General features: G+C 39.3%; 7 protein-coding genes across 11 annotated transcripts in view; 2 read left to right on the top strand and 5 right to left on the bottom strand.

Annotated features, from left to right (window-relative positions):
• Positions 1 to 7,305, top strand: part of LOC135702712 (uncharacterized) — a 24,465-nt gene extending 17,160 nt beyond the window's left edge. Inside the window, exons 3-5 of one of the 2 annotated variants that reach the window (XM_065223754.1) lie at positions 4,864 to 5,149; positions 5,212 to 5,536; positions 5,600 to 7,305. In XM_065223754.1, the coding sequence (XP_065079826.1) occupies positions 4,864 to 5,149; positions 5,212 to 5,536; positions 5,600 to 6,823 (1,835 nt within the window). In that variant the 3' untranslated portion in view covers positions 6,824 to 7,305. Of the gene's footprint in view, positions 1 to 4,665; positions 5,150 to 5,211; positions 5,537 to 5,599 lie in introns of both variants that reach the window. The other variant, XM_065223753.1, reaches the window with a different exon arrangement.
• A 4,190-nt stretch (positions 7,306 to 11,495) lies between these two features.
• On the bottom strand, positions 11,496 to 21,946 carry Culd (CUB and LDLa domain). Of its 4 annotated transcripts, none has more exons than XM_065223740.1 (9): positions 21,577 to 21,946; positions 15,262 to 15,341; positions 14,688 to 14,905; positions 13,862 to 14,626; positions 13,454 to 13,807; positions 13,005 to 13,400; positions 12,803 to 12,929; positions 12,322 to 12,747; positions 11,496 to 12,258 (listed from the first exon to the last, which is right to left on the bottom strand). In XM_065223740.1, the coding sequence occupies exons 1-9, from the start codon at positions 21,778 to 21,780 to the stop codon at positions 11,664 to 11,666; spliced, it is 3,165 nt and encodes a 1,054-aa protein (XP_065079812.1). In that variant the 5' UTR covers positions 21,781 to 21,946; the 3' UTR covers positions 11,496 to 11,663. The 4 variants fall into 4 exon arrangements, with proteins under 4 accessions (XP_065079812.1, XP_065079815.1, XP_065079813.1 ...); XM_065223743.1 differs by having other exon boundaries at positions 12,352 to 12,747; XM_065223741.1 differs by having other exon boundaries at positions 13,005 to 13,385.
• A 12,832-nt stretch (positions 21,947 to 34,778) lies between these two features.
• DNApol-alpha50 (DNA primase small subunit) lies at positions 34,779 to 36,365 on the bottom strand. Its single transcript, XM_065223680.1, has 3 exons — positions 36,122 to 36,365; positions 35,106 to 36,060; positions 34,779 to 35,046 (listed from the first exon to the last, which is right to left on the bottom strand). Exons 1-3 carry the CDS (start codon positions 36,255 to 36,257, stop codon positions 34,851 to 34,853), a joined length of 1,287 nt encoding a protein of 428 aa, XP_065079752.1. The 5' UTR covers positions 36,258 to 36,365; the 3' UTR covers positions 34,779 to 34,850.
• Positions 36,366 to 38,798: 2,433 nt separating this feature from the next.
• LOC135702682 (uncharacterized) lies at positions 38,799 to 39,895 on the bottom strand. The gene is made up of 3 exons (XM_065223708.1): positions 39,725 to 39,895; positions 39,167 to 39,649; positions 38,799 to 38,810 (listed from the first exon to the last, which is right to left on the bottom strand). The coding sequence occupies exons 1-3, from the start codon at positions 39,893 to 39,895 to the stop codon at positions 38,799 to 38,801; spliced, it is 666 nt and encodes a 221-aa protein (XP_065079780.1).
• Positions 39,896 to 39,897: 2 nt separating this feature from the next.
• On the bottom strand, positions 39,898 to 41,850 carry LOC135702680 (uncharacterized). Its single transcript, XM_065223707.1, has 8 exons — positions 41,826 to 41,850; positions 41,662 to 41,778; positions 41,476 to 41,603; positions 41,111 to 41,407; positions 40,825 to 41,002; positions 40,638 to 40,766; positions 40,422 to 40,580; positions 39,898 to 40,367 (listed from the first exon to the last, which is right to left on the bottom strand). The coding sequence occupies exons 1-8, from the start codon at positions 41,848 to 41,850 to the stop codon at positions 39,898 to 39,900; spliced, it is 1,503 nt and encodes a 500-aa protein (XP_065079779.1).
• A 5,963-nt stretch (positions 41,851 to 47,813) lies between these two features.
• Positions 47,814 to 50,789, top strand: bc10. The gene is made up of 2 exons (XM_065223679.1): positions 47,814 to 48,443; positions 49,909 to 50,789. The coding sequence occupies exon 1, from the start codon at positions 48,148 to 48,150 to the stop codon at positions 48,385 to 48,387; it is 240 nt and encodes a 79-aa protein (XP_065079751.1). The 5' UTR covers positions 47,814 to 48,147; the 3' UTR covers positions 48,388 to 48,443; positions 49,909 to 50,789.
• Positions 50,790 to 67,498: 16,709 nt separating this feature from the next.
• Msr-110 lies at positions 67,499 to 120,736 on the bottom strand. Its single transcript, XM_065223769.1, has 6 exons — positions 120,216 to 120,736; positions 90,548 to 90,739; positions 71,224 to 71,501; positions 70,995 to 71,162; positions 67,794 to 68,623; positions 67,499 to 67,726 (listed from the first exon to the last, which is right to left on the bottom strand). The coding sequence occupies exons 1-6, from the start codon at positions 120,306 to 120,308 to the stop codon at positions 67,704 to 67,706; spliced, it is 1,584 nt and encodes a 527-aa protein (XP_065079841.1). The 5' UTR covers positions 120,309 to 120,736; the 3' UTR covers positions 67,499 to 67,703.
• Positions 120,737 to 144,179: the final 23,443 nt, after the last annotated feature.

The following is a 144,179-nucleotide window of genomic DNA, read 5'->3' as shown; positions in this document are numbered from 1 at the left end:
TCAAATTTAGTGCATTTCTGTTAAGCGTGTACTTTAAAAAATAGCAAACATTGATTTTCAAAGCTGTGTGGAATCTCTTGTCATTTTTGTCTTGGGAAATTTTCATTAAGTTTTTAAGATGGTTACCATAGAGTTCTCTACCACCGTTAGTATTAGTGAGAAGTTGCACTAATACATGTATTTTACTGGTTGAAAATAAAAAACAAACCGCTGCTAAGTCGAACACTTTGACAGCTGATTTCGAGGTTGAAAATAATAAACAAACCGATTTTACAGGGCTGCGCTAGCTAGGTTGTATAAGTGAGATTTTGCGTCGAGAAGTCAATACAAGGGAAACAGAATTTTAAAATACTGCACACGCATTCGTTGAATTCAAATATTTCTATGTGAAAGCTCGAGCTGATTTTAAACTGCTTCCGGGTCAAGACTCTTATACCAACAATCAATTCGAAACTAACGATTTTAAATTGGCTCACTACTTGACTAGCCTATTGGTCCCAAGCAAACGATTAACGTACCCCATTCTAGTCGAAATTCTAGTACTACGCAATGTTTGTTTTGATTCGCTATGATAGTTTGACAGATAGAATGAGGGGTTCATGGATTTTCCTATGTTTCGAGGGGTTCATCGATTAGCTTGGGGCCGAAGATAGTGTAGCATCCTTGCTATTCAATACCATTTGCATTCGGACGGTTTGAAGTCGACAATAAACTTTCCTTCAAATTCCTCAATGTGCTGAGCAGATGTGTATGTTTCTCAAGAACATACATTCGCCAGCTCAGACAACTTTTAGGTTTGCTTCGTGTGCGACCTTCATTGCATGCGGGTAGTAAACATTATTATTCGTCACCATTTATGCACGACCTTCCGAGAGTGCGCGAGTAAGTTGTTATGGTTTGTTTGCCACACTCCGAGTGAGAGGCAATAAATTATTATGCTTTTCTTGCGACCTTTCTCAGGGTTCGCCAACGTTTAGGTTTTGTCTTATTATTATTATGACTTGGACATTGCTGTTCACTTCTGGTCGAGAACTATTTTAAAGTAATAGAACTTTGAATAAACGACACAGTCAGTGATGAACACTCGAGCGGTGTACTATCAACAATCAATACGAAACTAACGATTTTAAATTGGCTCACCACTTTAGTAGCCTATTGGTCCCAAGCAAACGATTAACGTACCCTATTCTAGTTGAAATTCTATTACGACACTATGTTTGTTTTGATTCGCTATGAAAGTTTGACAGATAACATCAGGGGTGTGTGGATTCATGCAGAACATGCAGGGGTGAGTGAAATAGCTTGGGACTGCTTGGGACCATTGTTCTGGTACTGAGTGAGCCAAAAATAATAATGATTTTCTTCGGGACCCAGTTATCTGTCAAACTTTCATAGCGAATCAAAACAAACATAGTGTAGTAATAGAATTTCAACTAGAATAGGGTACGTTAATCGTTTGCTTGGGACCAATAGGCTACTAAAGTGGTGAGCCAATTTAAAATCGTTAGTTTCGTATTGATTGTTGGTACTATCTCGACGACAAATCCACCTCGGTTGCCCCCAACGTTATAATAGTACCAGAGCTGAGCCAAAAAGTTGAGCACGTATCTTCGGGACCTTCTGGTCTTAAGGGCCACTCACATTAGATCCGTTTGCGTTGCGTTGACCTAAATTTGACAGTTAGACAATAGATTTAGCTGTCACTTTGCCGCAACGCGTCCGATCCGGATCTAATGTGCGTGGGCCTTTAGAGTTACCTCTATGCTTATACCATAGAGGTAACTCTAAGACTAGAAGGTCCCAAAGAAATGTGCTCAACTTTTTGGCTCAGCTCTGGTACTCTCTTCGGTCCCAAGCTAATCGATTCACCCCTCGAAACATAGGAAAAACCAATAACCCCTCATTTTACCTGTCAAACTTTCATAGCGAATCAAAACAAACATTGTGCAGTACTAGAATTTCGACTAGAATGGGATACGTTAATCGTTTGCTTGGGACCAATAGGCTAGTCAAGTAGTGAGCCAATTTAAAATCGTTAGTTTCGTATTGATTGTTTCTTATACTGGAAACGGAAGAGAAATCGTTCAGGACAAGTCAAAATCAATCGGACGAAATTTTCAAAAAAATATTTGGTCTGACAAGTGATTTGCACTTGTGAGAGACAGTGCTGAGATTTGTCATTGTCATTGACAGACTTTCGCGCGATATTGACAACATTGTTTATCACATAGTCACTGATTGACTTGATCCTCACAAAATTTTTTTTTCAAAATCTCATTGATTTTTTCGTCATTGACAGAGATTCACTTGGTAACAAAGAGTGCAATTTCATGCCTTCTGAGTCACATTATTGTTATCGTCGGTGCTTCTGCACTTTATCGGCTCCATGTAATTGCTTGATTCAAGTAATTTAATTTCGTTTCACAGCAGCATTGTCACTGACAATTGACATGGTTTCCCTTGACGATGACTGTTAGCTCAAATGAGTGACCAAAGCAGAATTTTGAATATCGCCGTGTATTGTCGAGATTTTGCAGCACTGGTGAGAGAAGAGCAAACTGGCATTATCAATTAGAATATTTACGAGCAGTGTTGGCAAAATATCAAAAAAATCAAATCTCACGAAAACACAAGATCGCGCATGATTTTCGTTAACAAAAATCAACAAGCCATCACCTGCGGTTGATATTGCAAAATGTGAGATCGCAGCTCGGAGTATAAAGGGCCACCCACATTAGATCCGTTTGCGTTGCGTTGACGTAAATTTGACAGTTAGACAATAGATTTAGCTGTCAGTTTGCCGCAACGCGTCCGATCTGGATCTAATGTGCGTTGGCCTTAAAGCTAACAAAACTCACCAGCTGCAAATCTCACCAAATTGTGGTTAGCAGCAGTCACTTCGTAAAAAACGGAATAGCATCATTATACCTTCTCTTTCTAAGAAAATGAAGGGCAATTTGCTTATCATTATGCCATCACTGCTTACGTGAGAGATTGTTTCATCTAATGTATATTGCCTTTATACCCTACACACTTAATTTTGTTTGTCGAATCTCGGAAATGTTTGACGAGATTTGCACAGCCGACCTCTCCCGGTAAACATATTTTGCCGAGATCTCAGCAAACATGACGTGCGGTAGCTGAGTCTCGGAAAATGTTCTGCTGAATCTCAGAGAACAACCGTCATGTTAGCTGAGATCTCAGTAAAACTTAATGCTGTGAAAATCTCGGCAAACTAACGGCGCAGGTGGTGTAGTGGTAAGCGTAATTACCTCTCACCCCAGTAGGCCTGGGTTCAATCCCAGTCGGCACCGCCGGGATGTTCTATGACATAACATCGCTGATCACGGGAAGTAAGCCGTTGGTCGCCGGTTCATGAGTTGATGGGTCGATAGGTAGGGTCCAGGTGTGGGAGCTGCCTCCCTGGTGTCGGTAGCATTGATGCTCAGCACGGAAAATAAGATCAACGGAAAAGAAATCAAGGAAAAATAAATCTCGGAAAACAATTTCCGAGCTGGTGAAAACAAAACTAAAGGCACAGGCAATGAATGACAGCAGAAGTGGAACGGCAGCGGCAGCTAAAAGGCCCGATTTGAGTAGGCCTACTTGTCGGCCTACTAGTTTGAACCAAATCGACTTCGATTAGGCATCTAGATGTCATTTGTGACAACTGTCAAGCTTTACGTTTCCGTTCCGCTTCCGCCCACATTGCGTTTGGGCCTTAAGTGTGTAAGCTACACGGCGAATGAGAACGACCCAAATTTGAGTTTAGTTCACTCATAATCGCCAAATGTGCAGGATCTCAGCGGTGAGTAAATTTGCCTCATGTTTTCCCAGCTTTTTCCAGGATGTTCCAGGGAAAAATTCCCGAATTTGAGGAAATTAAAGATTCGATTCACTCAGTCTATTGGTACTACTCCGAGACTGAATGAAATTTTCGTCAATTTCCTCATTTTCCGACATATTTTTTAGGTTTTCCACAAGAAACCATGAGACAAATTTTACTCATCGCTGAGTTCCTGCACTTTTGGCGATTATGAGTGAACTAAATTCAAATTTGGGTCGTTTTCATTCACCGTGTAGCTGTGAGATGAAAATACCGCCAGTGTGCTTTCTTTTCTGGATTCCTTGATACCTGCTAAAAAGATACCATTTGTGGTCAGTTTTCCTACTACCAAAGATCAGGCAGCTTTTACTATAACGGTACCTCTCTGAAGGCGTAACTGCAAATTTACTTAGAGAACGTTAGAATTCATATTGGTTCCATGTTGGTATTCCATCAGCTGAATTATCCATCTCATTTGTTTATGTTTATTAATGTTATTTATATAATTAATCAATCAATCATTCACTGATCATTTCTTAACCCTTTCCCATTGTCCCACACTACAAAATGTTAGGGAAAGAACTACTATTTGTTTCCATACGATTGGTTTTAATGTTTTCAATGTGTTTCTTTTCGTTTCCATGTTTTGTCCCTGTTTCCGAATCAATGTTGAACGCCAACCCACTCAACGGCAATTAAAACACCCGAATCCCGATGACCACTGTATGAACTCTATGTTGCACGCTGGTTTTTATCTGTTACACCAAATAAAATATATCACGAAACCTGCACCTCGCTATCGCTACAAACCTTAATGCAATAAACCAAAAAAAAAAAAGGCCTAGCCTCATCGAAAGTAGTATTTGAATCCTCAACCAACAAAATCATTCCCGTTATTCCAAACACACTTACCAACCACCGTGCGGTGCCACAACCCAAACATTCCAACAACGTTGATGATGACGATGCCATGACCCTCATCACATCCATCACCGGCACCACCCCACCTAACTCCAATGCAACGACGTCCAATGCAGTGCCAAAGGGATTCATCGTTTGGGGACCGGGATGTCAGATCCTGGACCTGGATCCACTGGCCGATGACGTGATGCGGCTGTTTCATAAGGAGAGGTTCATTCCATGTTCGTCGAAGCATCCGCTCACCATGATCGAGCAGAAACCGCTCGAGAACGACACGGTTGTGCTACGGTTCCATCGAGACCGAGTTGCGGCGCATCTGCCGCACTACATGAAGTACATCGAATGCTGCTACCAGAGCATCGAACGGTCCGGGGTCAACGAAAAGGCTGATACAAATTTTAAGTGAGTTGAACATTGTAATGCTGAAATAAGTCATAGTGTGACGGTTCTTTTCGATTTTCCAGCTTAAGTGAGTGTAAATATTTTTCCAACGACGTCCAACTACCGCCAAATGTAACCAACGGAGTAATGGTTCGCTGCAAGGGGAGTGTTTCGGAGACCAGTAAAACTCGCAAGTCGGTCTACACGAACGTGCATGCGATCGTCCGGGCGAAACCGGCAATACGGGAACGGCTAGATAGGTATCGCGATAGCTACAAGCAACGACCGCTCAGTGTGCTGATGGTTGGGATTGATAGCATTTCACGGCTCAATCTTATCCGAGCGATGCCACACACTGCACAACACCTATACGATACGGGATGGTTCGAACTGAAAGGGTACAACAAGGTGAGTTGAGATGGGTGGAGATCAATGTAGATATGTTGGACTGATACAGTTTTATACCCGTAGATCGACGACAACACGTTCCCGAACCTGATGGCAATCCTGACTGGATACAACAGTTCCCTAGCGTACGATACTTGTAATCCTCGTAAGGTGGGTCAGTTGGAGACGTGTCCATTCGTGTGGAACATGTTTGCCAACAGCGGCTACGTAACTGCCTACGCTGAAGACGAAGCCAGTATCAACACGTTTAACTACCACAAGTATGGATTCGTCAAACCCCCGACGGACTACTACTTAAGACCGATGGCACTGGCCGCAGAGAAGAATCTTGTCAAGAAAACGAAGAACTCTCTAACCTTCTGTCTGGGCTACCAGAACTATGCAGATTTCATATACCAGTACGCTCTGGACTTTGCAACGTTCTATAAGGATGAGCCCAGCTTTGGGCTATTTTGGACTAATACGTTCAGTCACAACGATATCAGCGATCCTTCATCCATGGACCTACGGATCAAGTACTACCTTGAAGAGCTAGAGGAGAGAGGCATCCTTAACAGCAGTATGGTGGTGTTCTTCAGCGATCATGGATTACGGTTCGGAGCAGTTCGATCGTTGCTAACCGGGTGGCTCGAAGAGCGATTACCCTTTATGTTCCTCTGGTTACCGGAGTGGTTCAAAGAACAACACCCGGAAGCTGTCGAAGCGTTGAAGATCAACCGAAACCGTTTGACAAACCCTTACGATCTACACGCAACGCTGAAGCACGTCCTAGAGCTATCGGAACGGGTCGACAACCTTCCACCACCGCTGAGTTGCCCTAACTGTCAGAGCCTATTCCAAGAAATGCCCTGGAATCGGTCCTGTGAAGAAACGTCCATCGCATCGCACTGGTGCACCTGCTCAAACTTTGAAAAGATACACAAAGACTCCAAAATTGTGCACGAAGTAGTTAGCTTCGTGATCGATTCGATCAATCGCGATCTGGAGGATTATGAGAAAAATTTAACCAAGAAACTTTGTGCCAAGATACAGCTGAAATCGATCTCGTTGGCCAAGGTGGCCAGGCACCCGGACGCGGACGTACCCCACACCGACTATCTATTGATATTTGACGGGAAGCCCGGAGCGGGCAAGTTCGAGTCAACGGTGAGGCATTACACCCGGCGCAAGTCGTTCGAGATTACCGGATCGATCAGCCGGCTGAATGAGTATGCTAGTCAGAGCGAGTGTATGCACGTGGATTATCTGAGAAAGTATTGCTACTGTTTGCGGAAGAGAGGTGGATAAGATTTGCGGTAGCAGCTCGGAGAGGATATGGAGGTTCCATGTGCGGTTAATTTGACAATAAGTGTGCTAAGATGGACATTTTTCGTAGGCTCCCATTCTAACAAATGATCTTGAATTCAATTCGTGTTCCAATAACTAAAGGTCCTTTTTTATTATTTGTGATTTTAGGTACAAAGATGAGCTGTTTTTAATTAAAAGTCGTTCAAGTATATTAGAAGAAAACAAGATGGCAACCGAAGGAAATTCAAGAACAGCAAATATCTCAAAAATTGCAAGCAGCAGCAACGTTGCCAATTAAGCATTCATTTTGCAATGATTCATGTGCTTTACAACTTTCACAGTATGTATTCAATTGGGTTCTTTAAGAGTATTAAAATTGGAACCGTAATCCAAAATTTCATCAATTTCGGTACACCAGCCATTCCATAGCAAAACGATAAAGTGGTTTTAAGAATTTCGTAATAATTGCTAGTTTTGTTCTATCCTTAAATGCAATAAGCTTGAAATGCGAAGAAGAAGAAGAAGAAGAAGTATTTTCAATTTTTGGGTTTTCGCTCAATACTCTCATGCGTGATCATGTTGCAGTCGCTATAAATTAATGTTTTTCAATACAAAATCCCTTTTTTCAATATCATTATATTTTTCTCAAAAAAAGTATTTTGATTAAGTATTATTTGAAAAAAAGTATTATATTTCATTTGATATGTTGATCTTTGAAATCGACCAGGTGGTTCAAAAGTTATGAATTTTTGATAAAAGTCATTTCTGGACTACCCTATCATGGAAATGGTTACCCTAAACAAAATATGGATCTAATATTTTGCAATAAGGAACAAAACTAGCAATTTATACGAATTCTAAGAACCTCTGTATCGTTTTGCTATGGAATAGCTTACACTAGAACTATTTTAAATTAGAGCGAATACATTAGCTAAACTCACCATCTTATGCCCCCCGGTGGGAGTTTGTATGGGAGGGAGCTGTCAATTTGTATCAAACAGTGAACATATTATTTTGCATTAAATCTTGATTCAAAAATCAAGATGAAAGTCTATGGGTTTGGAAAAAATATAGTTGCGCTCATAAAATAATGCGCTTTAGGAAGATGTTTAAAAAACCATAATTTTTTCTAAATTAAAGAAACCAATTGTTGCGTTTGACAACAGGAAGGGACATGTTAATATTAATATTAAAAAAGCAATTTTTATAATTTGATGATTGAATTTTTAAATAATTTAAAAGCTACAAGGGGCAGCCCTATGGGGTTGTAAGCAGTGGCGACGTAGGACTACGTGGTCTTATATAATAAATCTTATTTGTTAACTGCAGCAGGAGCTAAAAGTGTTTTGTGTACGAATAGGAATTTGAGCGGGGTTCTCTCTGTTTACACTCATTAATATGACGCACTTGACATAGATGGCCCACAGCGACACACGAAGAGCTACTGATTCCGATCAATAGCGGTGCGGCTTCTTCCTCCTTCTATGGATGTTCATGTGGGCTGCAGCTTGCTGCTTGCGAGCAGCCTTTCGTTGTGTACTGGAGAACACCACCACCATTGAATAAACACCGTTTGGTGAGACCGGATGGAATTCAACTTTGAAATCTGTGTTAGGGAAATCGCTTTTCGCAGGCAATCAGAGATAATTTTAACTATCATAGCAACAGCCAGGCATGGAAAATCATTTGCATTCATTTACATTCATTTGACACTAAATTTTTTCATAAACAGCATTCCGCAAAATGATGCATAGAGTTTTTGTAGGTTTTGTTATTAGCTCAACTTTTTCTCATAACTCAAATCTATATCCCTTATGCATCACCAACTAGAGCGGGTAGAACTTGTTACTGTTTTTCATTGAATGTTAAATACATTCACTGAAAAACAGTAGTGGCTTCTGTTCGCTCTGGTTCGTCATGCATAAGAGATACGGATTTGACTTTTAAACAAAATTTGTAGCTATTAATAAAACCTACAAAATCTCTATACATCATTTTGCGAAATGCTGTTGAAGAAAAAAGTTAGAGGTAAATGAATGTAAATAAATGCACGAAATGAATGCAAATGATTTTCCATGCATGGCAACAGCTGCACATTCGTGCACTTTCAATAGTGAAATTTCGTAAAATGATGAAGTCTTAAATTTAACAGATGCGCAGGAAAATTTCTGATCGATTGGTGATAAAACTATTGTACTATTGGTTCAAGTGCAGCTGAGTTATTAACGTTCAAAATCTTTCATAATTTTGTTACATGTTCCATTTTTGGTTTTCACAAAATGAACCTTCATATAGAAATCACAGACGTAGTCCTACGTTAAAAAAAGTCCCTTTTAGTTAGCAAATGATTAATGAACTTCAAAATCCAATATAACTGAAAACCGTTTTAACCTTCCATAAATGCAATGAAGATTTAGGCGATCGCAATGCAATCGTCGCAAGTCATGAGTGAGTGATATTTCCTTGTGCTTGCCACACAATACACAACGTCATGCATTGGTTGGCACAAAAACCTCTCAATTAACACAAAGTTGAAAGCCAGCAAAACGGTTGCATAAGAAGCGTCAAAAGCCAAACAAAAACTTACAAGGAACAGCCCTATGGGATTGTACGCAATGGTGACGTAGGACTACGTGGTCTTATATAAATTATTTGTTAACTGCAGCAGGAGCTTGTGTTTTGTGTAGGAATAGGAATTTGAGCGGAGTTCTCTCTGTTTATACTCTTTAGTATGACGCGCTTGACATAGATGGCCCACAGCGACTGACGAAGAGCTACTGATTCCGATCAATAGTGGTGCGGCTTCTTCCTCCTTATATTGATGCTCACGTGGGCTGCAGCTCGCTTTCGTTGTGTACTGGAGAACAATATTGAACGCCACGCGCCGAAAGTACTGCTGATGCCGACGACCAGACATCACCACGCACGGTGATTGGACTGTATCCGACCAGCGGTTGAGGGCAGCTAGCTGCTTGCGGGGAGCCTTTCGTTGTGTACTGGAGAACGCCACCACTCATCACGCGGTGATTGAATGAACTCTGCTTGGTGAGACCAGATAAAATTCAACTTTGAAATCTGTGTTAGGAAAATCGTTTTTGGCAGGCAATCGGTGATAATTTTAACTATCATAGCAATAGTAACATTTTTAAAATTGATAATGTCTTAAATTCAACAGATGTGTAGAAATATTTCTGATCGATTGCTGATAAAATTATTCAAATTGGTCCAGGGGAAGCTGAGTTATTAACGTTCAAAATCTTTCATAATATTGTTACATGATCCATTTTCGGTTTTCACAAAGTGTAAGTGTATATAGAAATTACAGACGTAGTCCTACGTCAAAAAGCAGCCGATTTTTTATTTCAAATTCGTCAACAATAGGTTTGTTCAATGACCCAGCTCGTACTCGCATGAAGCAGCTCGTACAAAATCGATATTTTTTGTCAACAAACAACTGTCATAATTCTTCGAACTCGTTAGAGTTGCTTGTCTGAATGAACACCCATTTGACACGATACGCAAAGTATTTACATTAAAATACTCATACAAAATACTTAAATACTTTTCAGAAATCCTGCAGGTCATCTCTGTAAGAAACCTTGCAAGTCATACTTCCATACGTCCATACGTCATACGGACATGTCTGCCCAAAATATCGCGAGTTGTTTCTACCTCTACTCAGAGTCACTCGTTTCCTTACATCATGTTTACATTGGGTTTCAAAGTGCATGTAGATATCCAATATACCTACATTTCCTTTATGCGCATAAATGTCTCACGGTCCATAAGAGGTTAGGTTAGGTTTTCTTTATTAAGGCGGTTTTCAGCCTTGGGCTGGTTCGCCTCCGGATTTCACAGACATTAAACAAACTTACTTAAATAAAACTTACCGGATACAAGTAATTACACTCGAAGTGAGCAATTATCCTGGAATTCTGTTAAACATTCGTGTTTTAATATTGTTGACCTCGCTAACATTTCGTCTAGTGTGGTCAATAATCTATAAAAAAAAATCGCTATCATCAGATATCCGTACTAGAAATATATTAAGTATGATTTTACAAATCCGAATCCATTGCATGTGGTTCCAACCAAAACTGATCGAAAGACACAAACTAAAGATATCAAATCAAATGTTGCGCTTTTATTAAAATTGTTTTGGTTTACATTACATTCTTATTTCATCAATTTACCACACAGCAACTTCCCTAAACTACATCTTGGCAATTGCAACAAATCCTGCCTGCCATCAACATATTGGAACATTTAAATCTAACTTGTAGCCAAATTTCGTACCTTTCCTATTCCTAGAGCTGAAATCTCTTTCTATAAATAATAGTGAAACAAAATACGCTGAAATCAAGCGAACTTTAATTAATCATACTGTAGCGTATAAACACAACAGAATCAAAAATGCTAGTGAATGTAAAATTTAGTGAAACTCGTAGCTTTGAATATGAAAAGAACATCAAAATGTTATGGAAACATTGAAAACCATGAGAAAAGCATTAGCAAGTAAGACTTTTTCCTTAGGAGAGAAATATTTTTGTTATTTACTCTGAAGAAGATTGTTAGCAGATCAGAACTTAGATGGCATATATAGAAGGCAGGAAACAAAATATTTATATTATTGGTAGGTAATGATCGAATAAAAGAAATAAATACAATCGGCCATACTTAAGGGAATCCTGCATGCACTATGGCTTATTTAGTTTTATTCAATATCCGAAACATTCATTGTACAAAATAGTTCATATTCTATCTATGGTCTATGACAGCGTTTTCAACAGGTTTGAGAAGGAGGATGCAACCATGCTAGAAAAGGTTAAAAATCACTGGTCTAAGACTTCAATTCGGAATTTGGTATGCCGATATGCGAGTTGAGGAACGCCTCAAAGTTGCTCGTCAAACTGGCAACACTGCGCCGCGCGCTGGTGGTGTCGATCTGTTCCAGCGACATCGGTCGGGCCGTGGTGGATATCACATTTGCTGACCCGGCCCGTGCCACCATACCGGTCTGCGAGGGAAACTTGGGAAAGCAATTGCACAACCGGACAGCCGTACCTGGAAGGGCTGCAAGCTGACCATCGCTGGTGGTCGATGGCGGTTGTTGTTGCAATGATCCACCGGATAGGTTAAGACCATCTTGAAGGGAGATTTTACCACCACATGTGGAACATACGATAGCAGGAAGCGTGGTCGTCCTGCCAGGGTTGTAATTCGGGCACAAAGATGTGTGGAGGTGTTGAGATTCCCTACATCGGGGACAGTTGTGGATGATATAATCATAGTTGTTGGAGCCTGCGCTGCGAGCATTGGATCCGACTGACGAACAGGCACATGAGTTGCTCACGAAAGAGCATGTTGACGGTAGATGCGAACATCCAGTACTGTTGGACCAGGTTTCAGTAGTACTGCTGACTGCTCCGGGAGATCTGAAATAGCGGGAGACGGATGGCGTTGGTTTATTAGCTTGAACTCGGATCGCAGATAGTTACCCCAATTCCTCATTGGATCTGGATCCGTACGCCAGCAGGTACGTATCGATCTCGTTAATTTGATTAAGATCAGCGGAGCTGAAGATTTGCTGACCACTGAAGTCATGCGGAGGAGTGTTAAGTGTTGGTAGAAAACCGGAAGAGTTGGCAGCACCCTGTGGATCATCTCCACTGAATGCCAGCCAAGGACGCTGGACGCGGGTGTTCTGGCTCCATATGTGTTGGGGTCTGGCGACGGTGGTATCTACCGAAATGCTACAGGTCGTTCCGACCGGAGCTGGTGCTGGTGGAGGAGATAACCGATCGGTCGATTGCTGGGGAGTACCGTTCAGCGATAGCGTGACATTAGGAGGCTCCTCAGCGAAGCCTCGTGAGAAATTGTCCGAATTGGATGTGGAGCAAGATGCGTTCTGGACCGGGTGGAGACTGCTTGGGGAACATGAGTTAAGATGGCATTTGACTAAATTTAATAAGATCTCACCTATTGTGGAAGAACTCCGAATTGTCGTACGTCGGCGGAGGGCTCGAAGAGCACCCGGCCGGAGCTGTTCCTGCTGTTTGGCAGCCAACGCTGAAACTCTGGCTCGCCGAAGTCGACGGTGGAGCTTCTGCAAACGCCATTCTATGTCAGAGCACTGATCATGATCGTTTCATAGACGATTTAATCAAACAACTCAACTCACCTACAATACGGGATGACATGAAGAAGTTCGGTTCCGATTGATTCCAGTGAGGTTCATCGTCTTCATAATCAGAAGCATGATGACCACCTCCTTCTACACCGTACGGAACCTGAAGCGTGGCACTGGTTGAAGGACCTTCGTCCGTCTGCTCCGGAGGTAAACGCACTTCCAAAATCGGATTGTTACTTTCCGATACGTTGCTCGGTCTACGGGATCGTCTCATACGGCTTCGTCGTCCCGAAGCGGACGACGAGTGTCTCCTGCGCTTTCTCTTGATATCATCATCCATCCCTACCTTAATTATCTCATCATAATCTGGTGGAGCTTCATACATCGGTGGTTCGTCCACATCCTCAGGGCCACGTGGGCTGTTGTTATCTGCTTGAATAACATTCACTGCAAGTCCTTCAAAACCATCAAACTACTTCCATTTCAAGAAATTTACTCACCTAACAGTTCACTGATGGTTTGTAGTTGACTTTGAAGCTCCCGCTGATGGCGAGCACGACTTCCGGTACGGTAAAGTAGAATGATAAACACGGAAATCAGCATGACCAAGCCGAAAGCACTGGCTATAAAAATAACCGTTGCGGTCCGAAGGTCCGGGTAGCGATCAATCTTCGGAAAGTAGTAATTCGGCGTATGCGAATACCACCGGCGATCTACGCGTTCCGTTTCCCACTGAGCTTCGCAGCTTGCCGGCTCATCGCTTCCATCTCCACAGTGATCGAAGCCATCGCAGTGCAGTTGAACCGGGATGCATTTCCTATTCTGACACAGGAATTCAGATCCCATGTAACAATCTACGAAACAAAACAATTAAATTAAATCACGTAATAGTCCATTCAAGCTCATACCTAGATAACTGAAAGCCGAGTAGACCAATGCCATTCTGGATTGCATAGCAAACGTTGCCCTTAGATGCACATAGAATCCGGAGGTCAACGGTGTCACATAGTTTTTGCTATGCCCACCGATATTCGGTCTTACAACGTCCAAGATCCCACCATCCGAAGTTGTCCCTTGACCCACGGTCAACAACGAATTCGGTCCCAACTTTTCAAACGTATCAATCCGTAACGAAAGGTGAGTCTTCAAATGAGCATATGTATTCGGAGGCTTCAGTAGCCAGATACAATCAAACATTCTAGCCTCATCCTGTCCCTGAACCATTTTCATCATCGTAATCGCTCCACCCACATTCTCCACCATCCCACCGCAGTTCGTATCCGGTAGCATCAGTGGAGTCGCCGCACTCTCCACCGTCAAGAATGATACCCTCGCCCTGTACCCTAGTCCTGACCCTCCGTTAGCGTAGAATCTGATGATCATCGATGGCCCGGTACTCTGCACCACCGGAGGTCGAAAGCTTGCTCCCGATATCGCATGCAACCGCTGCCCATTCCAGTCGTAGAACTCCATCGTCGATGTCTTCGCCAGCAGGAAATCACTGAAGATAACATTCACCCGGCAAGCTTCCACGTTGCAGTTCAGAACGTACTCCTTGCCAAAGTCCCGCGGGTAGTACGATGGAAAGTACGGCGTCGTAATGGTTTTGGTGTGCACTCCTCCCGTCAGGTTATGTATTCCACCAGGGTTGACCTGCAATGTTTCACGATTCCCTGTAGGACGAAATACACATTTATAATTGATCTTTAGAAGTGTGCATGGCGGTTAACTCACTCTCCGCCACGTATTCCAGGGTGAACGCGTGCGAGTGGTTGCTCCAGTGGAGGAACTTGATCAGCACCGAGCGCGTTTGCGTTTGATAGACAACGTCATGGCCGCAACTGCGCCGTCCAGATTGTTCCACCTCGAAGGGCGGTTCGGAAAATTCCAGATAATCGCAACGACACGGTAGCTCATTATGTACAGCACATTTCGTCGGGAAATTACTGTAGCTGTGGGAGATCGCAGAGAAAATGAGTAAACGGATTACAATTATGGCCTAATATATACAGTAATCCCTCCGTTTACGCGGTGGGTGGTATCGTTCACACACCGCTGTTTCTCCGTTGTCCTTTAACCAATTACGCTATGTGATTAGTGTCAACCATAAACTAGTTATCGTCAGAAAATCAAATCCAATTGGTTGAAGGACAGTCGAGAAATAGCGGTGGGTGGACGTAACCGCCCACCGCGTAAATGGAGGAAGTACTGTACTTGAGTTTGTGGCTAAGAATGACTCGGCAAAAGAGTAGGAGGAACCAATTGAATATAACGCAAAACGTTCTAGCGGATAACCGGGACTACATACCTTAATGAGATTTTGATGTTGCATGAAGGACATGTAACCAACTCCAAGGTGCAGATGGACGGCGCGGTTAGGTCGACTGACTGGAATAGAAATCAAGAAAATTGTAGTCTTGAACGCAAAGCAATGAACGTTCGCCTCTCCTACTGGGCCTATTAGATTCCGTTCTCTTGCCATATGCCTTTTTTTTTATTTTTGAATGATTAGTACTGAAAATGCTGAAAAGGCTCTTAAAGTTGCTATGAAGAAAGCAAAGTTGGTTGAAGCGGCGAAGACACCATAGGGACCTCCGATTCACATACGGAAAAGAGAGAGCACAAAGAACACCAAGAGTGGAAGAGGAGCCAAAAAAACGCAAGGAAGACTAGGAAGGCAGCATGGAAGAAGGAAAAGATGAAGAAGAAAAAGGAAAACATCGGAAAAAGAACAAATAGGGTATACGTCCCTAACCTCGGTCTAATATGCAGCCATAGATTACGTTTTTAATCATAACTCATCAATTAATTTACCTGCAAACGATATTCTACTGCTAAATGGTATGCTTAGATATGCTTATCATGTCGTTTGCTATCAGGAACCGCAAAAAGTTGAAAAACTTACTTTTTTTAAGACAAAAACTCACCAGGGAAATGTATGTAATATCGGTCTATTGTCCCCAAATTGGGTCTATTTATGGATGCAACTTCGTCCTATCCTGTTTGATTCTCAAAAAAAACGCTCTTGGTAACGTTTTCTTATGTATTTTTTTTTATCACTATCACTGTTAACTTAATACTCTTCATTCCTCAAAACATTTCTTAGAGAAAATTTTACGAAAACTACATTAAATCACTCAAGTTAAAAATTAAAAATTAAAAATTTCGCTTATCGTCTTTCGACCGCAGAATATCTAAATCAAAACATTGTGATGTTCATTATACAGATTTGGCAGAAAAAATCTCCCTTCCTGTTCGTTCCTTATCATCCAAATGCAAACCACATTGTTGACGTTACTCTTATTGCTATATGCTGTCAAATGAATTTCATGGGCCAAAGTTAGGAACATAGAAAAGAAATGTGTCCCTAAAGTTGGGTCCATGATTTACTTGTGAAAACGTTGTTAAACAATTAAAATAAACATAAAATATTCAAACAGTAACTGTGAGTTTTACGTCTAGTGTGTATTATCAGGTAATTCCATTCAATAAATGCCATAATCAGGCCATTTGATGATCGTCAGTGCAACCTTCCCATCTTAACCTTAGAAGTCATGGCGGCTAAAAACTCCGAACAGAGTGATATTCTCAACCAGTTTTATTACTTACGAGAGCTGAAAATGTATTGAAATGTTGTGATATAAATTGATTTGTGTGTGGTACACATTTATCAATCATCAGTGATCAATATTTTCCTTATTTTTTGTGTAATATTCCTTAATTAATTATTTATTTGCGTGATAGGCCGAATGAAAGGACTAGACCCACATTACATACCGTAACCCTATATATTTGAATCTATAAGCTATATCTTGATATCCTGACCATCTAGGAAGTTGCTGATTTAGGCAAACTTGTTCAAGGGATCAACGGTGCAAGTTGTGGTAAGTGGTGACATACAAGCGCCGTATATAGTGAGAAAATTGCGAACTAATCTGTCTCCCATCCAGAAGATTTCAATCACCTGATCAAATTTTACGAATGCATCTTCTTAGATTTGCTTGTTTGTTAAAGAAATGTTCAGCCTCGGGCAGGACATCAACGTGAAGTCCACATGCACAGTGAGCGAATTCTGAACTACCTACCCATAATTTAGAAGACCTTGGTCAGCTGAACAACTATATCGAAGTGGAAAACTTCCTGTATAGTCAAGATCTCAAAATATATTGCATACAGGAAATTAACTAACCAATCGGCCTTAACCCACTACACAACTTTTCCGAAGACAGTAATTTTCGATATGAACAGGATCATGTGATATGCCATGTTACCGTCTTAACCCTAGGGCTGGCCTACCAACCTCGCATGAATTTTGTTCTGGTGATAAAACCAGCGAGACCCTATCCCTGTCAACCACATATACGTAGATACACCATAGCCCACATGATTTTGAATTTTTGGACAATCTGACACTTTTATTTATTCATTTCGTCAAGCAGGTGTAGACTACATACAATGATTATGGGGTTACGATTTTGGACATACTGACTAAAGGTGGGCAAAACAGCTCATCTGGCTGGGTGGATCAAACCCATCCAGCTCACTAAAGGGAGTCGATTCTTTTGAACAGCTCTTCAGCTCACATTTAAATTATAGAAATTATAACACAAATTCAAAATCGGAAAATTAATTAGTGGTTTTAGTGCTTTACTTTTCAATGAAAAACGCTACAACCATCGCGTAAACCAAAATGCGCGCAAAATGTGCCAACAACATAGCAGTAAAACAAAAAAATGTATGCAAGAGAGCTACACCTTTATCACACGCGATGATATGATTGACAACGTGGCACACGATGATACGCCTTTTCTCAAGCTATGCAATCCAGTCTAAATTCAAATTTTATTTCTGATGTTAATTCTCCAGCAGAATTTCTCTCACTATTCTCGGCATCAGCTCCAGATCATCAGCTCAGATACGGATCCGGAGCTGAATCGTGAAGAATGGAGAGAGAAAAAAAGATCCAAAGAGCTGGATGGGTCCGAGAGCTGTACGGGTCCGAGAGTTGCATCCTAAACAACTCCCAGTGAATCATTCGAGTCGATGATTCGGATCCGGAGCTGAGCTGATAAGCTGGAGAGCTGCATTTCGCTTTTCGGTTTTGTATTTGCTTTTGTGCGGATCTTCCGCTCCCCCAGAGAATGATGTGAGGGGAGGTGAGAGCACATATGCTGGAGGAATAACATCAGCAATAAGAGCCGGGTACATAAATAAATTGGATAATACCAGTAGAAAATTAAGATCGTGTAGCACATGTACATATTTCTCTCTCTCCCAAACAGCCGCTTGGAAGTTTGCTTTTACCGTTGGTGCTGTCGATCAGTAGGAACATGTTGTATTACGCGGTAACTGCTCAATGCGTAAGTGAAGTAATGTCCTTTTTTAAAAGTTCCGGTACAAGTGATGGAATGTATGGTTTAGACTTGTGATAAAGTGAGGTGATGAGCTGCGGTTCCTAAAAAATTAACCGCGGGTCATCAGCTCACTTTAGAGAATCGGGTCTACAGAACAGCTCGGGAGCGGATCGCCCATCTCTAATACTGACAGCGGTAAAACAGACGGAGGTACAACAGAACAATAAAGCTTACTCTTTCACACTTGCATCAACCGGTCAGCACTCGTGTTTATTTCAGTTACCGTGAGGACGTAATGTGTGATTAGCCCCGGTCCCTTTCAAATTGTATCATTATTTATGTATGATCCTTATATTTGAAATGACGTTCCACATTCATCTAGTGATGGCCGATTTTCATTCGAATAATCGATTAATCGATTAACGAATCGAAAACTAAAATATTTGTAAACGGTTATATCAACAATCAATACGAAACTAACGATTTTAAATTGGCTCACCACTTTAGTAGCCTATTGGTCCCAAGCAAACGATTAACGTACCCTATTCTAGTTAAAATTCTATTACTACACTATGTTTGTTTTGATTCGCTATGAAAGTTTGACAGATAACATCAGGGGTATGTGGATTCATGCAGAACATGCAGGGGTGAGTGAAATAGCTTGGGACTGCTTGGGACCGTTGTTCTGGTACTGAGTGATTAAAAAATAATAATGATTTTCTTCGGGACCCAGTGGTCTTAGAGTTACCTCTATGGTTATATCATGCCGATATGAGTATTAAATCTTCCAGAGGATCATCACCCATCGTTTCAAACATGTGCTGCACTCTCATTGGTGGAAAAATAACAGCACAGTGAACAAAAAATAATCGATTAGTTGTTAATCGAGTAATTAAAAAATGAGACTTCTCTGATTTTGATGTAATTGTTTTGATAACAAAAAAAAAAGAACGCAAAATTTCATCTCTATCAAGGGGGCAGCAAAACCACAAAATTACCTTGCATACGGGGGGTATTCATTGGTTGAAAGGGACCGTGAAAGAGGACACTAAAATAGAAAGTTTTTCATCCAACTGTTTCATCTTAGTATTCTTCTTTGCTTGCATCGCAGTGCTGAATGCTAGAAAGAGTAGTCTGTTGCAGTCATCCTCACCCACTATATTCATCATATTGATGTGATTGTTGCCCCGTGGATAAAACATTATCAAATGAAAATTAGGGGAAGCATTCTAAATATTAATATTCACTTAATTTATCGCGGAAATTTTATATAGTTTTGGATAAATTTCACTTTAAGCTTACGGTGGCCGTCTCACCCCGTCGTCCCCTTTAAATACTAAGTCTTTTCCCGCACTTGCTTTTTTGTTTTTGCTATAAGTTGCTGCAGCTTTTGGTAAAGCTGGGTTTAGACTAGGCAAGTCAAATGATCAACTTAGTTGAATTCAATTGGCTTGAAAAGTTGAGCCTGGTTCAACTTTTTTTCAATTCAAGTGAGTTGATCAAGTCAGTTGCAAGGCATGGTTTAAACGTTCAATTCGCGTTCAAGTCAGTTGAATTCAACTGACTTGATCAATTGACTTGCCCTCACCGAAAAACCGACATGAAACTTAAACTTAACTCTTGATCGAGAATCCATAACGGCCGATTCAAATGTGCATCGATCCCATCTGTCAAAACCATAGAAATGTTTTATCTGGATAAAAATAAATTGTCCGAAATAGATTAGACACGAACCAACTCATAAATTTTGTACGCATATTCGTGGCTAGGATAAACATTTTCCGCGAACACGGCGGCAGATGTCAGTTTTGTGCTTTGAGCAGAAATTCCTTTGTAATTTGTACGATCATTCATGTCGGTTTGTCGGTGTTGCCCTGTCTAAACCCAGCTTAAGTTGATGTAAGAAAATAATTTTGTGTAATTTGCAAATATGGGTACAGACCTACTGACAGAGCTGCAGCTGCATGAAAGTGGTGTTTACATTATGCTGGTTCAGCACTGCCAACTAGCACAACCAGCCATAGGCGTAGCCAGATAGGGGCAGGGGGGGCGACTGCCCCCCCCCCCCCCTAAACTCGGCAACACAAAGGCTTTCGAGGAAATGGCGTTCGGTGAAATGGCATTCGGCCAAATTTTCCATGGTAATTTTTTTTTTGCCCCTCCCTAGCTCGAAACCTTGCTACGCCCTTGCGAACCAGCTCAACCAACTGGGGTCTTTACATCAGTGCTGGTGTGGTGGTGCTAGTGAACTAAAACTGTACTAAAAAGTAGTGAGCTTAAGTCAAACAGAGCGTCAGCATCTACCAGCATGGGATTTCAGCACGGCGAATGAGAACGACTCAAATTTGAGTTTAGTTCACTCATAATCGCTAAAAGTGCAGGAACTCAGCGATGAGTTAATTTGCCTCATGTTTTCCCAGGTTTTTCCAGGATTTTCCATGGAAAAATTCCCGAATTTGAGAAAAGTAAAGATTGGATTCACTCAGTCTATTGGTACTACTCCGAGACTGAATAAAATTTTCGTCAATTTCCTCATTTTCCGGCAGATTTTTTAGGTTTTCCACAGGAAACCATGAGACAAATTTTACTCATCGCTGAGTTCCTGTACTTTTGGCGATTATGAGTGAACTAAACTCAAATTTGAGTCGTTCTCATTCGCCGTGAGAGCAACTGAAATTCGAGCTAGATGCAAGTGCTGAACCAGCATATATGTAAACACCACATAATTCTTACACTGCCAAACTTCAGTTATGTGTACTGGCGAATATAATTTGTGTAACAGGCGATTTAAAAGTTTGTGTGAACTGAATAGCACGGTTCCAACGCTTCACTCAGTTCATTCATAATGAAGATATTGCTTTGTGTGCTAGTTTTGAGCAGCCTACTTTGAAAGAAATTTCCGTTATAAACACACCGCTTCACTCAGATACCAGTGACTATTTATCGTTGAATGGGGTGTGGAACTTCTCGACAAAGAGTTTTAACAAGCTAAACACGGCACACAGTTCAAGTATCGATTCCCACCATTCGCTCCTACCGAAAAAAAAACGCAAAGTCAGTGTGATAGCTATACAGTTCACTACTTCTTGGTTTGCCCACTTAAATCCAATTAATGTCCTTCCGTTTGCTTGACGTTGTTGTTACATTACTCATAGGTCATCCTATCGTCTACTAGTATTGATAATTTATCATTGCCCGATGAGAAATTAACCGTTTCAATTCCCACCAAACTGAGAAAGCCAATTGTTGATAATCCTAAAACGTCTTACTTTGGCAACGGTCACATTGGTAGCCTGCAGTTGCCCCCGATCTCCGAGCTCCAGATAGACGCGGTGTCCGTTATAAACTCCACATATTTCGTTGGTCCGAAAAACTTTCGGCAATCCTTGCACTCTCGGAACAGCCCAAATCAGAACAATAAACAATAGATTTAACTTCGAAAAAATCTGCAACACTTCACCGCCTCTTCTCATTGCAGCACTCGCTTTCACAATCAATGCGAAATCTTCTTATTTTTCGGGATTTTAATCCCTAAATTTGCAATTTTCCACCACCACTAATGACTAATTGCGCAAACTTTAACAACTGACTATACTGCATTTCTCCTGTAGGCTCTCGATTTTGGTTTGCGCCCCTTCGACAACCGTACTACTACTGAACGCAACAGGGAAGCTCGTCCTTGCAGGTAAACTCCCGCAGGAAACCGTAGAAGTGCCTTGAACAGTTCGCGAAACATTATGACGCGACTGACCGAACAGTATGGGTAACTGTTGTCCGCACCTCGTGTGCAATCAGGTGGTTTATACGCCCACTGCTGTTGCTTACGATCCTGTGACCGTTCATTGGTATGCTGCTTGGCACACGTATTTCATACTATTCTTTGAACCTACGTAACGGAAGCATTAATGGGCGAAAAGTTGTTTACTTATGTTGACCCGGAGTCACAAAGAATGAACAGAAGAACATCACTCAAAGCAAGTAGCCGACCAACCGACGGTTATTGCATCACCAGTTTTAAACTAAATGTTTGAAGTCTGCGTTCCTAGATCTTCTAATAGCTATTTATGGCAGGTTTTTCATTTGAATTTCCCCTTTTTCCTCGAGCCTCTCAAACGCTCCAACCTTGGAAACCTTTCTTCAGGTGTAAACATACGTATAGCAGAAGGAAACGAATTAGCGTGGAAACCTTAAATCGATACACTGTTGGATAATACGATTTGAAGATTGCTATAATAGGACGGTAAGTGCACTAATCTGACCCTTTGCCATTTTTATATTATGTTTTGGATGCAGTTACCGCTGAATTTCTGGTGGCCGTGCTAGTAGGATCGATGTTCTAATGACTCAGGTTCCTACACGGCGAATGAGAACGACCCAAATTTGAGTTTAGTTCACTCATAATCGCCAAAAGTGCAGGAACTCAGCGATGAGTAAAATTTGTCTCATGGTTTCCTGTGGAAAACCTAAAAAATCTGCCGGAAAATGAGGAAATTGACAAAAAATTTATTCAGTCTCGGAGTAGTACCAATAGACTGAGTGAATCCAATCTTTACTTTTCTCAAATTCGAGAATTTTTCCCTGGCAAAACCTGGGAAAACATGAGGCAAATTAACTCATCGCTGAGTTCCTGCACTTTTGGCGATTATGAGTGAACTAAACTCAAATTTGAGTCGTTCTCATTCGCCGTGTACATTCTTGGAAATGAAAACAGCGGTGGTAATAAATCAGAATCACAGCAACAATTTGGTAGAAAATGATAGATATACCATAAAGCAGAATTTTTGTTTGTCTTATTCTTCTTCTTTAGCTTTATTACTTCCATACTGGTACTTTGCGCCGGCCCTCAACTTTTTTTTTATAATGCGTTTATTTTTCCAGGCTCATTTGCTGTAGCTTTGCGGACCCAATATTCATTGATTAGATTACAAAATTACTTAACACTAACGTTAGTAAAGCGGGGGCCGATTACTCGCGGCTATCTCGAGGTTAGGGCCCGCATAAACGCGAACCATACGTTGACCTTACCGAAAATGGTTACAAATTGTTTATAATCCCTGCTAAACTTTAACTGAAATGGTTATGGAACTTTACATGAGCGTTTGTGTGATAAAGTTTTAACCTTATGTATTATGGTTTTTTGGAAGTGAACCTTACAAATAATGGGTTGTTAAGAACCATTACCATTCTAAATTCTTGTTTTCTCCATACATTTTCTGAAAGAAAACTATATTAGAACCTTTTTACTTATGGTTTGAGAATTTTAATGGTAATGGTTATGGTAGTCAGTAAGGTCCATGGATGGTTTTGTATTGTCGGTCAACTTTACGTGGAATATATCGCGAATTGGTAATCATTAATTTACAGGCAACCTATTCGCGATATATTCCACGTAAAGTTGACCGACAATACAAAACCATCCATGGACCTTACTGACTATCATAACCATTACCATTAAAATTCTCAAACCATAAGTAAAAAGGTTCTAATATAGTTTTCTTTCAGAAAATGTATGGAGAAAACAAGAATTTAGAATGGTAATGGTTCTTAACAACCCATTATTTGTAAGGTTCACTTCCAAAAAACCATAATACATAAGGTTAAAACTTTATCACACAAACGTTCATGTAAAGTTCCATAACCATTTCAGTTAAAGTTTAGCAGGGATTATAAACAATTTGTAACCATTTTCGGTAAGGTCAAGATATGGTTCGCGTTTATGCGGGGGGTAACAAATTGTAACAAATAGATGGCAGGGTAGGGATTGTGAACACAAGGTTTGGAGGGCAATGTGCTCTTGATCTCGAACTAAGCGACACTCTGATGAAAAAGACAAACAAGGGGGTACACCGATGCGCAGCTAACAACTTGGGAGAACGCAAGATGACACTAACTACTAAATCCTCAGATCTATCCGTTTTAAAAACACATAAATTAAGCCCTCAACTTATAGCGAATTTGTTTTTTATTCAGTTCCAAACTGGATCGGGTATCAAGATTGGGTCTGCTTGTTATCTGTCAAACGTTATAATGAGAACTAGAAATACTCAGAGGGAGAGACTGGCGGAGAAAACAAAATACAGTTCGGCAGCACGGATTTGTTTCTAAATTATCTTGCAACCCTTGCTAGAAGCTAGCATTTCAAATGACTTGTATTTTTGATTCGATTTAGGTGCAAAATAATAATTGCTTACATCGCAATATTTTGCACATTTCTTGGTGCCATTCATAAACCGGCGAAGATCAATTAATCAATAGAGTTAGAATATTGTTTTTGATTAGTTGAATTTGAGAAGCACACAAAACATAAAGGTGATTGAATTTCTGTTCGATTGCAATACTCTCAAATTTATTCTAGTAAGAATACGAAAAATTCTAATGGGAATGTTCGATTGGCTCAGATTTTGACAGTTCATTTGGCTCAAAACATTCTCTCCGCCCGGTGAGTATTTCTAATGAGAACGTTTGTTTTTGTAACCTGGCTCGGGTTGAGGTTCGCATTGACAATAAACTCGGGTTCGCACGAGTTGGAACTGGTTCCAACCTGGATAATAAACAAATTCGCTATTAGTGTTCCTTGAACAATTGTTAATTGAGCTAATAGTACGTTCAGACTACAGAGTTATAACATGTTATAGCGCTATTTTGATGGTGGTTTCTGTGTTGCAATTATTTGACAACCGTTATAACATGTTATAGCTCTCCAGTCTTGACAGCGCTTGAGACTACAGAGTTATAACATGTTATAGCGCTATCTTGATGGTGGTTTCTGTGTTACAATTATTTGACAACCGTTATAACATGTTATAACCAAAGATGAATACTAATAGTACGTTCAGACTACAGAGTTATAACATGTTATAGCGCTATCTTGATGGTGGTTTCTGTGTTACAATTATTTGACAACCGTTATAACATGTTATAACTCTCCAGTCTGTACAGCGTTTAAGATGAAACTGTCGGAAGAAAAACTTTCTATTTTAGTGTCCTCTTTCACGGTCCCTTTCATCCAATTAATACCCCCCGTATTCCAGGTAATTTTGTGGTTTTGCTGCCCCCTCGGAAGAGATGAAATTTTGCGCTCATTTTTATCAAAACAATCACACCAAAATCAGCGATGTCCCTTTTTTAATTACTCGATTAACAACTAATCGATTATTTTTTGTTCGCTGTGCTGCCATTTTTCCACCAATGAGAGCGCAGCACATGTTTGAAACGATCGGTGATGATCCTCTGGAGATGTTAATGCTTATATCGGCATGATGTAACCGATTACAAATATTTGACTTTTCGGTTCGTTAATCGATTATTCGATTATTTGAATGAAAATCGGCCATCACTAGATGAATGTGAAACGTCATTTCAAATATAAGGACCGTACATAAATAATGATACAATTTGAAAGGGACCGGGGCTAATCACAAATTACGTCCCCACGGTAACTGAAATAAACACGAGTGTTCACCGGTTGTTATAACTCTCCAGTCTGAACAAGGCATAAGCCTGCACCAGGGGGTAATAGCAACAATCAATACGAAACTAACGATTTCAAATTGGCTCACCACTTTAGTAGCCTATTGGTCCCAAGCAAACGATTAACGTACCCTATTCTAGTTGAAATTCTATTACTACACTATGTTTGTTTTGATTCGCTATGAAAGTTTGACAGATAACATCAGGGGTGTGTGGATTCATGCAGAACATGCAGGGGTGAGTGAAATAGCTTGGGACTGCTTGGGACCGTTGTTCTGGTACTGAGTGAGCCAAAAATAATAATGATTTTCTTCGGGACCCAGTGGTCTTAGAGTTACCTCTATGGTAATAGTACGTTCAGACTACGTTCAGACTACAGAATTATAACATGTTATAGCGCTATCTTGATGATCGTTTCTGTGTTGCTATTAGTTGACAACCGTTATAATATGTTATAACTCTCCAGTTTGGACAGCGCTTCAGACTACAGAGTTATAACATGTTATAGCGCTATCTTGATGGTGGTTTCTGTGTTGCAATTATTTGACAACCGTTATAACATGTTATAACTCTCCAGTCTGTACAGCGTTTAAAACGCTGTCCAGACTGGAGAGTTATAACATGTTATAACGGTTGTCAACTAATTGCAACACAGAAACCACCATCAAGATAGCGCTATAACATGTTATAACTCTGTAGTCTGAACGTACTATAAGCCCCTCTGCCATCTTGTGTTGAACACATTAAAAAGTACACTTCGACACACTCTAACACCCTTCAATCACCATGAGAACAATGGTTTCAATCATTTTTGGCAGCACTGCCTAGAGCCAAGAATGTTTACATTCGTGTGATGCTCTTTTTGTTTTTGTTACATTTTTCTGAAGGAGAGATCACCCTCCAGCAATCGTTGGATACCACAGAAATTTTTTCGGGACACGGACTCGGGGCTCCCGCAATTGGGAATAATGTTTCAACATCAAGCTCATTATGAGAACAGACCATTTCAGCCTCTAATAAGCTAGATTATCCGTAACTATATGGGATGGTCCATTAATTATGTCACGCAAATTTGGCCCATTTTCAACCCCCCCCCCCCTCCCCCCTTTGTCACATTTTTTGTATGAACCTTAATTTTTTTTTGTATGGCTCGTCAGTTTTCAAAAAACCTTCCTTCCCCCTAAATGTGTGACATAATTAATGGACGACCCCTATGAAGAAATGAGCGGATAATAATTATCCAGTCAATGATTGACCGATGGCTGTAGAAAGATATTTCTTTCTAATTTGGTAGCGCTACTTGGAAAAAATCTGTTCCCATATTTGTGAACAGTCCACCTCTACTATGAAATAATATGCACCGATTCCCGTTCACTAAGTATATTAAGACATCAAACGACCAAATGCGTGCATCGTGGGTGGCAAAGTTGGATTCCTCCCGATCTCCATCCTACTGGTCATATTCGCAGCGATCCTTGCTCCAAGGACCACAGATCATATATCATGTGTTCTCACGAGGAGGTCACCACTCGTTCCAACCCATTCCGCCGGTAATGGGTTGTCGGCTGCAATATCCGATGTATTCCTTGACGGCCTTGACGGTTCATTTAAAATCAGGATCTAACGTCTCCAGGTAGTTGGTAGCCATAAAAACGATTCTCGCCTCCGCCGTTGGCACTCCGTTCATTTAACAAACCACTAAACGTGACCCGATTCAAGCCCTCGAATGCTGCCTTTTGTACACGATACTAAAGCGGCGTGTATGTCAACAATCAATACGAAACTAACGATTTTAAATTGGCTCACCACTTTAGTAGCCTATTGGTCCCAAGCAAACGATTAACGTACCCTATTCTAGTTGAAATTCTATTACTACACTATGTTTGTTTTGATTCGCTATGAAAGTTTGACAGATAACATCAGGGGTGTGTGGATTCATGCAGAACATGCAGGGGTGAGTGAAATAGCTTGGGACTGCTTGGGACCGTTGTTCTGGTACTGAGTGAGCCAAAAATAATAATGATTTTCTTCGGGACCCAGTGGTCTTAGAGTTACCTCTATGTGTATGTGTTCTAGCAGTATGATCAATTGCTGAGTTGTCACGCATATCACATGATTCTGGTTGCAAACAAAGAAAATCTCAGTGACATTCACTACCCTTCTCGAGGCGCTCCTTACTTTTCCTGGTTCGACGTCCCTCAAGATTGCACCTGCGTCACAATGTTACGCCAAACAAACTCGGTTCGTGGTTGCTTGTCTCCAATTGCTTGACCGTCCCACACTTCCTAGATCTTGCTGCACTTGGTCTAACCACCTTGCTCGCTGTGCTCCTCTGCGTCTTGTACCGGCCGGATTCAAGTCAAACACTATTTTTGCGGGATTGTTGTCCGGCATTCTTACAACGTGTCCCGCCCATCGTACCCGTCAAGCTTTCGTGACTTTCTGGCTACTGGATTCGCCAAAGAGTTGCGCCAGCTACTGGTTCATCCTTCTCCATACACCGTTCTCACATACCCCGCCAAAGACGGTCCTAAGCACTCGTCGTTCGAAAACACCCAGTGCTTGCCGGTCCTCCTCGAGCATCGTCCACGTCTCGCTCCCGTAGAGAACTACCAGTCTTAGCAGCGTCTGGTACATGGTACATTTAGTACGGGGGTGAAGTTTACCCGACCTCAGGGTCTTGTGGAGTCCGTAGTAAGCACGACTTCCGGCAATTATGCGTCTACGAATTTCTCTGCTGCAGTTGTTATCCGACGTGTGTGTTGTTCTCTGCCTCGGTCCACCATGATCCACGTTTATCGTTATCGAATCAGCTGTTGCCAGAAAACTTTATGTTTCACTCAACGTTGACGTTGACACGCTGAAACACCTTCCGCCACCTAAAAACACCGTAGAAACACAATAATGCCGTTCGAAATGCTGTTGTATTTTATTAGGACTGTTTCAATTTGAAACTAGAACAGAAACGCACCTCTCGCAATGCTGAGTTGCAGTTTCATTATTCGAGCACTATTTTGCACCAGATTTGCAACTGCTCGACTATTCTGTTTTATTTCTGAGCGAGTTTGAAACTCTGTTGAACTCTGTTTCAAATTTCTTTGGATGTATTTAAAGATGTTTCGAAGAGCTTCACAAAATAAAACGGAGAACTTCATAGAGAATAGTAAAGTCTATGAAACATGATAATTACAAACATCTTTTAGAACTGTGCGTTGCGCTGATCGTGTTGCAGTTTTATTTTTGACAGTTTCAAATTATAGACTTATCGAGTTGTTTAAAACAATTTTAGCCAAATGGCCCTCAACTATATTTTATGAGACCCGTGAAACCAGGATGAATCTTACAGGATTCAAAGTAATCTGAACTGAGGCCCGTTAGTCTCGGGATGGCCCTCAATTTAATAAGCAAGACCCGAAGTGTCCGGGATGAGCATTGCAAGATTCTGTATTGAGGCCCGATGCAGATTCGGGATGGCCCTCAATGAATCACGAGAGACCCGCAGAAATCGGGATGAATCTCACAAGGTTCAGAAGAATCCGAATTGAGGCCCGACATTATCATGATGGCCCTCAGAGAGTTGGTGAGACCTGGAGAAATCGGGATGGATCTCACAAGATATATCGTAAATTTATGAGTCGTAGGATGAAGTACGTAAAAGTAGAGGCCCGATAAATGGGATGATCTAAAAAAAAAAAAAAAAAGAATTGTAATTTCATACATGAAAATTGTTTCTGACAAATTTATCTGTGATTTACAGGTTAATCAAATCGTTCCACCGTTCATTGAAAACGATGAAGGACCCGCAGCTGTACGGTGGGAAAAGTGGCGAGAGCACTTCGAGGCCTATCTTGAGTGGACAAATGTAGTTGATCATGATGAAAAATTCAAAACGCTTATGCTCTTCGGTGGGTCAGATGTACAGAGGGTTGTGTCGAAAATAAATGTTGACGATTCACATCCGTTGGACAACCGCTACCAAGCTGCTCTCCAACTACTTGATGAGTATTTCATTCCACGTGTGTCGAAGACCTATGAAAGACAAAAAAATCCGACAAATGGCACCTGAAGCAAACGAAAAGCTAGATAGGTCTGAAGAAAAATTGGACGCTATTAAAAAGTTAAATCCACCCAAATCTACGGAAGAAGTGAAGAGTTTTCTAGGTCTGGTTAATTTCGTTCACCGTTATATCCCAGACATGGCAACTATAACCTATCCATTGAATTTATTAACAAGAAAGGGGACAACGTTTAGCTGGGACACAAACCACCAACAAGCGTTTGAAAAAATTAGAAGTATTTTGCTAAAGAAGGAAACTTTAGGATACTACGATGTGAATGAAGATACCTTCGTGATTGCTGATGGAAGTCCTGTTGGCCTCGGAGCAGTTCTTGTTCAAAGAAGTAAAAACGGACAATAAAGGGCGAACACGAAATTATTGCGACACCGAAAATGTCATGCCAATTTTCTTATAATGTTTAGAATCAAACCAAAATTTTAGGGTAGTTTTATACATATATTTACTTTAAAAATCAAAAGAAAAGTTAATCGATGGAGCCTTGAGTGTAAAATTGAAAGCATTTTCGCTTGATGCCCTCCATCAAAGTCTTTACAGTGTCATCCGGTACCAGTTTCTCAGTTTTTTTTTCCATTTTCTTACCATGTCCTTCTCGTCTTTGACTGTCTTCTTGCTCTTCCGAAGTTCCCGCTTCATTATTGCCCAGTACTGCTCCACCGGACGCAGCTCCAGACAGTTTGGCCGATTCATGTCCTTTGGAACAAAATGGACAGAATTGGCCTCATACCAGTCCAGGACACTTTTAGAATAGTGGCATGATGCCAAATCTGGTTAAAATAGCGGAGCTTCGTCGTGCTGCTGCAAGAACGGCAAAAGGCGCTTCTCGAGGCACTCAGATTTGTAGATCTCGCCATTTACTGTGCCCTTTGTCACGAAAGGCTCACTCCTCAGTCCGCAAGAGCAGATGGCCTGCCAAATGAGATATTTGGAGGCGAACTTCGACATTTACTTCTTCTTAAATTTGTCGTCCACATCGAACTTGCTCTTGCCGGTGAAAAACTCCAACCCCGGAATTTGCTTAAAATCGGCTTTTATATACGTTTCGTCGTCCATCACACAGCAGCCATATTTTGTCAGCATCTTCTCGTAGAGCTTCCGTGCCCGAGTTTTAGCCGTCGATTGGTGCCGCTCATCGCGGTTTGGGAAGTTCTGTACCTTGTATGTATGTAGTCCAGCTCTCTTCTTTGCATTCTGGACGTAGCTCTGCGACATGCCGATCTTTTTAGCCAAATCACGGCTTGAGACGTTGGGATTTGCTTTAATCATCCGCTTCACTTTTCCCTCCGTCTTTTTGTTCCCCGGTCCCGGTTTTCTTCCAGCTCCTTTGCCGTGGTCCAACGTCAACCGCTCCTGGAACCGCTTCAACACTCTGAAGACGGTTGAATCAACAATCAATACGAAACTAACGATTTTAAATTGGCTCACCACTTTAGTAGCCTATTGGTCCCAAGCAAACGATTAACGTACCCTATTCTAGTCGAAATTCTAGTACTACGCAATGTTTGTTTTGATTCGCTATGAAAGTTTGACAGATAAAATGAGGGGTTATTGGTTTTTCCCTGAGTGGTGCGGAGAAACACGAAATGGTTGTCAAAAAGAATCCAACGATCTAGAGCTGCTAAAAGTGATACTTTTCTCATACAATCCCCGTCGGCAGAGAAAGTATTGTGGTCAATGTTGAAAATATTGTCATTTCGGCATTTTTTTTACTATATTCTTCAACAAAAAACTTTCTCAAATACTCGGATGTAAACAATGTAACGAACGAACGAACCTGCACGAACTGCTGAAGGAAGAATGCAAACAAACATTATAAGAGTCATGTGGGTAGGTGCACTCCCAACACCATGTACAAGTTGTTTATGGAGCAAAGGGTGAACTTTCGACAGCATGTATATGCAAATTGTGAGCAATGCATTAGCAAAACAATTTGTGATATCGGAAAATTTTCAAGTTGTTTCATGCTGACTTGCAAAACAAAAACGGCTGTGTTCGCAGTACCCAGGTTTTTCCTATGTTTCGAGGGGTGAATCGATTATCTTGGGACCGAAGAGAGTACCAGAGCTGAGCCAAAAAGTTGAGCACGTTATTTCGGGACCTTCTAGTCTTAGAGTTACCTCTATGGTTGAATCACAGACAAACATACGTAACTCTTTGAAAAACTTGTTCTTGAAAACATAGTATCTCAAAACATATAACTTCAGTAACGACATCTCTCTGGCTTCTCGCGGAAAACAAGCTTGCTCGCTAACTCGTAAACAATATTGCATAAAAGTTCTATAGAATATATAGAAACGTCAAAGTGATCCGATGCCAGCGCTGCGGCGAGTAGTTCGCGAAACTGATAATATTCAAATCAACCGTTAAATGCATGAACGAAGACACACAATGAAGAGTTACGTCTGTTTGTCTGTTGATTCATGGTGAATGTTCAACATTTTTCCCAACAGCCGGTGCGACAGGTCAGGAAATTCCAGGTGTTTGGAAAGAATTTGTTCTCTCAACTCGCGTTGGTTCACCTCCATTTTCGTTGAATCGAAAAACACGACTTGGAGTTTGACAGCATGTACACAATACACATCAATGAGAAAGTGTGCAAAATTTGGTTGATTTTTACCCAATGGTAAAAAAGTTATGCCCTGTTGAATGTGTCGCAATAATTTCGTGTTCGCCCTTTATCGTATAATTTGCTATGCTTCAAAGACACTCTCGTTAACTGAACGAAGATATGCGCAGACGGAGCGAGAAGCCTTAGCGTTAAGGCCCACGCACATTAGATCCGGATCGGACGCGTTGCGGCAAAGTGACAGCTAAATCTATTGTCTAACTGTCAAATTTACGTCAACGCAACGCAAACGGATCTAATGTGGGTGGCCCTTTAGTGTGGGCCTGTGAAAAGTTTTACTACTATTTATACGGTAAATTCTTCTTCCTGATCACCGACCATAAACCGTTAGTGGTTATATTTGGAGATCCAGTGAAACCATCACCACGCATTGAACGCTGGAAATTGCGGTTGATGTCCTACGAATTCAAAATTATGTACCGTCCGGGAAAAAACAAAAACACACTCTCAAGATTATGCCAGTCAAGCCAAGATTTCAGTTCAAGTTTTGATGAAGAATGCGAAAGGATAGTAAGAATGGTTGCGATTGACACCTGCCCTGTAGCCCTATCAATTGATGAAATTACTGCTACAACCAATGAAGATACAGAGCTTCAAGAACTGATTAAATGGCTACCATATAATTCAAGACGTTGGCCCAAAACTCTGATGAGGTACAAAAAGTTGACCAACCATCTTTCAAGTGATGGAGTTTTGGTATATAAAGATCAGCGGATTGTGATTCCTCGGTGCCTACAAAACCGTATTCTAGAATTAGCTCACGAGCCACATTTAGGAATATCTTCCATGAAACGTCGACTTCGTCTGAAAGTATGGTGGTCTAGAATGGATGATATGGTTGAAAAATTCGTTAAAAACTGTCACGGCTGTATTCTGGTATCAGAGCCGGACACTCACCCTATCACGAGATCGGACATGCCCAATAGGCCTTGAAAAAAATCGCGATAGATTTTATGGAAATTACATCAGGGGTTCATTTGCTGGTAGCTACAGATTATTATTCCCGATTTGTTGAAGTAGCCGTAATTACGTCAATGACAGCTGCGATAACGATCAAAAAGTTAAGAGAAATGTTTGCTCGATTTGGATATCCTGACGAAATAATATGTGACAACGGCCAACCATTTTCTTCGGGAGATTTTCTATCTTTCTGCAAAACCAACAATATAAACATAAAACATTCAGTTCCATACGCCGCTTTCCAAAATGGTTTCGTGGAAAGACAAAACCGAACACACCTTCGAGAAGGAACACGGCTGATCGTGGAAAATCTTATCAATGGAGCCATATCAAACCGACATGTTAACCACGCGAAACGTATTAGAAGTAAGAATCCTGTATCGACAAATGATGAACTTCCGATTGCACCTGATTTCGACTTGAATGCTGTTGATAGTCCAACATCCGATTCAATACCCAATCCAGTAGTACCAGAGAACAAGACTGAAATTCAACCTGGACCACGGCCGAAGCGAATGAAGAAAATGCCTTTGTACTTGAATGATTATAACTTAAATTTGTTAAATTATGATGATTAATTAATTGACTTATTTATAGTATAAAAGAAGGGAGAGATGTAGGATCTTTGATTATAGTATAGGATCTAGTCACCATTGGAATAAATAAATATTCATTCTGTTTCCAACAGTTGTCTCAGTCACTACAGACACCATATCTAGATATAGATGGAATTAGTACGTAACAGCTCACCCACGCAAACCATCATCACCATCGAGTAGGGAATAACTTCCCCTGCCCTATTGTTATGTTGGTTTGCGTGGACAAGCCTTGATAGGCCAAAAAATCATCGAAGGAAGTCATTGTTAACAAAAACTGTTACGCTCTAATTCCAACTCTTTCTTCTTTTTTATGCATTCACTCTGGCAATTCTAATTCATGATCTGGCCTCCGAATTTAACTAGCAATTGGCGTTCAGTTGGGTTGTGGAGGAATTGAAACCGAGACAAATAAAAACAAACATTAGGGCCTATTTTTTTTAGATAATATCGAAAACGAGATTGTCTTGTGCAACAAAGGTTATATACACCTGCCCGGTTGATAAATATGGGTTTTCACGGAGATAAACGGGCCCATCTGTTCTTGATTTCCTATACTTATGGGACTGATTTGCGATTATGGATAGTTACTGTTGTTACCTTCTGATGCTGTTCCATTTGTTGAATTTTCACTGAAATTTGACAGATGGAACATTAAAGATACATGGCGTATCAAGTATCAAGTGAACATAAATATTTAAGAGAATGTAGGTGTATTTTTACAATCAAGAAGTAGCATGGTGGTATGTAGTTTATATTCCAAACTTATAAAAAATCATGTTTCAAGAAATTACAAAAAAAAACGAAACCAAGCGCTAAAACTCCATTTTCTTATCACTGGCCAGAATCGCTTTTCCCTTGAATGTTTGCTCCAGCTTGCGAAGAAACTCCTCAAAGATGACCGTACCCTTGAACATACTCGTTTTCTTGTAGTCCTTGATGCGCGATCGTTCCTCTTCGCCGTCGGCAGTAAGTTTTTCATCGAAGGCATTTACTTCATTCAGTAGACCACTGCAAAAGAATAACAAATGTGTATGTGTATGTTCAGCGAAATTAGTTTTCCTACTCACGTAATGTTCGGAACATGCATTGGATCAAATTTCTCGGCAACGTTAGGATTGAACGGAACGCACACCTTCCCCGTCTTGGGATGAACGCAGAACGGAGACTTCAGCAAATGGTTAAATCCTTTACTGACATTGATATCGATTCGCGGATAGGTGAAAGCCAGCTGCGTTTCCTCGATGATGTGTTTGAATTTTCTTGCCTTATTGTGGCCGGATATCCGGAATGATTCGAAAAAGTTCACATAAGCCTTCCAAATGGCCTTCGAATCACCTTCGTGCGGTTTCAGCTTCCGATCTAAATCGAGCCGAACTCCTTCATCCTGAACCATTGCCAGAAGCTTCCGCAGCCCATCTGGCGCCCCGAACATATTCTGCTCAACCAGGCAAATATCTTCAAACAATGGCTCGATGATCTTGTGAGCTCTCTTGATGGAATGATGCATTCTATCACCCAAACTGACCCGGGTCACTGATCCTTCTCCGCCGCTTATCAGAATGTGCAAATATTCTGCAACCGACGATCGGCCTTTGGTGTCCAGATGCCGCGCCGTTTTGTCACAAACCCAACAGTGAATACCTCGACGACCGCTGAAAACCCACAGCAAATGCTCAAACCCGAAATCTTCCCTCAAGGCAGCATCGATTACCTTGCAAGCTATAGTCATAAACTTCCAGCATTTGGGACAAACGTTGGCCTCGCTGCAGCACGTTCGAATCTCGTCGTAATCCGTCATATCAATATCGAATACCAGTTCGCGCTGGACTGGCTTCATGACCGTACTGGCACGGTGGTCCTTCGGTCGAACGTTGTACACCGCTCCGATATCGATTTTGAATGGGCTTTTCGAGCAGATTTCCTTCTCCAGTTCGGACTGATTGTCGAACGATTGATATCGGATGTAGATGTCATCCTGTAGGGTGAATGAGAACTCGCGATTTGCAAATACGGATGCCTCGGCTGAAGAGTATAAAAATTGTGATTCGAATGGATTGGAAACGTTGAACACAAGAATACTTACAGAGACCATACGACATCCATCGGTAAAATTGCAAGTGCGGGAACAGACGTTTGTAGTAGATCGGTAGCAGGTCTTGCAGGGAGTCTGGATTAAATTTTTCATCCACTTTTTGGTCGACTTCGGGTACTTCGGGCATCTTGATCGAATTTAAATAAATACAACCACTTCTTCGTTCGAAATTACAATAAGAACCACAGAAAAATATACAATGCAGCTAAAAAAATTTAATAATGTTGTGTGCTGATGCGGACGGATCATCGGGTTTTCGCGCCACGACTGGAGAAAACAAACCACTGTCGATATTTTATCGATATTTCTGACAGCACTTATACTCTCAATCAAATTACCTCAGATCAATTTGAAATTTACCCAGAATACTGTATTAAATTCACGCTATCAATCAATAACTGACACGGCGAATGAGAACGACTCAAAATTGAGTTTAGGTCACTCATAATCGCCAAAAGTGCAGGAACTCAGCGATGAGTAAAATTTGTCTCATGGTTTTCTGTGGAAAACCTAAAAAATCTGCCGGAAAATGAGGAAATTGACGAAAATTTTATTCAGTCTTGGAGTAGTACCAATAGACTGAGTGAATCCAACACGGAGAGAAAAGTATGGTAAAAACAACCATATTTTAGGTTGCTTCAACCAAATTTCCATGTTGAAAATTGCACAAACATATTTTTAGTTTACCCTGACAAACTTTGATGTTTGAAATAAACTAAAATGTGAGGTTGTTTATTGTTTCTGTTTCCAACCTAAATTCAACAAACATTTGTTTTAAATAACCATAATGTTGGTTGTTTGATTTTGACAGCTGATAAAACATAGGTAAATTCAAACAAATCATATAGTTTATTCCGAACAAAGTTTAGTTCAATGCCAACTAACTCGTTGGTTGAAATGAACAACGAAATGCTAGAAGTAACCAACGATCTCGTTTGATACAACCAACAAATTTGTTAGAATTAAATGTTTTTTTATTACCCCTGCTGAATTTTTGTGTTTTCTTTCATATATCTAGACAGCCGATGGAAGCAAAACAGTCGTATTGCATAGATCATGGACAGTTATGCGTTCACCGCCAGTACAAATCTTGTACAGATTTTGAATATTTTACTGGGATTTATTTTATTAATTAGACTTGAGATATTCCTTGGCAAATACAATAATGTTTACATTACATTTCTGTTTCTCTTCTAAGTTTTGTAATAGTTACATGTTCGTAAATATGTAGTGCCATTTACATTATGCAAATTAATAAGCTCAGAATCACGGGACTCTATGTTGTTCACCAACGTAGTTATAGTTTTTGTATGCATTTCATAGGATTGATAATGTTCGTTAAACTTAGTAACCTGAAACTTCTTACATAGAATCAACAATTCACTATCGTTGCTTAGAAAAATTTCTATTATTTCGAAAATGCTAATTGTTTCCTTTAAGAGGATACTGAATATTGATCCTCTTTTGTAGAGTGCTTCACATTTAAAAAAACTTTTTAAAAATTTAACGGATGTTTTATCAATTTTGTATGAATTAAAATCAATGTACTGATCATGTTGAGGTTGGAATTGATTCAAATATACTTGACTATTATCATATGCAAATTTTGGAGTTATGAAATTATTATTGATACAATTGTATGCAAACTTGAAGTTGGCTTTAATGGCTATAGATGAGCACATATTTATACGGTTACTGTTAATTTTACAATATGCTTTAGGCTCTCTATGTTTAGCTTCAAATCTCATTGACCAGTGTGATCGAAGAGCACCTCCTTTCAAAATAGCACTGGGATAGTGTACTAAGTTATGATGTTTGGGTTTTAGGGTATCTTGAAACAATTTTACATACTGAGTATGATGAACTTTTATGATCGATCTAAGCTCATTGACTAATGCGTACGGAACTTCTCTCAATAGTGAAATGTGAACAATTTTCACTAATGCGCATGCAAGCTGCCATACATCATCTTTTTCAGGAACTAGAGGGCCTATAATCAACGGAAGGAAAGTGATCAATGTCTTAGATTCACTGGCAGTGCATTTGATTCTCTTCATTTTTATTTGATTCTCCTGAATATCATGTATAATATTATTTGAATAGTGTATGCCGTAATTGAAGTTATTTTTTCTCTCGTTAAAATCACTAAGTTTGAAATACTGTTTGGTATAAACAAAATAATACAACATATGCTGAAGATCATAAATTCCAACTCCCTCGAAAATATCATGCATAATATCGAAAACAAAGTTATCAGTGACATGGTAAGACGGAATTTTATTGAAAGTACTAGGAGCTTTGATGCCTGTTTTTGAAACAATGTTCAATCGAACGTCATGTTCGTAACCAACAACAGTACGAAAAACTTCTGGGTATTCTTTAACATCTGTCTCCGTCTGACTGCGTTTTCTTTTGCATACTCTGCAGAAAAAATGAGCTCTGAAACTTTCAACATAGTCTAAAATACCATTTACTCCTAGGTTATCTCCAAGGATAAACCCAAGAACAAAGAACACTTTTTTCTCTTCTCCTTCAATTCTGGCTGTGATGCCTTCTACCTCTAAATCAATCAATAGATCAATCAATTTGGAAAGAGTTTTATCGTTACTGAACTTTTTTCTATCTTCGCTCTTGACGAATCCTACAGTTAAAATGTTACTTAATTTCCCTAGTAGATAAGCTGGTAGACATGGAACATTCAGATATATGGCACAAATAGATGTTGACTTTGAATGACAAGAGGAAGTATCGCTGGTAGTGAAATCATCGAAGTATATATTGATGGGAATCACGGTTCTGCAACACATTTTTGCAGTTCTCGCCTGCCATATAGAACCGTCGATCAATGTGCGGATCACTCCATCTTTCGAAAGCTTCAAACTGTTCATAATCGTGTTGAATACTCCATCAGTCTGCAAATATGTTCGTAGCATGAACTTAACTGGCATCAGCACTCCCTGTATATGTTCATGACCCTAAAAAAATGAAACTTATTATCGATACTTTCGTACTTAAAGAAATAAACAAATGTAATACCCGTTCAAGACACGCAGACGATAGAAGTAGCTCTTCATTGATAGTAAAAAACGTCGGGTCCTCGTAAAATCCATCTGTTTTCAGCTGCTGTATGAATTTATACTCTGATGTGCAATTATAGCTTCCAAGCATCGAGTCCAGCAACTGTTTACCTTCATTTGTCATAGCTCCAGCCATTTGTAGATCGTTAATTACTGAACTCAGTGGCTCGATTACATTCCGCTTAATATCTCTATTGATGTCAAATGCCACTTTTCTTGCCATTCCATTTTCACTAAGCCATTTCAAGGTCATGCTCAAACTCAATCTATTTGCATCAACAGTCACAAGTTTTCCAGTATCAATAGAGTCTTGGAGCTGATTTCTGACTTCGATTTCATTTTGATCATTTTCTCTGGAACTGCTTTGATTTCCGATTTCAATTTCGCTTTGAACATTTTCTCTAGAGCTGCTTTGATTTTCGGCCTCAATTTTATTTTGGTCGCAGGTAACAGATAGTTTTTGTTCAAAATGGTTGATTGTTTCCTTGATAGATTGTTCTTTTGATGTACTATTACCTCTGCATAATAACACGTGTTTTCGTAGACTAGTGATTGATGTCAGTAAACGGCCACAGTTGTGTAGGCACATGTATCCATTCAAAGGGTCGTGCATCCGTTGGACGTGGGGAAAATATTGATCAATGCAAGCACCCTTCCATCGGCACTTTGATGATGGACAATTGAACATATTTAACTTCTGGCGTTGATCACACTACTGATCGAAATTATTTTCGCTCTACAAGCGCTTTCAAGCTGGAACCCGTAAATAACGTAATTAAGAAGATTCCAAGATCCTGCACATTCCGGAGCAAATGACAAGTTGTAGATCTTGTAGAGTTTGTAGCAAATGTCCAACGCCTTCAGGAAGGTGGGTAGCTGGTAAAAAGCGCCTCCAAAGGATACGAGGAAACTGTTCAACGTTGATAAATCAGGTCCAACGACGATCACCAATGGACACTGTTGCATTCCCGTATTCTTAGAACGTGACTTGTGGTGGGTTTCTACTTTCGATTGTAAGTCCGTTATATTCTTCACCCAAAACACAAAACTATTACGATTTTCAATGTAACTGGGTTTCCACTTTGATTTATTCGAGAGGGTTAGTATAGCACACGGTAGAATGTATGGAATCAGCAACGAGTATGTAGCATCCCGGCAATCTGAACACAAAAGAATACATGAATTTATTTCAAATTATTTGAGACAACGTTTACCTTCGTTCAATTCACCTTCCAGCAAACTAAGAATCACTTTACCAGACTTATCAGTCACATCTGCCTCGATAATAGGTTTCACTGATATGATAAATTCATTCCATTTATCGAATAGAGCAGAACTTTTTGTTGGAAACTTTGAGTCGAAATCGATTCGGGCTAGTTGATACCCGTCTGGCTTACTGAGAGCCGGGAATAATTCCAAAATTAATTCACACGACCGTTGCTCTATCTTCGATATTTCGAAAACTCGAAAAGTGCTAGTTGATGCCCATTTTTGCATTACAGCAGGCCATTCGTCTTGATGATGTCTGATCCACGTCTTCGCTTGTTGATACTTAACCCCTGAAATGAATTTCGATAGTAAGATTGCAATCTTTGACCTTAAATAAAACTATCTTACAATCGACATCTGAGAACGGACTTGATGGTGTAATATTTTCACTATCGTTTGATTTCGGTTGCATCGGTTTGGGATTAGTGTAATTACAATTTCTGTCATAAAGGCATCCTTTCGGCAGTCGTCCAATTCTGATTTTTTTCCCTGCGATTATTGAAAATGTTGGCTGGTACCAAGAGTCCTGAAAAAAAATGTATGAAACAATATTTTGTATGGCACATGTACTATTTGATGAGTAGTTTAAATTATAAGAAATAAATAAAAAATAACTTAAAAGAAACCTAATCACCTTTGATTCAGATGGAAATAGTTCATTCAACTCAGATGCTCGACTCAGAAGTTCATTATGGGAGAGTTTGCCGAAGTTGTCTTTGAATTCGTCAACCACAATATGTGTTATTATTTTCTTGTGTGATTTTGTCAGAATATGTAATGAGCTGTAGTTCTCAAGGATTTGTTTTCCTCTGGCAGAATTATTAACAAGGAATTGTGCTGAAAGACTTTCTCGTTTAATGTTTTCCGGTTGATTTTTAATCTGGGTTAGATTATGAAGTGACTTCAGTGGAGAGGACACGGTCGGTAGATTCTAAAAAAAAAAGTTTAAATTCCACTTTTCCATAATTTTGTTGTTTAATGCAAAATAACTGTTGCTACCTGTGATTTTCTCCAAAAATTCAATCCATGGATAATCTTTGTCCTATCTCCGAGGTACGGTTCACATAGAAGTTCCTCAATTTCTTGTCTTTCAATAATTTTGAGAGATTCCAAATCATATCCGTTTACTGCATTATAAAACAAGTCTTAAAGTTATGTATTGAATAAATGAGATTGACATATTACCAAGAAACTTGTTGATCACTTCGATCGACACTCGGAAGCATTGCAGCAGTTGTACGAGAGCGAGGTTTTCGAAATTTACTTCTTCGTACGATATGTCAGCTTCCTCATTAACATCGTCTTCGAGAACATCCGAGTTCGATTCATCTGAGGAACCAGTTTCTAACCGTTCTGCCTTTTTTCGTCATTCATGGCTACTCTAAACGAACATGTGCATATGCCATTTTTTATTGAAATACAAACAAATATAGGAGTAAGAGGGGCATAGTGACCGTGACCATCATGTTCTCCAGCTTGGACTTCTGGCCGTTGGTTAGAGGAAAAATCAATATCATACTGCTATTTAACCTACTACCAGTTGTTTTTTTTTTTTGAGCGGCTGGAGGTCCAGAACCAGAGTGCGGGATGCTCACATGGGTGGGTGGACTGAATAACGCATCGCGTTGTTTGAAAAATTTCTGTACTTTTAAATAAAACACTAAACTGAATTGATCGGTACCAGTCTCTCCGGAACATGATTTCTGTATATGTTAAATATTTCATTGAGGTACCACTGGTTCCATTAAAATACACAATTCATCCCAACACTCCCAATCAAAACGAAAATCCGGATGTAAAAAGATAACTTCGCAAGATAAAAGTTTTACCATTAGTTCAGTAACAAGTCATTCTAATCGTCCTTTTTAAAAGGTTTTCTTCTCGAACAGTGGATTACCTTTACCGAAAACATATTTTCTTACCTTGAGGTAGATTATTTAGGCGAGTATTCACTTATTTCACTGAAATTTAAACACATTACCGTTGTAAATGCGACTTGCGATTGAAAACGATTTGCCAGCAAACAAGCAATTTCAGAAGTGTTGGTTCGTTTCCAAATATTTTTTAGGTTGGTATTTACCCAACCTAAAATTTAGTTTGTTTATACCTAACATCTACGTTGATTCAAACAAAGATAAAAGTTAAGGATAATACGTATCTAACAACCTAAGTTTTGGTTTAAACAAATCTGTTTATGTTTGAAAATAACTATACCCTTAGTTTGAATCAACCAAAATTTATGTTGAGACAATACGATTATATGGGTAGAAACCAGGTGATAAAGTCGTTTATTTCAAATTAACTCACTGGTTTGCAACAAAAAAATATTGACTTTGATTCAACAAGAATATTAATTTGAACTTCAACCATATTTTTGGTTGTTTCAAACTAGACTCATTCTTCTCCGTGAATCTTTACTTTTCTCAAGTTCGGGAATTTTTCCCTGGAAAATCCTGGAAAAACCTGGGAAAACATGAGGCAAATTTACTCATCGCTGAGTTCCTGCACTTTTGGCGATTATGAGTGAACTAAACTCTAATTTGAGTCATTCTCGTTCGCCGTGCAAATTTAAGTTAAATTCGAATGATTAAAAGTTTTTCCGGCGTTAACCTCAACCGGATGACATTTCAGTCCCAAGTACATCGATGAACGTACCCCATTATAGTCGAAATTCTAGCACTACACTATGTTTTTTTTTATTCATTTAGTGATTGCTAAAGTGTGCTTGTGTCAGTGATTTGTTTTCATCAGGAGAATTTTCCACTATGAAGTTTTTTTTCCGATGAAAACATTTTTCGTATACGTATACGTAATTTTGTGTGCGTTCGACAAACGTCAGCTATCTCTATGAAAGTTTGACAGATAAAATGAGGGGTTCGTGCAAAAATATTTAATTAACAAGATATCCCATTAATTCCTCGTACAAGGTAATGGATACACTACCCTTATGTGATCGCAGTGACATCAAGTGAATACACATTGAAACTGTGAGGAGTCCCCCGCCAACTTCACTACCAGGGCTCAATAAATGACAGGTGTCAGTATGACATATGCCAGCCGATTCAATTGCAACATTCTTACTTTGTAACGATTGTATCGATTTTCAATCATTACCACGTTATACGCAACAGAAACGCTTGAGAACACACCCAAGCTGGACTTGTAATGTTTTACTTTCGAGTGAACGAGTTTCCAATATCACCACCGGTATCAGTAAGATGCATTGTTTACAATAGCAGATACATCCCTTCGAAAAAGTAATCGAAAATGGATGATTTGTGAATCTGTTGCTCAACATAATCTTTATAAGCATAGAAGTATGTGGTAGATACGGTTGATGTCCCTAATAAAAATTGTATGGTTAATTTGCTTAACGACGTGTTCTGGGTATCATCCAAACCATTTGTGGAATAGTTCAATGATTAGGGTTATCGTTCGTTTATGGTTATTTTTTATTAGGGGTGGAATAATAAAAATAATAAAATAAATAAATAAAATACTTGAGAGTTGTGTCAAGTAATGCAACACTCCATTTGAGTTGAGCTAAATTAGCGTGAAGCATGACAGATGTGAAAGGAAATCCTGACACAGCAAGCAGTGCTGGATAAATGAGGAAAAAAGTAGAAGGGTCTGTGCCTTGGGGCACGAACGGAAGCTTGACGTAGGACCGCTAGTGGACGGAACAAATATGAACATTTAGTTCTTTTAATTGATCAATCATCAATTATCTTACCTCTTTCCGTTTTTTTATTTGTAAGCGTATCAAATTTGTAGTATTTATTTCAAAGAGAAAGATGATGAAGAGAATCCAAGAGACTGTCAACTTGAGTATTTTCGATTCATCTACCCGACTTTAAAAGGTGTATTTTGATTTTTTTTGTTATTTATGAATTTTTAAGTTTTGTGCATTTTGGTATTGAAGTGTATTCCATTCACCCCTCACAAGATTTCCTTCCAAATTATATGAATGGGGCGGGGCGGTAAGTAACGTTTGTGTAGAATATGTAAAAAAGGAGAGACTTCGAGAGATTGAACTCGTGAGAGCTAATTTTCTCACAAATTTGATTTTATTGGCTTTCTGGGGACTGAATATACACCCAAAGTGAATTATTCCCACTTCTCTCAAATTCTATATGGATTTTTAACACTTTCTACCAGCGTGTTCTGGAAAATGGTCGGACGATGATTAATCTCACCAATACATTCGAACCTACAATTCCACACCTTATATAGAGACCAGGTTGAGCCTTGATAGCAAGCTGCTTGCGGAAACTGATGACCTTGACAAATGTCCAAATAATACTCTTGACAAATTTATGGTGGTCCTGAAAAAGACCGTTTTGTAGTGATGATTGAGTAATGCTGAGCTGAGCACAACAAGCTACTGATTCCGATCCTTGCCTAGCGGTGGGACTTCTTCCTCCTTCTCTATGATTGCTCATATGAGGTCTGCAGCTCAATGCTTGCAGGCAGCCTTTCATTGTTGTTGTTGTTGAAAGCACTCCTGCTGCTGCTGCTGCTACTACTGCTGCTGCTGGACTAGACATCACCACTTACGGTGATTGAATGAACACCGTTCAGTGGGACCGCATCGAATTCTATTTTTAAGTCTGTGTTAGGGAATGCGCTGTTTGCAGACATTCGGTGATAATTTTGATCACCATTACAACAGTTGGACATTTGGTATTTTTCAATAGTGACCTATTTAAAATTAACTAAGTTTTTATTTTAGCAGATTGGTAGATAAATTTCCAATCGTTTGGCTTGTTTAGAATTAAAATCTATCTGCTATTGGTCGAAACCTGACCTCTTTTCGTAATGCTGTGCATTTTGGTTTTTCGAAATTGCGTGGATTCTATAGATCCTGTGGAGATCTATCTAGCCCTGATGTATGTGTTGGTAGAGGTAAAAATGTAAAGTTTGCGGGAGACGATGTCTTAACACTCGAAAGCAATTTTGTGAAATATGATGTAAAACAAATCCTAGTTAGTTCTACATGATGATTTTGTTTGATTTTATTTATTTGTAAAGTCGCCGGGAAATACCAGCTGGCGATTTGTTTTTTTATGATAACTCCTTACTTGAAAACAGGCAAAAACTCACAAACAGGCTGCTTTTTCATCGTATACAGTGTGATAATTCAATAATCAACAAATTATCTCAACATTTAATGGCAGACCATTCATAAATTTTGGTTACATACAAAAAAAATCTATAATCCACATTAAATTTCATATGTAAGCGCCGATTGAAACAATCTTTTCGACGTCACTACAAGGGTGATTGATTAAACGAAAGAAACAAATCGTGCGGAATGAAAGCCGAGGAAAAACTAATTGCACCAATATATTCAGGCCTACAATTCCACACCTTCTATAGACAGGTTGAGCCTTGATAGCTAGCTGCTTGCGGGAACTGATGACCTTGACCAATGTCCAAATAATACTCTTTAACAAATTTTTGTTGGCCCTGAAAAGGACCGTTTTGTAGTGATGGTTGAGTAATTCTGAGCTGGGTGTTAACACGGATAAGGCTGTCGAGCTGTATGTCGTTTGGAGTGAGGGTGACCCACTTGGCATAGATGACCGACCCGCAGCGACTCACGAAGAGCTACTGTTTCCGGTCCATAGCATAGCGGTGCAGCTTCTTCCTCCTTTAATGGTTGCTTATGTGGGCTCTGCAGCTCGCTGCTTGCAGGCAGACTTTCGTTGTTACTGGAGAACAATTTTCAACGCCACACGCTGAAAGCACTGCTACTGCTGCTACTAATTTCGACGACCGAACACCACCACACAGTGGTGTGGTCTTTGGGAGTGTGTGGTTCTGAGTATGGCGATGAGTGTGCAAAATATTACGCAATTCCATCCTCTCTATTCGCACACGCCCGAGGATCGGAGGCGAATGCCAATTCGACTTGTTTCGTCTACTTACTACTCTCTGACGACTGTGCTGGGGAAGCAGCATATGAATGTAGGTAATTGGTGGATTTGTTAGTTAATTCGACGCTTTTGGACAATGCTGGACAATTACCAGTTTTTTAATAGTTTCTTGTTGAAAATCAACATTCGGAATTGTTATCGATGCGTAGCCATATTTCTGATCGATTGGTGATAAATTTTTTGAAATTGGACCAGGGGCAGCTGAGTTATTAACGTTCAAAATCTTTCTTAATTTGTTACATGTTCCATTTTCGGTTTTCACAAAGTGTACCCCCATATAGAAATCAAAGACGTAGTCCTATGTCAAAAACGGATGGTATAAATATGAGCTACCTAAATTTATTGAAGACATTCTTGTAACGAACTTTGGAAGCGACGGATAGCAGCAGCAGCAGCAGCAGTAACAACAGCAGCAGCAGTAACAACAATAGTAGCAGCAGCAGTAATGAAAGCGGAGCGGCCGTAGCAGCCGAGATTCGTGTAGCCATGACCGAGGCTGGAATCCTCGGTCCGGTCACGACAAAGTATATTTCGAAAAACTCGTATTTAAATTATTGCTTTATAAATAAATATGCCGTCTTCCTTGGCCAACGCTGCACGCATCTATTCAAAAATTACGTTAGAATAATGATTATTTTCCGATTTTATAAAGAAGGTATTTGTCAACGCCACCGGAATACCAAACTGAAGCTACCAGAGCTGAGTGATGACACCACTTCGTGTTTTGATTTGCACTGTACCCTCCGCTCGGTGGTGTAGGTTCTTACATGCATAGATGTTGGTGTGCGTGTTTTCTTTCAACGCTGCAGTTCAACGTTGTATCGTCACAAACCTATTAGCGATGTTATCTGTCTCTATAAATTCCAAAGAGTGAAGGTGATACTCTAGATACTCTAAGAAAGCCTTAGCGTGAAACGTCAAAGGCACAAATGTCACCTTCCACAAAACATACAAATTTGAAATTGATACTCTCTGTTTTTAGTAGCACAGCAAACAAGGAGTAGTAATTTCAAATTTGTATGTTTTGTATAAGCTGACATTTGTGCCTTTAAAGTTTCACGCTAAGGCTTCCTTAGAGTATCACCTTCAGGGTCAGGGGGTCTGGTTCGAGCCAACTTTGATCGGCAGAAGGACAAGAACACACTTGCCATTTTTGGAGCATTTTTTTTTAATTTCTATGTCTGTCTGTGGTATTTGGTCATTGGCCCTAATGAATGCTCAGTGTCGAACTGTATCTTTTGCTGTTAGCTTTATTTGTGAACGCGCACTGACGATGCTGACCTCGATGCTGACAGCACAAGCATCAGAGCGATTCGATATTTCTGACGCGTCCAACGCAACATTCGAACGTTGTCAACAAAAATTCGCAGATGGTGCTCAGCTGTCAGACGGAAAAGAACAAGAATTTGTGGGAGCTCACCTCTAAAACAAAAGAGTATCAATGAAAGTTTTGCTTCGGTTCAAAGTTTGATGGAAAATCATTTTAATTTCGTTTGGCATTCGCGAGGCGTTCGTTCGAAGCTAAGTGCATTAAATGGCGAGGCAATTACGCTGTCGGAGTAGCATTACCAAATGCGAAGCAACCAGTCGGGTGGTGCATGAGTGACAGTGAAAAAGAAGTGGCCAAAGTGATTCATCGAGATCAAAATATTGTGCGCGGAGGAAACTCGAAAACAAACATTGCATTGTAGTTTAAAAGGAAGGAAAGCAACATAAAGACCGAAACGGGGACATGTACTGCTTGCAATGTTTGATTCCGGTGCTGTTGATTCCGAAACCGACGAACCCGGCCCTGATGCAGACGCATGTTATGTTCATAGTGCTCTACCTGATCGGATTCTTCCTGGAGCGTAAACCGTGCACGATCTGCAGTTTGGTGTTTTTGGCGGCGGTGTTCCTGATCTGCAACAGCGGTGTCGGGAATTGCCTGTTCTGGGGCAACTGCGAGGGGCATGCATGCGACAATGGCTAGTGACAGAGCAGTAGAACCTAGAAGAAGCATTGCTGATGGTGCGCTTGGTTCCAAAGGTCAGTAGGCAGTTCGCTTTAATGTTGTTATTGTTTTTAATTGGAATGTTTTTATATTAATGGATGAGCTAGCGTAGCTTCGGCTGTTTAGTCATCGAAAGCCTTACGGGTGGTACCTTTAATTAAGATTTTAATGCTATCGCCTGATGATTTTGCAGATAAACCATTAGATAGGCTCTGGCCGGCAGTTCTTTAAAAACGGCTTCGTTAAATTTATTCGCTCATTCCAGTTTAATCGAATTGTAAAAAGTAAAAGTAAAAACAATACAAATAATGCGAAACAGCGTAGGTGCATAGTTTTTGACTGCGTTGACACAACAGTTTTAAAAGTGCTCATTATTCTCGTCCATATGAATTCTTGAGATTTGAACTGAGCAACTATTGAAAAACAATTGAAATACTATTGATTTTCTCTATTAATCATTTGTTTTAGCAACTACACAAAAAAGATTGTTGCATAAGTTGAATACTTTTAAGGGATGTTCAAAGACCTTTTAGAGAAAGTTTTGGAATCTTCCAGAAACATAGAAGAGCTTCAATTAAAATAAAAACAGGCAAATTCGTCGTAATTTTTTAACCTTTCAGTACTCACACGTTGTACAACATGATTGTCCGACTTTCCTTCCAAATTTGATATTCGTAGGAAATTTTTCATTCTTCTAAACATGAGCAGTTCTTTCTAGTTCTATAGTTTTTGTTATGTTTGGCCTTGTGGATGAAACATGAAGTAAGACTTCTTGAAAGGTGTTGGTTTTTAGAAATATCCTTTCTTTGCTTGATAACTTATTCGTTGCCAACATTGCCTTCATTGATTCGGCTAAGTAAATAAAAAAAAACAGAAATGTCATTCAGGGAATGTTAAGTTTTCTTTATTAAGGAGGTTTGCAGCCAGGGGCTGGTTCGCCTCAAGCGTTCAGGGAAAATGTTTTCCGGGAATCATTGGTCTTTTGGACATACGCACTAAAATTTTGTTTCCGTGTTCCCGTAAATTTTACCGAAATCAATTGAATTTGAAAATAATATCAAAACATGTTCAACCTTGTTTAAATGATTAAATCTTGTCATTTTAGTGGAGATTTAGTTTCAAAGTAGCTGAAAAGCAATTGAATTAAATTACATAAATTTTACCGAATAGCTCAGCTGTTCAGATTTCGGTAAAAATGACCGAAGTCGGCGATAATTTCTAAGTGTGTAGGTATTACATTTCATTCAACATATTTAGTTTCATGTTGAGCGAGTTCAAAAGTACAGTAGGTAATTTATTTTTTGGTTCGAGTTCTCAAAGGTTAAGAATGTTCGTGTGGATGGTCTCAAACACAATATATGTGCGTTTAACCAACTAATTTTCTAATGCCTGCCAATAATATCTAAAGTTTATATATAAGTCTGACGAAGACTAGAAATCCCATTATGAATAATCGATAAATTAAAAGATTTCTATAATTGTATCTGTCTCTTCCTCCAGGTCACACCCTCTACAAGCAATCATAATCCTCTGATTTTTTAATGGAAAACTGTTGAAAACTATAATGTAAGTGTTTGTCCTAATTTTAAACTATGATAATAACAAAATGATACATATGTATGTGAATCGAATACAAAACGAAATCGAAGTGAGAAATTTCATCAACCAAAGTGTGTATATTCTAGTTTCAATTTTGTAGAACTTCGTCGCAAGCATAAAAAAGGTGAATCAAACGTGTTAACAAAAGCCATTGCAAGGAGAAACCATTTGGGTCTCTAACTTGTAGTGAATAGGTAAACGAGTTCGAGTAGTACCAATATATGTTCTACACACTGACTCAGTAGAAAAAGAAAAAAAAAACAGGTAGTGAGGAGTAATAATCACAATCAAAAATATCAACAACGCTACCGCAGGAGAAGCGAGACGTACGATGTGCGCAGAGCTACGGATTTGTCTTTAAACTTTATCTATATTAATACCGTAGAAAGCCACCCGTTTAGATCGTTCTCGTTGCGTGAATTAGTCAGTACCAAGAAGAGAGTGAAACTGATTTTTCTAAGCTAATCAAAACCCATTGGTGCCGAAGTAGTCTGAAGTCTCGCGAAAGCTCCTGACTGACCTACCTTAATAAAAGCGAATCGATGGAACACAACAACAAGCAGACCGGTTTGATATATTCTCTCTCACACTCTCCTCTCGCCCACTTCCCCATTGGAGATAAAACATAACAAAAGAGCGAAAAGAATGATAGGTACGTGCAAACACGGAAAACCCCGTTTTCAATGCATAGTGTAAATATTACTGCACATAATCTTGTACTATTTATTTTTGTATTAACTTTGACCCTTAGGTTAGCGTGTTGAACAATTTGAAAACAAAAATCTAATTAGGGTAAATGACGGCTGCAATGAAGTCTTAGAGTGTTATTTTTGTTTTGTAAAACGATGCTGAATATGATGCAGCTTCACGCACAAAATCAGCGCTCAAGGACTACATTCATTTAGCCCCTGACGATAATAGGTTAAGAAGTGCCGAAGTCGTCATTTACCCGAAGCAAAACTGCTAGGTAAAACGAATTAGGAACGAAAGATGAAGGTCAATAAAAACAACTGTGCAACATCATTTGATAATCGAACTGGTCGTTGGTGCGGCATGTATGCACTTGATGTTTCTCATCACTGAGAGAACTGCAAAAGAAATCCATCGCCCATTACTGTCGGGTTATTAATTAATTGATTAATGTGGTAAAGTGGTTCGGCATTGATTCAATCAATCCCAAGATCATGATGTCTCGGCTAGAAAGGAATTCCATGCTAGATCGGACAATTTTTCTCTGTCAGCTAAATTATTCTCTTATCTTATCTCTTATCTAACGGGTGTTCAATAAAAAAAAAAGAGAATGATTTCAGTGCCGTCTAGCGCTCTTGTGAGAGCATCGCGACTAAGTTGCGTCGTACGGCTCACGAGGGCCCCTTCTCCAATATTCTTTGACGTTTTTTTGAAGAATAAACATTATGTTTTTAATAAAAAATACTGAATTCGTTGAAATTTTTTTTTTACTAGCTATATGACTGAAAAAATTCTCATTTTTTATTGAACACCCGTTATCTATATATAGGGGAATTTACGTATTCTCGGCAACCTAAGCAGCGACCATCTTTCTATAGCCTTTTTCTCTAAGGAACGCACTCATATGCAGTATTGGTTTGTTTACAATCTTTTGCTGCCAGCTGCTCTAACAATTTCAGTCGAAAGAATTGTCAAAAACTGTTTTGAAACGCTTTTACAAAGCTCCAATCTTCTCTAGTGAGAGCGAGTATTGTCGGCAACCAGTTTTTCTTCGGCAACCGTTCCATTTGAACTGCATGTAAATCTGCTGTTCTATTATCGTCAACTCGAAATCAGCTACAATTTGTAGTGCGTGTGTTGCATTTCAAGAAAACCTTGCTAGATTGCTTTTTCTCAGTGGTAAAAATATAGTCGAATTGAAGCTGAAAGCGTAAAGAATCGTTTGCATGCATTCAGCGAAGTGTTTTCGTAAGAAAATCCAGTGAAAATAGTGTTTCAATTTAGGTTGCCGAAAATAGTCTGTCATGCCGAAGCCGTCATTTTTCCCCTATATAAAAATTAATTTCTGACTGTCTGTCTGTCTGACCCTTATAGACTCGGAAACTACTGAACCGATCGGCGTGAAAATTTGTATGCAGGGGTTTTTGGGGTTGGGAAAGGTTCTTATGATGGTTCGAGACCCCGCCCCTTCTGTAAAGGGGGGCTCCCATACAAATGAAACAGAAATTTCTGCATAACTCGAGAACTAATCAAGCAAATGGAACCAAATTTGGCATGTGGAGGTCATAGAGGGTAGTCCCTTAGATAAGGGGCTACGTACAATATAGCATGCTTTTTGTAATTGGCGCATAAACTCAAGCTAATATTGAATCCCGAGCAAGGCCGGGCACACTCAGCTAGTATTATATATACCGTATGCGTGATAATGTTTGCACCATCGTTCAAATAAGGTCCCCGTTTCACCTGTGCATACAATGCCTTGGTTTTCTTTGCATGCACGTAACCTATAGCTCATACCGTAGTAGGCTGTGTATAAAAGAAAATGATTTACTTAGTTTGACAGTTGCACCATGACGAAGTGGCAGCGTATTCGTGATTTGTCCCACGCGCAAATGTCGCAAAAATACATTTCAATCGCCGTGGGAGTGTCCCGGTGGACCGTCAAAAGGGGTTTAGACCGAGAAAAGAAAGGACAACTATCCGCGAAGGTGGCCACAGGTCGTCCGAGGTCAGCTCGGGTTCCGAGGGTTATCACTGCTATCAAAAGGAAGATTCGGGTGAATCTAGTGCGTTCAATAAGGAAAAAGGCAAAGGAACACGGGATCAGTGACTTTACGGCACGGAAGATCGTAAAGGAAGATTGCGGGTCGAAGTCGAAGGCACGGAAGAAAAAACTCACATGATTACCAACCGCATCCGGGAACTACGAGTCGAACGATGCAAGAAAATCTTGAACTTCCTTAAGCGAAAAAATCCGGTAATCCTGTCATGAAGATGCACATTTCCTTAACCTTTTTATAAACGGTGCGCAACTAATCGCCTGAGTTTGAATGCCAACAAATGATCATTAATTTCCTTTGGACGTAAACGCTCCGTCATATCATTTGATTACACGGGTGCACGACGTTAGGCATACGGTCGTTAGGCATACGGACGTTAGGCATACGGTTGTTAGGCATACGGACGTTAGGCATAATGTACGATAGGCATAATGGACGTTGGGCATAAAGGACGTTAGGCATAATGGACGTTAGGCATAATCTACCGGATGAATTCCAGAAGGATGATAATGGAGACCGTCTATTGATTGTTGACTTCGGTGACAATAATGAAAGAGCCTTAATTTTTGGAACTCATGAACGACGTCTTGGACAGGCAAAGTATTGGGTTACAGATGGTACGTTTGCCACGGTTCCTTGTTTGTTTCGGCAACTCGTCACTGTTCATGGAAGTATCGCTCCCTCACATCAGCAGACGGTTCCGCTAGTTTTCATTCTGATGACAACAAAATCAGAATCGTTGTATCGAAAAGTATGGCAGGAAATCCTGGAAGCAGCAGGTATGTTTTTTTGTTATTGAATTGAAAACCACAGAATTAACCATTCTTGATTTCATGAGCTGTTCTTTGGCATCATATTTTATTCAACCTTGGCTGTTTTTTTGTTATTGAATGAAAAATCACAGAATTCACCATTCTTTATTTCATGAGCTGTTCTTTGAGGAAAACCTTTTCTTCTTTGACTTTTGCAATATGTGTGTAAGAATATATTACAACAAATGTGTGATTTTTTTATTTCCAGATGCGATTGATTTCAAGATATAGTTCAAAACTAAGCTGAGTTTTCATTGTAAGATTACTTAACCACTATCGCTACTAATCATGGATCTAAGTAAATATGTAGATACGTCACTTATGATATGATAAATAATGGATTCCAAACTGTGCTTATTAAATAAACTATGTTTGTTTAACTTGTATCATTTTTTATTCAACGCTAAGCCTAATTTAAGCGTTGTTTACAGGTTTACAGGTTAAGCAGGTTTCTAGAGTTGCACAGCAGCAAGGTATTTTATGCCTAACGTCCATTATGCCTAACGTATATTATGCCTAACGTCCATTATGCCTAATGACTTTATGCCTAACGTCCATTATGCCTAACGTCCGTATGCCTAACGTCCGTATGCCTAACGTATTTATGCCTAATGGGGTACACTCTGATTACACAATTGCCGGAACATCTCTAAAGAGAAAATCTACTGTTACTTTTAGTTTTAGTTTTTGTGCTGCAAAAGAATTCTCGGATATTCACTGTTTGAAGACCCTGTATTGTTTCGTAGTTCGCTCTACGTTGTAGTAGAGATGGGTGATCCACTCCCGAGCTGTTCTATAGACCCGGTTCTCTTAAGTGAGCTGATGACCCGCGGTTCATTCTTTAGGAACCGCAGCTCATCAGCTCACTGATATCAAAAGTCTAAACCATCCAATCCATCACTCATAGCGGAACTTTTCAAAAAAGGACTCATTACTCCACTTACACATTGAATAGTCACCGCGTAAACCAAGACGCGCGCGTAATACAACACGATATGCTACACGATATTAATTTTCTTCTGGTATTATCCAATTTATTTATCTACCCGACTCTAATTGCTGATGTTAAGCCTCGAGCATATGTGCTCTCACCTCTTCTACCATCATTCTCTGGGGGAGCGGAAGATCCGCACAAAAGCAAATAACTGAAAAGCGAAATGCAGCTCTCCAGCTTATCAGCTCAGCTCCGGATCCGAATCATCGCCTCGAATGATTCACTGGGAGCTGTTTAGGATGACAACACTCGGACCCGTCCAGCTCTTCGCATCTCGCGATTCTTCACGGTACGAGAGCATGTTTACCGTCGATCCCGTATCAAATTCCAGAACCGACCGGTATATTAGTTCTCTTCCGGTAAAATACGTGGCCGACGAGCACAAGAACGTGTATCTGACCAAGCATCCTGCTAGCGTTATGGTGTTTGGATTGGTGGCTTCCGATGGAAAAAAATGGACCCGGTGTTCATTCTAGAAGGCGACAAGGTCAACACGGAGGTCCACATCGGGGTTTTAAGTAAGTATGTTCTTCCGTGGATCAAAGAACAGTACGGTCCGAATCCAAATGTTGTATTTCAACAAGATGGGGCTCCGTGCCACACCTCGAACCGCACTCAGAAGTGGTTGCAGGAACATCTTCCGTTCTGGGCGAAGGATATGTGGCCGCCATCCAGCCCCGATCTTAATCCGCTGGATTACTCAATATGGCGCGTCATGAAGGTCAAGGCCTGTTCTAAACACCACCCGAGTTCAGCAAGCCTCAGACAAACATTGACCCATGATTAGAACCTGTCGTGCATTCCGAAAGCGTGTGGAGGCCGTAATTGCAGCAAGTGGAAACTCGATCGACGATTAACATAGTTTAAGACTCTGAGAAACATCCCCCCTTTGAATAAATAAAAAAAAACTCGGAAACGAAATTTTTGAGAATATTTTTAATTTTGGCATTGCTCAATGGTGCAAACATTATTACAGTAGTAGATTTTTTTTAATTTTTTTTCTTTATTGGGTGTTAAGCAGCTTTGTTTTCAAGACTTGACCCATTTGAATAAATGTCTTTGACAATACGGCAGAAGGAATAAAAAAATACAATTGACAATACGGCAGAAAGAATAAAGAAAAAAAGCCTATGTTGGCAGCTTGAACACTGGATTCCGTGTGTATTGTTTCAAGATAGTTATAGAAAAAAATGCTGTAAAAAAACCCGTATCGAACGAAATATCTAAATTATGTAAATAACGAAAACCGTGCGAATTCCGAACGCCGCGCGAAACAACCGAAGCGAGCAAAAAAAAAATAATTACTATCAGTTAAAGAGTGCCACTAAAATAAATGTGATAGCCTATGTTGGCAAGTTGATTAATTTTGGTTTCCTCCCTAGACATTCTACTTATTTACAACTGAGCTTTGTATCAAATTTGTTAATTTAACGGACGTATCAATCATTTTAAGATTTCGCGACCGTACCGAACAAATTCTATACTACATAAGCTCAAAAGCGTTTGACAAGCTCTACCGAATAGCGAATCACTTCTGCGTAACCTCCGTAGACGTAGGCGCGTTGAATCTGACAGCCTCAAAAAGTTTAACATGCATCAATACCACATAAAGGGTGTCCACGATGAAATTGCCGCACTATGAAATTGCTCTAATTTTTTAACCGTTGGGTAGAATTTAATGAAAATTTGGGTGGATTTAGTTCATAGTGCATTATTTACATCCTGCAAGTTTTAAAGTCCTGTGATCAAAACTCGCGGAAATGGAGTCGAAAGAACAGCTCGTGCGTGATAAAATCTTGCGCATTCATCACGAGAACAAGGATCTCTCGCATCGTTCCATCGCTAAAACGTTGGGAATCGCGAATTCCACGGTGTCGCGAGTGATTAAGTGGTTCGAGGAACGGTTGACCACCGATCGGAAGCCCAGAAGTGAAGGAAAAAGTATTCCGTACAACACCAAAAATCACAACCGCGTAGTTGGGGCCTTCAACCGAAATCCGAACGCCTCCGTTAGAAGCGGCTGCTTCCTCTCCTGAAGGCCCACAACGTCCCAACAATCTTCTGGCCGGATTTGGCCTCATGCCACTACTCCAAGGACGTGCTGAAGTGGTATGCGGACAATAAGGTCAATTTCGTGCCGAAAATGTTCAACCCTCCCAACACTCCGGAGCTCCGCCCCATCGAGAAGTACTGGGCGATTATGAAGCAGCATCTTCTTAAACGACCTAAGGTAGTGAAGACAGTCGAGGAACTGAAGAAAGTATGGGTTTACATGCAAAAAACGGTTGATTCACAGGTTGTGCAGAATCTTATGGCCGGGGTTAAGGCCAAGGTGCGGGCATTTGCGTATGGACTGTAAATAAAATACGAATAAAATGGTAAAATGAAGTTTAATAGTTATTTCTCAATCCCTGAAAATTTGATGGCAATCGGATGAAAACTCGAATTTTGCGAATCAATTTTGTGTGTGGCAATTTCATCGTGGACACCCTTTAAGGTTATTCCATGAGCGGTGTTTTGCATTAAAATCACCAATAATAAAGAATTTAGACCAATGACGGGTAAGTTTCTGAAGGTCACCATTGAGAAAATTCTTTTGCTGACCTACGCATTGGAATGGCAAATGAGCAGCTATAAACGTAAGTTGTCCAAATTTTGTTTCAACAGAAACTCCCAAAGTTACAAAAACTTTGGTTTCAAATGAAGAAAGATTTTTATGTTTGATTCGTCTATAAACAATCATCATTTCTATAAATGAAATAATTTGCGTCCCTCTTAACCTTATAGTCCGGTTTAAGGAACGTTTCAGTTATAACGGCAATATGCACGTTATGAACTCTCAAAAAGTTAAATAGCTCGTCTTCATTAGAGATCGAGCATTCAAATTTAAAATATTTAATGATTTAAAATCCATTGCTGAATTTCAAAGTCATAACAATATTGTTCGCAAAATTTTAATCCAGTTTGAATAGCATCAAACATGGAGTTAGATTTAAGCATATCAGAAATCATTTCAGTTAATGATTTCTGTAAACATTCCATTTTGGGAGCAGTAATACAGTAATACAGTAACCAAAATTTTCAAAATTTCCGTTAGAATTACGTATTAGTATTTTGATTTCTATCAGCTGTAATAGCAGCATAGGTAGCTCTATTTACTCGCTGAACATTGTTAGCAGCGAGGGGAGTAGGTATTGACGAACAATTTGAAGTAGGGGTGATATTTGTACCTACGGGTACGAATGTAGAATTTGTTCCTCGCTGACCGTTGTTAACAGCAGAGTAATTTGTACCTGGTCGAAAACGTGGAGCGTTTCCTACCTGTCACTTAGAACGAGAATGTAGGATCGCTTTGCGAGTCTTACATTCCCAAAAATTGGATTTGTGGTTTTCACCACAATTTGAACATTTAAATTTCTTAGGATCTTCCTTCACAGGACAGTCGTCCTTTGCGTGAGAGTAATCACCGCAATTCATGCATTTAGCTGACATGCTGACACACTTACGGTGGTTGGTGAGGCTTTGGAAACTTCCTTCAGTCTTTTTGAAGTGTCCCACTTCACTCGGACATGGAGCATAAGGCTAGCTTTTTCTAAGGCCTTAAGGTTGTTTAGTTAACTAGACTTGAAGTGAACTAAATAAAAATCATTATAAATCCCGTTGCGTGAATCGCCAGGATGGGACTTCATTTTCATTTTGATTACTTGGAGTGGCACAATTCCAAGTAATTTTGCCAGTTCATCTTTGACCTGATCCAGGGATTCACCACTGGGCAGTCCTTTCATGACAACCTTGAACACACGTTCAGTTTTGGTGTCGTAAGTAAAAAATTTGTGCTGCTGATACTTGAGAAGACTTTTAAATCCGTCCAAGGTTTCAGCCAATACATGGCATTCACCCCGACGGCCAATTTGTAGCGAAAATTTAAATTTCACGAAGTTTAAAATTTCCGTGCGAAGAGCATGGAAATCGGAAGTGATTATCACAATAGGGGAAATCTTTTCCATCTTGGCTTTAAGCTGGTAAAGTTTACTAGATTTTTTTCCTGGATGATCCGTGAGCAAATCAAATTGATTGTTCAAATTAATTAAATCAGAAGGGGGATCAAGAGATTGCCCCTTTCTTTTGCGCTTAGGCGCCATGGTGGCGTAAATCCTTTATCCAAATCGACTTCCAAGCAGATTACTATAAGAATATGAAGGATCGAAGAGGAATTTTCCAAATCGATATACAACAAGGATTACCTCGTGTAGGGTCCAAACAAGGATAGAAGAGGAATAAGAGGAGTACGACAGCGATCGGTTGAATGTGACGATCTTCAAAAGGTAACTTATTAATATGAATTTACGAGAGCAATTTCTTACTCATTATATTAATGTAGGTGGCTCAGGTTCCAAGAATGGAATCCATTAAAGAAGGTCATTTTTTGTAAAAGGATCGTTGCTTACAATGAAACTTTTGCTCCACTGGGTGGCTCTCGGAACGGTCTCGTTAATGCTATTTTGTGGAACGATGTGATTCCAGGACGAAAAGTTAATCACATTGTGTTTTACAATGTTACTCTTATCTTGGTGCTAAGTTCGTTGCTCGATAATTGCTCGGCACAGAACAAGAACTGGAAATATTGGCTTGCTAGCCTTGCTTAATAACTCTCCGGCAATTTAACCCATCAAATTAATTTGAAGTATCTGGAGCCTGGACTTATATGTCAACGGATTCATATCATGCATCGAGATAGCGTACGATGAAGCGTGTCCGTCGTGGAGAAGTTTACAGTTTTCCTGATTTCGTCGACTGCGTGGGAAAATCTGGAAGTGACATTAGGCCACAAGGTTTTGTGATGGAACCGTTGGATTTCTTCGAATATTCATTTTAAACAGTCTGTTTTAACTAAGCTCAAAAACTGACCAAAGATGGCAAACATTAAACATTTAATCTTTACCAAAGGTGCAATGTTGCTATAACTACATCGACGAAATGAAAACACTACAGATACTGACGAAAAAACGATTGAACGAGCTTTCCAAACCGTCATTTAATTTGATCGATCAGCTTCAACGCCAAACAGAAGCAAGTGGAATCCTAAAATTTCGACAGGATTTTATTATTAAAAAGGTTTTCCCCTTAATGCCGGAGGAGAAACGTGAGTATTGGATGAATTTGCTAGAATCGATGTAAATATGGGCTTAAATATATCATATGTAGAATTGAAGTTAACGTTCTAGTGATTGAATAAATATGAAGAAAATAATAAAAAAAAAATGCAAATTGTGCAATACTATAAAGCAGGTAAATACAGAAAGTAGCGAAAGCGCCACGAACGCAATAGGAAAAGGTTCAGTACATTGAACGGTGGCTTGAAGACGTGTTTGACGAACCACGTAAAAAGCTAGTGTGTATGCTTAATATTGAGAATGCATTTTTGAAAAAGCGTATAAAAGCAGCTGGAATTATACGATTTCTAGATTAAATGTAGCAAATAGCAGGAAAAATTACAAGCTGTATGGACGTCATTTTTTGCATTCAAATAGCACTTACGCCAAATCGTTTTTTCGATATTGCTCACATATTTACGAACAAAAAAAGTGTGTTTGCATGTAAGTTTTAGAGCCAAATTATATAGTAAAAAATGAATTGTAACAAAAAGGTAGATTTTGTTCATTGTGGTTCTTACGTAAACTATGCACTATAGACATATTTAAGAATATTCTGTATTCACACCATAAATTTAAAGTTTTTAAAAGTACGCCATTCGATTACCTATGGCTTGAAACGGATAATGTGATTTGATTGATAGGTAGGGTAGAGAACTACTTCGGCCTAATCACCCATTTTGGGCCTATTGATCAGAAAACTTCAAAAAAAAATCAAGATTTTGGCGTTAATAGATAGATTATGCGTTTGGTACGATACTTTAGTTCAAATACTACCGAATGAAGTCAATAAGAACGCGTGATATGAAGGTTTACACCCATTATTCCCAAAAACAAAGAAGCGCTCCGACCAAATCAATTTTTATCTTCATCCGATAGGCCGAAGTGAATTAATTAGCGTTTCAATGGCGTTGCAATGCGATAGGCCGAGTTTAGAATCCGTAGGCCGAGTTTGGCGTCAAGAAGCAGTGTTAGACTTTCGACAATATCTCAACGATTGGTTTCTCTTTATCAAGTCTTACGGTACATACGGAAAGCTAAATAAATTTGGAAGCCATCAGTAATAATAACATTCTGTTTGGTGCTAAACTGCGCTAGATTGAGAAAGACTAAGTGCGGGTTGTGCTTAATAGGCCGGAAATGGGGTAGTTAACCCTAGTATCGTTATTCCACTCAAATGATTTTAAAAGAAGATCATACTCTTTGCAACACATGACAACCGTTGTTCAGTTCAGCATGGAGTTCCAAGAAGGACAAATTGTACATCTGTTGTGGTTGTCCGATTTTTGTCTACGACTCTCGCTCTTGATCTTACTGTCTATTGATACAGCCAATAAAGCCATATAATTTACATGGTCATACCCATACCGCTTGTGCTTGTGCTTCTTGCGTGGGGGTCGGCTTCTACTAACGCCAAATATACATATTCAGCATTGAGATGATGGCCATGCTCTTTCGGTGGAGCCGGTTCTTTTGGTTTTATTTAATTTTTGTGCACAGGCAATCTATTGATGTGTTTAGTTTTTTTTTTATGACTCGGTTGGCCCTACTCTATCCCAACATGCCGGTTTCTTAAGTCAAGTGATCCGACAGAACCTGATTTGCTATGCGTTTATTTGATGGCTCATATTCCTAATCGGGCGGATCCGATGTGAATAAACTTTTTATTGTGTTGTAGACATTTTGGGTAGATTAGCTCAAGTTAACTGAACATTGGTTATGAGTTTATTTTAAATGTGTTGATGTTGATTATGCTGTTAATTTTCAAAACGGTGAAGTTTACTTCACAGATGGCAATGGTACAGAACCTGTCTGTCGTTTGGAATATTATCACTACCATACATTGAATCAAAGATAAATCAGAAAATAACAAACAGAATGTTTGTTTATCCATCTATTCTTTGGTTATGTTACGTCGGGATTTTGCGTCGTCTCTCAACTTTGTGTTCTTTGAGACCACTCTTTTTAATTGAGAGCTTTCTAAGCATGTACCATTTTTGCATTAGTACAAATGAGTGTGGCAAGTATAATCATACTCTATGGCCAAGGAAGTCGAGAAATGTTCCATTCCGAGAAAATTTCTAGACCGGACCGGGAATCGAACCCAGCCACCTCCAGCACGGCCTTGCTTTGTAGCTGCGCCTTTACCGACTGATTCGTGTGTTGAATAATTTAGTGACTCAGGCGAATTTTACTTGAATATTCTGAAAGAAGTAAACGCTCTCTGACGATGAAAATTGGATGGTTATGGTTCGAGAACTCTTCTTGGTACATTTTCAGTGTAGGGGTATTCGGGGTATGATAGACATTAGGTTTAAGACGGCCAGTTGAACTATTTAATAATAGGTTTTTTGTAACTTACACTCTTAATTTAAGATATTACATTCCAAAATATCCTACTTGTCACGGGAACGATAAAACAATAACAATCCTTAATATGCCTGTGTTACCCCGATTCCTCCTATTGTGATATTGTGATATAACCCCGATTCCTCCTATGGCTTAGCATGCTTTTCTCGGATATTAGAATACATGCAATTATCTATCCTAGATTAATTAATTCCTGGGTGAGTTTTCAAAGACTACTGACACCGATTAGCTCTGAACATTTAGTATATCTAGATTGCTTTTCGCGCATAGGAATGAAACAGAGTTATCATTCAATGTGTATAAAATGTCCCATACTTCAAGATTACTGATCCATCTACCAACTCACGTTATATGCTATAAAAAGGCCATAATTTGCATTTTCGTCAAAGCTGTTTCTTCGACTGTTTCTAGCATCTAGATTGCTTTGATTCCATGGTCATGTCTTTTGACTGCAGGCGCACCCGATCACCTTCATTTTGATGCTATTCGGAGGACGTATGTTCGCAGTAAAAAACCTTAAAAACCACCGGCGCCGCTTTTCTGATAACATCTCCCCAGTTGAAGTCAATTGTTTTCTTTCGGGAGTTGAAGAATGTTATCTCCAAAATTTTAATTGACTCTCGGCCACTTGGCCAAACAGTATCGTCTCCTGTACGTTGGAACCAAGTGTTGACGGCGAACGTTTTGTTGAAATTCAAAAGAGATCCGGAAACACGATCAAAGTCCAGGAAAGCTTGCTTGATGATAGGCAGCTTGCGGTCGTCAGTTATGATTATCGATATGTCATCTGCATATGTCACCACCAGATTCAGCGGGCTGTTACAGATAATGCATAGTTTTTCTAGGATGGATTGGAGATATAGGACAAATAGGTATTAATATTATTATTAGAAACTAGAAAGGTAGAAGTTTTCACCAAACACACCTTGTTCATGTCCATATGTTATAATCATAGAAAAAACACGACATACATTTGACGTAGTGGGAAAATGGTACATGTATCTCTTAGCGAAAGGGAATAATCGCTGAGATTTTTTTCTAATATAGTAGTTTGCGGTAGTACACAATGCCTCTCAAAAATAATTACAGTGAATATTCACTTACACTAAGAGATAAACGTACCGTTTCAACTTACTCCGATGTACCTTAACTATCATTCTTACTATCAAAACATTAAAAGGTGGAGAAACTGTATACGAGCTTTTGCTCTGACTTTGAAATTTAATAACTGAATCCCCCTAATTTTCAATTAATGTTGTACTAAGCACCTACTTATTGGAAACCAAACGTTTGATTTGAGAAATGTCACAGTATTCTATTTTACATCATTCTACGAACATACCGACATATGCTACCGACGCCAGGGAGGCAGCTCCCACACCTGGACCCTACCTATCGACCCATCAACTAATGAACCGCGCCGACTGGGATTGAACCGAGGCCTGGTGGGGTGAGAGATAATCGCGCTTACCACTACACCACCGGCATCGCTATTTAGCATACTTACGAAACATACCGAGGCATTTTTCGTTGTTCCCCTGCAGAGTTTTTAAAATGTCTTCCATATATTTTCACTTTCAACGGCTTCACAAATTGTGTACAAAAACCACAAAAACTGAAACTGTTTATAATGGAACGCTTCGACTGTCATATGGCTGACAACTGTATTTACAGAAGTTTGTTGAAAAAAAGCTACGTCACCGAATTATCCGAAATTATTTCACAGATTTTTGTAAACCTGTTTGTTTTCACCGATCTATCGGTGAATTTATGAAAACATATCGATTTTACAGAAAAAATTGTGAAGTTTTCGTTTACAGAGTAACTTTGGTAATATTATTCTCAGAATTCTGCGATCTATTCTAAGTGTGATACATGCAAGTGACTCAACAATTAGCCACAGTATATTCACTTGTCAATTTTTACGCGATTCTGCAATCATCGAAGTACTTCGCTATCGTCAATCCAATTGATTAAAAAAAATCTTGAAGAACATACGATAAATATTATTGCATTATTTACTCCCTTTCTTAAGGTTAATTCTGTTCAAAAATTTTTAATTAGTTTATATTTTTTTTTATTTTTTTTTTTGAAACATGTGCCAATATCATAAACTGTTGAAGTTATTGAAACAAGATTATTTTCCCCGTGGGCTATTAAAATACCTGACTTTTTCCAGGTCTTTCCTGGTGAAAATAAAATCCCAACTTTTTCCCGGCTTTCCTGGTTCACTCGTCACCCTGAAAGATCTTCGACCGAACCGAAAATAGAGCTCGCCTTTTCCAGCATAGAGAGCTCGATGACCACGTTACTTAACCCTCCGTTACTCGCGCCAACTTTTGTAACACGAGTACTCGCGCGTTGTACTTTGTACAACAGTGTGAGTTTTCCATTGCCATTTTGCAGCCGAGCTACCAATCGATATGAAACCAACGGAAAAACTTGTTTTTAACTAAAAAAGCTAAACTTTTATCACAATTAACCCCCAAAAAATGCGGTTTATAGAGAAAATGTGAAAGGAAACCGCGTAAACGGTGTCCATACTACGTGGGATTTGACTTAATTGGTTACAACATGGAAAATCTCGAGATCCTGACCAGATAGAAAGTTGCTGTCTTCGGCAAAGTTGTTCTAGGGATCATAACCTTTTCGCTGGTGCAGAGTAGTTCAAAATTTTCTCACTACGTAGAGCTAGAATACATGTGAAATTATCGCATGTGATATATCTCGAGATCATGACCAGATAGAAAGTTACTGTCGTCGACAAAGTTGTTTATGAGATCAAAGCCTATTTCTTAGTGCACAAAAGTTCAAAATTTTCTCAATACGTGGCGCTAGTATACATGTAAAATTCTCGCATATATAAGTTAAAGCCGAAGCCATCTCGAACCCCAACCTTTGCAGCCACCCAACCAATGAAGACCAAATAAATCATCTACAGCAACAGCAACAACAACTAGCTAGATCGCTCGCCTTATTAGCAAGCGAACACCAACGGCAGTAGCACTGACTGACCCAGCGCACCATCATCATCATCATCATCATCATCATCCACCTCCCGGCAACATTGTACTCGCACCACCCATCGACGCGATTGCACCGAGACTGTCGATGGCACCTAGAATGCCGACTCAGCAGCATACGCGACAACGACCCTTCAACGACGACGACGATAGCAACAAGAATGTTAGGATAAGTTAAACATATCAAGAAATAAAATTAATTCTGTTTCGATCTCGAACGAGTCAAGTCGTTATTTCAAAGTTTCCGAAGTTCTTAACTTATATATCTCTAGATCCTTACCAGATAAAAAGTTACTGTCTTCGGCAAAGCTTTTCAGGAAGTCAAGATCTTTTCGTTGGTGGAGTAGTTCAGAAAATTCTCACTACGTGGAAGATCCTGAGTTAATAGAAAGTTACTGTCTAAGGCAAAGCTGTTCAGGAGATCATAGCCTTTTTGCTGGTTAACAGTAGTTCAGAATCTTCTCACTAGGTAGTGCTCGTATACATGTTAAGTTCTCGCATGTGATACATCACTAGATCCTGACCAGATAAATAGTAAATGTATTTGGCAAAGTTGTTCAGGAAGTCAAGATCTTTTAGTGTTAGTGGACAGTTGTTCAGAATTTTCTCAATACTTGGTGCTAGTACACACATGCAATTCTCGCATATACAATAGCTCGAGATCCTGAGCAGATAGAAAGTTACTGTTTTCGGCAAACTTGTTCAGGGGGTCAAGACTTTTTGGCTGGTGGACAGTAGCCCAGAATTTTCTTACCACGTGGCGCTTGTAAACGTGTACAATTCTCGCGTATGCTATAGCTCGAGATTCTGAACATATATATATTAGAAAATTCACCGGAACATTTGATTAATTTAGAGAAATAAAGGTAAGCATACAAAACTTCTTCCAGGGAAAATAAGTGATTTACGGCAAAGTTCCGTGAGCGTTTATAAACTTTATTAAACTTAAGGAAAATTGTGGAACTTAAAGGTAATTAAATCAATTACAGTAAAATGGTTCTTTCAAAAAAAAAATACTACGGCATGGCAGTCTAGAGAATTTTAAGGAAATTGAGAAATATTTTGAGCAGTTTAAAAAACATCAGGAAACTCTAGGCTATTAAAGAAGTTATGAACTAGTTTCGATAATTTGAATTTCTGACAAATCTTGATAATTTCTGTGAAAATAATAGAACTATGAGCACAGTTTACGACTTTTTGTACGCATAAAATTGTCACAAAGGGTTACTCTACTACTGTTACTGTATGTAGGGGAAAGCCTCTAATGTTGGCCTATGGATCTAAGATTAGGCCCATCGCTAAAAATCTGTTATTTATCATTTTTTTTTTCTAGATGAACACGTTATTGGGACGGTACTAATGGATATTTTTGGTCGCTATTGAAAATTTAATCAATTGTTAAATTTTTGTATGGGTCCAAATTAGGGGCATTTAGGCCGACATTACATCCATTTTCACTACTTGCAGTTTTAAGTTGAAGAACTAGTCAGCTAAGAAAGTCCTCAAAGACAACAATGTTTTCGGAAAATAGAAAAACTGCATTGTAGTTTCGATTTTTCGATCATCAAAAGCTAAATTTTCAATCTACACACATCATTTGATGGCTATCGTGAAGTGTTCCTTACAAATCAAAAAAAAAATGCTTACACAAAAGGCTGTCCCGGGTAGCATTCAACATCGAGCGTTCAGAATATGGAACGCATGGTCGATTTCCAAAATAGGTTCTCTTAATAACATTTTTTTTAACTATGCATCCAGATTTATTTTATACAAGTACTTTGAACATCTAACACGACTATGAGAAGAAATAATGTTTTATTAGCAAAATTGTTTTCATTCAGATCCGATTACGATGAAATGTTCTTAGCCGTTCCGAATTTGGTGCTCGAATGGTAATGGACCTTGCATTACGATTATACCGGAAATTGTTCAAAATAAAACACCCCTTGCTATAATTAGTAAAAACATCTTTATTGAAATGTTCCAAAACGATAAAATTTTGGTGGATTTACAACGAATCCAATTGTACGTTAATTCCAAGTTTACTTTAAAAACTTTTATAAACAATATCTTCGCTTTATGCGTTTTCTCTCATTTCACTACTCACTACCGCTACTACATATTTAGGAAACCTCTCAGTTGTATTCTAGAACATCAATGATCATCAGTTGGGTTTGTTTAATGCTTTTGGATTTTTGTATTGTTTTCAGTGATTCTGCTGTTTGACATCTTTTGTGGCATTCATAGGTTTTAGCATTATTCATTTGTTGCATTCTAGAATTGGATTAGCTTTATTTTTGTTTGTATTTTGGAGGGATCGGTTGTTTTGGTGGATAAAAAAATTTCTCCGATTCTAACAATTATTTACACATACACATCTCCTAGTTTGTTGTTTGTTTGTTTGTTTGTTCATCCTATCCCTCCTTGTTTCGCCGTGGGCTAATACTAATCGCTTGTTTTTAGTTTTGTATATAGTTTCTTCAAAACATTTTTTTTTTTACAATCACATGAGCAAACGTGCGGGAATGTTCCAATTCTCAGGGGTTAAAACATTTGCGCGCTTGGTTAAATTTGTGTGCTGGCATCCTCGGTGCTTAGACCGATCGTGGTTGGACGTCTACAAAAATTAAGTGGGAGTTAGAGGGTCAGTTTGTGGTGGGTGGTGAAACAGAGGAAAAACTTACAGTGTGGACGTTCCGCTTCTTCATCGGACGAAACGGATACGGATGACTCTACGACCTTACCGGGAAGGTTGATTGGGTTGACCAGAGATCGGGCGTACTGGGCGCGACCCATGGGAAGGATCTGCGGTTGGAGGTTGTGTACATGAGGCGCTGGTTCCTGAGGGCGAGGTGGTTGCTGTTCCTGGAGTTCCCGTTCCTCGGAGTGCTGCGAGGCGGGCTCCTGGACAGGGGTGGTGCGATACGAGTCGGTTTCCTCATCGCTTTCTTCTGAATCGGCCATCTCTCCGATCAGTTGCTTTAGTTGTTCAGTGAACTTCTGGGCGGCAATCTCGTGGATGTCCTTCAGTTCATCGGCCGACAGTCCGACCTTCTGCAGAGCCATCTCTAGTGGGACTTCACGGATCTGGACGTCGTTTTGCTCTGGGCCGTTACGGAGAGCCTGTGGTGGCAGGAAGGGTCGGATAGCTTCCGGGATTGGGATACGCTGGAACTGGATGCGGACCTCGGCACGTGGTGGTTGCATCTGCTGAGGGAAGGTCGGTTGTGGCTGCTGGGGTTGTGCAGAGTGCATCATTGGTTGATGATGGACTTGGAAGTTGGGACGCATCATGGGGTCTTCCGGGTGGGGAGCTTGCATCATTTGGGCGGGAATTGGGGGCATCTGTTGGGACTGTTGGTGGTTCATCATCGGGATTGGGAACATTGGCCGGGCCATCTGGCGCATGATGGGTTGTGGTGGCATTTGCTGGGGCAGATGGGTAATTGGACCAAAGGAACGGACTGGTGGGATTGGAATGAGGACTTGACGGACGGGTTCGGCGTCTTCGTTCCTGGAAGGGTGGTGGCAGAAAAAGTTTTATAAGTACCAGTGGCAACATGGTTTGGCCAAAATATTACAAGATCAAGAAGTGTATGCATTGGGAGATAGATGCCTTCATATGTTTTAGTTAAGATCACATCGCATGTTTGGTAAATAAATTTAATCATGAGTTTGCTTGTACATTATTGTTTCTCGAACCGTATTGTTTCTCGGACCGTATTGTTTCCCGAAAAGTTCTAATTTTTTCACAAATCTTAAATTGACACAATAAAGGTTGTGCTACATTATCCTGAATGTCACTTCTCCGAATGAGATTCTACTTCTATTGATTACTGGGTCGTTCGGGGAAATTACATCTGGAGCAATGAAATTCGGGGTAATGTACACAGCAAAAAAATAATTTTAATATCTCATCAAAGTGTATGCACTTCAATCGTGTCGAAAATATGGTTTAATATTACTTGCTAAAAAGGACAAAATTATCATTAATACAGTGCATGAACTGACATTACGCTGCTTTAATTGCATTTGTTTATTTTGGTGGCCATAAAAATTACATGAGATTTTCGACATGCTTGAAGTGCTTCCTCTTGGATGCAATATTAAAATTTATTTTTTGCTGTGTACACAGCAAAAAAAGTTGACGAATATTATATAGAAACTGATTCAACCAGGTCATTCCATGAGTTGTTTAATTTTAAATTGTACCTTTGTTTGCTGTTTAGCACACTTATAGATTACTTTATGACATTACCCTGAAATTATTACAGTTAAGTAGTTTTCTACAGTACGTGATCTAAAGAAGGGAATATTTTGGGGAAGGAAATTTTCTTCTTTCGTTTATACCAAAAAAAGATGAACACTTCTTGATGGATCAATGGATTTTAGGAGACCAAGGGGTTTTTCATTTTGTGACCTTATCTTCACTGCTCCAAAAAATATAGTAAAGGAGAGGCTTTTCCCTTCTTCGAATATTTAATAAAGAAATTAATATTCCCTTCTTTGAATATTTAATAAACACGGATACATTCCCACCTTGGAATAATTAATGAAGAAGGGAAAATTCTGTTCCTTAAATATAAGACGGAAATTGTCTCTTTAAATATTCAGTAAAGAAGGGAATATTCCCTTCTATGAGTATTTAATAAATAAAGATATATTCCCTTATTTAAATATATAATTAAAAATGGAAATATTTCCTTCTTCGAATATTAATACAGAAGAAAATATTTTCTTCTTTGAATATTTACTTTTGAAGGGAATACGAAACATAATATAATCAGGAAAATCAACAATTTTTCGAAATGGCCATTGGATTCAGCGTATTATTATTATTTTTTTCCAAAAAAACATTATTTTTCTCTACAACTTTGTCTCAGACGTCATTTCAATCAGAAGTGACGTTTACTTGCGACAACATTTTGAAAAACTATAAGGGACAGCCCTATGGAGTTGTACGCAATGGTGACGTAGGACTACGTGGACTTATATAATAAATCTTATTTGTTAACTGCAGCAGGAGCTTGTGTTTTGTGCAGGAATAGGAATTTGAGCAGAGTTCTCTCTGTTTATACTCTGTTTATACTCTTTAGATGGCCCACAGCGACTCACGAAGAGCTACTGATTCCGATCAATAGTGGTGCGGATGCTTCCTCCTTCTATGGATGCTAATGTCGGCTGCAGCTCGCTGCTTGCAGGCAGCCTTTCGTTGTGTACTGGAGAACGCCACCACTCACCACGGAGTTATTGAACCGGATGAAATTCAACTTTGAAATCTGTGTTAGGGAAATCGCAATTTTCAATAGTGACATTTTGAAAAAATGATGAAGTCTCAATCTTGACAGATGCGTCGAAATATTTCTGATCGATTGGTGATAACATTATTAAAATTGGTCCAGGGGTAGCTGAGTTATAAACGTTCAAAATCTTTCATAATTTTGTTACATGTTCCATTTTCGATTTTCACAATGTGTACCCCCATACAGAAATCACAGTTGTAGTCCTACGTCAAAATGTCAAAGACGCCATTAGGTAAAATAAATAAAAAATCCATGGGGCCGAATTTTGACAAAAATGTGAATAATTGTCAATAACAAACAATTATGCAACGTTTCATGCAAATCGGAAAAGGTTGAGTTTTTCCGATTTGTCATTGGCGTGGAATTGCTCTATATCCGCTCATTTTCCGTTTCTTTTTTACTACAGCTGCAAATGGTGTCTGATCCTGGTCAGAAAAGTTGTCATTTGTCTCGGAATAGTTCATCCGATATAACACAAAATATTGTCGAATATTTTGACGAAATCTCGTTCACATACGGACCGAACGCATAAGTTCCACCCACAAAGTTGGTGCCAAAGCGTGATCATCTACCAAGACTCACTTTGGTTCGTTTCCGGTTTCGCAGAAGATGGCAACACGTTCACCGGTAACCTTCTGCTTCTTGGCTTCTGCGTTGAATTCCATTCCGAATGGCAATCGCATAGTTTTGGCCGGAGAGTCGACCAGTTCCTCCGTTCGGCGACGCTCGACGACGCAGTTCATTTTGGACCTAAAAATGTAATGTTTGTATTAAAACATTAATTGATTACCACATAATCCCATAAACGTACTTCTGGTTTTCCCGCAGCATCGCGTGAGCCAGCTCGGTCAGGTCCAGATCCAGAGGCATCTTGACACGCACCCGGTTGTTAGAGTTCATGTCGGCGCTTTCGTCGCTCTCGCCATCAGCGGCCGATTCGTCGTCGTCTTGGGATTCAGTGTTTTCGGCCGATTCCTTCTTCTCCTGTGGCTTGTGGTCTGGCTTCTTCTCATCCCGATCGATGGTCTGCAGGTTGGCTTCATCCGCAGATAGGTTGTCTTGCATTAAGGCTTGCGCTTTGGGGAGTTCCTGGGGGTAGAAGAGAAACAAGAAGCAGATTGTAGATAATCGAAGTCTGGTTTTATACCGTTATGTAATCGTAAACGACGAGAACAAGAAAACGGGAAAGTTTAATATGGCGATCAAACTGGTGTGTGAACAAGGACGGATCATCTCAGGGACAGAAATGGTAGTGATTGTGGAATAACCACTTTCACTTTTCTTCGACGTGATTCACTTTCTTTGGTGCCGACGATGACGACGACGATGACTATGACTAAAGTCAGTCGTGGCATGTTTCCTAAGATCAGCTGTGCATCGACGCCGACGAGGGTATAGAGATGAAGTAACGACCCTTTATTTGATGTGGCAACCAGCCTATTATCGGTGGTTTCTTGCGGTTCAGAAGAGTTGTAAGACTGAGCAATCTATTCCTTCTCAAGCAAAGCTAACATTAGCCTCACACGACTGGCAACACTGCCCATCACGTGCATCATTTAAGCTAACTATAGGGTTAGAGCTAATCATCTAAGCGCCACAGAAGAAGACCCACTGGCAGCGTTTCGTAACCTTTCCAAGCATTGGATGCTGCGTTTGTTTCCAAGTAAAAGGGTAAAGAGTTCACAGAAGATTCACTTCTTTATGGCCTCACTGCTGTTACCGCAAGTACCCAGCCGCCACAGAGCTACTTTCCATTTCGTATGGCACAAACGGAGCGCGCTTTAAATGACAGCAATCCGATTGTATTCCATCTTGCCGTGTGGTTGCAGTTTCGAAAAAAAAAGTGAGTGATGCAAACAGAAACTGTTGCTGCTTCATTTTGATTTTCTTACTTTCGCTTGTGCGGTTGACCTGGTTGTAGTAATAGGTACAGTAACTTGGACCTACATTTCTTCGTCAGCCGCCCGGTCAGAAATGGTAAACGCTTGTTGGTGTTTTGTTTCATGCGATTTCAATACGATAAGTCAAAACAAAACCCCGGACCTACCCATACCTACTTTAGCACGTTTTTTGCTTTCTTTATATCGCCTCCCCTGTCCCCCGAACCCCATGTGGGTATAATCCACAAAGACCATGTCTATGATTGGTCTATGAGCGGTTGAGACCATCGTATACCTAGGGTAAATTGGCCTATTATTGACTGTCTACTGTGTTATCTGATTGATAACGAATATCCGTTCTAACTACTGTAATGTATAACTTGTCTAATTTAACATAGCATAATGAATGTATTTCAATAAGATGCAAGTTTATCCTTAACTTGGTGTGACTTCTACGTAAAATAAATAAATTAATATACTTGTGCGATACAAATTTAAGTCACCATTAACCTTTTATGGACCACCCGGAGTCCATTATAGGATTGTTTACATCCTATGATGAACCGTGTAGGATAAAAACACATTTAACATATGAATTCAGTCACTAAAACAAATGGTCCTCTACAGGGCGCTTTGTTTATTTGACAGCTCCTGCCGTGCTTAACATTAAATTTTTTCTCTCTCTATGCTTTAAACTTAGTGTAACTGGTACACTAATGGGAAAAAGTCCATAAAAGGCTAATTTACCCTGTAGTTGCTATGAGTCATATCGGTTTTCCTACACGCTAACTCGAAAGTACCCATTGATGAGTAAAATTTCACCCATTTTGAAGAAATGTGACTTAACTCACTAATGGGTAATTTGTTCACCTATTTAATGAGTAACTGTTACCCATTATTGATATTTAATGGGTAACAGTTACTCATTAATAGGTAACAGATACTCATTAAATGTGTAAATAGTTTGCACAGCCACTTTTCTTCAAAATGGGTGAAACTTTACTCATTAATGGGTACTTTCAAGTTAGCGTGTAGGTTTTGTTTTGGTCAACATCGATGCTTCCGTGTCGGTGTGTATGCATGCAAGCAGCATATGCGAACGTTTCATTTTTTGCTACTCTTCTGTCCGCCACCAACCACTTCGGCCAATGTTGGATATCGCGCGGGGGGAATTTAGGAAACGTTGTGCAATGTGTAGAGCTCGCGGTCACCTTGTCGCTATGTGTTTGTGTGCCAAATTATTATGCAATATTATGATGCTTTTTGCCGTGAATCTGCATTTCTAATGATGGTTGAGGCTGAGAGCCATTTGTGTGATGGTCAGTGTAAATGATTTCCACTTGACGGGGATTCATAGTTGCTTCTCGTGGGGATTGGCTACTTGAAGCATCAACAGTGCTAATTGTATTGATGGGTGGACGAGCCAACCGGATTTGCTTCACATATCTTTCGTATTAGCGTTCTATTTCGAAGTTCAACGTTTGAGGTTTTTGTTGATTTAACGTCCAAGATTCGGGGGATCACGGGATCCACGAGTGTAAAGTGGTTCAGCTTACAAGCTTCTTAAACTGGTATTTCTAAATTTAGTTATTATTTAATTGCACACTAACGTGGACTATGATGTGAAATATGAGTCATTGATATGCGGTTTACGTTTGTTCCAGTAACAAGCTCATTTAGGTAGTGATTGGACATCGAAATATGACCTATAAAGTTGTTTATGTGACGCTCACCGGTCTGTGAACTCTTGTGATAGTAAATAAAAACTTGTTCGAACCATATGTTGGAGATGTAGAGTAGTATTGATTGTGTTTGAATCGTGTTTTACGTCTGTCTTATTGTACGAATCGTTTTCCAAAATTATGCAAGGTACACCGAGGCAAGTTGAAATGCGGGGTAAATTGAAACGGAAGGCGTAATTATTAGCGGAAGTGAATAATCGCTGTGATTATTTTTAACAGTATAATGCATACCAAAACGCATCCTACGACTGTCAAAACAGGTAGTTACAAACAGCTTAGCGTGCCTCTCAGCTTTGTTTATTTTGATTAGCTATGAAATTAACAACAATCATTTTTTTTTTCGCAGCACTTTAATGTACCCAAAACTGTTGAACTTTGTGTATTTTATCCAGTTTTGTGTACTGGAGGAGCATATTGTGGCTAACTTGAGTGATGATATAGAAAATCATGATCACAATTGAAATTGTTTAGACCTCGTGAGGTAAATCGAAATGAGTACAGAAGGGCAGACAGAAATGGTGAAAATCACATTCTCAATGCAAAAATCAGTTGAATTGGTTGGAGGACAACCAAAAAATAGTGGTGGGGGCCCGTAAATAATGTACAATATAAAAAAACAATAGAACCTACTGTTTTTTTGTAATAGAAAATGAATGTTGAGTTATTCTAAACATAGGAAAAGCTGATGGTTTGCTGATTAAACTGTTCAGAGCTGTTTAAGGCTATATTTTCTTGCATAAGCGTGTTTGCAGCTAACATTGATTATTGAGAAGCTCTTTCCGGCAAATTTCAATATTTTGTAATTTTTGAAAATTATGATAACATGTATAGTAAACCCACAGGCAATCTGTGGCTAACCTAAAGGGTGTATTCGTGGAAAATGGCACACACATAAACAGCTGCAACCGTTTAACTAGTTTACCAAATTACTTGAAATTTTGAAGGATGATGCTTTAGAGACTAATAATAACTATGTCATTAGCGTTAAAGCGAAGACAACCAATCAAGAAGACTTGCAACTCTTCTATTTTCTCATACGAACGCTGTGAGACAGGTACAATCGCGTCATCTGCCGCTCATAGGTAAATGCTTCGAACGAATTTGATAGCAAAGATTACATCCTCATGTTACATGTGTATTTGCTCATTTTTATATGCGTTACTTCCACCTTCACTCAAGCGCAGCACTACTGTATCTGTCGCTTGAATTTTGGCAAAGTTGCCAGTCTTCTTGATTTGTTGTCTTCGGTTAAAGTTTTTATTTGGTAAGAAACGTTTTGATTTCTTATGTCAAAATGAGCTAAATGTTTGAAGTGGAATTTATGACTAAAAACATGGTTTGGTTTCAAGATGCACCCGCAACAATTACGAATGACAGGGTTTCCATCCAATCGGGCAAACAGGGAAATCCGAGAAAAAACTGGGAATTCTGGATCATATACACTTATCCCAAGTAATAAGTTTTGGTTTTATCATAGTCTTGTAAGCCATAATTTGGTCTTGAAGAATCATTTTAGCCTTTATAAAACATTCAATGTTACTTGGAATCAATCAATTTTAGATCATATAGGAGAAATGGCTCTAATGTTGGCCTATGGACCTAAGATTGGGCCCATCGCTGCTATGTGCCAATTTTATCTAGATGAAAGCATCATTGAGACGGTACTAATGGATATTTTTGGTCGGCTATTGAAAATTTAGTTGATTGCTAAATGTATGTATGGGTCCAAATTAGGGGCATTTAGGCCGACATTACATTCATTTCCCCTACATAATTATATTCTCTTGTTTAAACATCTGTTTACAATTTTCATATTATGTATTTCACTGTGGTAAAGTATCAATCATCCTCATTATTCATCATACTCTATTGTTTTTGTTCACTCGCAAGCTATTTGCGCGGAGATTTTGTCGTTCCTACCACGATAGCTAGTAAATAGTAAATTTTTGAATATCTTTTGGTGCCATTAGTTTTACGAGTGAAGTAGTTCTAGTATAAAGCCTGAGCGATATCCTGTTACGAAGCTACTTGAAAATAGAGAAGCAAATTAATGCCATTAATGCCAGGTTCGACCTTAAACTCCTTGGTATGCAAATGTTTGACACCGGACACAATCAACGAACTAAACTAAAAAATTGTGTTGGAGTGTTCGACTGTGAGGTTTTACAATAAACAGTTTCGGCTTGGCAGTCTGGCAATCACTCAATCAGAACAAATTAATTTTGTAATTTGTTCCTACGTTTCGGCTCTGATTAGGGCCTTCTTCAGGGGAAAATTCCAACAATTTTTCCCCTGAAGAAGGCCCTAATCAGAGCCGAAACGTAGGGACAAATTACAAAATTAATTTGTTCTGATTGAGTGATTGCCAGTCTGCCAAGCCGAAACTGTTTATTGTAAACTAAAAAAGATTGGTCAAGAGATAAATTAAAAATTAATTTCTGCACTTTGGTACAGGTACACAAGACTAGTCAGGACATCGTAGAATACGTTGATAAATAGTCTGTAAAACATTAAGATCTGAATCCATACCTCTCACGCCATGAGTTCAAATCACACCCGGATAAGTCACGAATTAGTCATTAAGTTCTTATGACCATTACTAGAGATAAATCACCGCTCAGACCATCATAAAAATTACAATATGTACGTTATTCAAGTCATTTGGTATAGTTCAGTTGATTTGTTCTACTAGATCAACAAAGACTGGAATAATATCTGTAGTATCGAAATATAGATTTGGAAATCCTAGAACATCTGGAATACATATCAATAGTCATGCATAATCCACATAGCCACTCTTAATCTGATTGGACATTTTTCGATTCTACAGACTTTATTCCGGTCTTGGCTGATCTAGTAGAACAAATTATCTGATGTTCTGCACAATTGCATTATCCACACACTCACATATATACGATTGGTTTATGATTTGACAACGAAAAATACTATGTTCATAATATAAATAAAAACTACAAGGGACAGCCCTATAGGTGACGTAGGACTACGTGGTCTTATATAATAAATCTTATTTGTTAACTGCAGCACGAGCTCGTGTTTGTGTAGGAATAAGTATTTGAGAAGGGTTCTCTCTGTTTATACTCTTTGGTATGAAGCGCTTGACATAAATGGCCCACAGCGACTCACGAAGAGCTACTGATTCCGATCAATAGCTGTGCGGTTTCTTCCTCCTTATATTGATGATCATGTGGGCTGCAGCTTGCTGCTTGCAGGCAGCCTTTCGTTGTGTACTGGAAAACACCACCACTCACCACGCGGTGATTGAATAAACACCGTTTGGTGAGACCGGATGAAATTCAACTTTGAAATCTGTATTAGGGAAATTGAACTTTACATGATTTATAATGTAAACATTGGGAAATGTCTCTAATGTTGGCCTATGGATCTAAGAGTGGGCCCATCGCTAAAAATCTGTTATTCATCAATTTTACCCAGATGAACGCGTTATTGGGACGTTACTAATGGATATTTTTGGTTGCTATTGAAAATTTAGTCGATTGCTGAATTTAGGTATGGGCCCAAATTAGGGACACTTAGGCCGACATTACCTGCATTTCCCATGTCTGGATCAACAATAGAAAAGGGCCCATCAGCATTTGTAAACAAACCGTTCCAAAGCCCATTCCTCACAAATCGAAAGCCGCCCACACAAACCAACACCATCATCGTGTAGGTGGAAGCTTCCCCTATCCGATGATGGTGTTGGTTTACGTGGGTGGCCTTCCCTTTGTGCGTAAAGGGCTTTGGAACGGTTTGTTTACAAATGCTGATGGGTCCTTTTCTATTGTTGATCCAGATGTGACGCTCCATTTATGTGCATCATATTGAACAGAAATTTACACTACTTTTTCGAACTGTGTACTATAAGCAATAATCTTGAAATGCCATGTAGTAGTAATGTAAATGGTATTTTTAAGCAATGAAAACAGTCAGTGAATTACACAACAAAACAGAGAGACCAGAAATCACACAGTTCAGTTAACACAGCTGTGGTTCAATCCGCCGAAGGTTTTGTGGTAAATCGCTCGACGCAGCAGCTCTCAGAAGAACAATTGACACTTCTCAACAAGGGATTAGGATATGCGATCTCCTCAAAACCTGACGTGGAAGAGACCATCGTTGACATGGAGATTGCAATCACTCACACACTTCCTATTCAATTACACGAGACTGCCAGGAATATTATTTCAGAGACAATACAAAACGGAAAGGGACATTCACTTAGTAAAACCGAAAAAGAGGAAATTCGAATTCTCAAAGAACTAAAAACAAAGCCGGTATTCTATACAAAAGCGGACAAAGGTAATGCAGTAGTGATTATGGACAAAGAGGACTATGACAATCGGATGACGGAAAAAAATACTAATGGCCCATACAGACAGTTGAGGATTGACCCCCTCCCCTCTATGGTTAAACATGTGGATAAAACGTTGAAAGAGTGCAAGGCGTTTATTGGCAACACTACGAATCAATTGAAAGTTTCAAACCCTATTCTACCTAGGATCAAAGGTTTACCAAAGTTTCACAAACCAGGAAACGAAATGAGGGAGATTATCTTGGAAACAAGGTTTAAGGAGCACATCGAAGAGGTAAAAAAGGCTAACAAAGTGATGGATAAAGGACTTCATTATTAATTTAAATCCAAGGTTGCAGAACATATCGTTACAAAGCGGCACAATTTAACTAAGGATAACATTAATATCCTGCGGAGTGTATCTTTGCCTTGGAAACTAGACGTAGCAGAAAGTTTAGAAATATTTAAACATAATCCATCAGCATTGCTTAATAGAGATTAAGGAAACGGATACTCGAGACTCTTTAGCATTCTACCTAAAACAACACATCGTAGCACACATCTACCTGTTGGAGACTGAATTTAGGTACCTGGTTAGGTAAATTTTGACATGGCAGTGGATACCTGTTGATTTTTAGTACCTATTGATTAGTATATAACTCGTAGATAAAAGATGGATTCTTCAGTGTGTGTTGAATACTTGGCACTGATGAAGTCTGCAAGTAGTAGACGAAATACGCGTATCTGTCAAAAGATAAGCAATTATAACGGAATTTAAAGGAAATAAACCAACCCACTCAAAGCTAAGAGGTTCGACAAATTTAAAGGATCAATGAAAACAGTTTTTGATTTGTCGCGGATTATTATTTGAAGACGCAGATTTCTTTTGAGAAATCGCGGATTTCGAGGATCAAATTTTGAAAATCTAGGTTCCTGTATTTGGCTACAAAGATTAGAAATATTCCAGCTTTTAGCACTAATTAGGATCAAGATTCACCTGCAGGGGCAAATCATTTGTAAGACGAACCTTAAGGTCTAAGATTAGTTAATAGCGGCAACATGCATGTTGTGTCTTACCTGATTTCTATGCAATTCATTGAACATCATGCAATTTATGGATTTACTAGAACATTTATCAGAAATCGGACGGAGTTGACGGAACCATGTTGCCTAAGACGGAGTTAAAACTAAGCCTCATTTACATTAATTTCCCTCTAACTTTTTTTTATCAAGTTAATTCCGTAAAATGATGTATTTGTATGTTTTATGATTAACTGCAACTTTTGTAATAGCTTAAATCCGTTTCACTTACGCATGACGAACTAGAGTGGGCAGAACTTTCTATTGTTGATGAAAAAAGTTAGAGGCCAACGAAATAAATGTAAATGATTTTCCATGCCTGATATTCAGCTACTAGTTACTGACGAGAAGATCGTGGATTCAATCGTCTCTTTTTCATTTGTGTGGAACTTTTTGGTCGAATGTTGCTCGTTGTTTGTATTGTTAACTGTTCTAGCCAAAATGGGCTACCTGTCATGTGACGATTGTTCTTGGCGATGCATCGAAAAAGCTGCGTTTGGTTTTTTTTTCTGGAATACGTACCAAAGTAAATTGGAGCTCAAAGCACAACAAATCGTTGTTTGGTTCTAAAACTGGTTACAATACTATCCTAAAAATCAATTGATAGTCAGAATCAGATTAAAAAGAGATACCCTAGACTTTAATAACGCGACCCAAGTAATTAATGTGAGTCGTTAACGACTGCAATGAAAATTCCTATTGAAAAAGTGAACGTCATTAACAACCATGCGAACATACTAATTGGTACACAAGAACTTCTCTTCAAGGGCTACAACGTGCAATCAGTTTAAACGAACGTAAACAAAAGTATCGTGGTCTTCTAGCAGGAGCAGGTTTGCGAAATTCTGAACAGATCTCTTCGTACTCAGTGCGACATTTTTAGAGTGTAATGTCTGTAATGAAACGCGTTTGACCATTTCTAAAAACACTGAATATTTATGATCACAACTTACTTCGACCTAAACATGAGGGAAGATTTAACAATTTGCCTAGGGAATCCGTGCATCATCCACGCGTGAAAATCCTCTACCAAACGGCCTTGTCCAACATCTGTTTTCAGCTGTTTTACAACGATTAGGATCCATTTCACACAACCGTTTGCCAATCCACTGGCATAGGAAAGCGCTTGAATCATTATCACAACCACAAAATCAAGTACCATATCAGTCTCAGTAGTAATACCGCACATATGTATGCCATAACTCTGGAACGACTTCCATATCGGACTAGACTGGCCAACCAACCGATTACGATCATCCGTCATTCGCGAGTACCTATGCCGCAATCGTGGAATTGCTTACCATATCGAAAGGAAAAGTTTTGCGGACTGGTTCACGAGCAGCATAGCCTATGTAGGCTGTCCAAGAAGAATCAAGAGACCAAAACAAACATCTGCTTGTTTTGCCCAGCCACTTTGCGATCATCGTTTCGCGCAACATTCAGCTCAACATGTGATTATACCTCGTTGCAGCACAATTGCACACATGTAAGCCAAAAGCGTTATATGTAGATAGATGCGTGCACCTTAATGGGAAGTTTATTAGTTTAGGATGTTGGTTAGGTGACTTGCGGGGCGAACTGGTTTCTGTGGCGTTGATTATAGAGTATTTACGGTATCTACATGCCCGCATTGACTTGCACACTAGCGATTAATTTTTGTGTATTAGGAGATAGATTGCGGTACTGTGGCTTGACTTGTCACAACCGGGAAAATTCCTCGACACACTCATCAGCGGTGACAGTTGCCAATATTGCGAAATGATTCCATTTCAGCTTAGACGAAAGAAACTGACTGACAATGGATGCAATTTCCTGTGGTCAGCATCACAGGGTTGCGATCATGTCGAATCGGGATAATTTGCGCCAGTGTCAAACGTAATTACGCTTGATTCATCTTCTAAAAAATTGCAATCGACCTGGGAAACCTTTTGCATCACGTCTTCAAGACAAGAAAAACAAATAGATGAACCCAAGAAATCGCCTTGGGTGGTGATCTGAAGATGCCCGATGTGTACACCAACCAACCTGCAGACACACAATGGAGAGCGATACAGTAGGATTACCCAATGAAGGTTTCGTCATTACTGTGGACGTGCAAAATAAAAGAAATCAATTGCTCATTGTTTGCACTGAGCGCCTTTCTGGGAGGTATGTTTGAATATGAGTTTCGCTTTTCGATCTTTCACCATCATACCGCTCTCGTATGCTTGCAAGCATCACGCCATCGCCGTCGTTGTCGTCGCCGGGTCATAAATTAGAAATCATCGGCGAACATTCAATACAGGATAGGATAGGCTGGTTGTTTCGAGCCTTCGAAAACAAAACAAAACGGATAACCGACTACCGCTGCATCATGGGTGAGTACGCGGGTGGTTGGAAGTACATAGTGGAAATAATCGCCTTTTAAACAACGGGTAGTGGTGAATTTAGCAGCGAAAATGATGCAGTCGAGTTGTCGAAAGTTTTGACATGATTTAGCTTATTGGTCGTTCGAGGTGTCGCCCCCAATCGTTTTGGGAAAGTTTTCGCCATAATCATTTTTTTTTTTGAGATCACACGTATACATCATCAGTTGATCATATGAAAACATAACCACTTCTAAATACTGCAGCAAATCTACTATACCAGCCCACTTTGGTGAAATTGATCAACCTACAGGAGTTGCCTATTGATATCCATTGAAAATGAAGTTAAAAAAAGGTCTAAATTAAAGCACACAACTATACTTAAAATCACATGACACCATTAGTTTTTCGAAAGTTGAAAAGTATTCTTACAAGCTATTGGAGTATTTAGAGTCCGTTTTGTTTTATTATTTGTGCTGCTATTGGCATTGGCATAAGTTTATGCTTGAAAATCTGTGGCGAGCGCAAAATTGTTGAAGTTTGATCTGGAGATTAATAGCATTAATCTATTTGTTGTAAGATGAATTAACTGAAAATTCAATTGGACTTAACGTTAGCTTTCTATATTAAAAAGTAATCCAAAGAGCGATCCACCTTCGTATACATTGTCCTGTCGAAGGAAAATTGCAGGTGTTATTCCTCTGAATCGCTAAGCAAAACTTGTCTCCAATCAAAATATTACCATCCGGTACGGCACAATCAAGTTCTCGCTATCTTGATCGCATACATAAGTAACTATACTACGCAAAGTGCCCGCATAAAGCACATCATCTTAACCTTCGAGCTGACCGCAACATCTTCGTTTCGCAATTACCTATTGCATCCACTTATCCATACATGGCTGTGATGATGATTCCCATTATACCGAAGTTCCTTCTGCATCTACCTATTTTGCGAAGGAAAAGATGCTGCATCATACCGATTTGCGACTCGTGTCGTTCTGCTTAATCTGTATGACCGTCTCCGGAGCGATGAGGAGGTTATTTCCCTTCGAAAAAACGATCGTGAAAGGAAACTAGAATTACTGGTTTTTGGCCTTAAAACCAAACGTTAAAATTAGCATAAGAAGCTTCTCGTAACTGTCCACGGATCCGGTTTCTGCCAATTTTGACAATTTAAGGAAGCCTTGCCATTCGAGAATGATTGCAAAATGTAGCGCAGGGCAACATGTAGTTAGTTCTATTTTGAAATAAACACCACGATCCCTTAGTTGATCTACAAGGTACTAGTCCGGACATGTATCGAATTCACGTGGCTCGTTAGAACCCGAGCCGGTATCATCTTCTACTCCGCTATTGAATGATAATTCGATCATTCCGACATCTTGGGAATTCAACCGATGAATCGAGAGAACAATGGCCGCCGTCGACTGGTAGATTGACGGGAGCCTGCGCGGAATGCTGGGATCCGATATTCATTTCACACTTTGGCTCGTCATTATTTTGCATCACACCGCTGCTATGGGGGTAATTAAAGGTTTGTTGATGTGCTCGGAAAACAATAAATCCGATAGAATGTTGAGCACGGCAAAGTAGTCATTATTAATTCAAGATCGGAGAGGGGAAAACAAGTCCGAATTGAGAAATTATATAATTATATGATGTTTATTTTTTGCTGAGTGGGTTATCAGTTCAGGGGCTTGTTTGGAGTTTTAATTGTTCCTCTAGTTAGATTGTGGTGCCGACCGGTAGAAAATCCCGATAGATTGAACTTGTTAGAGGATTGAACAATAATTCTTATGTTTTATACTTTTTGCATTCTTTCTATACACTGGACTGAAATTGGAAATATAGTTTAAAATTTCACCTAACGAATCATTTTCTAAATACCATAAACGAACAACAACCTGAATGGTCAGAAATACTTTGGATGATATTTCTAAATCATCGTTTAATGATGATAATTCTAAGGGCATCACGAAATGAATTTCTAGAGCATTTAATGGAAACTTCTAAGCGAAATTGCAGATGCATTTAGAGGAGAAGTCCAAGATAATTCTGAACATAAATTCAATAAATTTCGGAAGTGAATTATTTGGGGATTCAAAAGAAAATTAAAACGAATTTTGAATAGAATTATAGCAGGAATCTTCAGCGAATTCCTAGAAAAAGCTTTAAAATTCATGGTTTTTTTTATGGATCTACAGATCATTTCTAGGCTGTTATAAATAATTTGTGTAGGGACCCTCAGAGAGAATCACAACCTTATTTAAAAAAAAATCCGATATAAACGCTGAGAAAAGGTTCAAAAAAAAATGTTTGAGATTTTCGATTCAATTTTCCAGGAAGTTAATTTTTTACTTAAGGGTCCTGTGCACCACCAGCGGTGCAAAGGGCCAACGTGAAAGACTTCCATCCTGGGCAGCTGCTCGTTTTTGCCTTGACCTGGGCCCAGGTCAGATTCCTATCGACTTGCTCAGTTTCCTTATTGAGGCTCCACCGCCATGAGCCCCTGGGTCTGCCTCTGCTGCGATGTCCTGCCGGATTCCATTCCAGTGCTTGCTTGCAGATTTCGTTTCCGCCCCGTCGAAGTGTGTGGCCGACCCACCTCCACTTTCGTTCTCGAATTTCTGTTCCTATCGGCTTCTGATGACTTCGGCGATGGAGCTCGGCATTCGAGATCCAGTTGTGAGGCCACCAGGCACGAATAATATACCGCAGGCATCGGTTGATGAAGCCTGCAGCTTTTGAGTGTTCTCCGCTTATACAAACCACGTCTCGCTGGCGTATAACAACACAGATTTCACGTTCGAGTTGAAAATTCGGATTTATCTGGTTGGATCTCCATACGTTTCGTAAACTCGTAAAGGCAGCAGGCAGCTTTCTTGATTCGTGCATCTATGTCGCTCTTGGTCCCGCCGTCCGACGCTATTTGGCTGCCAAGATATTGGAAACTTTCGACCTTCTTCACTGCTTGCCCCGCTACCGTAAAGTTGGAAGGGTTGCCCGTGTTGATATCCAACGATTTGGTCTTGTTGACGTTGATGGTGAGACCCGCCGCAGAGGAGTGTTCGGCTCATTGAGCTTACTCTGCATATCAGAGCGCCGTTGTGCTAGTAGAGCAACATCATCAGCCAAATCGAAGTCGTTGAGATGCTCCATGGTGATGGGCTGCCAAAGCAGCCCACGGTTCGGTACACGGTCAATTGCACCTACCATTATCTCGTCGATTACGATGAGAAACAGTAGCGGTGATAGTATACATCCTTGTCTCACACCAGCGACTACCCGGATAGGGTCGAACAAGGCTCCGTTATGCAGAACTCTGCACGTGAAAGTCTCATACTGCGCTTCGATGCGGTTGACGATTTTATCCGGGACTCCCTTGCGTCTCAGGGTGCCCACAGATTCTCGTGATTGAGACGGTCGAAAGCTTTTTCGTCGTCAATGAATACCAAATAAAGGGACTCTTGGAATTCATTGACCTGCTCCAGGATGATGCGGAGCGTGACAATATGGTCCACACAAGATCTTCCGGCACGGAATCCTGCCTGCTGCCGTCGGAGAGTCGTGTCGATCTTCTCCTGTATCCGATTCAAGATAACTTTGCACAGAACTTTGAGTACACAGTAACATGATGCCTCGCCAATTGTCGCACACAGTTAGATCCGCCCCCCCCCCAGCGTTTCAGCTGGTCAGTGGGGTCGGTAAGCAATTGTCCAGTCGTGTCCTTCACTGGCATCCTCGGGCTCATCCTTGCTCCACTCAGGCGTCGTGAGATATCGTAGAGGAGGCGTATATCGCCAGTGTTTGTGGCTTTCTCCCCTTCGTCGGTCAGGGAGTTCACCCACGCTCGCTTGTCCCGTCTGCAAGAGCGCTTTACTTCCTTTTCTAGAGCCGAGTACCGTTGACGGGCTTCGTTCTTGGCTCCTCTGGTTCTCGCCCGCTCTATTGCGGCTTTTGCTTCTCTACGCTCCTCAATCTTCCGCCAGGTTTCATCTGTGATCCACTCTTTCCTCTGGGTGCGCAGCTCACCCAAGTTGTTCTCGCTTGTTTCTATAAAGGCATTCTTGATGGCCGTCCATTGTTCTTCCACGCTGCCACCTTCTGGAACGTCCGCAGCTCGAGTCTCAAGTTCTTCAACAAAAGACCTTTTTACCGCTGGATCTTCAAGTCGGCGTGTGTTGAACCGCCGCCCGAGTCTCTCCTCCCGTCGCTGGATCCGCGCCATGCGTAGGCGGATTTCACCGATTAGAAAGTGATGGTCAGACGCGATGTCGGCGCTGCGTTTATTCCGGACATCAAGAAGGCTCTGTCTCCATTTTCGGCTGATGCAGATGTGGTCGATCTGATTCTCGGTATGTCCATCACGGGAAACCCACGTGACTTTGTGCACTGGCCGATGGGGGAAGAGCGAGCCCCCGATCACCATGTCGTTATTGCCACAAAATTCTGCAAACAGCTCACCGTTCTCGCTCATTTCGCGAGACCATGGCGTCCCATGACACGCTCATAGTCCGTGTTGTCGGAGCCGATCTTCGCATTGAAGTCGCCAGTGAAGATCTTGATGTTACCCTTTGGAACCTTATCCACGACGGCATTCAGTTTACTGTAAAAATTCTCCTTGTCCTGTAGCTCGGCAGCATCGGTTGGCGCATAACATTGGATTATGGTAAGGTTACGAACCCGTGTTCTAAATCTGGCAACCATTATCCTTTCATTAACAGGCTCCCACTTGATGAGCGCAGCACTTGGCTAGAGGCTAAGTAGGAGACCAACTCCACGATGGCGGGGAGCGTTTTCACCTCGAATTCCAGAGTATAGTAGTACCTGTCCCGACGGCAGTTTTTGTTTTCCAAAGTTTGGTTGACGAACTTCACTCAGTCCCAGGATTTCCAGCTTCATGCGTCGCGCCTCGTTGGCGAGTTGTGCCAGTTTACCCTGCTGGGCTAACGTCAATACATTCCTGTTGAGATTTGGTGACACAACCCTACAAAAACTTTAAGAATTTTATTACGGGGTCTGGAATGGAGGAACATCAGAAATCCGCGGGATATAGTTGCAAGTCTTGCATCCAGTCTGACTCTCCTGATGAGAAATGGGTCGCTTGTGACAAGTGTAGGCTGTGGGAACATTTTCGGTGCGCGGGTGTGGATGTTTCGGTGAAGGAACAGGCCTACGTGTGCAAAGCATGTAAGAAGAAGGATTCGTCGTCGTCTCGCCATCTCAAACTTCCACCTTCAGATACCAGATCTTACCGATCGTCAACAGCCAAATCTGTTTCCAAGCAGGCCCAAAAGAATCCCGATGCGTCACTCGATTCGCAATCAGCCCCATCGGTTGTACTCAGCACAACTTCCAGTACCTCGTCTACGGACCGAAATGAAGCTGATTGAAGATGAACAGTTAATGAAGGAACAGGAACTGCAGGCTCAGAAAGAAATCGAGAAGAAAGCGACGGAAGAAGCTCTACATCGTCTTGAGGAGAAGAAGCTAAAATCCGGCAACGACAGCTGGATGATGAAAAGGCCTTTCGAGAGAAGCAACAGATGATCAGGAAGGAGTCGTTGGAGAAGAAACAAGGTATTGTCCGACAATTGAGTGAGTGTGGCAGCAGAGGTGGATCGATTCACGATTCTCAGGAGAGGATATCCGATTGGCTGGATAAATGCTCTTCCGGAGCACGCGATGTGGACTCGGTTTCTGGAACAGCAGTTCCTCTGCATAGACCGAACCCATCACTATCTATCGCTGATCAACCAGAAAGGCAAGAACCTCGGCAATCTGTTACTCCATCACATCATACGCCTCCGGTGCCATTATATCAACCGTTTGTTTTGTCCGACCCTCTGATGCTGTCAGAAATGCCTTCGGTCTTGCATGATTATCCCATGCCGTCTGGTCAACCGTCTGTTTTGCCTAACTTTCCGAAACCGTAAATGCCTACTGTACCTCATCACTGGCCTAGAGGTCATCAAATGACCGATAGACTTCCCCACCAAATTCCAAATCGTCCACCGCATCGATTGGGAATCGATCCCTCAGTTCCCAGAGGAGTTCCGGAGTTTCCACCAACGATACCACGCCAGGAGCGTGCAGTACCTCCCCTAATTCTAGACGCAAGTAAAATGGCAGCTAGACAAGTGATGGGAAAAGAATTGCTACATTTTTCTGGCAATCCAGAAGATTGGCCAATATTTATATGCAGCTTCGAACAAACCACAGCTGCATATGCCGGGTAAAGCAGGTGCATAAGAACGCCTTTCAATGGTTGTTGGGTTCTGCCCTGACCGGTGATTTGTGACCTCTGTGCACCTGAACTCCGATTCTTACCTCCACGCTTTGCCCGGTGGGTGTTGCTGGCGGTGATATTTGCCGTCAGTAATGCGAACAAAAACGGGGGATCATTGTTGTCACTAATGCACTATTGTTTATAAGTCGCTAGTGTCAGTGATGACGATGATAGAGCAAATAAGTTATAGCCAACTCTAAGAAGCCCGTGATTATCGCTACCTGGGGATGCTAATCGGCTGGGTGCTGGTTGCGACTTGGCCATCCTGAATGAACTTTTTCCACCTCTTCAAGGTGGTTCGTTTAAAAGGACGTTAATAAATGGAAGCACAGCTGCGTGTGGGTACACTGATGCGGAAAATCTCATCCGCTTACAATAACGTTTGAAGGGGCACGCATTAGAATCAGTACGGAGTAGACTACTGCTTCCTTATAGCGTCCCACAAGTCATCAACACCCTGCGAACTTTGTACGGTAGACTCGAGCTTCTCATACGGTCGCTCATCGAGAAGGTTCATCGAGCTCCAGCACCTAGACACGATCGACTTGAAACGGTAGTGGAATTCGGATTGACCGTAAAACCTCGTGGATCACTTGAAGGCGGCGAAGCAATTCCTGCATTTGGCTAACCCAATGCTGATGCAGGAGCTCGTAGCGAAACTACCAGGATCGTTGAAAATGGAATGGGCGGTCTATAAAAGCAAGCAACAGTATGAAACATTGGCGACATTCGGTGACTTCATGGGAGAATTAGTGACGACAGCAAATCAAGTGTCTTTTGATCTTCCGGTGTGTCCAATTGTGGAACAATGGAATTCTTTTATAATTTCCTCCATGAGACGCTTGAAAATCTTCTGCAGAACACTGTCTGAATTCATTATGCAATGCTCCTCATATTATTAATAATTCTAGCAATTCCCTGAAAAATACTTCTGAAAAAATCACTTGAAGTTCTCCTCAGCATGCACTTAGTATTCACCTGAAGTTCCCATGGAATAATTATAGGAATTTCTTTTTAGTTCTGCTCAGAATTTCCAGAAATTTTTTGAAGCGCCCCTCATAATTTCCTTGGATTTCATTTTAAATTTTCTAAAAATTATCACCGGAATATCCTTGGATTACTCCTCAGTATTCCTTAGAAATTTTCCTCAAAATTTTGTTAGAACTATCTTCGGATTTCAGAATTCAAGTTTCTTGGAACTGTCGCTGGAATTACCTTAAAAATTTGCTCAACATTTTGTTGAAATCTTCTAAGAAGATTTATTTTAAGTATTATTTTTCTCAAAAATTAAAACCTCAAATTAAATTTATTGCATGGCAATTCGTTCTAAGCACCCTATTTTTTTATTGGGATTTGGATGTTAATCATTTTCAAGTTAATTTGCATTTCAAATGAAAATGCATAAATGTTTTAAAATAATGTTTGAGAAAAGCTATGCTCCCTAAGCTCAGTCGGTAAAGGTGCTGGTACGTAAAAATTTCATTGTTTATATGTTGCTTATAAGTATAGCTTAAAACTTTCCGAAGAAAGCATTAAGCTAAGTAGTAGAATAAAAAAGTTGGGACTGAAAGTGTGTGTCCGTTTTATAACCTGGACAGTCCTTACTCCGTTACATAAACTAACCAGCCCTTGTCGTAACGCAGTGATAAACAATCATCGACAGTTGAAACCAAGGTCAGTCGCGTGTTTACATTCGAAAAGCCTGCGTGTTACTTTTTTACTGCCAATTAGTGGTTTTATTGTTAATCGATTCAAATTAAACAACTCGTTCCTACTGGACCAGTTTCTCCTAGAAAACCTTTAAATGTTGTAACCTTCAACAGTTCACTAAGTGACGAAACGACATCTTCAATAATATTCAAATTTAATTATCATCATCGCGAGTAACTTTCGCTCCGGCAGGCTATGATTCATTTCGGATTGCGCACCCGATTTTCGGTGCCGGTTCGAATCAATATTTGCCGAATCACTTTTTATTGTCCGACTAATTGAATGCTCAGTAAGCGTGTTGTTTGTTTGTGACTTGTTTGTATGTTTGGAATATTTCGGAGATGAATCTAGGACACACCGCCAAGTGTTGTGCATGAAGTCATCTTTCGCCGCAAAAACCGCATAATCCTGTCTTTCCATTGGTGGATTTCTCCTAAATAGCAGAGGTTAAGAAACGTCGCTTTGTTCCACCAAGCGATCCGTCTTCACTATAGCTGTTTGTGGTGAACCACTTTTCCAGTTCAGTAAATCTCGTTGGCTCACAAATCCCACCTTTTCTGTTTCTGAGTCGCTGATGGATGGTAAAGGTGAAGTCGTAAAACGCGCTGCATTTTACACCCATCAGCTCCGGGAAAAAACCTGAGCTGTGCACTTTCACGGTTCGGTGAATTTCTCCCTTGATGTCGACACCCCCACACACTTTTTTACCGTCTTAGTACGGCACAAGGCTTAATATTTGCAATCGAGGTGATGAAGCGAATAACGAGTGACTTACCTGTTGCATCGCCTCCAGCATCAGCTCCTTGTTGAGGACGGCATCCAGGGTTTGCATCTGGTCGCAGGACTGCTTCGCCTGCAGGTAGGTCGAGGCGAGCATGAACGACCCGAGGATGAAGGATGACAGGATCACCGTGACGGCCACGATCCGGGCAATCTTGACCGAATTGGCCTGGCGGATTTTGTATGCCTAATCGAGGGAAATTGAGGAAGAAGGTTATTAGTACGATTGTTCTAGAAAATATAGGATGATGATTTTCATTTGCTCTCTCATGTCTTTCCATCAAGTGAATTTCGCAATTTTGCTCCGACCGGGGAACCTAATTGGATTAGTTCAATTTGATGTGAAATTGGTTTAGCTTACTTTCGGATTAATTACAGTCTAAAAGTACAGCAGTAAAAAGATGAAAGAAAGCCAAGCGATTCGAATAAATCAATTACCGAGAGCATGGAGACGTGGTAATTAGGTGCCTACTGTAGCAGTGCAGTGGTGCTTTTTTGCTCATTTACACAGAAAGAGCATTTGTCGTGGAAGATTTGCATTTAATTCGATGCTGTGTGATTTTTTTTTCTATGACAAACGGTCTAATGATTATGGTAATGGTCTGAATGTGATGAATGTACCGTTTGTTATTAGATTTTCATTGGTTGCATGGAAGGCTGCAATAAATATTACTTTTAATGACGTTGAGCGACATGTAGAACGTGTAAAATTAATGAACAGCTGGGCTCCATGTAGATTCCCGTTTGAAATGGAGCTGATTTTTCTTGGCATAAAGTTCTACAACGATTGCTGGCGCATTGTTTTGTGCCTGGTTGATTTAAGTCCTCAGACGCGCTATTGAAAGTGGCACTCAATACTTGATTAGCATATTGTATCATCCCATAAAAGCTGGCTTTAGCTTTCAAAGCGACATAAACTACAAACTGGTTCTATCAAGTTTAGAATGAATATGCAAATTGGTTTGGTTCTTTGGTGTATACTGCTTTGAAATGATTCTAAAATATCGAGATGTAAGATTTTGCCGCAGTTTTGTATAAAATGCATACGAAATTTGTAATATTTACTATGACTTTGTAACTGTTGTCGATTTTATGGGTGGCATTCATAAACGTCAAGGAGGCAGCTTGGAGCATTTCCAAGCGCATGTGGTGCTAGTTTCGAGCATCGTCAATCTTTTTTTTTAATCAAGAAAGCAGCAGTGTGGACAATCACGAGCGCGATTACCGGAGTCTTAACGGAGCAGATTACCCATTTGCTAGAAGCCAGGATTCCTCACAAGGCGTGGGTTATGCTAAATGTGAAAGAAAACATTTTCCAGTTTTCGTAAAATATTACAGGACTTGTGCAGTGGCAGTTTATTTGATTTCATTCATTTATACCAGTATTCCAGGTTTCAGAGATTAATTAGCAAAATGGGTCGTACTTTTCTCTACATTTGCTATATTATCTGCCCTGTGGCAAATGAACTGGGCCAACATCATGAAAGAGCATATCTTCTATCGGGAATCCTCCAGACTTGTTCCTTTGGATAAGAAAATCATTCTCTGAATGTTTCAACTCACTTGGTTGTAACGTGAGCTGGTGCTATTGGTTTAAAGTTCATATGGGTGTTTGGAATGAAATAGGGGAAAAGTTGGCTTCGGCAATACCTTAACCTATTATCGTCAGGGGGGTAAATAAAGTCCTAGAGCACTCAAATTTGGCCAATAGTTGCTCTGAAACACAATGTATCCACATGCCAAAATTGAGCTCTCAAGGACGTTGTTTACCCCCCCCCAACCATAATAGGTTAAGGTATTGCCGAAGCCAACATTTCCCCTATATGGGAAAATTACACCCGTTCACTATTTAGAACATAAAATGGTTCAGTTTACTCGATTTTGTTCATAATTATTTTTTGATTGGAATATTCGCTTTTGAATGTATGTCAGAATTCCAACCAAAAACTCAATATGAACTTTAAACTAAAAGTGTCATCTCGTGTTACAACCAAATGAGCTGAAACATGGGTGATCTCATCAGAGATGCAAGATGAAGACATGGCTTGATTTTGAGGACATTTGTTATCCCGTGAAGACTTTTATTTTCCGCAGACATTTTGAAGACATTTCATGATTTGTGAAGACTTTTGAAGACATTTGAAGATACTTGGAGATTGAAGTACATTTTGGCTGCATATTTTAAGCAGTTTCGTGAAAATGGTTACTATGAGTAAGGGTGTAACTAGGTTTTAAAATAGAGCTGGCAAAATTTCGCATGGAGTGATCATATTTCAAAGGAAGAGAAATCTGCTACGAAAAATCATTTCATAGCCTCAGAGTCTTGAATAAAAATTCTTCAAGTCTGAAATTTTAAATGTGTTCAATTTGCTAAATATTGGCATTTGTTTTGAATCAGATCAGATCTAAGTTTTCCGTGCCCTAGAGCTCCTAAAAAATGATTTAAGTTCAGTATCTTCAATATTATCAAAGTGCAAGAACCCCTAAACGCTTGGAAGTATCAGCCAATTGATTTATTTTAAATTAACAATGGGCTGTTTACCCAGCATATTCAACATTTCAAGCTAAACATTGCATTAGGTCCTAAGTAACATTGATCGATTCTCTTCGTCGACTTTCTCTTTCGTTAATAACTTGATCACATAACCGTTTCTTGATTTATTTGTGATATTAGAAGATAGATAAAAACTTTTTTTTTATCGATCTGTGTTCTGAAAATACCTCTGAATGTCTTTGAATGGCCGTGGGAATGTAAAGAGAAAGTCGACGAAGAGAATCTGTCAATGTTACTTAGGACGTAATGCAATGTTCAGCTTGATCTTTCATCATCTATATTCAGGATTTTCTTATAAGATCTTAAATTTTGAGCATGAGCATGAGCATGAGCATGATTGACCGCCCACGGTTGCTACTCTGTTATTGCCAGACCAGCTGTAATTACACAGAGAACCAATAGACGATGATTGGGACTAGCAATCATCCTCAATGTGTAAAAACTGGTGATCTCAAACTAGGCAATACCAGCGCCGGCCGCGCCCGAACACAGGTCAAGAAAGGAAGGGGTAGGAATGTGTTGACGTGACACTCGCTTTGATGGAAGCCGAGAACACCTCTTCACTTCCACGAGGAATCACTGGGATGTTGGGTAAAAGGGTTGGGTTGGGTTTGCAGCAGGGTTCGTTTTGGTAAACGATAAGCTGAATTGATGTCCTAACAATCATATACAACGCGAAGGAGCTTGGGATTGAACCCACGGTCTTCTGCTCAGTAAGCAAAAACGTTTGCCACTAGGCAGACGAGCTCCTTTTTAATCATCGAGTTGCTGTTATTACCATGTAGTCATGTTAACAAATAAAACGATTAACGAATCTTGAATGTGGATGGGCTTGAGATTAGACTCATGATGTTCTACTCAGTAAGCAAAACCGGTTGTGCTAAGGCCACCGAGCCCCTCATATCACATTATAGCGTTACTCAAGTTTTTATGACTATTCAGACCCGGCACCGACGACAACGAAAAGTTTTACAAAATACACGATAAACAAGGGATCTAACAATACATTTTTAATATGAAAGGATCTGGGACCGCGTTTTTCTGCTCAGTAAGCAAGCCACTGCAACCAACGATCTTTGAAATCCTTAAACTAAAAGCTTTAGGCCTTTATTAAGATCCATTTTCACGCGACGTTAAATGTTTCGATTTTCTCTTTACGCATGGTTCAGGTAATCATAATAAGCTATGACCGACGTGACGATTGTTTAAGACCTAGTTGAACAAGCTATTCAAATGAAATTACGCTCTCGAATTTTACTTGGCATGTAATGAACAACAGAAATACGCGATAATTCATATTTTCAGCGGTTGGTGGTTTATTTTAAATATACTAACGGTACTGCCTACGACTACGACGGCGATTACGACAGCGACTACGACGGCACCTACGACAACGACAACAGCGAATTTGTAACTTACTATTTGTCTAGGATAAACACCTTTGCCCGGCACCTCCACTGGTTCTTCATGTCCGCTATCTGTCACTATTTGCAAAATATCCAATAACAATTACGTTCCAATACCAATACCAATACTTCCTACTTTATTTCCTTGAAGTTATAGACGAAAAAATCTCAAAGTATTGCTCCATGGTAAAGTTCGAGTGGAAGGAAACGACATTTTGATCGACCTTGAAAATTCTACAAAATCCATTACCAATATGGATATTTATTTTCAAATCCGTGATTTTGAAAAAAGAAATCAAGATCTGACATCTGAAGCTTCGTTCGAGAATTCGGGAAAATTTCTTAAGCTTGGGTTATTATTTTTAAAGATCCAGGTATTGCAAATTTTCATAAGCCCTATACAATTTTATTTTTCAGAATCTGAGGAATCTGACTCATGATTTTAAAATTCTGGAACATTCTTCAATCAATCAAAAAATTTAAGAATTTGTCACGGATCTCAATTAATTTTATTTTAAAAGGTATGAACACTCCGGACACGATGGCTTTGGTAAAATGTGTAACGGCAAATTGGCAATGTTTCGCAAAATGAATTGGTCAGCATTTTATCAAAAGATTTTAATCCTGAATAAACGAAGGGATTTTTTTTTAATTCCGCAATTTTAAGCGGTGCCAATAAATTTGAAATTCATGAATAAATGGCTGAGCTATGATTTTCAAAACATTGCAAGTTATTATTTTCTATTTGCGAATTTAGTGTTTATGGCATGTGTTTATCCCAGTAGTGGTCACAGACTTCGATAAATTTTTATGAAATATGTAATATCGGAAACTTTGAAAAGCTTTAGAGATGTTAGAAAATGTTTCAAGATTTTTTACCATCCAAAAATTTATTGTGTTACTTTATTAGGGATAGCATTCTCCCTGTCTCCCTCTTTTATGATATATCTAGATAGAGCTGGAATTAGGGCGTAACAGCTTTTGTAAACAATGACTTCTCTCGATGATTTCTCGGAAGCCATGGCTCTTCCTGGCAAATCGACATCACCATCGAGTAGAGGAAGACTTCTCCTACCCGATGGATATGTTGGTTTGTATAGGCGTGCCTTGCATTCCGAAAAATCAACGAGAGAAGTCATTGTTTACAAAGGCTGTTACGCCCTAATTCCAGCTCTATCTAGATATATAGTTATTAATAATGACATCAATTTTGCAAATAATACATACATTGAACTCCTTCCCCCCACTCTCCAACTTGAAAAGAAGCGGTGAAGACATATTCGAATTCGTTGAAGACTTTTTCTCAAAGGTACCCTTGGTTCTCATCTAAAAGCACAAATCTCCCATAGAAATTTGTACCAGTCTAGTGGGATAGCTTTGCGTGAATGGGTAGCTCACTAATACATAGAAACGATTGGAGGGCCTCACTAATGGAGAAGTAAAAAAAAGGTAACTAATATATAGGCAACTATACTATAAACAAATATATGAACTCTCTTTAGGGTAGGGGAGTGTGTCGTCGAAAGACATTCCGTCGCATGGAAAATTTTCTGTGTGGATGATTTGAAATTTGAACTACTAACTGTATTTTTCATTCACAAGATTCGAAATAACAAGGATACCTAGTGAATCGTATAAGAAGCGCTCAAAGGCAAATTTTATTAAAAGTTTTGATTTAATAAATTTTAAGGAAAAACGGACAGCTTTTTGAAAATGAATAAAATAAATTTCGACTCACATTTTAAAGAATCTGGCGCCCAAAAACAAAAATTGTATAATCTCTAAGTTCTGAAAACCCTTTCGACCTAAAGGCCATTTGATCTATTGGCCTTCCGTATAACCGACGGTGAAATGGCACAGCGTAGATCCAAACCTCATATTGCGACATGTCGTCTCCTAAGTGTATTAAACCAGGAGCCTCTTTAAAACCAGCCATCTTGGAAAAAAGGCTTGATGATGAAGATTTCAACATTTTTCAGGTATGGGAATTAAGTTTTAAAATGCTTCTATTTCCCAAATAAAGTTTTTATTTTTTTTGTCTACTGGAGAGGAACACTCAAGGGCTACTCAATAGATGTATTGTATCGAATAGTCGAAGTTTTTCAAAATATTTGATCACAGTGTTCACTCGGCTGTCGACAGAAGCAGGCCACTCTCGATGTGTGTCGCGCGTTCGTTTGTTTACTCGGCAGCAACCATTGTGTGGTCCTCCTCATTGTTCTTCAACAGCAGTTCTTTCGGTCGATGCGTCGTCGACTTTGGAAAGCAACCGTTTCGTGATGAGTGTGTGAGTTCTGACCACGTTTTGCGTCCATTGCTGCAATGGAAGGGCTCTGCCCCCCGATGGCGTAACTGCCATACAATGAAACCACTGGAAGCGGCTACAGTTCTGATGGAGGAGGCTTTTTGGATAGCGGAAGATAAAGTGTTTATTGTGTTGTACCTTTTGACTATAGTTTTAAGATGGATTGTATAGTGACCAAGAATCCTCGGCTCTGTAAAGTTAATTCGTTTGAGCCTTATCAAATAAATTAATAAGCAAAAAATATTTTATGAAAGTGGTTCAAATAGGTAGATTTCTTCCCCCACAGTAACACGCACATTAATTTAAAGTACTTCATTTGAAAACTTTAAGCATTTTAAACTTCTCTTCCATACCTTGCCATGCAAAATTTGGAAATCTGCATCATCAAGCCTTTTTTCAAGATATATCGACTAAACTTTCAATAGCGACCCAAAATATCCATTAGTACCGTCCCAATGACGCGTTCATCTTGATAAAATTGATAGCAGATAGCAAATAGCAGTGATGGGCCAAAATTAGAGCCATTTTCCATATTATGTCTTTGTTTACATCATCTCAGTACCGCTCACAGGTTGACGCTTTTTTCCAGAGCCAAAATGAAAACTAGTTCGTGACGTGCGCATTGTTTGACAGAACAAGTATTAAAATTATTATTCAGTGTGAGACTGTTCGAATTGAAGTTTAAACAGTCGAATGTGGCTTCCTCACTCCACCATTATTGCATGTTGCATAATTCAAATTGTATTCTTTTCGTTTCAATAATGAAACCTGTTATCACTTTTAATACTTAATCTTCTTCTTCACATTTAAAGCTTATTGGGCATATTAGGTCCAATGTGAATGATCGACCATAACAAACAATTATGCAAAGTTTCTCGCAAATCGAAGAAGGTTGCGTCAGATCGATTCGTAATTTTTACAATTTTCAAAAATAACCGAACAGCCTTGATTGGTGTGTAGTTGCTTTCCATCAAACGTCTTGATGATAAGAGCTGATCTTCACCTCTATTCCTGTTGACTATACTTACAAAGGTAGTTTGTAAAACCAGAAAAAAATTTGGCATTTAGTACCTGGCAGCTCCTGACGGCATTTCCCACATCTTATGGTTATCATACTCTCACACCACAACTTTCCTTACCTATAAATCACTTCTCCTATCTACACATCGTCATCACGGAAACATGCCAATGGGCACTTTGCCAATCAGTGATTTATGGCCTTCAAGTGCATAAACTACCGCAGAGTCATCGTTATTCTTCGATAGGGGAATAGTTCGATGCTGCCATCATCCAACCGAAAACCGTGAGATGCACTTTTGCGAAACTGTTCATTTCGTGACATTTCAACGTCATGATTTACTCAGTTGTTTCTGTTTGCTACCTACGGCAGCGGAAATTTTCCGATTCCGTTCCGTGACTGCCAATCAGTACAGAGGAAATTATGGAAATTTGGGGGCGGAACACAGCCACACGCCAAAAAGGTTCCGCCCTGTTCCGAACGTATGCCACGCAATGCTTTTGCCACTGCTGACCATGATGATGATGATGATGATGATGATGACGGTTATGCGGTTGATACTAATGATCATTGCTCCGGTGATAATGATAATATGCAAAATTGTGGGCAATTATTTTGCACTGGTGAATGAGCCTGTGTAATGTGGCGTATCAAATTGGACTGGACCAGGGTGGTGGTCTCTTTGACTCGGGTCGAGGAAATGCTCCAGCGTTTATTCCGGTAGAAAGGAATCGTTAAGTGGAGGTAATTTCCTACAATTTCAGACACGTCATTCGAATGACTTCGTTTGATATACGACGAACCCGGGGCCTATTCCGTCAGTTTGAATAACCGGGATGATTCTCGGCCATTTTTTTTCTGATTTGGGAGTCGTTGCCAATTGTAGGATAAAATTGCCATGCTTCCAGGCAGAAATCGAGGCTCAATCGATGTCAATCTCACGATTCGTACTCGAACCGTAACTCGATTAGTTCAATCGATTTGTCGGAATTGATGCGGTGGAAAAACGACCTAAAAAAGTTCAATTCTGCAATGCAGTTGAAACAAAGCGAACGGCGTAAGTTATTTTTTTTTCGGGGGGTTATTTACCATTTGAGGAACTCCGTTCCGATCGATATCGATATTGATGGTTCGTTCCTACTAGGAGTCCATAGCTGTCGGCAAAGTCGTGAGATACACATTATGGGGAGTCATTCATTCGTTCGATCGATCCCTAGTTCACTGGCATGAGTGAGTGAGTTAGCGAGTGATCTGTTGACCGAGGTGTTCATAAATCACTCCGCGGACCCGGGATCGATCTCGTTGTGACGAAGACTAATTACTTCCTCGACTGCGCTGTTGGTTGTTGATCGACGTGAGTGACGGGTGTAGCAGAGATATGATTATGCAGATTTGCTATGTTCCGTACATCGTACAATGTGAGTACAACGATTCTGAAGGTGACTTTGCGAATGTATGGTGGAAATAATTGTTCGAACAGTATTCTAATCTCAGGAACGTATGTATAGTGTTTCGCTACAGGAAATGATTTTCACTTTTCTGAGTTCAAAGGTATCAATTTGAGAAGAAAATCTACATAATTGAGGATCATGATCTGAAGTGCTGAACAATTAGTTTCACTCAGAACTCAACAAACGAAATAAGTGAAAGGTTAATGCCTACGCCATTAGAAGCATAACATCTCAATCTGCTCTGCGCACTCCTTCTTGCGATGAACCGACGAAGGTACGTCTTCATCTAATATCAATTCAAGTGATCGCAAACATATACGCCATCGTGCTTCATCACGATCCACTCAATCAAGATACATAAATTGAAAGAGATTGCTTTGAGTTGCAGCAATCAAACATGGTAGGTATCTAATACCTACATTTTGAAGGGAATCACCTTCTTGATGAGAAAGAGACTCGATTGCGGCACAACAATGTTGATGATGAAACGTTGAAATGCCGCATAGCAGCTAGATGGGTAGGATTCACTACATCGAGCGCTTATTTCGCACCATCGCCAAATATGTACGTAGACGGGTGAATAGGTACATATACGTTGGTAAGACGCTCCGAGGTGGGAAGCGCAGTTTCGCTTTTTAAATAGCAGCGTGCATGGCATCAGTAATCATGTGGTTGGTTGAGAGATTGATCTACGGGAAACACTGACAGTGCGTTTTGTGTGCTGGCCATAGTAAATAAATGCAGTTTTTTTAAGGTATTGATCTGAAAAGGAATAACCGATGTAAGCCTGAATAGTTACAGCAAAGTGCAACTTTAGATAGATTTGCTGCTAAATTGACGGTAGATTATGATGTTTGTCTATTTTACCATTTCAAAAAGGATCGATTCCAAGCATCCAACATTCGTACCACAATGCTCATGTAGAATCTATAATTGCTAAATATTATGTCGTTTAGTATAATTTGATGGCTGTTCCCAAGTAACCAATAGGTTCGCAAATTTGCAAATGTGATATAAACACAATAAAAGGCTTTAAAGCCTAATATAAGCTGTATATCAAAATCCAAAATTATTAAATAAATTGAATTTAGCGTAATCTTAGTTCAATTTGAGTGAACTTAAAATTCTATTCAGTGTTCTTAAACTTATAAATTGTCACTTTTATCGAATGTGTCAACTTGTACCGCAGATTTCTACCGTGTCATATGGTTTAAACTAATATCGCTGCTTTGCATGCACCTTGTCACGGATCATACCAGATGACACTTGTGTGCATACCAAAGTAGTATCTGCTTACCGTCAATGGCAGCTGGTAGCTTTGAGTTATTACACAAATCGTTTTTACCTCATCGCCCCTTCTCTACACACCCAGGCACACTTCTCAGAGCTGCCAGGACACATGATCGGTTTTGTCTCCCTCATCGGTCGGTCAACGTGTTTCTAGAGCACACGAGCGCAGTTCATGAAAATTAAGACTCATTTTCTCTACACTACCGCTTGCATGACTTCTTCTACTCGCTTTTCGACATTTGCAAAGCTGTGCTGTGATGAGGACCGTTGTTCGTGATGTTCTTGGGCATTGATGACTATTACGTAACTGGCGAGTGCTTCGCTGGCTGTGTGGTTTTGTGTCTTATTGTTGCCCACGCTTGCCAGCAGAGGATGACCTTTAAGTTGGATGAGTCGTGTAGGTACATACACATACCCGAAACCGTTCTCGTACCACGCAAACAGTTCCAGTTTGTCATGGCAACGGTTTTTAGCGTAGAGTGGCCCCTCTCGACGGAATCGACCTTCTGATCCGGAAGATATATCGGAACGTACCACCGAAACGTTAGATTTTGATTATTATTGTATAATGATAGGACGCGCATCCCGCTCTAATTACAAGGTAAAGGCGCTGCAAACCAGAGTGGCAGGTGCGGTGTGGGTGGGTGGTGTTTGTATTTAAACCGATATAGGTCAATTCGCGCAAAAATTGTGTAATTTTTAATAACACGTTCCACCAATTAGCGTGCATTGGATTTGCTATCTGAATCGCCTTTCATTTGGTAGAATCCCATCGAATCTGTGAATGCCGTGGCGGAAGAGAGAAGAAATTCGGTAACGAATTTCCACATCGAACAAGATCTTTGGGTGGTTGCAGTGTTTGGCTTTCACGCCATGATCCGTCAATTCGATTAGCTTGTTAGCTTTGAAAATTTAACATTGAAAACAAGATTAATTGCTTTCGCTACAACATGATCCGGGGGGCAGCACATCTGACTGGTACCGACTGCAACTTATGGTTTCGATCGACCGTGCGTTGGTGGGTGGTGGAAATGAGAAAATAAACAGACACAAACGCACATGGATGCGTTGGATTGTTTTGTTTTTTTTTTGTTCACTTCGGTCTTAATTTTGATTTCCCACCATTTGATTGCGTAATGGAGGCCGTCGTGTCTTTTATATTTATTCGGTGCAAGGCTCTGATTATGATATGCATGTATAATTTAGGATCGATGGAATTGGCAAGATCGAATGGATTGGTAAACAAGTTCAAAGAACTTGAGAACGCCTTTGCAATGGCTTGGCAATATTTGTATAGCACATTTATTTAGCACGCAGCCCATCCATTTTCTTCATACTAATTGGCGTGACACACTCTTCTGGACGAATCTTCCATCATCGTACACAAGATGAATTCGTTGGTGTAGCAAAAAGAATACCCGTTTGCTAATTTCACATTCACCATTGAGTGGCGATGCGCAATTACCAGACCCGTGCTAATAAGGATAGTGCGATTTTATTTGAGGTCGTGGCAGGAACGTGTGCCAATATTGTGCCCTGCTGACCGTCGTGTGAGTTTTTGCTTCGATCATTTTTTATTAGAGATGAGGCAAAGTCCACCGATTTGGGATGGGTAATTTGCTGTCATAATTTGTTTATTTTTTAAACCATAAGTGTTATTTGTTCAGTATAACATTTTTCCATTTTGTCAACAGATGATTGTTCAACAAATTTGTCGTGTAATTATCTCAAATGTGTTGATTTTTTAGGAATTACTGGAGTTTTGCTAAACAGCAAGAACTGAAGGTTTTCAGTATCTGTTTCGCAGTTTGCATCTTAGTAGACTTCTGTGCTAATCCCTCTGATTTGTTTTCGCCAGGGGCAAGAAAGAATACGAATTAGGTACTTTATTTTCACCACTATTATCTCGATATAATATTTCTATTGAAAAATGTAGTACAAAAATACATTCAAAGTTGTCAATTCGCTTTATGTTGAAAAGTTAAAACTGATTTTTATAAAAAATATGCCTTTTCAAATATTAATATGGATCAACTTGATAGAAATAGTATGACATAATAAAAATTATCATTGTAACAAAACGCCGAAGTAAAAATTCAGTAACCATTTGGCATCCATTCTGATTTATGATGGTTTTATAACGGCAATGAACAATCCATTTAGTTTAAATACAGAATTGCAAAGTGTAAAACATTCCTGCTTAGTAATTCAGCTTTTTGCTGTTTTAAAAACCTTTTATAGTCCGGCAAGAAAGTCAAAAACTGTCTTGTTTTAAAAATAAATTTAAAACAGTTCTCAATCCCTCCTTAAAACTGTTCTGTATTTAATTCAAGCATAAACGTCATTATCAATTGTAACCATAAAACCATTAGGTTTTGCATTAGAGCAAAAAGCATTAGTTGTTGCTTTTTAGGCTTTATAAAGTGCATTATAAACTCCCCAATTACTCTGCTTACAAATTTAGCTTAAAAGATGGTTTCTCATTGTTAATAAAAGCCAAATTTATGACAAAGAAATCTCGAAGGATAAACGAAGTAGGATGACAAATTTAAATCGATTTCAGCAAAATTTACTTCTTTAGAAGAACCAGCACATCATCAACGAATGACCATCTAGCGTAGAAGAGTAAAGTGAGCGTGGCCTCGAATTCATAAAACTTTGTCGAAACAGGAAACCACTGAAACTGCTAGTTAGTGGAGACTAGCTGGTTTCCGATCCACAGCAGCGAATTTATTCGGCGAAAGAATCAACTATTCGAAAATTTCATTCAAGCGTACATCCCTGCATAGTTGGATGGTGCACTTCTGTAATCATCCGGAAGAAGGGGATCTTTCACGGGAGCGATTGCGCTTCCAGCTGTTCAAAATGCGAAATGTTGTAAAGCAGTATCGCAAACTATCTGAGTAACTGCTCCCAATCCATCGGGAGAAAACCGCCTGGAAGAACCCTGAATCCCACAGCGCAACTATCGAAAGATAAACAAACTTTGACGTTTAACTTTTTGCAGGCAACTTTGCCTCCATAAATGCTGCCATAAATCTGAACGGGTTAGCCCCATGCCTTGTTACAATTAGTTTGCTTGTTTTTTACAATCTTCGATTTTCATTCTATATTTCCTTGGATATAACTATATTTTGGTAAATTTAGCAATGAGCAAACATTTAAATGCGAAAATCATAAAAAAAATCTTGGCCAAGCTCAATCTGAAGATTTTTTTTCCCAATGTAAAATAATTAGTCAAATCGAAGTTTTACGAGGGCGGACTTATTTTTTTCGATGTTTTCACATTCATTTCACATAACATTTAATAAGGCACTTAAAACTAGGCCACTTAATGAGAACTATTGTAATAAATTTGGATATTCAACAAGATTTTTATACCATCAGTTTCTATTTAAATTATTTTGATAAGATCGGATTCATATTTCCTTTTCTACCTTGATTGATGTTTTCCTAGTGGATTTAGCAAGCGGCTAGGGGTAATTACTCGGGAAGGGTTATTACTGTTGCTAAATAGCTTTTATTGTAGCTTTCAAATGGTTCTCAACGCTTTCGTCATACAAGCTTTTGCAGTAAATCAATCTTGAAGAGCTTCGAGAATACACCCTTCAAAACCTTCTCCAGGGTGGGCCAACTAGACATATTCTAGTCTTAATGAGGTTTTGGTGGATGCATTAATGTCAAAATAGCCTTGACCAAGGTTTTATGAATGTTGCTTTATAGTTGCTTTGTAATAGGGAAAATGGAAGTAATGTCGGCCTAAATGCTCCTAATTTGGGCCCATACATAAATTCAGCAATCGACTAAATTTTCAATAGCGACCAAAAATATCCATTAGTACCGTCCCAACGACGCGGTCATCTAGATAAAATTGATAAATAGCAGATTTTTAGCGATGGGTCCAATCTTAGATCCATAGGCCAACATTAGAGCCATTTCCCCTATTTAATAAAACTTAAAATATTACTTGGGCGGTCTACTCTTGATCGACGGAAAATAAATGAAAAAAATCCAGGCTGTATTTGCTTAAATTTGTTTCATATTTAGAATCTTAAAACGTACATTGAGCTCAAATCAATACCAACGAGACTGTATCAAGTGGCTTAACCAAGCATTTGTTTTCTAAGAAATTAGATTCTAACTTGAAAGACGACGGCCAAAGCACAAATCCGTAGGTATTGATTGATTTCTTTTATCGACTCTTTCTAAGGATAACCATGGCCATGCGAGCTTCAGGAAATGTTTTTGCAGCCGAGGTCAGGAAATGTTTTTGCAGCCGAGTTAACGTTTAAGAGAATTAATACACATAGGCGGTTTTGCAATTTTCGTCTACAACCTGGCATTACTGCATGAGCTTGTAAAATCTGTAAGAAACTTGTATTATTTGCTGGGAAATTGTAGGTTTTCTTCAGGAAGAATTTGGAGATTAACGTTTGTGACGTTTTTCAAGAAACACTGCGATTTTTTTTTAAGATATCGCAGGACGTCGTTAGTTACTTCAACTATGTACATAAGGGAGGCGGCTTTAGTAATATGCTTAGTTCATTTTTGCATCTATCTACATCGCATCCCAGAGCATCTTTTGAGGCTATAATTTATAGAAATCGTTCCTTAATCAAAAATAAAAATCAAACGAAATCATCTTCTCGCAGATTTGTGGGAGGAATTTTCAGTTACTTTCTAAATGACTCAAATTAGCGGAGTTTTCACCATTCATTAAATTGAGTGTTCCATTTCAGAAATGGATTAAATAGTGGATTTCGCACAAAAGTTTTTTAGCCAAATGTACCATTTCAATCGTTGAAGTGACGCATGGATGGATATTGATAACTCGCCACTCTAGGTTGGTATAGAAGGAGAGAGATAATCATCATCAATTTCAAACACTATTCCTAAAAAAACTTCCACTGGTATCGAAATGCAATCCTTTTGTTGAATGGCATCATTTGTTCAATAATAACAACCAACCTAATAAAAAAAATCACCACGAAGTTGAAGTCATACATGGACCAGGTGTCACTTTCAGTTTTAGATTATGTCACAAAAGGGAAGCCAATTACCACGTAATGTAAAACCTTTACGCCTTGGCTATGTGACGTGACTGATGGCAATGTGCGTGCTGTATGGAAGAGTCAAATTCCAAATAGGAAATACTGGATTTATTTCCCATTGGAATGAGGAGTTTTTTTTACTACGATACATTGTTTTCGTTCAGCTTACTCGAAAGAGTGACTGCAATTTTACACGTACTCAGCAGCCTGTGTTCGTAATAACTCTCCATTGGATAATTCTACTCAACATTTGAGCACATAATAGCACGTACCTACACATCAGCAGCAACGATTTCAGATGGCTTTTGTTTCGGGTTTGAGCATTGTATATATTCGTGTGATTTTTACAGGTGATTTTTACGTGCCCATTTGCCTTAACAATTTACCTCTCCCTGCTACCCTACCGAAAATCATTTAACTTGAATGGAGCCCTTCACCCAAACAACAACGATGCGTATTAGTGGCAAGCTATTGTCTGGTAATTTTTCGCTGTAATAATTTTTCGAGAGGTGAAAACTCATTTGGTACAGACTTTTTCTTGGACCCTGGGCCCGACGCGCAGTGCATTCATATAATGGCCATTGTTTGTTTTAGCACAAACAAATTCAGCTGAATTGTATAACTACTCGAAAGCTGAGCCGAATCTAGGAGGAAAAATCCACTTAGAAGGTGCACGCTTCAAGCAATTAGCATTAATGCTCATAAAACCTTTCAAAAACCTAAGCGATTTTTCGGAGTCGGCGCGCAGCAAAGATAACGGATGAGAACTTCATCAGTCAGCCTGTTTCTCGTAAACCAGTGTAGTGGGTCTGAGATTGGAGGTCATAAAAACCACTTGCTGACGGTTTGTAATATGCAAGTGAACGGTGACGGTCTATGCCGAGGAGGAGGGCTGAGAACAAGATAATTCATGTCATTTTTTTTCGAGCTCCCGGCGAAGGTTCGTCACTTGCTGGGGTGTTGAAATCTTTAGTAGCTACCATGAGCGTGGACCTCGCGCAGATGCTACTACGAATAAGAGATAATAGTGTCCATTCACGTCCAATTTGATGATGACAGTCGTTGCAAGGTGAAATCTGAGAACCTCATCTCATTGAAAAATTGCTAATGATGATGGGGGAGGTGACGACGACGCACATGTACGCAAAGATGGTCAATTTTGGTATGTTTTCGCGGTTGCTGGTGGTGCTGTCATTATCGATTGCGTGATTTAGAGGTGAGATGATTGGTTTGATGGTTGTTCGATATTTGAGGATATGGCCTCCGTTTAATGGAGCTTTTAATGTGCAAATGAGCTTTTTGTCTGTATCGCTATAGGCTTTTAGAAATACTTGAATATAATTTGCAAGTCTATAGAGCTCTCGGCGCCCACTTCTACTAACTTTGGTATTAATAAACAGTGTAAAAGTGATATGAATTTGGGCTCCATTAAGCTTTCACAGTTGAGCCTTGATAAATAAATGAATTATAAATAATAAAAAGTCTATAGAGGATATTGAGTAATACCCTAGATAATCTCAAGTGAACAAGTTTGAAAGAATTCTTTGGTCAATTAATATTGAAGTGCTTCTTGATGTATCCGTCAATCCAATACTACTATCATCCCTGATTTATTGTCCACCGAGCACTCGACTCTAAAACGTGATCCACTGCCACCTGGATGGGTGCAGCGGGAAAGTGCAATTTCGCACTGCGCATCTTCTCGGCGATGTTGCGCGTGCACAAATTACGTCGTTCAGTACGTTCAGCGCATCACGAAGGCAACATTAGTGCCGGTTTACGATATCACGCGCTTCGTTATGAACACGGGATTTGTTACGAATCTGAGCAGCAAAAAACAATTCCACAAAAACAATCGAATCGTTCCACCGCCGTTCTGACTGTGTCTGGTGTGGAGTAAATGTGTGTGTGTGTGTATGCGAAGATTTCGATTTCAATTCGTGCTTGATTAATTAGGTAACCACAAGCTGAGCGAGTGCTGTCGTCGTCGTCGTCGTTTTTCGCGTGAGAAGGGTATTAAAGAAAACCTACAGTTCCCACACAGCGGCGACCATCGCGTCAGCGTTGTTGCTGTTGTTGAAGATCACGCGGAGGGAGCTTTCCATCTTGGTAATAAGTAACGACATTTTTATGTTTGGCCTCACACAGTGAGGTTTAGGCTCAGTACAAAACGGTTTAATTCGTGCGCCTGTTTGTTGTTGTTTGCGACTTTCGGAGTTTGTCATTGTAGGCAAATTAGAGAAAGGTTAATCTGCACGCCGAGGGTATTATTTTTGCTGTGGGAGGTTACCACTCGTGGATTTGGCAGTCGTAATTAGGAATCTAAATTTGGATGGGGTTAAGAGAGTAATCGTCGTGCCTCATAACAGAAAGCGATGATGGACGTGTACGTAATGAATATGTCTTCATTATGTGTATTAAATTTTTCCTTTATGATCTTCATTACATGCTATATCATGACTGAATCGCAAACAATGAAGTGACTCTTGATTTTCGTTGATTGCTTTCCATTTTTGAGATAGTAATTTGAGTGTTATTGATTGCCATCGTGCAGCTAGAACAAAGCGATGAGTCATTTTCTAAAACTGTGTAATTTAATTCTATTTCTGACTGGTCATTTGTCAGCTGTTGATCCGGTATCTGGTAATTGATCGTTTAAAGAACGATCGATTGAAGGGATACTTAACTTAAGGGGGGACATCTGTTGATGAGTTTCAAAAAATCGATTTTTTCTGCGCTTTCGGCACCCTTGTACCATCTAGAATGTTGTGTATGCAGCAGAATGAATGTAAGTTTCTGTGAGTATTGTGTTAAACGCAATTAAATATAACTCAAATCTTTGAACATGTTTTTCCCGAGACCAAATTTGTTTACCTTGGGAGACAGGGATCTCGGACACTATTCGATCAATTTTACCGATTCTTCTGCTGGAATCTGTTCCAGTTTCCCGGGAAACAATTTAGACGTATTTTTGGGGGAAAGTTACAATTAATTCACCAAATGAGAAACGTCCAGGAAAATGTTCTGCGAACGCCAGAAGACATTTCCATGCGAAAACAAACAGACGAAACTTCCAAGGATGTCGAAAAAACTTCTGGAGGAGTAATAATAAAAGTTTGAAGAAATTTGATGATGGTGTCTGTCTGTCTGTCTGTCTGACCCTTATAGACTCGGTAACTACTGAACCAATCGGCGTGAAAATTTGTATGCAGGGGTTTTTGGGGCAATGAAAGGTTCTTATGATGGTTCGAGACTCCTCCCCTCTATGTAAAGGGGGGCTTCCATACAAATGAAACGGAAATTTCTGCATAACTCGAGAACTAATCAAGCGAATGGAACCAAATTTGGCATGTGGAGGTCGTAAAGGGTAGCCCCTTAGATAAGAGGGGGGGGGGGGTTACGTACAATATAGCATGCTTTTTTTTAACTGGCGCATAAACTCAAGCTAATATTAAATCCCAAGCAAGGCCGGGCGCACTCAGCTACACCGTTCGAAAAATTCATGTAAATTTCTGCGAGATATACCGTACATAAATTTAACGCTAGACTTGGCATAAATTTACACGATATTTCGTGTTAATTTAAGCGCAATTTTGCATAAATTAGCAATATTGTATTCAAGCTTGTAAACGATTTCCCTGCTTATGCCAAGTATAGCTCAAAATTAAACGAGGGGAGATTTTGGGCGATAGTTAAAATTCAGAATTTTTTTCTGTGTAGTGATATATAAGGAAAGGAACTACTTGATCACAATTTTGATCACCACTGAGGACGGCGATAGTTAAAAAAATTAAGTGTTTAAGCAGTTCAAAGAAACTTGCTGAAGAAGTTGAATGAACCTTCCAGAGGAAGTCAAAAGAAGCTACCGTAGAGGCCAGAAGGACTTCTAAAAGAAGTTTCAGATGAAATATGAAAATTTTTAGGAAAGCTGGAAGAGACTTCTGGGAGAATTCGGAAATAGCTTCGGAAAGAAACTCGCAAGAGTGGTCGTAAACAAAAATCTGGAAGAAGTCGGAAGAAAATTCGGAGATGCTCCAGCTCCACACTATCTGAACAACCAGCTTTTCCTCATTTCCCGAGGAGCCAAAAGTGGCCGGGAAATGGAAACACTAATCCCAAGATATTGACTTGACTTTACACACATTTGCAGTCTTCGGGAATATTGATCAGAGGGACAACTTTGTTGAAAAATTTCTCACTAAGCAGTACTTATGTGAACTTTCTCAATATGCAATACCACGAGAGCCTGGCTATACACGCAAACCAAAAATTTATTACAATGAATGTTAGTTCCATTTCCTATCATCCTCTGTATATGAACAACGCAGCGAATGTTAGAAGTTGACCTTGCAGGCGATGTAATGGTTTTTTGCCTTTTTTATTTCGTGTTCTGTCTGTGCTTTCATCTACACAAGCAAGCATTTGCCTTGATTTTTATGTATAACATGGCAGAACGACGCACACACTTGCCTCGAATCTCTCCAGCAGAAAAAGCATACGAAGTCGAGTATGCGAGAAAATGAGCGCTTCATCTCTGCTTTTAGGCTATCCATATTCAGAAGCATGGAGAGAGCAGTGGAGAAAGCACAGGTCTGATAATCACAACGTTCGTGGTTCGAGTCCCAGTCGGCAACCTTTTTCCTATTTTTTTCGGCATAATTCATTTCACTCACTAATACACTCCACATTTTTCGGTCTCCAATTCTCTTGCATTGGACCGCAGCTAGGTATATTGCATCCTCGGTTCATGCGGTCTCCACTTACATCCTCTGATGATGAATCCCACATAATTGTAAGCGAATCTTACATCCACCGGTTGGGTGTATAAATGATAACTGTCTTAAGCAGTGACCTTCTTGAAGCTGGATGAATTAGTTTAGGATTCTCTCACTGAGTGATTATTTTGGGTAATGATGAGAAACTTAACTGAAAGAGGTGCAGGTCCCTGGCAATATTATTCACATGACAACATTCAAGCCGAACAATGGATTAGGTCCTAAGTAACATTGATCGATTCTGTTCATCGGCTTTCTCTTTCGTTAATAATTTGGCTACAAAACAGGATATTGCCGTGTTTGCCGTATTAAATGCTAGATAATAGCTTCTTTTATCGAAGTGTCTGTTCAAAATAGCTGTAAATGTCTATACATGACCGTAGGGATGCAAAAAGAAAGTCGACGAAAAGAATCTGCCAATTTTACTTGAGATATAATTCAATCAACCGAACAATCTTGAATGGTTGATAATGATTTAAAAAGTTAGTTCAAAACTAACGCACTAGGTGGTGATAGTTGGCAGAGAAAAGTGCGTTTGAGCAAATTGTATTGCTTGAACTAGAGCTTGAATGGCGGGACATATCGTAGTTGCTTTGACATAGCTAGTAAAATTGCACAATAAACCATATGAATGAAGCTTGGGTTAAGCTGAACATGCTCACTATACATGTTTGGAAAACTCATTACTTTATTCTGTCAGTAATGACGCCGGTCATGACTGTGCGGCCATTGTGGAAGGGAAGACATTTTAGTTTAATCACCGTTGTTACTAGAGACCAAGTTTACCACTGTATCTTCATCTTCACGGTGGTCATGAGAGGATTTTTTGTTATTAGGAAGGGTCCAGGGGCCCACATTATGTAACTCATACTAGCGTTCGTATAAAATCACTTAGTTTGGATATTCATAATGAGTCCCCAGAATTTACCATAGCTAGTGATGTGTTAGTGCATCGCGATACTATAAAATTTATAACACGATGGAGTCTGGGATTGAACCTAGCAGCTCAGTAATTAAAATGGTCGCCATTAGGCCACCGCATTCCTTATATCACAGAAACATCTTCAGGAAGTAAAATCGGTCGCAACTAAGCCATGGAGCCCCTTAAATCACAATAAACCACTGTGACCGACGATCGCCCAGCGACATGAAGCCATCCAAATAAACTGACGTCCCTGAAAGGAGTCAACTATGATTTCGAGCCCGGATCGAGCATGTATAATTTTGTTTTCTGAAAACACACTTTGCTGTTCAAACATTGTTCTGATCGAGTCCACTAGGATCACTACAATTGCGAGGATCATGTGTCGAAATTAAAATTGTTAAAATTGTATGGGAAATTTTGAAATCCTACACATTTCGAAATTACATATTTTACATGTGTCTGTTACAAGGAATGTGCTCAAACATGTTATTTAAAATTAAGTGCACACATATTTTACTCATCATAGTATTGATGAAAATATCAGGGAATGCAAAAAGTATAAAGTTTGTATGAAGAATTTGACGAATTTGGGTAAGTCACTGGAGGTAAGTGGAGGAACTGTCTTACTTTATTTAAATATCATTATAGGCACTCCTTCTAGGACATCAGTACTGCAACTTATTGCTTATCTTCTCTATGTTGAAAGAAATGATGTTGTATCATTTTACTGATTAAATGCTTCTATACTTGGGTTGTCACGTTTGTTAAATTTTGACCACGGAAATGAGACTACAACTTTAAGTACCGTAAAATGGGGTATCTTTGACAGTGCTGATAAAAATCATGTCTACTGCACTCAATTTAGCTGAAAATGAAATCTTAGCAGATAGACTAAACCTGCTTGAATTTGAATGTTGACATAACAACATTCTCTTAATCAAGGCATCCCCTGATTATCGAAGTCGACATTCGTTTTTCTTCATTCGTGGCTGGATGTTCATTATCGCCTCTGTTGTTGTCAATATTAATATTCGTCTTCATCTTGGTTGGCATGATTTTGAGGATCAAATGCAAAATGATTATTTTCATTTTACACAAATATACCGCTGAATAACGTGTCGTGTTGGTTGGGAAAATATCAAAAAATCAAATCTCACCAATGCAAAAAAAATCAACCAGCAAACAATTGTGGTTGATTTTGCAAGCTGTGATATCGCAGCTCGGCATATCACGCTAACAAAACTCACCACTGTGGTGAGATTGAGTTTAATGATTTTTGCTTTACACCGGAACGCAACCGAAGCTTCTATAACGGCTGGCAGCAGTCACTTCGTGTCTGCCATCGGTGAAGTGTAAAAAGGGATAGCAAACTATATTTTCTCTTTCTAAGAAAACGAGGTGCAACGGAAGCATTTTTGTGTCGAGTCAACTATCAGGTTGATTTTTGCACGTTATGAATAGTCTCGCAATATCAAAGGAGCTTGTAAAATCAATATCAAGCATGATATTTTGTTCCAATATCACGCGTGATATTGAGAGCGGAAAAATATCATTTGATTGATGATTTTGCCAACACTGTGCTGAATTGATGATAATATCGAGATTTTAGGCGTCGACAATATTCAAAATAATCATTTTGCCCAATCTGAATTTGATTATTTTGCTTTTGAGGATCGTTTTTGATTTTGACTATTTTGGGTTGGCGCGTATTCGTTGATGTATGATGAACTCATTTGTTTATTACGCTCGTACTTAACAGCGAAGATTTTCAAAACAAACGCAATTTATCTACGCTGGGTTGAAGCGCTACTCTTTGCGTGTGATGGTAAATGATAAATACCAACACTGATCTTTGATAATGATAAAATTGACTCTGTGCACTTTTGCAAATTGGAAACATTTATTCCATATTGTTGCTTAGAGTATTTCCGTTGATATCGTATGTAGTTTTTATGTAGTATGTGTTACATATTTTACAAAAATATTTAAAAAAAATCTTGTTTTTCATCTGTTTGAAAAAGTATTCAATTGCTTTTACTTATGAAATGTATGTCATACATAGCAATCACAAATTTAATGTTGTCTTCTTATTGCTTATGATGTTTTCTGATTATTTACTCGTTGAATGTTTCATATTTCAAGAACTAAATTGTTTGAGATTCACTCATTTTTTTCTACATTCATCGAGTGTTATCAAAGTAGCCCCAAATCAAAATACTGATTTTCGGTCACAATGTTAAAAAAAAGTGTAAATGCTTTCATTTCTGTTAAACATAATACTAACGAATTGGCTTTAGAATCCTGAGTACTTGTTTAAAAAAATAAAATTTGAAAATATTGCTCAAATTTCGATTCTGGAGGTAGAAATGCTGTACCAATTGAATATGTGGTTTGCTTTGGCAACGAGTCTGACTGTTGTTGACAATAATAATCAATTCATCAATTTATCACGATGAACGTTAAACCACTTTTTTTCCGGTATAAGCTGCCATCCAGCTTTTAATGTTTGTTGGCTCCTTACTCCCTTAACACGAAGATTATGTTACTGGGGTCACTAATTTTGACATAGGACTACGTCTTTGATTTCTATATGGGGGTACACTTTGTGAAAACCGAAAATGGAACATGTAACAAAATTATGAAAGATTTTGAACGTTAATAACTCAGCTGCCCCTGGACCAATTTTAATAATTTTATCACCATTGGATCAGAAATATTTAAATTAAAGACTTTATCATTTTTCAAAATGTCACTATTGAAAATTTCACGAATATCCAACTGTTGCTATGATAATTAAAATTATCACCGATTGTATGCGAAAAGCGATTTCCCTAACATAGATTTCAAAGTTCAATTCCATCCGGTCTCACCAAACGGTGTTTATTCAATCAACGCCTGGTGAGTGGAGGTGTTCTCCAGTACACAACGAAAGCAAGCTGCAGCCTACATGAGTATCCATAGAAAGAGGAAAAACCGCAGCGCTATTGATCGCTGTGGGCCATCTATGTCAATCGCGTCATACTAAAGAGTATAAACAGAGATAACCCCACTCAAATTCCTATTCCTACACAAAACACAAGCTCCTGCTGCAGTTAACAAATAAGATTTATTATATAAGACCACGTAGTCCTACGTCACCATTGCATACAACCCCATAGGGCTGTCCCTTGTAGTTTTTTACTGGATTTTCGAAAAAAGTCAGAAACCTAAAAATAACCGTCTCACGAAATGAAACGAACAATTTCAGCATTTTATAAGTTTTCATGATCAAAACACCGTCTATATAAATTTAGTAATAAAAATCAGTTTTTTACAATTTATAAGATGACTGAATTTTACAGTTGTTCAAAAACTAACTAAAAAATTGCCAATCACTAATGGTTCCTTCAATTTAATTTTTATAAATTTAAAATTCTATAGCTCGGACATTCATATGAGTTGATTGCAGTGGTCAACTTTAAGAAAAGATACCTAATGACTCACGTAATTTTACGACTATCAAATCTTTCAGGGAAGACAATAAAAAAAAACTAGAATGTTGTTGTACATTCCAGTCCCAAACTCACGTAACTGCCTAATGTTATGGGCGACCTATCACTACCCGCAATTACCATATTATAGTAGCAACAGCAGTAGCCCAGGCTGTTATCACCACTCGCTATCGAACAGAGGAGGTGCTTGTTCTCCGAATCGCTGCCCACCGTAACTAACGACTTTCCGGTCACATAGTGGAAACGTGACAAACGTTCCAACGTAAAAATGTCACGGTCGCTTCATCCCGCATCAGCCAAATGGGACAAGATAGCTGCTAACAGCTGACAGCGAGCATGTAAAAACCAAACTCACGTGTGATACGATTGATGCTTTGAAAAGACGCATAACATTTTGACAAAACAAAGAACCAGATGCTTCACATTAGAGTCACACAACAACAAAAAAAACTCTGAATCTGGCCGAAAGCCGTGAGAGTTTTCGGAATCCAATTAATTCACTGAGCACTCCGCTTTCGATTATTATTTGACAAAGGCAGTTTAGTGCGGTTATTTTTGGATGAAACGAAAGTAAAAGTTATCTCCTTCAGTATATTTTTTGCACCCAAACTCCCACGCTTACGTCAAGCCGTACCGGGAAGTGAAGTGGTGACCGGTTTTCTGTTTGAGTTCAGCTCTTGGCTCCATGCACTTTTGGAAATTTGCTGTCGCGCCATATCGGGCTCATTCAAGCGGTACATAATCGAGAGCGAAAGTGCACACAATTTATACCCGGTTGGTGCCGCGCGCTGTCATCGTCTTGCGAGCGATGGAAAATTTCCCTGGCGCCCATTGCGTGAGATTTTATCGTGTATTTTACGACTCGATGGGACAACAGCATCACTGAACCGGAAGTTGTGATAGTCTACTGTGAAAACTTTCCATCCCACGAAGGTTTGATATTTGATTGCCAACTGTAGCGGTGATTGTTTGCAAACAGAGCACAATATTTTCGTCCGTATTAGGAGAATAATTCGGTACCGAAGCAGCTCAAGGTAATGCAAACATCGTTGAGCGATCGATCGAAGCCATTAGACGAACCTGTCAATTTCGAGCGAATCTAAGCACTCATCAAAACAAGCCAACGGTGGTTCAAATATGGCTAGCTTTAATTGGCTCTCATAGCACCAATCTTTCGCGCAGAGAGCATCGTCATCTCATTAGTCAAGAATCGTGCCCGTCGAACTCCTCTGCAACCGCTCATCCAACGCGTCAGCATCGATCCTGATGACGACGACGGACGTCTTCGAATCTATTGAATTTCAAAACGGTTCCATTGGAGTGCCACAGCAACGAACGCTTGACTGGTTAGTTGTGCACACAGGGGTTCATTAAGCCTCCGGTCCCCGCTTAAAATACAGAACCTACAGAGATCATTGGATTCGATCGTGCGAAAACTGGGTCACCCTAGACAACGACGACGATGATGACGACGACGTGGGGCCTTCGGCCTTTTTCCTATCATGCAGAAGGGTCCAAAATGCAATTCCATCACCGTTTTTCTCGTCGCCGTTTTACTCGAGAGGTCACGGCGTGAATTGATGTAGTTTGCAATTCAATTACAAGTGGTGCCCCGTGATGGAGTGCGCTGGCTAGAAAAGTTGGCCATCGGTAGCATCGGCAGCAAATGGCAAACAGTCAAGAAGCAACACTTCTGGTGCCACGTGTGTGTATGTCACTGCATCTCTAATTGAAAAGCGAATGTTATTTGCTTTGAGCTTCTGTTGCACTGTGAGCAGTTCTGGAGGGCACGGAAAACATGTGCAATTGAGCGTAAGAATTCATGATCGGTTTCGATTGGTTTTGACTTCATTTTTGCGACTGTCAATCGGTCTGGAATCAAATTTTTGGATGAAAAAAATACTGTTCTGTATTGTCGCTCATAAATATGCTTTCTGGATTATTGTACACGGTGTCCCACATCAAATTGCATCACGCAAAAAACGCTGTAGAAAATTACCCATTGGGTGTTTTCTCTTTAAAATTTAAGTAGAAGTAGTTTAGAGTGTATTGTTTATCGCTGTCAGTTTTTCGAAAGTTGGAAAAAAATGGCGTCACCCGAAAAGCAACGTCGCGAATTGATTTTGCGCAAGCACCTGGAAAATCCTCAACCTCTCATCGGGACATCGGAAAACAACTCGGAATCGTGCAGTCAACGGTAAGTCGTGTGATTAAACGTTACTACGATACTCTGAGCATCGAACGGAAGGAGAAATGTGGTCAGAATGGATGTTCTATTAGTGATCAGGATCACAAGCGTGTCGTGAAAGCGTTTAAGAGGAATCCTATTTCTTCGGTCAGGGATGTGGCCAAAGAGTTGAATCTGTCCAAGTCTTTCGTTCAGCTAGGCAAGGACCGGGAGGGACTGCATACGTACAAAGTGCAGAAGGCTCCAAATCGTAACGAATGGCAAAATATGGTGGGAAAGTCACGGGCCCGGAAACTGTACTCCCAGATGCTGACGTAGCCTCATTGTCTCATCATGGATGATGAGACTTACGTCAAGGTGGGCTTCTGGCAGCTTCCGGGGCTACTGTTCTTCACCGCCCTACTCGTACCAAGAAATACATCATTTGGCAAGCGATCTGCTCATGTGGCAAACGGAGTGCGCCGTTCGTGACTACCGGGGGGGGGAGATGGGGAGATCTACCTCCAGGAGTGTCTACAGAAGCGTCTGCTTCCTCTGTTGAAGCAACACGAAGGCCCTACGATCTTCTCGCCGGATCTAGCTTCATGCCACTATTCAAGTGTTCTCATGGAGTGGTACGAAGCCAACGGGGTCACTGTCGTACCCGAGGACATGAACCCCCCCCAACGCACTGGAACTAAGGCTCATCGAAAAATACTGGGCTATTATGAAGCAGGCCGTACGGAAGCATCCCAAGGAGGTCAAATCTGAGGAAGACATGAGAAAAGGTGAGTTTCCGTACAGAAGAAGCTGCAGCCAGATGTTGTACAGAACCTAATGAGTGAAGTTAAGCGTACGGTTATGGTATTGAAGTTAAATAAAATAAATATGCCAAAAGCTTACTAATGGGTTATATTTTATTGTCTGAAAGTTTGAAAAGGATCGGTCAACTAGGTAATTTTCTACAGCGTTTTTTTTCGTGATGCAATTTGATGTGGGACATCCTCTACATAAACCTACATTATTATTCTTGGAAGCATTTATTATACTGTATTTAGTAAGGGAAATGGCTCTAATGTTGGCCTATGGATCTAAGATTGGGCCCATCGCTGAAAATCTGCTATTTATCAATTTTATCTCGATGAACGCGTCATTGGGACGGCATTAATGGATATTTTTGGTCGCTATTGAAAATTTAGTCGATTGCTGAATTTATATTTGGGCCCAAATTAGGGGCATTTAGGCCGACATTACATCCATTTACCCTATCATATTATAAAACTTACTATACCCAAAAGGAAAATGTAAGATTATATTACATATTTCCATGGAAAGTATGCAGAATTTGTAATGTTTCGCGACATGAACAGATTTTGTAAGGAATTTTTTTTTTATAATTTCGTAATTTTTATGTTAGCTTATTTTTCGCAACACGCAATGTTCCGTAAGTCAATTATGTTTAAATTTCACTTAGTGAACGGTATATGTACTTTAAGTGCCCCATAAGTGTACTTTAATTGAAACCATTGTTTTGGAAGCAAAATATTTCAGTTGACATTGCTGATAAAGGTGTTTCACTTAGCGAATACTTTTCAATGGGCAGGATTCCCCAAACCGTCAGGACCAACTGATTCTTTCTCGTCTCCGGTCAGAACATACTCGGACGACCCATAATATGGGGAGAGCGATTTAGTTCCGAAAACATTGCGATATTTGCAACACAACGATGACGGAAGACCACCTCTTAGTAAACTGCCCAGGTTTCCAGGGAATTAGGGAGCTTTATGGGATCCTGACCAACATTAGAAACGCACTGGCCAATGACCGATCAATTGAAGCAGCTTTTTTGAGATTCTTATACATTATAAAAATATATCTAGATAGAGCTGGAATTAGGGCGTAACAGCTTTTGTAAACAATGACTTCTTTCGACTTCTAGGAGTTCAAGACACGCCCACGCAAACCAACATTACTGTCGGGTAGGGGAAGCCTGACCCTATTTGATGTTAATGTTGATTTGCATTGGCGAACCTTGACTTTCAAGACATTATCGAAAGAAGTAATTGTTTACAAAAGCTGTTACGCCCTAATTCCAGCTCTATATTGATATAGTCTGCGGACATGGTACCAGTACAATATCCGACAAAGCTGTGGAACAATTTATTTAAATTGCTTAAGAAACCTATTTTATATCTATAGCCTCTCGTTTTGTACTGTGCAAACAAAACGACAAATACAAAAAATAAATGAAAATAAAAGGCTACAAATACATCAAACTTCAGTATCTGCTCTTGCATTGAAATTTTCTTTTCTTTATCTTAATGGAAAAATTAGTTGATGACTCCTTTTTTCAGGTTCAATATTTTCTTACAAACCTTTCGCAGTATGATTTTCAAAGTTCAATGTGCCGTTTTAACTCAACTACAAAATCCTCAAATGGATCTCGTGAAAACATTCGGAAGAATTATGTAACTTAATATAATCGAAAGCCAATTATATAAATTGTTCAATTATACTACTCGTATCACACTTTCTCGCACCTTAGGTTTGAGCAAACATTCCATATGGGTACGAACCCGCCTACCCAACGAGTCATCATGTGATGCTGCGAACGCCAAGAACAATCCATCAACCATCCATCCGTCCATCTATTGAAGAGGTGTTGTGCTTCGTGTGCTTCTAAATGCTCACTTGTTGTTTTTAACACTCAGTGGCAGAATTCTTCTCCGCTAACAACTCTAAGGCACACAGCACAGTTAAGCACGAATCGGATGGCGACGAACCCGCTGAGACGGGGGAAGCTTTCAAGGTAGTCAACATTAGAGCCGCCGCTGCCAGCATCATCTGAAATGGGTATGTAGGTACCTACATTCAGCAGCGCATCAGATCGCACCGTCGAACGTCACAAACGATGGATGACCTTAATTCCATCGGAAAACAATACAATTAAAATTCATCGGTTCGAAGAACATCTCGGCTGACGACGACGGTGCGCGTTTGCATGCTCTATAGGTTGGGATGTAAGAGAGCTTTTTTTTTTCGAGTGTTTCGTTGCAACAATTTGTGTTGCACTGCGACACGGCCTCCTACTCAATGATCACCGTTCCGAGGATGGAAAATTTTCACTTTTTTCGCTAGTCGCTTTCCACCGATTTTCACCCACTCGAGGGAAAAGCACGAGAGAGTTGTAACAGTCGAATGACAAAAAAAAAGTAATTTATATCACTTACAGGTGGTGCCTCGCTCGTTGTGCTGTAGACTTCACTGGCGGCATAATCCTGCTTCATGGTGACCGCCATCGAATCCGGTTCCTTTTCCATCATTTTGAACCACGTCGTTGAGAGTGTACTGCGCAAAGATGCAAGTGGTTTTCACGCGAGTAACTTTTCGATTCAATCACAATATATCCGGGCGTAAGCACTCTATTCCGGTTTCCGAATGGCAAACCTCTTGGACTCACGACTCGCACACGTTCAAAGGAAAAAGGAAATCAAACAACGACAACCGGATGTTACCGCGAAACAGGAGATCGCATAAGCCTGTCTTTTCCCTGTCGGTCGCACTATCTTCGTCGCGACACTTTTCGTTTCCAGGAAGCAAACACCTTCCAAGAATCTCTCCAAAGGGGAACAGAAGTCGACAAGTAAGAACCGAGTTGAGAAACAGCGATCAACTTCTGGGAAGCTTAGCTTGGCTGATTGGACGTCCGTACTGGTGAACAGTCGCGAAACGTTTGAATTATTTTGAAATAGCTCTTGAACAATATAATAAGCTCGACTGTGCGCGCGGGGTGTTTTCCTTTCCTTCTCTTTCCATGCGATCGCGTAAGCACTAGCACACCGAGCGTGGACCAATACAGAGGGCCTCCACCAGCAACACACACATCAGCATGCAGACCCCACAACAACACACCACTTACAGCTGGCTGGTTTGGGGCTAGATGTGCAACTCAGCGATCTCAACCGTGCCGTGCGGGCTGATCGTGATGTTTGCATATAAATACACAAACCACAAACCTCCGCGGAGAAGAAATATACATTCTGTCGTGCACAAGCGCGTTTGTATATATGCGAAGCTGTCGCAGCGTAAACTCTGCGGAATAGTACGGTAGAATCACCTGTTGCTTGTTTGTTTGCCGGTTTAAAAAACGCAAACTTTCACAACTTGCGTAACGTTTGTGGTACTCCACAAACTTTTCCATTTTCCAGTTTCTACAAATTCTTGGACTTGGTGGACGTATGGATAGTATTAACATGCGCGGTTTGTTAAACAAGAAAGTGGACGGCTCTTAAGAACACAAACTGTTCGTTCGAGAATAGATTGGACCAGAACAATAAAAGTTTATATTTTCAACGGGCCGACTCCGACTTCGACTCCTTATGCTCAAACATGCGTTCGACTACGAATCCAATTCCACAGCTCTGGACAAAAATTGTCAGTTGAACCACCGGCGGAATGTACATGTTTGACAAGCAAACTCGTATATTATTTTCATTTAAGGATAATATTTATAGAATCCACAAATGGCCGTTATCATGACTGATTTTACATAGATAATCAGCCGTACATTGACCACTTATGGATTCCACCTATCTTGTCCTTAACATACATTTTTCCATACAAACTTTAAAATTCTTCCCAAATTGGTCAAATTGGTGTCAGATTATTAGACCGAAGTACGTTAGGCCTTAGAACGTTTGGCCGAATGGGTTCTTAGCTGACAGCAACCTCAGAGGATGAATAAAGTTTTACCGATTCGACTATTTGCAATGTTTAATGTATTTAATGTTCAATGTATGTTTTGTGAAATTGTATGAAGTTATGAAAATATATGATAAAAAAAAGATAAATATTTCGCATTTTTTAGTGAACCTTATGTAAGGTTTACCCATAAAAACTTTTCCTGATTGTATCCCTCATTAAGGTGATTCCCTGTAGCGTCTTTTTTCGTGTTACATTTCGCAATTTCGCATGCAAAAATATTAAAGTTTCTGTGAATGCACGTTGCTGAGAAACTACTACTTGTTGTTTGCTTTGGAGAAGCAAGCAATGTCTGAAATTTGCAGATGTATGAATCTCGTAGATCTTGAGTTGTGTGCTCTTGAAATTTCGAAGTGTGATGGAAAAATGGACTCTACAAAATCAGGCCGATATGTTAATCTCTTTAAAAAATAACCAGTTCTTTCAAAGCATACTGTACTTTTGATGTTTGGCTTTGTTTTCATGCATCATTTTGAGGAGATTTTCCCTTTTCTTAAACATGACCACTTATTCCAAGGAATATTACTCTTCTGAATGATAGTACTCCAGGTTTTTATTTTATTCATTTTTGCATGTATTACTTTATAAGAATTTTTTCATAAAATTGTTCTCGTGATTTCTTTTTTCATAATTTATTCCTAAAAAATTTTTATCGAGTATTTTGGCTTCTTTTAAACATGAGCAGTTATTTCGAGTGGCAGTGGGCGGAAGTGGCAATAGAGCAAGAGCACTGTCAGTAAAATGAAGTGGGCCAGGAATAAAATCTAGCAGGGAAAAATATATACCGTTCCGATTCAAATTTCGGACGATTCAAATTTCGGACGATTCAAATTTCGGACACTTTCATTTTTAATTAAATATTACATCCAGTTAGAAACAAAGTAATAATGTTAGATGATCGTGGAGGGCACTAGTCAAAAAAAAAATTAAAATTTACAAGACATGTGGATCATATTCGACCGAGATAATCAACTTTTAAAAGTGTCCGAAATTCGAGTTTAAGTGTCCGAAATTTGAATCGGCACGGTAACACTAATTAGTTAGAACTGATGGATGAAAATAGTTCAAGTGTTGGTATCACTTGGGTTCACTTTTTCGTTTCGCAAGATAAAGGTTTGCTGTCTTAGGCAAAGTTGTTAAACGTAAAATTTTAAGAATAGTTGTGGAAGATATAAAAGCTATACATCTTCAAACAATTGAGATGTACGAAGTTTTATTAAATTTACCGGAAATTCACGGTTTTAGTATTAATTTTTGAATATTCGTTCATAACAACACTTTTATCATCCGGAGTGGTCAATTCAATCTTTTCCAAGTCAATTATATTATTTTTAGAAAACTAAAAAATATCGTCGTCGTTTGAGTGGATTGAAGATGAACAGCAGAAACGTGCTTTGATCGAGGATTACAAGCAGACTTTCAGCCACTAAGATATTTGATTTGGAATCAAACAATACGTTTTATTTAAACAAATATAGCAAAACAATTATGTTGTTTTTCAAAATAAAAAAAATTGCTAGATTTTGATCAAATATAAGATTGCACTTGGGAAAACTAAGTAGAACAACGTTGTTCAATACCGCAAATTGATTGGACTACTGTGAAAAAAGTTATCAAATATTTACTTTTGTCCTACAGGTCCTAACAAATCCTTCACTGAAGATGGCAACTCAATTGGATGCAATTCTAGAGTGTTATTAGTTTTTGACGTAGGGCTACGCCTGTGATTTCTATATGGGGGTACACTTTGTGAAAACCGAAAATGGAACATGTAACGAAATTATGAAAGATTTTGAACGTTAATAACTCAGCTGTCGCTGGACCAATTTCAATAATTGTATCACCGATCGATCAGAAATATTTCCCTCCATCGATAAAAATGTTTCTGACTGTTGATTTTCAACAAGAAACTATTGAAAAAGTCTGTAAATGTCAAGCATTGTCCAAAAGCGTCGAAATAACTAACAAATCCACCAATTACGTACATGCATATGCTGCTTCCCCAACACAGTCATCAGAGAGTTGTTAGTAGACGAAACAAGTCGAAGTGGCATTTGCCTCCGATCTTCGGGCTTGTGCGAATAGGGAGGATGTAATTGCGCAACATTTTGCACACTCATCGCCACATTCAGAACCACACGCCTCCAATGACCACACAAAATGCTCTCCAGAGTTGTAATCTTGTAACCTAACTTGGAAGCAGGGGTGCAAGTGATTTTGATCGATTCTCTGCATCGTTTCTATTTCGTTAATAACTCGACGGCAAACACATTCATTGATACGTTTGTTGTTCTGGATGATAGAAGAGCATAGCAGAAATAGTTCGTAATAGGTTAGTGAAGTCATGGTCATCAAAAGAGGAAATCGACTAAGAGAATTGACTTTCACCCCTCTGCTTCTAAGCCCCTTAATTCAGTATTCGTCATAGCAATAAAAACTAGCATCGTACTGCTTTTGGTTCTTGGGTTACACTTGCTGGTTACAATTCTGCTGTTCGCTTTTTTTGAAGGACCACCAAAAAACATGAAATTACACTATTTTCTAGGAATGCTTAAAAGTCCAACGATTCGAATAACTATTAATTGTAAAGATTTTTCCAGCTATCCGATTAAATATTTATCTAATTTTCAATTATTCGAACGCGTAACCGACATCATTCTTATTTCTACTCGTTTGATTTAGTGCAGTGAAGAAATTAAATAAAAGTACTAATTTATCTGAACAGGTAAAGATAACACATGACGTGAAACATGATCATAAATTCGTCACAAAAAGTGTTAAGTGCCTTTCTGCTAAAGGCTAATATTTACCAACTTGTTGAGAGAAGGAGTTTAACCGGACTAAAAAGGGGAGGAGCTTTAACTGGGTCGACACTGATATCCTACCGGCTGTTTCTATAAAACGCATAATTTAGTGTTGAAAGGCACAGCATATAAAGTGTATGATAAAATACTAAAAATGGGTGGGGTTTGAATTTCTCGCTTTCGAAAAATTGATTATTTTTTCATGTCCGATTGACAAGGGACAAACCCGTAAAAAGAGGAGGGACTTCAGCTGATATGCCTTTAATTGTTGCTTTCGTCCATACAGTAGCTGACCGAAACTCCTCCCATTGGGTGGTGTCTTTAGCATCTAGTGTTTCGTTCGATGTCCAGTGCCGTATTATTTATTGAATTGCATCACAGGCTTTCCCTGTAGTATCATCTCTCAGGTGAATCACATTTCATCGTCATTATTATCTTCAAAATTTTGAAGACGACAACGTTGACTCGCCGTTTGAGAGGAAGCCGTCCGTCTGCCATTTCTGGTTCATGCAATTGCAAGCAGCAAATTGCTGCTCTAATAAAGACTTTTATGTACGACCAGAAGCAGAAGACCAGCCGAACTCGCCAGAGAAAACAAAGAAACAGCAAACTATTCATGGACCGGAAAATTCTGGTACTTGGTAACAAACTGTTTCTTACTTTCAGCGTGTCACATCTGAACCGGTTGAATCGCTGATTGAATTTACACAAACATGTTCCATCTAAACTTCATATCAAAAGATTCTTTTCAGAGCAATGATAGTCATATTAAAGAGTATAAAGAGAGAGAACTTTGAGCTATTCCTACACAAAATACAAGTTCCTGCTGTAGTTAAAAAAAAAATCATTTATTATATAAGAACACGTAGTCCGCCGTCATCATTGCGTACAACCCCATAGGGCTGTCCCTTATAGTTTTTTTCCTGCTAGATTTAATTCCGAGAATGGCACTAGAGCGAGAGTGGCTTTTATTCCGCTTGGCCTCCATAGTCCATGACCTTTCAAAGAACACCCTGTGCTAATAACCCATTCGATCCAACATACGTTGGCCTCATGACCCATGTTGCCCAAGGTAATGCGGCCTAATGACACAGCACCGTTCAAATTTGTAGGGGATCTGAATATTAATACAGGGTGGTCACAGAACCGAAAAAAAAACAGGAAGAGCCGAGAAAAATCGATAAATAATCGTGAATTTGATTGGAAACTTAAAACAATATTCCTTTATTAATCAAATTCTAATAATTTAAATAATTTAATCCGATAATATCGAGTTATTCTCGTAAAATTTTTAATATTTCTTCAAGCTCGGAATTCTTAGCTATTTCTTAGTGTGAGATATCACAAATTTAGTCTGAAACCTCAAAACGTTAAAGATTCCAATTTGTTAAATGTGTTGTAAACAAAGATTTAAACGTCAATTTGTCTGAACTTTTTGACATAATAGTTTTTGCTTTAATCACTCTTAGCACTCCCACGCAAACTAACACTACCATCAGAAAGAGTAATATTTCCCCAACCAGATAGTGTTGTTAGTTTGTGATCAAAGCAAAAACTACGCAGGAAACAGCTTAAAGTAAGTTATACTCTAAGATATAAGAAAGAAATATGCAGAATAAAGGTACACCATAAAAGTACAAATAGGTGAGTTTTGTGCAAATGTTAGCCATAGATACTTTTGTTTCAAAAAATGTTCAAACTCTTATAAATTACAGCACATACAAAGCCAGTATTTTCAAAAGAGATGTTCATAATGACATACTCTAAAAATGTGCCCAGGACGGCATCCTTCTCTACTGCTTTATTAAAAAGTTAGCAACAGCGTCGCCCTAGTGGCAGACTTCCGAACTACATTGATGTCACCAAATGAAGGCCCCCAGGAACTAATAATTGATGCCGTGATGTGGTACTCCTCCGACCACTTTGCCCCGGCGTAGTGGTTAACATCCATACCTCTCACGCCGAAGTCACAAGTTTAAATCTCGTGATCAAGTGTATAATAAAATTCAAAAGGTCTTATAATAATATTCAAAATGAAAACGCTCATGGGAAGTCAAAATGGTTCTAAAACGCCAAAAATTACAAAAATAAGCCAAAATGGTCTAGACTAGAGTCAGTGTATAATGAGTCACGCCAAGAGTGAAGCCAAGTCTATCTATTGAACTGACAAACCGGCTACCCTATTGTTCAAACTAACTAAACCTTACGATGCAATGAAATCTCCACGAATGGTATTGTAATAAAATATAAAATATAAACGAACAAATGATCATAAACAAGCAGTGAGCTTTAAATTGATGGGATACGTTGGGTAATGACCAGAAATGAAAATTTGTAATATTTGTTGTTAAGATGACAAAATCAATGTTATAATGATTTACTACAGCCACTAATTTTTTTCTCGCTAGAAGTCATTTGAAGTTGATGCAGAAGCCCTTTTTTGGCTGAAAGTGAAAGGGAAGGAAACCTTTCGAAAACTGTTTTATTTTTATTTTTATTTAATACATCCATCTGACAATAAGTCTTAATGAACCAGAAGCCATAACAAATACTAAATGTATCTGGAGTTAATAATACGTCTCTGGAATTGAGCAGCAGGTTCCCCAAACTCGAACAACTCTTCAACTGTAGAAAACGTGCGAATCATACTCGTAACAGGTTCATGTTGTCCAAAAGAAGAGCGGTGTGAGACTTGACGCAATAGGAACGTTGAGCGTAGAAATCTGCTTGGCGCACGAAAGTTCAAGCAAGAGAGTAAGTGGGTAGAGTCAATTTCACCACTTAATAACTTCGCGACGAATGTTGCCTGTTGAATTTGTCGCCGTCGTTGTAACGTGTCCATGCTTAGCAAGCGACATCTCTCAGCATACGGAGGTAAGTTTAGTGGATCTCTCCAAGGAAGTTGTCTTAATGCTCGACGAATGAATGTTTTTTGGATACGTTCTATTCTGATGTTCCAGGAAAGTTGGTAGGGAGTCCAAACAACAGATGCAGTCTCGATAATCGGACGAACGAGTGAACAGTACAGTGCTTTTAAACAGTACGGGTCCTAAAAATCTCTTGAGATTCTTGATATAAAACCAAGCTGACGATTAGCCTTAGTGATTACCATTGAACGGTGTAAGTCAAACGTAAGTTTAGGGTCCAGCATTACACCTAGGTCGCTTATTTGTTTTACTCTTTCTAGTACAAATCCATCAATTGAGTAATCGAATACGATTGGCGTTCTTGTGCGATTAAATGTCATGACCACACATTTTGATATACTGACGGAAAGCTTGTTTAAGCGGCACCAATCAACAAATTGGTCTAACATTGCTTGGAGCTGACGGCAATCCTCGACGTTCTTGACAACAATGTATAGTTTGAGATCATCGGCGTATATGAGCACACAACCACTCGGCAAGAGGAGCGTCACATCGTTGAAGAAGATTGTGAACAGCAATGGTCCTAAATTGCTGCCCTGGGGAACACCGGAGGTTGCAGCAATATGCGACTTCAACTGTTTTTTTTGACGTGTCTCTTGTATACAGACTCTAGTCTAGACTTTCCAAACTGACTTTAATATGCCAAAATTATCTTGGAATTGCAAAATAAAATCATTATGTTGTTATTGTAGCTCAATTAAGATTATCATAATATTAATCTCAGGTAAATTTCGCACGATTTTTTTTACATTACCAAGTTGTATGAATTGTTGTGGACCACCTAAGGGCAGCCCGTGACCCACTGGTGCACAGTGGGGATTATAGGGACATTCAATATTAAAATTGTTTGCCGTTGAATTCCCAATATTTTTCATTTAGGTAATTCGATAAAGGCTTTTTCGCACAAACTCATTCGGCGCATGCTATTGTAGCACTTGTTTTGAGCCACAAAACTCCATGAAAGATGTAAAAATTCTCGAATTAAGCGATTTTGTTTCAGATATGGGATAGCAATGCAAAATCAGCTCCTATCTCCAAGCGCATGATTTATGTTCGGTATTTAAGGTGAATCGCTGTGACATCCTTATTCTCGGAACCACTTCGAAACTTTAAGTGCACAAATATCGGCTTCTACGACACGTGCCACATTTAAACTGTTACTGCACAGCATACATGTAGCAGCAATTTCAAATGAAATGGAGCACTGATTTCCGAGATTTATGTAATTAAAAATTCGAAGTGGAAATGCACATACTTTACAAGCTCTTCTTGTAACTTGCAAGTAAGACCTGTGGAAATGCGAAATGGACATTTGCAACCTTGGATTTTCTCATTGTCCCATTTTTTAAGTCTATTTAATTTTCAATGTCAAACGATGCGTGGTCCCATTTTTGACCTTTTTTTTGTCATAGTGAAAAAAGTATCGTACTTATTTTTCAACCAGCTCACTCAAATTTCACCAGCCTATCTTCATTCCTGTTCCATGAAAAAACCTGAAAACATTCATCGCAACACTTCCACAATATCTCGTACAGTAGAATAGGTGGAATTCATTCAATCTGTAAACAACCAGCTCAGACATGATGATAACACATGTGTAAACAACGAAAACCCATGTACGTATGGAAAAGAGGTAAACATCCACAGCTTGGAGGCAATCATCCACATATGTTTGTGTATAGGTGCTCAGTATGGACTCGATGATCCCGTGGGTCTTCTGTAGGTACCTACTTCGATTTACATTAAGCCCAGGGCAAACTCCCTTCATGATTCGTGGGACCTCGGCGTCTGGCTGGAACTGCAGCTAAGCCAAAGTATAGGAAGCGACCATGGTCTTCCTTTCCCTTTCATTTAATGGACTCTTGCTGGCTTGGTGCAAGTACTGGGCTGGAGCAACTCATTACCAAGTCAATGCATTGTAAATGGGGTGAGAAAAGGAAAGGGAAAATAAGAGCGAAAAGCCAACCGCCAGAAGATCACCACTGTGCTGCAGGTTTCTGAATGTTATTCCACTTTTCCCGCGTTTGGTTGGTGCGGATTAAGAAGACGTCAACGAGTTGTAAATAGGAAAGTGGTTTTATGGAATGATCGGTCAGGGAGGTATGCACCAATTGCTGTAATTGCGAGCAATTTTTGGTATCTGTTGTAATTGCATAAATTTGTGTGAAATTTCAAGCAATTTCCTGAAAACTTGTGACCTCAAAAGAAATAAATAATTGCAATATTTGGAATTATTGCTACTGAGTTTACCCTGGGTGGCTCTCAAAACAATACTGATCTCAAACCGCCCACTCGAGACGTCATCGTGGATCGCGGTGGACCGGTTTGGAGAGTTCCTTCAGCTGATCTCCACCGCGTGATCGCGACAGTTACATTTGATTGCACCGTCCCGAGTCAAAGAAATCTCCATCGAATGCCCTGCGTGAACCGAACTGTTCGTCGATGGGGCCTGAGAAACCAGTTTTCCACTCGCAGTACCATAATCCATGAAGCGATATTTCTCCTCGCAGCTGCATTCGACAGAGTGAAGTATCATCAATTATGTGGAGCCGTGGATGTGCCCAGGACTATGGCGTTGCGAGCCTTTCTTCTTGCTTCACCCCTGACTGCACCTATGGCGTCTCTGTGGCTGACGGATGATCTCTGCGCCAGATCTTGTGCTCTAGCAAGATGTGTTCGAGATCAAGAGGCCTCTCGAGATGCCAGGGGCCAAAGTACCGGTCGTGGCACCGAGTGAAAGGAGAAGGGCCTCTGCATCGATAGAGATCTAACTGACCGCTTGATGCACCCCGCAGCTCATTTAGTCATCGTTGCAGCAATATTGGAAATTAAATTAGCTGCAACGTAGTAATTACGGATTCCCTCGTTTCATTGCGCGGTGACCAATGATCGCGGATTCCGAGAAACGATATGGAGCTTGCAGTTTTATGAACACAAGTGTTTCTCTACACTGACTGGCACTCAGTCTTGCATGAGTATATCCAACCAAAATGCGCACTCGGCTTATGGTCGTAACGTAGAGAGCTCGAACAATCTTCGTCGTCGTTGTCGCCGTCTTAATGCAGAGCAGAAGGCAGTTCTTTCCACGTGTACTATGCTGAGCTTACGAGGTGCTCTTCAAGCGTCGCGATTGCATTTCGATTGAAAATCGTGGCGCACGATTAAAGGCATCCATCCGGCAGATATTGCCGTCCGTCCAAAAAGCATAAAACGACGACCAGCGCCGGAGGTGGCGTACGGCGGGGCAAGCGATGTAGTTGAAATGCTGGCGAAACACGTGTTTACATACATATTCGAATCAAATGTATCGGGATTCAATGGCTTTGGTTGTTATGTAGCCGCTCAATCCACGGTTACTACATGGAAGTGGATGTTTTCGCCGAGATGGTTAGGAGTCACGGACGGCACGATGTTCATCCAAAAGGTTTGTTTAGGGTTTACTTTGGTGGTAACATTCGGGCCAAAAATGTATTTTAATTTTTATTCAATTTAGAGAAGAAAAAAACAGAATGTTTTCATTTTGGAAAATTTTGAAACAAATTTCAAAGGGATTTTAAAACCTTTGAACTCTTCTACCAACTTTGGAATAACGAGAATTAGTGACGCAGTTGAATAACATTAATCAGCTTATTATATCCACCAAGTAACCGGTTCCAAAACAATTTTACACATTTTTTTTATTGATATAAATTCGGATTCACGTTGAGCGAGTTTCCAAGTTCATGATGTTTTTTGTTTTTGTTTTTGTTTTTTAGAGCGGTGCGAGCACTCAAAGATTAAAAAGGATTCTAGTAAAAATAAAAAAGGATTCTAGTGCAAAGATCCTCAAAGGTCAAACATAATTTCAACGAATCTCTAAGAAGGATTCCAAAGCAATTTTGAGGGAATTCAAAGGACTTTGGACTAGAATTCAGAGGTAATCGATAAAGGAATTGTGAAATGAACTCAATGTGAATTATTTGGTGAGTTTTGAGAAGTACTGAAATAAAATTGTAAAAATAATTTGAAACCAAACCTATACCACTAATCTAACTGAAAAATAATGTCCAGTGGATCGAAAGCAAATTTTCTGATATTTAATTTGGCGCAAACTTAATTGATATAGCTTTATTACAGCCGGAGATATAAGTATTTTAGAAAACAAACTTTTTTTAAAGTAAAATATCGTTAGCTGTATTTAAAAAGCTATCCTACTGAGATTTTTTATGGCTACATTTTTGGACTCAGCCCACGATTATACGTAAGGATCATTGGTCATTAAAGTTAATTTTTTTAACTTTTATTTATTAACTAGTGTTATGAAAATTTCAATTTCGTTAAAACGTTTTCATTGGGAAATGTGATTTCAAAGTTGTGACCAATTTCGTTATAAGTTGTGACAAATTCCAATACAAATTTTATCAAGTTTGTATGGAAGTTCGCCTTTTTTAAGCAGTAGTTTTGTACTTCAAACTGCAACGAGTTTTGAATTAAACAGTACCAATTTTCATTGCTAAAGTTTGTAACCGATTTTGTTAGAAGTGACGACAGATTATTTTATAGATTGACATCAGTTTACTTTAAAGTTAATCAACATCGTTTGGAGTTGCGTTCAATTTCTTTCATAATCACTCTTTTAATTAAATGTATGACTTACCGTTAGAAAATTATGCCATTTCGTTAAAGGTTGTTATCAGTTATTGCATTGGTTTAAAAGGCCTTTAAATTGTTGCACGATGTAATTACATGTTTTGTATAGATTCGAACTCAGTTTTTTTTTAATAGAAAGAAGTTTAAAAATGACGACTGATTTTTTTAAATCTGAAATGCACGCCTTAAGCTAATATGCGATAAGCAGTAAGCTTGAAATGCGAAGAACAAGGAGAAAAATAAGAAGAAGAAGAATAAGACTAAAGTAAATTACATCATTTTTAGGTTAGTAAATTAAAAGCATGTGAAAGCATCGTCTATTTGGTGTTATTGATCAAATGTGCGTATGGTCAAATTTTATATATCTAGATATAGCAGGAATTAGGGCGTAACAGCTTTTGTAAACAATGACTTCTCTTGTTGATTTCTAGAAATTCAAGACACGCCTACGCAAACCGACATATCCATCGGATAGGGTAAGTCTTCCCCTACTCGATGGTGATGTCGATGTTCCAGGTAGAGCCGTGACTTTCGAGAAATCATCGAAATAACGTATCATTTACAAAAGCTGTTACGCCCTAATTCCAGCTCTATCTAGATATCTTATAAGCAAATCAAGCGGCATATCAAATCACATCTACTCAATGAAATATGACCACTGGCACTCAAAATAACAACACAGAGCCCTATGGCCATCATGGAACCGGTTCCGAATATTCCGGATTATGGTTCCGTATTTTCAAATTTGATATCGCTCATAATCAAATCAAGCGACATATCAACTCACATCTACTCGACGAAATATGACCAATGGCACACAACATAACAACTATAGAGTCATATGGCACACAGATTCGCAAATCGTTTCGGATCGATGTTTTTAGAATTACTTGTTATTTTACACAGTTGTTTATTTTCGTTCAACATGTCAATTTACATGTTTGGTTCCCTAGTTTTGTACACGACTAGCACTTGAAAAGGGCTTATGCAAAAATGATACGCATCAATAGAAAAAACATATATCTCGCGAACGATTTGTTTGATCGAGATGGTGTCTTCGGCGAAGTTGCGGACAAGTATTGTGCCTTTCAAGAAAAAATATAAACTGTAAACAAATATTTTATTATTAACAAAAAAAAAATCAAAATTATAAAAAAATAATTACATTACTCAAATTGAAAAACTGTGAACCGCAAAGTAGATGGAAATTAATTGGGCTATTAGTTAAAAATATTTCCAAGATTGGGAACTCACGAATAACATCTCAAAAGGGTGAAAAATACTCAGATAGGAAAAACTTACAGAAATACTAGAATTAAGGAACTTACTTGTGATATTGAACTGAAATAAAGAATCATTATTCAAACAACACTCAAATGAATCGCATCTTCGTAAAGAGAAATCCCTGTGTTTGTAGAAACTCCAAAGTGATGCAGCGAAGTCCAAACTTGGTTTAACTATAGCCGAATATATCCAATGTAACATTTTCGGTTTGAGTCCTTATTTCATACCAAACATCTTCTTACTAATCCATAGAGCATTGGTTGCTTTTTGTATTACTTACTCTAAATATACATTCCAATAGAATTTACTATCTAAAGTTACTCCTAAGTATTTAACTTCTGAGGAAAATAATACAATACAAATGTCGTTTTTGAAGGGTATATTTCCAATCCTTCGTGTTAGCACCACAATCCCAACAAACAATTTTAGCTGCAGCTTAGCTTATACAGGCAAAAAATAGCTACATAAGGCAAATTTTGGCTGTATAAGCTAATCTGCAGCTAAAATTGTTTGTTGGGATGCTACTTGAAAAGATTTCATCAAATTTCCCGCGGACTATTATCGTCTGCAAACCCAATAATTTCAAGCCCTAGAGATTCAAGATTATTAAGAAGTTCATCTGCTACTAGTGATCATAGAAGAGGACAGAGGGCCCCTCCTTGAGGACAACAGCTGTTACCTTTATGGTTGACTCTGATGATAATTCTCGATTTGCTAACATTTCTACTAGGGGAAATGGATGTAATGTCGGCCTAAATGCCCGTAATTTGGGCCCATACATAAATTCAGCAATCGACTATATTTTCAATAGCGACCAAAATATCCATTAGTACTGTCCCAATGACGCGTTCATCTAGATAACATTGATAAATAGCAGATTTTCAGCGATGGGCCCAATCTTGGATCCATAGGCCAACATTAGAGCCATTTCTCTTATCCAATATGTTAAACTTTCATTGCACCTACGTTTTTTCATGGCAATTTCCATTGATTAAAAGATGCATTATCAAATGCTCCCTAAATGTCAAGAAAGGCAGCCATTAAGATTTCCTTTGCTTCCAAGGATCTTTCGATTTTTGTAACAAAAGTGTGTAATGCTGTAGTTGTTGATTTGTCTGGTTGATAAGCACACTGAGCTTTGCTCATTGGTATTTTTGGAATAATTTTAGATTTATGAATGTTCAGATATGTTCATCAAATAATAGATTCCATTAATTTAAGGAAAATCTATGACAAACTAAAAGGTCTGCATGATTTGGGAGAAGGCTTGTCTTTTTTAGGAATATGTCTTAGCAAAATGCTTGCTCGGATGAAGCAGTGGTAGCAACAACAATACATAACATTATATGCATTTATTTTTTATACAGGTTATTTCTCATTAAGCATGGCTTCATTTAGATGAGGTTCCCATTTCATTGTTTGTCCTGTTAGTTATACATCATACTTTACATTTACATCCTTACATTATTGTAAGGAGAGAATATCAAGTATAATTAGAGATAAAAATATAAATTTGCTTAATATAACCTTGAAATTTCAGTGTTACATCCACCTCATATTGTGAGCTGAGGAAACAAAGAGCTGCATCTTATTATATTTAAAATATTTACTATTTTCATTGCATAATATCAACAATTCTATCCATATAAATTTATATTCACTATTTCATATTTAATGTTCTGATTTATTTCATTTCTCCATTACATATATTTTCATTATATAAATAAATACTGGGTTGGGAGGGAGCATCAGGGTATCATTTGACCTGAAACTGGACGATGGAGTGGTATGACAACCGGAGTCTAGGAGGGAATAAACACTATCATTTTCTTTATCCTACCGATTCGATTGTGGTGGTGTGAATTCTACTTCAACAGTTTCAGTGATTGACGCACCCTTCTTTAAAAACCATCCTGTAGGAAGCTTAATAAGTATTGCGAATTGTGTTATTCGATTTGTTGGATCGTATCGTTGGAAGGAGATTCTTAAATTCCCGTGGATTTCGCGTAAGTGTCTCTGCTTACGGGTCCGCCCCTCCGTTTTTGGCCCTTCATACAGCGATATTGTGAATTCAGATCGGTAGCTCAAATTGATCTTGCTATTAAGTGGAGCTGCATACAAGACAAGATCTTTGAAGGGATGGTGGCTACCTTACATACATTACATACATACATATGTCTTAGCAAAATGCTTGCTCTAAATAAACTTACTAAGGCCGGAATTAATACTGTTTTACACTTTTGAATTAAAATTGGATAAATTCCATCCAAACCAGGGGACTTGAATGGGTAAAAAGAGTCCACTTTATAATTAGTGATCATTACACTTGCTAGCTTTCTTGCCTCTTCATTGGACTTTCTTGATCCATTTACTGAGTCGTAACCTCCAGCAGAATTTCCAATAAATAAACTTTGGCAAAGACCAAACTATAATCAGTAGTTAAGGTCTTTTGAAAACACTTATTGAAGTCTTGCAGTAACAGGAGTGGTTTCAATGTTTTCACACATGTGTCTCCAATCTTTACGTTTGACATCAAAGTAGGCTCTGACCACAAGCAAACGTGTTTGTTTTTTTCACTGTCATATTTTTTCACTCGTTTCGCCTAAAACTTCTGTGCAAATAAATAGTTTCAATTGGTGATAGACACATATTCAAATACGATTAATCTAGAGTGAAGCGAAAAAACGTATCATTGTCGGATCGTACTTTGTCCGCTTCAAGCCCATTATTGCGTGCTTTCACTCCGCGTTTTTTTTTCATCGATTGAATAAAGTGCTGATGTTTCCATTTCTCATAGTTAACTTCTAGAAAAAGTTTTAAAAATAATGCTAAAACTCAGGGTTCACGTAATACCAAGCAACCTCTATAGTAACTGCAGCAATGTCTCTGTTGATAAATCCTGTAATTGGTGCCATTTTTATAAGAATTGCAGCTCTTGGTGAGAGCTGTGTATCATCATAGATTGACTTATGTCGTTTTCGTTTTTATTACACTACACCGGTGTAGTGTAAGCAGCAATAAGCGCGAGTCATTGACAGTTTATCATCATTTGTTTGTAAACAAAGTTGCAACCGATAGCTACACCCTAAAATTTTTCGGTGTTCGGCGGTGTAGAACCGGTGTAGCTACACCGCAAAAACGAAAACGACATTAGATATTTGGCAACCCGGTATTTTGACAGTTCAAATGTTTTGTTTTGCTTGCCGAAAGTGAACGATAGGAATATCTTACGTGTTGATGTTCTTCGAAAACCTATAGACGTGTGCACGGATGGATTTGAGTTCACTCACTCGCCAAAAAGTGACACAACAGCGGAACCCTGTTTACTAAAAATGAACACATGTATAATACTCACGTAACATTTGAAACCGGCCTATCAACTTTCGTCCACTAAACTTGTTAAGCCTTTTTCGTGCGAACCGAATACACCCACGCAAACTAACAACACCATCAGGTAGGGGAAATTATCCCCTTCCCGATATTGCTCTTGGTTTGCGTGGACGTACTTCGGTTCTCGTGGAAAGGACCTAGTAAATTATTTACAAAAGTTGATAGACCCTTTTCAAATGCTACGCGAGCATTCTTCATGTGTTCATTTTTAGTAAACAGGGCCCCGCTGTTGTGTCAAATTTTTTTCAGTAGATGAACAAAAGTTCACCCGTGCACTTGTCTATTCGTGGACGTTGAAGGAAGTCCTGCAATCCGCACTGATCATTCTACAAGAAATCAGCGAAGAATTGGAGAGTGTTGCTTTCGCTTTTGGACAAGAATCCCAACACCAATCCGGAGACGTAGTACGTAGATGCAAATATCTTCTCCAGCCAGACGGGACTGTCCACGTCGCCGTACAGCCTTTCGATGGTGAAGATGACGATAATCATGCCCACATGGATGATTCTTTCATGATCCCTGACGAGATGCAGGGTAGTGCTAGTGGATTCATTTTGTTCCACGCCTCTTCCAAACTGGTACAGATGGTCGATTGAAGAGCTGTGCGAATCATTTAGGAAAATCTATTTTATGGAATCACCTTCCATTTGTACCTACTTGCCGGCAGTCTCTTCTCATTCTGAATTCCTTAATCTGCTCCGCAGTAATGTTCGGTGCGGCCCAAATATTGATGAACCTTTCGGAATCACTTCTCAGGAGATACATTTGCGTTTTTCCGCCCCGATTCGACGTAACCAATTTCATAGTTGGAGGACACGACAGTGGTTTCTCGCCTGTCTTCGACAACACGTAATACAGGAAGGGAGAATCCTTCCCAATGGATGGTCCATGGAAAGCTTTGTTATCCGGAATGCTATTCGCGGGCAATCGGTACATGTATTCCTTTCCTTCGTCGGGCCACAATATAACGTGATCATTTGTGAGGAAATCACCTCCCATACAACGTTGTCCCGATGGCGAGATCACGCTGCACAGAACAGTAAAATCTCCAGCATCGTAAACTTGCCAATATTTTGCATAGTACTGTGCGTTGATTTTTTGAACAGCAGTTCATCGTGATGGTATTGAGACAACGGATCTGCTTCGATTCATTTTCGTAGATCTGTTCGGAATACTTATTTTCATTACCAATCAACGCCCAAACCTTCAAGGTCCCCGTTGTGGTGATTTCCAGCACGCTTAGAAGGTCTCAAGGCAGAAATCCAATCCGGATTAACCTTCGATCTTAGGTAAAATAGCACTTCATCATGATTTCCGCGTAGTATCCATTGCAGAATAATCGAATATCGTTGCAGTTTGCCATATGGTAAGCCTGGATGTTTGTATGAACTTGAGCCATCCTGATACTCTCGGTACACTTGCCATCGATCAAATCACCCAGTTTTCCGACGAGCTTACCAAAAAGTTATTATCCTGTATGCTGGATCCTCGAGTCAAGCACAAAACTGGTGCCGTATGACCCACCAGCAAACAGTGAGCCTGAATCCTCACCTTCCCATATGTGTTTTTGGCACACTGTGCTGAGTGAGTGAGTATTGCATCCGAGGTAACAATTTTGAAAAAAGTGTCGACGTTATTTTCAGTATGGTGCTTTACTCAAAAGTACTGAGCTAACAGATTTTCCGCAACGTTTCTAATTTGGTGGAACAAAAGTGCCTTACCGATTAATTTATTTACATCGATGGATAAAATCTTCGTTGGAGCAGTGCGGGAAATTATTAGAACTGGTTTGCCCTTAGTGCATCTACCCTTTTTGAGCCCAATCGATAGTTAATTTAAAAAGCTACGTAAGGACAGCTAAAAAACAGCATACTATGATGATCTCTGACATGATTTTTTTCGTGCAAAAGCCATGACAATGCGAATTTTTATTCTACAACAAATCTAGCCATTACAGGAATCCCCCTAATAAAGCGGTGGGTGGTACCATCCTCCCACGGCAATTCACTGTCTCCCAACCAAATGAGCTGATTTTCTGTAGGTGACAAGTTTATGGCTGACCCTAATCACATACAAAAAATCAGCTAAATGCATCAATGACGCAGCGTTTTAGGGTGACCAGCCATCTAGAACATACGCTACAAGGAGGAGGAGGTCCGAGGTTGGTGCTTCATCAAACATAAACTAACGTTTGTGTCAGGTCAGTTTCTTACGAAATGAGTTCAAATTTTATGTGACTAATTAGCACCCTATTTGGAACCGTTTGAGCACTGTGGAGCGACAATTTCACCTCAAAATGCCACGTCATTTATGCATCTTCCCTAAATTTTATGGAAAACAACCAGTGGGCGGACGTACCACCCACAGCGCTATTCGGGAGATTCCTGTATTCGTGTGCGCAGTCAAAATCAATAAACCAACAAAAGCACACACATGAATGTTCAACCATTATCCTGCTTCCTGGACCACAACTTGGCCCAATCACGATCGTGATAACTGAACAAAGGAAAGAGGATTTCTTCAAAACTCTTCCGGGTAGGTACATTAGGCGAATTCCCTCCATCCCAAAAAAAACAATATCGGCTCCAACGAGTCGTAAAAGTAATATCAATTAAATCCGCCTATTCGGTACAATTTCGGAATCCAATCCATGCCAAGTCGTTTGCATCATATACCGGTGAACAGCAAAAAACGATGTTTTGCGTAAAAAAAAACGCGCGCAAAATTCACAACCTACACTGATATCTCGCGCCGAGTCGTTTGCAAATTGCGCAGATTCTCGACCTGGGCTGGGAAGATTTTCGCACTGCATCGAACAGAGGAGGATCCTTTGTTTTCACGCGAATCACCGACCGGTAGAGGCCTGATGCTGTACGATCATGATGATGATGATGATGATGATGATGATGATGATGATGATGATGATGATGATGATTGTTATGGGGCTGATGGGCTAAAGGTGAACTGTTGATGATGATGAGTCGAGTGATAGTGCCGGCAGTTTGGCGATCTTATGTAAGTGAGATGGTTGCAGTAGTGGGACCACTGGGAGGAGGCTGTGCTGTGCCAGTGCTGTAGGTAGTAGATCGTGCAAAGCGAAACAAATGAGGAAAATGAGAAAGAATATTTTAAGTACTCTCATGATGGCTCATCGCCGGGTTGGTGGTTGGGTCGGTAGCGGTGAGGCAGTTGTTGATGCCGTTGAATAGTCTTCGCTGTCTCATTCGAATAGGGTAGACTATTGCATGGAAATAGACTCTCTTTTTGCTCGGTGAAAAAAAATGTTGCGTAACAGTTCGTCTCCACGGATGACTACGATCGGATAGCACTGGACATGGCAAGGCAGTGGAGCGGTGATGCAAACTCGTTACAAAGTTTCACGCGACAAATTGGCGATGATATTGAGCTAATGGAGATCGTTTGTTAGCAGAATTAATAAACACATTTCGCTTTGTTGGTTGCAACTCCGGCGAGTTGCAATATGCGTTTTATATAATGTTCGGCAATGCAGGAGTGATAGAAGAATTGAATGTAATATCATAATTTAATTAAAATAAATCCCAGCGAATAACAAGTTGTTGTCTACAACTAGAAGCACTGTCGCTATCGGAATTTCCCGGTGGTTGCTATCCAGTTTTCGGTCAACATTTATTGATTTATCATTTTTTTTTATATTTAAATTTGAAACTATGAAACTATTTAAATGATAGGTAAAGCCGATTGATTGTGAACTTAGTTATTTAAAGATCCCGCACTGAAAATATTTGTTCGTTAATTATTTTACGCTCGTTTCGTAAAAATAAGTTTCATGGATGAAACGCATTTTTCGTAAATTGTACGAAAAATTCATCTTTCTTCTCGCAAAATGCTAATATTACACCTTATTCGTACAATATACGAACTGAAATTCGTACGGACCAGCAAACTGGTACTCGTCTTGTCTTCTAAGATGCCTTTTCATATTTTTGTTACTGCTGTTGCGGATGGCGGTGTACTTGTATATATTTTCTGTCAAGTTTGCCAAATTTCTTAGATGTTTATAAAACATTTCCAAAGTTCGATAGCTTCTTTGAAGTTGTCAGAAATATTCTGTGAAATTTGAAGAACTACTTTGGTTTCCCTCTTATCACATAACTTTTTCTAAAGCTTGCATGTCATCGAACAGATCTTGAATGTTTTACCTAGATTTCCTTTTAATTATTTTCTGTGTTCTGCATCCCATTTTTTAGTAATCGACATAAAGGTTCATTCAGAACGATTGCGTTTGTCCGATTTTTTAATGAACCGTAAAGCATGTCTGGGACTTTGACGAATTATGAGAACTCAGACATAAAAAAGTTATCTGAATTACGGGACTTGGGATGTTGGTAACGACACCTCAAACCTATTTTGTAAACAGAAATGATAAAATTATGTATTATTTAAGGCAACCTTAAGCAAGCATGGGAAAATTCATTCACTCGCGCGAGTGCCACAGAATCAAAATAGCCATCCTCACCTACAAACAGATAGTCGAACGACTGTAAATTCTTCCAAAAGACTCTGCAGGTCCACTCAGAACCAGCGTTGCCAGTATTCCAGATTTATCTGGATTTTCCAGATTTTCGATCTGGAATTTTTTTTTTAAATATGTTCCAGATTTTCCCAGATGTTTCTTTAATTTCCTTCTTTAATTATTAAAGGCCATCAACGTTGGAAATTATTACAACATCGTATATAAAATTGTTACAACATGTTTGCATATTAATGAGTTGCAGAATCATGAAAATGGAGCCATTTTCTAAAGATTATTCATTGAAAAAATCTTCAAACTTTTAAAAATAGTGGGCTTAAATGTTTGTTTAGTTGGAATTATTTATTTTCTATATTTAAAAAAAAACAAAATTTCTATATGGAGGAATTTTTATAATTTTTTAATTTAGAGAAATCGAAAACTGTCAGGGTTGAAAACAATAAATTCAGCCTTGGAAAATTAGCAAGGCTTTTGAATCTAGACAACCACCAGGACTTTGAAGTATGTTTGTGAGATTTTTGAGAATAATTCATAAAGAAAATTTGAAAGGCATCTGCTAATTTTTAGCATTTTTTTAAGTACCTGTGAATATTGAGTTACAGCAGTCTAAAAAAGTTCATTCTTTAGAATTCTGAACTGCCCTAGACTTTCAGAATTTTAAGGTAATGTTGAAAATAGTTTACAGTGAAGTGTGAGGTAAATTCATTGCGAAACCAATGGAGAATTTCAAGTTTATTCTGAGTAGAGTTCCATCCACCTTTGTAAGCTTCGTGGTCGTGCGGTGTCACCCGTCCTTTAGGCGTATTGTGAGTGCCACGAAGTGAGGGTGCGATCCCCACTCCGGCCAATGGAACTTTTCGCAACCTGAAAATTTCTCTACTGGTCTACTGAGTGTGGTGTGTTGTCAGTTTTCTAGTGTTAAGTTTTCAGTCTGTGCAACCTCTGGTTGAAGACAGTGTCAATTGTCTTTTAAAAACTCCGATGACAATTGCATGGAGATTTGGTGAAGAATGGAAATAGAATTCGGAAGAGAAATCAATGAAAATTCTTATGATGAAACTTAAAGAGTATGCTGATACGAATAGTGAGAATAATTTCAATGGAATTATGTTCAATGTTTCTATGGAGATTCATTTTTATAAAATTTTAAGAAATTTAATAGGAATTATGCCAAAAGAACATCTGGCAATTTCTGAGAGACTTTCAATGCCATTATGGCAAAGTATTTGAGTACTTAGCAAATACTGAAAAGTATTTCAAAAACAATTCTGACCTTACCTACAAAGCAGCTCAAACGGAATTATCGGAGAAGTCTGAGAATAGTGTGACGGTCATTCTGAAGAGTGTGCCAAAGAAATTATTAAGAATATTCTAATGGAATTTCATAGAGAAAGATGAAAACAAGATTATGCCAATTCTTGGAAATTATTGCTAGTTTGAGGGAGTTGTGGAATCGGAGAGTGATTTATAAGAGATAACAAGCGAACTCTTAGAATGTTACTGTAATGGAATTCTAGGATGATTCAAATGGAACTCTGAAAAAAGGACGAAGATATCCTGTAAAGAGTTCCATGTAAATTCAGACTAACAAAAAGTTTTATGATCTGGGACCCAGGAAATATATAAATTCCGCTATCAGGCTTTCATTTTAGTTATAAAATAAAATTATTCGTAATGGTAATGCAAACAGTTGAGTTACCTGTAGTTTAGGTAAACTGTATGTGAATACCATGATGTTAGGCTTTGGCTCACTGATTTAAATCAGTTGAACTGGCCACAGCAGTTTTACGGTATTTGCATGACGTTTATGTTTATGTGTTACAGTATAACCGTTTTCTCCATATTAACAGCAATTTAAATGTGTCAATGCACAGTGGTCCAGAATGCAGATATAGGTGGAATGATATGTTTTGAGCCTGCAATTGAAACTTTAGACTAAAAGTCTCTTCTACAAAGTTGTTCCTTATAGTTAGGCCTTCATTTTTATGACAATGAATTCTAGGGTGGTTCCTATTATCATTAAAATCAAAAATCTAACTTTTTTGTTTGAATAAATTAAGGTATACATTCTTCGGCAAAGTTATAGCTGAGCTAATTTCAAGCAACTTTGTAAAAATAACTTTTTTGTATCTCTTAAATTGGCCGATTTAGAGCTATTTTATTGAATTGAGTTAGGGTGGCTCTTAATAAAACAGTTTTTTTGCTCTGGTTTTCTTATTTAGAATTTCTCAGCAAAGGTGTCTTTAGATAACTTTTAGATATTAAGAAGGCGCAAATTTTTGCTGCACAAAGTTTGTAAATATCTTTCGCCGATCAAGATTTATTGACGTTTTTATACTAAAAATATGCACTTTTCAAATGTTAATATCTCTGGTTGGGGCAAACAAAAAAAAAAGTTTTTTTACGGCATTTGAAAGGACGTATATTATTCTCAATAATATGACAAAATTGGAGGTATGTTATTTTTTAAACTCGTATAAAATCAATTTGAATTTATTCATATTTTTTACTATATTTGGGTACATCTTTTTTATTAGAAGAGATACAGGCAAAAAATTCAGCTATAAAACATTCGTCTTAAAGAGTTTTAAAATTCTTTAGAAGATAACTTTCATGAGAAATTTCAAATGCGCCTTCTTAAGATCTAAAAGTTATTTGAAGACATCTTTGCTGAGAAATTCGAAATAAGAAAACTAGAGCAAAAAAGCTGTTTTTTAAGAGCCACCCTAACTCAATTCAAGAAAATAGCTCTAAATCGGCCAATTTAAGAGATACAAAAAAGTTATTTTCAACAAAGTTGCTTGAAATTAGCTCAGCTATGACTTTGCCGAAGAATGTATACCTTAATTTATTCAAACAAAAAAGTTAGATTTTTGATTTGAATGA

This window comes from Ochlerotatus camptorhynchus, unplaced genomic scaffold (assembly GCF_037179485.1).
Source record: "Ochlerotatus camptorhynchus isolate MF236.1 unplaced genomic scaffold, CSIRO-AGI_Acam_v1.1 ptg000196l, whole genome shotgun sequence".
NCBI classification, from domain to species: Eukaryota; Metazoa; Arthropoda; class Insecta; order Diptera; family Culicidae; genus Ochlerotatus; species Ochlerotatus camptorhynchus.
The sequence above is the reverse complement of the archived record's forward strand: the minus strand, read 5'-3'. Positions and strand labels throughout refer to the sequence as shown.

Coding starts and splice junctions, on each gene's coding strand:
- Culd (XM_065223740.1), bottom strand. CDS start 21,780: ATGAGAAGAGGCGGTGAAGTGTTGCAGATTTTTTCGAAGTTAAATCTA. Junction 13,808..13,861: donor CTCGGCTTTCAGTTATCTAG/GTATGAGCTTGA, acceptor TTTGTTTCGTAG/ATTGTTACATGGGATCTGAA. Junction 12,748..12,802: donor TCGGAGTTCTTCCACAATAG/GTGAGATCTTAT, acceptor TTCCCCAAGCAG/TCTCCACCCGGTCCAGAACG.
- DNApol-alpha50 (XM_065223680.1), bottom strand. CDS start 36,257: ATGCCCGAAGTACCCGAAGTCGACCAAAAAGTGGATGAAAAATTTAAT. Junction 36,061..36,121: donor ATGGATGTCGTATGGTCTCT/GTAAGTATTCTT, acceptor TATACTCTTCAG/CCGAGGCATCCGTATTTGCA. Junction 35,047..35,105: donor ATGCATGTTCCGAACATTAC/GTGAGTAGGAAA, acceptor ATTCTTTTGCAG/TGGTCTACTGAATGAAGTAA.
- LOC135702682 (XM_065223708.1), bottom strand. CDS start 39,895: ATGTTCAATTGTCCATCATCAAAGTGCCGATGGAAGGGTGCTTGCATT. Junction 39,650..39,724: donor AACACGTGTTATTATGCAGA/GGTAATAGTACA, acceptor TCTGTTACCTGC/GACCAAAATAAAATTGAGGC.
- LOC135702680 (XM_065223707.1), bottom strand. CDS start 41,850: ATGAATGACGAAAAAAGGCAGAACG. Junction 40,581..40,637: donor GAAGATAGAGCAACGGTCGT/GTGAATTAATTT, acceptor GGTATCAACTAG/CCCGAATCGATTTCGACTCA. Junction 40,368..40,421: donor GGAAGGTGAATTGAACGAAG/GTAAACGTTGTC, acceptor TTTTGTGTTCAG/ATTGCCGGGATGCTACATAC.
- bc10 (XM_065223679.1), top strand. CDS start 48,148: ATGTACTGCTTGCAATGTTTGATTCCGGTGCTGTTGATTCCGAAACCG.
- Msr-110 (XM_065223769.1), bottom strand. CDS start 120,308: ATGATGGAAAAGGAACCGGATTCGATGGCGGTCACCATGAAGCAGGAT. Junction 90,740..120,215: donor CAACGAGCGAGGCACCACCT/GTAAGTGATATA, acceptor TCCCTCGATTAG/GCATACAAAATCCGCCAGGC. Junction 71,502..90,547: donor TGCTGGAGGCGATGCAACAG/GTAAGTCACTCG, acceptor TTCTACCCCCAG/GAACTCCCCAAAGCGCAAGC.